Raw genomic sequence first — 141,545 nt, 5'->3', positions numbered from 1 at the left:
GTTGATCCCTTGACAATCGTGGCATGTTGATTGAAATGCCCATTTTGCACTGGCCTTTTTAAAGCCAATATCAAGACATCACGTGCAGCTCATTAAAATCATCCCGTACCCCTTGGCTAATCACTGACAGTCAAAACGGCTGTTCAACTGCTGTGCTATGAAGTGACCATTGAAGGTTCAAGTGACCATCCGTGACCGTTTTGTCTGACAGTGAGGACACTATTGTCCACAAATAAGTTCACACATTTACTACACACAGTGTTATTGTTGATATTTAAAGGTTTCAAAGGTGGTAAGTTTCTTTTGCGTTTCAGTATATATATATATATATATATATATATATAATATATATATAATATATATATATATATATATATATATATATATATATATATATATATATTACATGTTCCTTATGATAAGAAGGTGGAACTGCATTTAGTGTGCTTATCCCCTACCCCTTCCTCTCCATCCCCACACCCCTCCCCTCTTTTCCTCTCCGAAGCATGTGGTGAAACCACACCATCTGCCTCGATCTGATATCACAACTTGTGGTCACGAGCACTAAAAAGTTTTTTTTTTTTTTTTTTTTTTTTTTTTACCATTCCGCTATAACTGTTGTGATTTTGTAAAGGACTCACTCCCGGGTTCGCAGTGTTTGTACATTTACAGTGAAGTGTAAGGTCATGTGTGTGTGACTGTGTTGGTGTGTATACAACTATAACAATGTACACCCACATCGGTTTGTTTACAGGAATGCACTCACCTGTTAATTTAAAGTCACGTGTCATCGATATGTGTCTGAATATAGTTATCGATCCATTCATTCCTCGAGGCTTCACGTAGTTTCCCATACTTGTGGTATTGACCTTCTGTACACACGACAATGTAAATTTATTTTATGAAATAAGCACTCGATTTAAAAATTCATCCAAATTCTGAATGGTCCGTTGTACCTGAACTCCTATCCACCTTTAAGGTCCTCAGCTGCAGTTTGATGGAGTACTGCTCTCCCCTCTGATCTGGTTCACCTGCCTCACACCGAGCTCAGGTTGACCACCTGCAAACTATTGAAATCTCCCGCTATCAGTTCGCCATCACCGACAGGTTCGTGGTCTCCCTATCTTGAGAGATATCCCAAGAGTTTGGTCTTTTTGTCTTCGACCACGATGTTTCCCTGGTCTTGCACCCTTTGCTCTTTCCGTGCTTTGTGTCTCCCACCCCCCAGGTTACTACCTAAATCCAGGATCACTGCTCACCTCCACTCATTCGTTCCTCTCTTTTCTTCTGCCTGTGGAATAAACTACCACATCCTCGTCAATCTCATTCTTCCCTCCAAGTCTTCAACACAGCTGTTCACTGCCATCTCAGATCATCCGCAATCCAAAACTATGATCTTTTAGACCCCCCTCCTCTCTCTCATCCCTTAACCACTATCCCCCCCCCCCCCTCTTCCACACCAACGCTATCCTTCTTCCCTACACATTTCCAGTTTTCCTTCCTGAGAGTTTCCTTCTGTATCCATCTTCTCCACCCCATGCATCCTCTCCTGCCCCCCATGCATCCTCCCCTGCCCCCCATGCATCCTCTCCTGTCCCCCATGCAACCTCTCCCGCCCCACCCCATGCATCCTCTCCTGCCCCACATGCATCCTCTCCTGCCCCCATGCATCCTCTCCTGCCCCCCATGCATCCTTTCCTGGCCCCCATGCATCCTCTCCTGCCCCCCATGCATCCTCTCCTGCCCCCCATGCATCCTCTCCTGCCCCCATGCATCCTCTCCTGCCCCCCATGCATCCTCCCCGGCCCCCCATGCATCCTCTCCTGTCCCCCATGCAACCTCTCCCGCCCCCCATGCATCCTCTCCTGCCCCACATGCATCCTCTCCTGCCCCCATGCATCCTCTCCTGCCCCCCATGCATCCTTTCCTGGCCCCCATGCATCCTCTCCTGCCCCCCATGCATCCTCTCCTGCCCCACCTTCGGTCTTCCACCCGCCTCCCAATGCAACCTCTCCTGCCTCCCCATGCAACCATCCCGGCCCGCCGATACATCCTCTCCTGCCGCCCACGCATCCTCTCCTGCCCCCCATGAATCCTCTCCTGCCCCCCTTTCATCCTCCCCTGCCTCCCCATGCAACCTCTCCTGCCCCCCATACATCCTTCCCGGTCCCCCCATACATCCTCTCTTGCCACCCATGCATCCTCTCCTGCCGCCATACATCATTCCCTGCCGCTCATGCATCCTCTCCTGCCACCCATGCATCCTCTCCTGCCCACATACATCCTTCCCCGCCCCCATACATCCTTGCCGCCCCCCCCCATACATCCTCTCCTGGCCCCCATGCATCCTCTCCTGCCCCCCATGCATCCTCTCCTGCCCCCCTTTCATTCTCCCCTGCTTCCCCATGCAACCTCTCCTGCCTCCCCATGCAACCTTCGCGCCCCCCCCCCCATACATCCTCTCCTGCCACCCATGTATCCTCTCCTGCCCCCCATCCCCCATGCATCCTCTCCTGCCCCCCATGCATCCTCTCCTGCCCCCCTTTCATCCTCCCTGCCTCCCCATGCAACCTCTCCTGCCCCCCCATACATCCTTCCCGGCCCCCCCATACATCCTCTCCTGCCACCCATGCATCCTTTCCTGCCACCATACATCCTTCCCTGCCACCCATGCATCTTCTCCCGCCGTCCATGCATCCTCTCTTACCCTCATGCATCCTTCCCCGCCACCCATGCATCTTCTCTTGCCGCCCATGCATCCTCTCCTACCCTCATACATCCTTCCCCGCCCATGCATCCTCTCCTGCCCCCCTTTCATCCTCCCCTGCCTCCCATGCAACCTCCCCTGCCTCCCCATGCAACCTTCCCGGCCCCCCCATACATCCTATCCTACCCCCATACATCCATCCCCCCCCCCCCCTTGCATCCTCTCCTGCCGCCCATGCATCCTCTCCTACCCTCATACATCTTTCCCCGCCCCCATGCATCCTCTCCTACACCCATACATCCTTTCCCACCCCCCATGCATCCTCCCCTACCCCTCATGCATCCTCTCCTGTCCCCCCCCATGCCATCCTTCCCCACCACCCATGCATCCTTCCCTGCCCCCTTGCATCCTCCCCTACCCCTCATGCATCCTCTCCTGCCCCCCTATACATCCTTCCCCCCTATACATCCTTCCCCGCCCCCCATGCAGCCTCCCCTACCCCTCATGCATCCTCTCCTGCCCCCCCCCCCCCATGCATCCTCCCCTACCCCTCATGCATCCTCTCCTGCCCCCCCATGCCATCCTTCCCCACCCCCCATGCATCCTCCCCCACCACCCATGCATCTTCTCCTGCCCCCCATGCATCCTCCCCCACCACCCATGCATCCTCTCCTGCCTCCCCCCCCCCACCCCCCCATTCCTCCCCATACTCATTGTTTGTCCGTCTCCCTCTATCTTGGCCTTCAACCTTTCTGTTGGTGTTTCCCCCTTCTCTCAACTGTATCCTTTTGTCCTCTTTTGTCCTTATCCGTTCAGTGTACTAATTCTAGCACTTTTACGAGCCTCAACTTGGTAAACAAAAAAAAAAAAAGAAGGTAACGTGAGCTGTGAATTCATGAGTAACGTTAATAGGAAACCCAAAACGTAAAGGTAACGATGTGTGCAGGTTAAACAGAGTTTGAGGATGTGGATTGACCTGAAAAGAAAAACTGTGAAGATACTGGACCAGTGTTTCTCAAACGTTGGGTCGAGACCCCCAAGGGGTCACGAGCGGTTTTCCATGGGAGGTTGGGAGAGGGGGGCGCGGGGGTTGTGAGATGTCTGGGCTCGTCACATCTTGTGTGCAAAAAAGGAATAAAATGGCCCAAATTCCAGCCCTCCCTTTTGTTACCCCTGGAGTCGGAGTTGGCACTAATGGGCCCAGCCCAAATTGGCCCAGAAAAACTACAGAAGGTAAGCCCGTTGCTGTTTCAAACTCTTCCCATAGTCCCTCCACAGCTGTAATGACATTTACACATAGTACACACAAGAGACACCACAAGAAGTACATATATACATATATATTATAAAACAGGACTGTCCATCCGTCCGACCATCTTGTCTGTCTGTCTGTCCCAATACTACCCCCTCAGTTTTTGGGTTAGCCCCACTAAAACATTCTGTGGAACATTTTGGGGTGCCAGGGGGTATCTTAAGGTGGGTGAGAGGTTTCATAAATTCCTCAATACAATTATAATTTTGACTTTCGATTTTTAAGACGTGTTTCACATCTGCCCTTTCTCGCCGGCAGATTCATCTGCATTGGTTATCACGTCAGGTCGGTCAATATTTGTTTACCTCACGAGTGTTTTTAACGTTGTATTTTGTTATATGAATGCAATTGCATTAATTTGTGATTGAAATGATGCTGTTGGGAATTAAAATATCGAGAGATTGAGTTTAAAGCAGAATGAGGAAATGACATGAGGGTTTCCACCTGTGACATTGGTGGATTCGGCATTTGTAGTATCGCCATTGATTAAGTATCGAAACAATGGACCGGCTGTCCATGCGTGATGTTCGACTGAAGGTGGCACATGAATGTGAAATTTATTGGTTCATGGCCTAGCATTCGCCGTTTCCGCATTGTCCATTTCCTTCTGTCCTCTCACCAGTGCATAGCATGGGTACATTGATAATATTGTCGTGTTCCCGGTGATTAAAATCTTTCCCAGGAATGAACAGCCGAGCAAGCTTTAACTCCGAGGGACTGATCAAATGCGGACTTGATATATGTGGGGGAAGAAAGGGAGAAGTGGAAACTTACCTGTGGTCCTCCGGCAGTTCCCGAACATGCAGAAAATAACTCAAACAAACCGGATTTAAAAGGTACAAAAATAAACAGGTTTTATTGAATGAAATGCCGATAACAAGAAAACGCGACGGTAAACTAAATTCCTAAACGGGACATCCCCCACACCAGACTTAAACACAGACGAAGGGAAAGATAATCTGGATGAAATAAAAACGTGTGGTTTATCAATATCATGGTACTTAGCTCTGATCAGCTTGTGGGGTCTTGTCAGGAATCGTCCAGGCCCCGTGTGTGCAGTCCGGACCCGACGGTGTTCCTCGCGGGAAGAAGGCCGCAGTCCGCTCGTCCACGCGCCGCACCTCCCGTCAACTGCAGCTCTCAATCGCAGATGCCAGATGAACAGGGGAACGAGGAGACGATGCCAACACACAACTGCTTGCACCCAGGTTCAGAATGAAGACAAGGGGGGGAGAATCGTCAGCGCACAACCGTCTCTCTCCACATACAGCACGAGAAGGGACAAAATAATCAGGAGAACAAGAAGCAGGCAAGACAAGAGGCCAAGAGCAAGAGGAAGAGCAAGAGTTCTTTTAACGTCCTGCTCTGACGTCATCGGCGCTTCTCATCCAATCAGCGCAGGCCAACACCACAGGCTCAGCTCTCCACCAATCAGCGCGCAGTCCCTTCTTACTAGTATAGGCATATTTGGAATTTCGTGTATTTTTTTTGTTAAAAGCAAAAACTCAATTGATTTTGTAAGAAGGTATCATAAGCTTTAAAAAAATTAGGGTGGCATTTTTTCTGAACATTCTAAGACTATGAAATCCAAGATGGCGTCCAAAATGGCCACCAAACACTAATAATGCGATATCTTCGCGAGTACATGTGATACAATTACAAATAAAGTGTCTAAATATATGTTTTCTGAGACCAGGAATCGAATGGAATCATCAAATTTATGTTATATGTATGATCTACATGCCAAATTCCAAAATGGCCACCGCGCACACCGCAATGTAAACTATACCTTCTCCCTTCGCATGTAATTACAAACAAAGTATCTATTTAAAGACATGTATTTTTCACAAAGAATACATAATTAACAAGCCAACAAACAGATCTAAATAAAATGAAATACTTGAATTACTGTTCAATCTCTTAAATCGTTTAAACAGGAAGATGCAAAAAGTCATACTGATTAAATGCCTGGCTTTCATTTAGTATTTTTAACAATGGATATCAAGTGAATTATAATTTTGTGAATGTCATAGAAAGTAACACCTCAATCTTCACAGTCTTCATTTATCCCTGGTTGGACAGTTTTGTTGTTGCAGCTGAAAACCCAGCATCCACAAACTTCCGTACATGGGATATTGTTCTTGCGACAGCTGCACCTTCCTTCGCATCCACGTTTGCACCCGCACTTTATGAGGTGCAATACTGCTTCAGGAGCTGGTGGATTCGAACAGCGAACTGGAGAGAAGTGACTTGAAACTGCATCAAATGTCCAACCAAATGCAGCTGGTGCTGGGAGGCACGGGTGAGTTTCACAAGCTTTTCTCCAAATCATGGATATGTAATGTGCCCGACGAATGTGTAAATCCAGTGAACCAGAAGTTGGTGGTAGGTTTTCTCCTTCGGCTGCACGATTTGAGTAGAGGAACCAACGGAGCTCATTCAATTTTGTGTAGATTTTGGATCGATACAAAATACAGACAAAGCATTCCAACTGAGAGCATACATCAGCGGGCAGATCAATGTCATCATTCCCGAGCATTGCTAGTGCATCCAGGATCTCATCATCGCAAGACATAAATGCCTTGAAGCACGAGTCTTTGGTTCTACCAGCAAATCTACCAGACATATCGGAACCTGTCAGAGCATGAAAACCTAAAAGTGCAGAAGCGCGCTTTGGTCCTAAGTGCTCCGCACAGAAATGTTCCTCTTCAGCCTGCCCTTTCCCGTAAGGAAGGTTGTAGACGTTGGTAAGTTTGGATACATGTAGACAAGCAACAAAAAGACGTCTGTGTCTGGGGAACTGACAACAAGTTCTGCTTCATTGAGAACAGTTAGAGCATGCAGTACAAGCAAAGTGTCTGCCTCTTCTTGGCTGTGAGTGAGGAGCGAGTCTGGTAAAGTCACACTTTTTGAGTCACACTTTTTGTTTGTTGGTATTGGTTTGTCACATGATAGTATTTCACATGGAATAGCCTCCTCTAATGTTTGAGACCTTGATGACCGATCGATATCAAGTGGTGTTGCTGGGGATTTGTCAGATGCAGTCTGATATATAGCGGTGGCAGTGCCATGGAGTGTGTTCATGCCACAAGGCGTGGATTCGAGAAAATCTATGTTGTCCAGTGCAAACCAAACAAACATGTCGTTAACCAACCAAGGTGGTCGATAAATTCCTCCCATGGATTTTATCCTTTCAAGAACAGCATTTGCGACGGCAGTCTCTATTTCCATTACCTTGTTGTACGGGACAGTGAGGTCTAGTTTGCCTAATGTCTCCACAAGGGCCTTGGACCTGGTGTTTTTGTGCACATCCAGAGCTAAGCCGACGGTAAGGGGAGTCTCAGTGCGGTGTTTGAAAGTGACATCTTCATGTTTTGTTTCATAGGTGACCTGCCGATCAGACTTGTATGCACATACGAAATGTTGTGCCAGCACAGATGCACTTTGGTTCATAGATTCGGCCCTGCTGATTGTTTTAACATGATGTAAACCTTGGATAGCAAGCTTGCAGAGGAGTTGAAGCAAAGCAGGTGGTTCATAATTATCAAATGTTCCTTCGAATTTCCACGGGGTTGCGCTTGCAATGTCTCTTCTCAGTATTTTAGAAGCTTTCAGAAGGACTTTCACATCTTCTCTTAGGTCTTTTGTATCGGAGGCCAACGCACCAGCTAGCAGGGTTTCCTTGGATTTTGTAGAAAGTACTTGCTCAGGTTTGGTTTTGTCTGGAGGCCTGGTGAAGTGCACATCAGCGATGTTGTCCAAAATCAGTTGCTTTAAGTATGGTTTGTATCGCGGATTGTCGGGTAAAGGGAACCCATTGGTTTCTAGCAAACCAACATATGATTGTTCAATGTCGTTCATATTCAAAGCTGAACTGTTAGATGGGTCATTGATTTCAGTTTCCACCATGTCGAGCATCTCCAGGTCAGACACTAACTGTGCAAAATGAACATGCTGTTTTGGAGGTCTGTTAGCTTTTTCTATGTCTCGTTTTGCATGGCCTAAGCACAGAAGGTGATACTTCATGTCCTCAGCAACTGCTGTAAGAAGATCAGATGAGCCTACAACATTGCTCAGTATAACTTTCAAAAGTTTTCTGTCTGTTTGTTGACCAATGGCTTTGAGCTGAGCTCCCATGTTTTCAGTTGAGACGTCGTGCAATTTGTCTGCTTTGTCTTCCTGACAAATGACACACATCTCCTTGTCGAAAGCCTGACTTCTGGTAGATCGCTGTGATGTGGAAGCACTTGTAGATGCAGCATCAGATTTTTTCGGTCGTCCTTTTGTCTTCTGTTTTATATAACTGACGCTGCCTGTCGCTTGTCCTTTCTCATATCGGGTCTTGGCTCGTTCAATGCATGTTTTATGTGTGAGATCCTTATAACATGTCTTGCGGTATGAAAAACCATTCTGTAACAGTTCATGGGCTGACAAACCTTTTATGCGATTCTTTAATGTAGAGAATTCTGTTTCCCCATATGAACATCGAACATCAGTTGTTGTAATTACTTTCTCTACTGAAGGCAAAGAAGGACGAAGCACATAGTTTGTATAATCTGTTTGCTTGCTGCTCAACTGGCAAATAAAGCATAGTTCAAAATCCACCGTTTTTGACTTCTTGTTAGATGAAGACTCTGCCATTTTGGTTAATCTAAGGTCTCTAAGCTATGTTATCCTGGGTGATGGTTGCTGTGGGTACTTGCAACCTGCAAAAGAAGAAAAGAATATGTTAGTACACCATAAAATGGACAAGTGGAACCTTAACACTATAAAGCGAACAAACTGCTGCCGGTGACTGGATTTGAACGTCAATTTTCCGGCCGCCATGTTGAAATAAAAAAGGCAGCCTCTGTCTGAAATTGTGCAAAATAAAAAGATTAGTAGTCAGGTGGAAGTTATTGTTATTATAGTCACCTCTATATACAAGTTCCAAGCAGTTCATGCTGAAAACAAAAATATTTAAACCACATTAAGTAAATTTTAGCGTCAAATTTAGGGCGTTTTGCTACGGTGGCGGCCATCTTGGATTTCAGGCCGTTAGAATGTTCAGAAAAAATGCCACCCTAAATTTTTTTAAAGCTTATGATATCTTCTTACAAAATCAAGTGAGTTTTTGCTTTTAACAAAAAAAATACACGAATTTTTTTTCCATGACAAATATGCCTACAGTATACCCCGGCCTGGCCAATCACGGCTCCTCGGGGCATGTCTTCGGCTTGCTCGACCTTCGTGGTTATGTAGCTGGTTGCGTCCCATCGGCAGTGCTCAGAACTGGCTTCCAGTTGGTTTTTATTGTTATTTAGTGTAATTTAATGGGCACTTGCTGCGCTACATGTCTAATGCAGTGCTATAAGAGACAAAGGATAAATCACAGAGGTTTGACGAACAAGGTAGTAGTTAACATAATATCTACAACTAGATAACATGCCCCATTCCACGTAATAGGGACAAATATACAACTTGGTCCGACATCCGGGCTAACAAGTACTTATTACATGGTGGTTGTTGCACGACAATCAGAGCAGGCTACTGAAACAAATCTACCTGGTCTAAAGTCATCACTACCCCACCGACATAACAATATATATATACTGTATATATATATATATATATATATATATATATATATATATATATATATATATATATATTCTCATCTCATATATATACATATATCTCATCCGCTCACTGGCGGGCGTGGTGCGGATTGATCTATAAGCGCACTATATAAGCGCACGCGCCAAGCCCTATCACGAACTGCGCCGGGGGATGCTGATCGTAAGGGACTGCGCGGAGGTCGGGCGAGCAAGCACATTGTTTCGGAACGGACTGCGCGAGGGAACTCCATTGTTAACGGACTGATCCAGGAGCGCTCCATTTGATATGAACTGCCTGTTTGATACGGACATTGATTGATCGGGAGAGAGAGAGCGTTTGGCACGCTATACGTACGCAGCATTCCAGCCCCTCGCATATGTAAGGTCCGGTCGCGTGCCAACGACACGCGAAGCTGCCTGCCGTTTTTCGCCCGCGGACCCGGAGCCTGGACGGGGTCGACCTGCCTGGACCCATCTGCCTGGACCTTCCTCCCCTACCACTACCATTCCATGTGAGTCTGTCTGTTTGTCCTGGGGTAGTAATAAGTTAAGACTGTATAGATTAGCTTGCCCTGTGTCCTTTTGTTTCTTCTTCTTCTTGTACATGCTTTCGTTTCCTCTTCTTTTGCTTGTAAATAATTAATAAACCCACTTTTTGTTCTTCCCTTACTCTGGTTTCCTCTTATTCGATCGCCTCCATCCTTTCTCTCAACTGAGTACCTGTGGCACGATTTGGAAACCGCTCAGGATCGGGTTTAGTCATTTGTTAACGGCTCGGATCGTTGATTGTTAACCGCTCGGCAATATTCCATCTTATCCGTGGTTCGAGCGGGAGTTAATTCCCTGCTCGCGGTCGGGGTTAGTAAGTAGGTATTTGGGACTTCATTCACCAATCACCCTAAGCTGATTCCGACCGGGCGGAGCATCATAATTTCCAGGATTGGGGGACAGCCAGCTTAAAAGACAAGGGGATTAACCCCCCCTTGATAAGGGGAGCGCCGACCCCCGAATCCGCAACAATATATATATATTTATATATATATAATATATATACTGTATATATATATATATATATATATATATTTTATATATATTTATATATATATAATATATATACTGTATATATATATATATATATATATATATATATATATATTTATATATATATAATATATATACTGTATATATATATATATATATATATATATATATATATACATACATACATATATATACAGTATATATATATATATATATATATATATATATATATATATATATATATATATATATATACATACATACATATATATATATATATATATATATATATATATATATATATATATATATATACATACATACATACATATATATATATATATATATATATATATATATATATATATATATATATATATATATATATACACACACACATATGCATATAAATTCATTTTTATTTTCATGGAGACTCTTTACAGAGCATTGGTGCGGCCAAACAGTTTATTGGCAAGTATTATATTGGGTGGTTTGCCATTGCCTTCCCAGCCCTGTTTGTCCGTGCTTTATCCTGAGTCTGAGGGAGGGAGAGGGAGGAGGGTAGGGGGAGCGGAGGAGAAAAGGGAAGGGGGAGTAGAGGAGAGGTGTGTATATATATATATATATATACAGTCACGTGAAAAAGTAAGTACACCCCATGTAAAGTTTTGACTTTTTCAACATATTTCAATATACAGCTATTTGATCTTCCTTTCAACAATATTGATAGATAAAGGTGATATAATATAACAAATATCATGAAACATTCACATTTTGTAGTCCATTGTATAATTTAAATAAACATAAATGCAAATTTCGCATGTGGAAAAAGTGGGTGGGTCAACCTGCAAAAACAAGACCCACCCACAATTGACAGATGTGGGTGGGTCTTGTTTTTTCATATATATACTCAGAATTTTTTGACTATTTTTTTATGGAACTGCCACCGCTCTACCTGCACTACCTCTGTACATCATGCCATATCACGTGATCATAAAAGGTCTAATAAATATCCCCCAAGTCATGATCCGTCAGCATCAGCCCAAGAGTCATAAACTGAAATATTTAGTGTTAGTTGGGCAAGCAGGATGGCGTGGAGGATTGGGGGGGGGGAGGGGGGGTGTCGTCGGACGACAGGCGTCACGGATGTATCCGGAAGTTTGAGGGAGTGTGGGCACACTTGGTAAGTGGGGAGGGGGCGGTGAACAAAAACGCGACAGACAGGACATGACGGGAGAAACTCTCATGGAGACGGAGAAGCAGAAAGTGGGTCAAAGCGGGACGAGACGGGCGGCGTGGTCTTTAATCAGGGAGAGTCAGACGTTCTTGGTGAAATCTTTAATAAAGCCGACGCGGCGTTCCGAGCTTTAAACCGGCTGGATTTCTGCGTTTAGATAGCGAGGATGGATTGAAGTTGTACAAATGATACAAACAATGTATCATTTCGTGTTGGCAAATATTATGGGTTGGCAAAGATGAAGGACAATGAGCAAGTCCTCGGTTTGAGATGAAAACTTAATGAACGAAACGAATACTCCCCATTCCCAAAAAAGTGTTTTGCAATAATGTTGAACTTTTCAATGAACAATTACCCATTGTTTACCTCTCTGATTCATATGACAATTACCGTTTTGTGTTCCACTTTAGTTTATAAGTTCCAGATCCACCCCTTAACGCTTGTATTCAACTTAGAATCACAAATTATGACTCTTGGCATTGCCAGGCAACCCATAAGAATGTAAACGATAGTTTTATTTTACAACTTTTGTTATATTTACATTGAAAACTAGCACGGCCCTCAGTGGAGAGCACACCTCCACCTGGTTGGCCATCTATCACTCAATGGTGAAGAATCAATTAAAAATTAAATAATTCTCATATCCGAATCAATATTCAGATCTTCACCAAAATCGAATCGATTAGTTCTTGTCAGACACCCAACCTGTCCACCTAGTTTCGTCCAAATCTGTTCACAACTTTTTGAGATATTTTGTTCACAAACAAACAAACTGACAGACAGGGGTGAAAACATAACCTCCATCCAACTTTGGTGGCGGAGGTAATGACGATAGTTGTAAACTGTTAAGTGTTAAGTTGTAAGAATTCTTTGGCTGCTTGCAGAGATAATAAATAGAAATTAAAGATGACCGGAGGTTTTGGATTCACCCGTTTGTCTCTGTCCGTTTTTTTTTTTAAAGTAATTTTTCACCATTGAGAGATTGCGCTCAAAAATGATATACTGTATATCTAATATAGCATGATATTTCAAAAAAAATGTGGACAGATTATGACAAAACTAGGTGGATGCGTTGGGTAGGCGACAAGAACAAGCCAGTTAGATTTTGGATCAGGCCTAGATGCAGATCCAACCTATCAGGGGGATACAAAATGGAAGCTGTTCAGCTTGGCGAAGGTATGTGCTCACGATCGGTCCACTATCAGGCACCCTGGTTTTTTTTTTGGTTTTTTTTGTATACTGAATCGAGGCTCGTGAAAGAGCTAACATTTATCACACAAACAAATCAAACAGACAAACAAAATATATAAAAAGAGGGAGCGGTAGAAAGATGGGGAGAGAAGGGGAAGCACACAAACACAACATTTGAGAGCAGGAACATTGGGAGATGTGTGGGAGGGAGAGGGCTTGGGGGGAGGAGGCGTGGGAAGGGGGGGGGGTGGGAGAAGTATAAAACACAAGGACACCAAGGACTTCCAGGAAAGAAGTTGGTATTTCAAAAAAGTGGATTTGGGGTGAAATTAGCGGGGGTAGAAAAGATCAAGGTTTTGGATGGGGGAAGATAAGAGATGGTGGTGAAGAGCTGTTTTAAAGACCTGGAGGGAGGAGTGGGATTGAAGAGAGTGAGGGAGTTTGTTCCAGAGGCGGGAGAAAAGAGGCATGAAGGAGTGAAGGTGAGCAGAGAGTCTTGATTTTGGCAGTTTAACCATAAGAGGGTTGCAGGCAGATCTTGTGCGACCTGTAGGAATATTTGGGGGACAGAGCACAGAGAGAGCTGGGGGGGGGGGGCAAGGCCGGAGAGGAGTCGGTAGAAGACGGAAAGACCACCAACCTGCCTGCGGTGAGTGAGTGAAAGGCCCTCAGAGATAGCTTCATCGTGGGAGATTCCAATGATTCTGAACGCTTTGGTTTCAACAGCGTGAAGACGAGCTAGGTGTGAGGCAGGAGCACCGGCCCAGAGGGAAGAGCAGTACTCCATTGTGCTGCGGATGAAAGCCTTGTATGTGGTGAGGAGCTCAGGTGTGCCAAGGAAGGACTTCACACGACGGAGGATGCCCAGTCGGCGACTGGCTTTGGAGGCCAGATTTGAAATGTGGTTTTCCCAAGAAAGATCATGGCAGGTAGTGAGACCCAAAAGCTTGAGTGACAGACCTTCTTGGAGAGGATTATTCCGAAAGTAGATGGGAGGGTTGTCCAGTCGGTCTTTTCGGAGAGATAAAGTGAGAGTGTGATATTTGTCAGGATTGAAAGACATGTTCCACTTGTTTGCCCAGTCTGTGATTTTGTCCAGGTCTGCAAAGAGTGAGGAGACTGCCGATCTGAGGTATGAGTAATGGAGCGACAGAGAGTAGAGTCATCAGCAAAGAGATCGAGAGGATTTTCAAGAGAGTCAGAGAGATCATTGATGAAGACCAGAAAAAGCACAGGGCCCAGAACACTGCCTTGGGGAACTCCAGCCTGAACAGGAAGAGGAGATGAGAGAAACCCATTCAGGGCCACACGTTGACTACGACTTCAGAACTTCAGAATATGTTTCTATCAATGTATAATTTCCCTTTATTCATGATCTATATTGCTGGATATTGACCCAGAAAGAAAGAAAGATGCGCTTTGTCCCGGCAGCATGAATGCATATTCAATATCGTATGTTCAAAATTTTTCTAAATACAGTTGAGATTGCCTAAATAAATGATTCAAAAGATCAAAAGAAACAATTTTATTATCCCGTACGTTCTTGTGTCACTTTGGTGTGAAATGAAACACCCAGGGATGACGAGGAGAAAAGGGAGTGGAAACACTCAGCTGTGTCAACGAAGCTTGCTTGGTCCTGCCTCCCTCGGAACAGTCCAGGAAAGAGGCTCGGAGACAGAATTTAGAATTTTAGAAACTGAATTGTATGCTTTGTAGCAACGTTTTGTGTATTCAGTGAGACATACCCACTTCATCATCTTACTATAATTCACCAAATGTCTGTCCGTCTGTCCGTTCCCAGGTACCGCAAAAACGGCTGAACCGATCGCAACGAAATTTTGGGTGGGTAATCCCGGAACCCCCTGGAGTAAAATAGGCGATATTGTTTTTCCAATTTCAGCTTTGGTCTCCAGCATTTTCAGGTTTGGACTCCCGCCTACCGTTATTGTCCCGGGTACCGCACAAACGGCTGCACCGATCGCAACGATACACCTCCATGCCCGTGGGATTCCCATGGGTGACCCCACTAGTCTCTTAAAAGCGTGCACGTTGACTGTTATTGTACTGCGTTTACCATCGAATCGGGAATTGAACCCAGAGAAAACATAGACTCACGATCTTTCTTCCAGCCTATTCCACAAATCATTACTACATACAGTGAATGAAAGAATTAGCCATGCACAGGATGCATTTTCCATTCGCCACAACACGGTAGTGGTACTGGGGAATGATCAGTTTTTTTGTGGCCCAACAAGGAAAAGACTGTACAATCACTTTTATTTCACTTTATGTCTCAACATAATCTCATTTCCTGGAAATGCACTTAATCTTTCGCTCCTCCAGGTTGGCTATATCCATTCTGTAGAACTCCTTGTTACACTCCTCTAGGAAGTCCTCTACAGCTGCCATCACAGAATTGTCACTCTCATATTTATTCCCTGCAGAGCTGATTTCAGTTGAGGAACAAACAGAAGCCGGACAGGGCTAGATATCGCTTGCAGATTGGGCGTGGCAGAAGGTCATACCCTCAGTTAGCAGCAGTAGCCAATGGAAGTTGGACTGTGTGTGGAGAGGTGTCCTCCTGGAGAAGCAGCACACCTCAGGTCACCTCCTCTAACCTCTTTTTCTTAATTGCATTAAAAGAACAAGTGCAGTTCATCAGAATAATACTCTTTGTCAATAGTATTTCCATTTTCTAAGAAGTCCACCATTATCACACCATCACCATCCCAAAGCACAGTGGCCATGACCTTCCCAGCTGATGATGTCCTCTTGAACATTCAAAAGAGTTGGGACCATGAGTGTTTCCACTGCATGCTCTGCCGCTTGGTCTCAGGATCAAAATGGTGGACCTATGTCTCACCCTGTGTGACAATAATAAGAAGCATCACCCCCTAACGTCGCTACCGTACCCTTGTGTATTTGCTAGGAAGGCAAACCCTTCTTGTGCAGGCACTTTATCACAGATCGGAGCTCCGATTTGTCCATTTTGACTGACTATAGAGGAATCTCCAACTTTGAGTCCAAACTCTGGAAAATCTGCAAGCAGAAATATAGAATTAGCAAGATACATCATAATAGCAAGGGTAGATCGTTATACTCCATAACTTTCATCATCCTACCATATCTACAAGTAGGTTCATCCACAAATAAAACTGACCACTCCTCATATCAACTTGAAAAAGCACTTTCACCTGGTCAGGGTTTGGAGAAGGTAGTGATGTTGTTGATTTACACCTCCAATGGCAGATTGTGTTACTACAGCCCATAGAAGACTTACTGAAGCCCAAATATGGCAAATTATTGGGATGAACAATATTGCTACATCCTTTTGTTTTTCTTTTTTTTGGATACAGAGTCAAGTCTTCTGGAAGAGCTAGAACACTGAACAGATCAGGATGCAACAGGACAAAAAATCCTTTCCACTCTCTCTCTGGAAAATTCGACTCTCAAGAAAATCCTCTCTATCTCTTTGCTGATGACTCCACGCTCTGCCGCTCCATTCCTCATCCCTCAGATCAGCAGTCTGCAGCCTCTTCACTCTCTGCGGACCTGGACAAAATCACAGACTGGGCAAACAAGTGGAACATGTCTTTCACTCCTGAAAAATCTCACACTCTCACTATGTCTCTATGAAAAGACCGACTGGACAACCCTCCCATCTACTTTCTCAACAATCCTCTCCAAGAAGTTCTATCACTCAAGCTTTTCGGTCTCACTATCTGCCATGATCTTTCCTGGAAAACCACATTTCCAAGCTGGCCTCCAAAGCCAGTCGCCGACTGGGCATCCTCCGTCGTGTGAAGTCTTTCCTTGGCACACCTGAGCTCCTCACCACATACAAGGCTTTCATCCGCAGCTCTATGGAATACTGTTCTCCCCTATGGGCCGGTGCTCCTGCCTCACACCTAGCTCGTCTTCACGCTGTAGAAACCAAAGCTTTCAGAATCATTGGACTCTCCTGTGATGAAGCTAACTCCGAGGGCCTTTCACTCACTCACCGCAGGCAGGTTGGTGGTCTTTCTGTCTTGTACTGACTCCTCTCTGGCCAAGCTCCCCCAGCTCTGTCTGTGCTCTGTCCCCCAAATATTCCTAAAGGTCGTACAAGATCTGCCAGCAACAGCAGAGGTGAAGGACAAAATAGAGAGAATTTGGACAAACAATGGATGTAGGATGGAATGGGGGCAGGAAAAGATGCATGGGGTGGACAAAATGGATACAGAAGGAAACTCTCAGGAAGGAAAAACAGTAAATTTGGAAGGAGGAGAAATTGGAGGTAACGAGTTTTAACAAGGATAGAAAAGATCATGGATTTGGATTCAAGATCTGAGATGGTGGTGAACAGCTGTCTTAAGACCTGGAGGGAAGATTGGGATTGAAGAGAATGTGAAAGTTGGTTCCACAGGCAGGAGAAAAAGAGGAGCAAATGAGTGGAGGTGAGCAGTGAGCCTGGATTTAGGTAGTTTCACCAGATGGGGGTTGATAGTGGATCATGTGAGCCCTGCAGAAACCTGGGGGGTGAGGGGCAAAGCACAAAAAGAGGAGAGGATGCAAGACGAGAAAGGAGGTGGTATAGGACAGAGAGAACAGCGATCTGTTTGCAATTTCGTAGTGATAGACCCATAGACTCAGGTTCAGTGCAGGAGATTCCATTAATCTTGAAAACTTTGGTTTCCTACTGTACCGGAGTCCTACATTGAAAGTGGACATAAACTTGGCTTCCACCTGAATGTTATCAGCAGGTTTGGGCGCAAACATCTAAAAACAACAATCTTAAAGATGGTCCTCAATATGGATGACACAGCGTGACCTCTAACAGCGAAAATGTCACTTTGATCAGGCTTGTCAGACATATTGATTTTGGTACAAACAGAATGTAGCGATATGGATAGAATCTCCCTCGGAGGTTATCCCAAATAACTGTCTAAATAACAATAATTCACGCTGCAGGTTATAAAGCCAGGAGATCGATGAGATGCCTCATTCTCACCCCAGAACACAATGCAGTTTAGCTGACATGGTGTCGGGCACATCAACACTGGAATCTCGCATCCTGTCAGTCTGATGAGAGTCAATTTCTCCTGAATGTGACTGGTGAACCTGGGTTTGGCAGCAACCTGAATAGCTTATACAGCCAAGAACATTGAAGAGTCAATCCCATTTGGTGGTGGATCCGTTATGATATGGAATACCTGTTACAATTGTAAAACGGACCTTGTCACTCTACAGGCCACAATGTATCCCAACAGGCAAAAAGTACCTTAAGGACACTTTTGGTCATGTTGTTGTTCCATATTTTGGAAACCACCCACTTCTCCCAAGAACTTTATCAATGGATGACAATACCAGACCACACCATTATCAGGTAGACCACACCATTGTTCGTGCGAAACAACGAAACAACAACGTTGTCACATTCTTGGATGTATGTATATTTAGGAAAATGGACCCTTCTGTGCTGACTCCGGTACAGTTGGAAACATGGTGATTACACACAACATTGACCTTTTTGAGACATTCACTCCATTGTGACATCATCCGACCAATCCTGAGCCCGACATCACACTTTGTGTTATCAGCAGCCGCAATTTAAAGTCATCGTGTTTTTGGGGTGCAAAACGATGCCACTGTAGACATTCTTATTTTCAGTATAAATAAATAAATAACTCGACAAAAACCTCAGAATTCGCCTCGTGCCGTTTCTCGAGCATGAAAACTGCACCAATGTTTGCTGATGTGTTTGATAAATGTTACAATTTCTGAATATTTTTCCTCGGATATTGCAATAACCGAGGAAAGCGCAGTCCAGCACTTAACTTGTATTCTGATGTGTGTGCGTGTGTACACAAACACAGACACACACACACACACACACACACACACACACACACACACACACACACACACTGTTACGGATTCGGCACTTATGAGGCCAGTGCTAAGGCCTGTCTTTTTTACGATGAAAAAAGGTAAAAAAATCAAACATTTGAACAGCCTTGGACGTGCACCTTGACCCCATGGCCAAGGCACAACGTCTATCAAGGCTGTCCCATTAACATTACACATGCACCTCAACCCCAAGGCTGAAGTACATGGTCATTCAAACACATGCATCCTGACCCCGAAGGGCCATGGTCATACAATTGGGACCACTCCTCTCAATAGGAGTAAGACCCCATAATCCACTGCCAGGGGAAATACTCCTGTCAGGTAACCAACGTAGGCCGTTCCGTGGGTGTGGTTGTCATCCACTTATAACCTTGCTGGTGGTGTAGTATTATTCTTATCGGGGTTGGAAAGGAAACGGCGGGTATTATTGTTCAAAGGAAATGGTTATTGTGGTGAAAAGGTTAAAAAGCGCTCCTGGTAAAAATGTGGCCGGAAATCGGATCGTGAGCCGGAAGACGGAGGGAGCGAAGAGGAAGAGGCGTGGACAGAAGTAAAAAGACGATCTTGGTTGAAGCTCCATACCGAGCGGTCGAGCGTACAGTGCGAGTGAACTTTGAGTCCTTGAAAGGAAGTTCGTGCGATAGGTGATATCGCCGGAGTGCTGTGGAGCCTGCGTAGTCAGGTATCTGCATTGAGGTTCCGGAGTATCCTGGCCTCGAAGCCCCGGCTCGAGTGAAAGCCGTCCGCCATTTCGCCACACACGCTGCCTTCAGTGAAGGAGGTTTTTGTCATGTCGGCCGGGCATTATTCCCCGGTGGGTTGCCGGGGACGGCTGTGCCAGAAAGTGGCTTTTGGAGGATTATAAGGAGACTCACTGATTGAACCGCAAACATGTACGTCGGAGCGCGTCTTTGGGAGGTTTTCCATTCCACCGCTATTTTGCTGGGTGTTGGACCACGTGACCTCTGGGTTGCTTCGATCGTCCACGCCTCAATTGATTTTGATCGGATATTGATCCAACGATCGCTGGAGCGAATTGACTTCGCCTTGGAGGGGTATAGAGACATTGGGGGAGTGCCGTGAGTTTGGGTTAAAGGACTAGATAAGGTGGTACCATCTTAAGACAGTGATTGTAGGGTGAATTGCTATTATTATTTGTGTCGTGATTCCGGTGTGATTTATAATATATTATTGTTTGTTCATAACCTTTGGTGTGGTTTCATTATTGATTTGATTGTTTCATTTGATGGTTTCATTGAGGGTTTCATTATTGATTGATTTCAACCAAGGATAACATATCTTTCTGCCGGGGACCCTCTCGGGGTTCGGAGGTTTACCGAGACCAAGGGATAGGGGAGGACCCCATAACAGAAATTGGGGGCTCGTCCAACTGATATTCGTGGGCTCGAAATTGGGTCTGCGTCTGGGATATTAAATTTCCTAAATTTAGTCCGGGAAAGAATTCCCTAACATTCCCAGAATTCCAAAATTTGGAACTTTTTCCAACATTCCTAAATCTTTCCAAAAAAAAAAAAATCTTGTGTGAAGGTTAACAGGTGTTAACAGTAGTCACCATGGAGTTTGACGCAGAGAAGTTTACAGTGACCCCTAGTGAAGCACAGTTCAGAGCATTAGTAAAATCGGACCCCCTGAAATTGGCCAAACATTTTAGCTTGGAGGTCCGAACTAATATGAGGAAGGCAGAGATGCCGACAGTGGTGATACAATCTATGGTGGGATTAGGAACATGGTAAGAGGTAGCCCGGGATTGGTTACCCGAGGAACCAAAAGAGGTGGAGCTCCGGAAACTGGAGTTGCAATTGCAGAGCAAGGAAAGAAGAGCCGCACAGGAACGATAACTCCAGGAAAGGTTAAAAGCAGAGGAAAGGAAAGCAGAAGAGAGAAGAGAAGAGAAACAAGCAGACGAAAGGAGAGTGGAACGAGAACTCCAGGAAAGGTTAAAAGCAGAGGAAAGGAAAGCAGAAGAGAGAAGAGAAGAGAAACAAGCAGAGGAAAGGAGAGTGGAACGAGAACTCCAGGAAAGGTTAAAAGCAGAGGAAAGGAAAGCAGAAGAGAGAAGAGAAGAGAAACAAGCAGAGGAAAGGAGAGCTGCAAGGGAACTCGAAGCAGAGGAGAGAAAAGCCGACAGGGAGTTAAAAGACCGTGAATTGGCGCGTCAGCAGGAAATTAAAGTCAAGGAGCTGGAGTTACGGAGAGAATGGGGAGAGGTACCATCCCTGCTGACTGGTTCGACACCTAGCCAGAACACCTGGGATGTTGGCAGACATGTGAGGCTGGTTCCACCCTTCAATGAAAAGGAGGTAGCCAAGTTTTTTCCACACTTTGAGAAAGTGGTTCGACTGTTAAACTGGCCTGAGGAGTCCTGGTCCATACTAGTGCAAAGTGTTCTGGTGGGTAAACCTCAAGATATTTATTCGGCTTTTCCGATTGACCAATGTGCAGATTATGAGGTATTGAAGAAACACATTCTCAAAGCCTATGAATTGGTCCCGGAAGCTTACCGGCAAAAATTACGGAATTCCAGGAGGAGGGAGAGTGAGACCCATGTGGAGTTTGCCAGATTGAAAGAAACCATGTTTGAAAGGTGGTGTGATTCAAAAGGAGTTGGGAAAGACTTCGAACTATTGCGACAATTGATCCTGGTGGAGGAATTCCAACAGTGTGTCCATGAGGACATTAAAGTACATCTGGAGGAAAGGAAAGTACCAAAGTTGTATGAGGCAGCAACCATGGCAGATGACTATGCCTTAACACACAGGATGGGGTTCCACAAACCGAACTTCTCGCCCAGACCTAGCCAGGGGAGCTATGGTACATCAGGGGCGGAGAATTAAAATCCATGGGGGCGGCCTTGAGATGAAAATGAGGACCACTCTGACACCACGACTTCTAGAAATCAGAAGACTGCGGTTCCAAGACAGACCTATCGTCCGGGGGGGCTCGAGGCAGACCGCCGCCCCCATGCCTTGGCAGACCACGAGGTTCTCCTCCGGGCCTACTTGCACTTTTTGCCATAAACCTGGACACTTGCTGTCCAACTGTTATGCTCTGGGAAAGGAAAATCAGGAGTGGAGTTCGACCAGTACGACTCCAAATGCGATGGCCATTGTGAGAAATCGCCCTCAAAAGGGTTACCAACCATTTATTTCAGAGGGGTTTGTGTCACTGGATAGAGCCTCGACTAACCGGAGACCTGTTAGGGTATTGAGGGACACAGGAGCACATCAATCTTTAATGCTTGAAGGCATCTTGCCATTGTCCGAGGAGACGGCAACTGGTGATAGTGTTCGTTTACAGGGGATTGGTGGCTGTGTTAGTGCTCCACTTCATGTCATCCATTTGGAGTCCGATTTGGTGTCAGGACCGGTCACCGTCGGTTTACAAGCCACGCGTCCTGTAAAAGGAGTATCTTTTGTTATCGGGAATGATTTGGCTGGTGGCCAAGTTTCTGGTAACCCGATGTTTGTTGAAAAGCCTAGTAGGAAGTGCCCCGAAGAGAAGAGGAAATACCCTGAAACTAAGAGTCAGCACACGCACGTCAGGGATGGAGGCAATATTGGCAAACTCTTTGTCGGGGGACTGAACTTCAAAACAAAGGAAGATGTTCTGGAGTCTGCCTTCAGCAAATATGGACCGCTTTTGGAAGTGCTGCTGATAAAAGACAGGGAGACACAAAAGTCAAGAGGGTTTGGCTTTGTCACGTTTGAAAACTCAAAGGATGCCAGAGTTGCAGAAAAGGATCTGAATAGCAAGGAGTTGGATGGTCGGACCATCACAGTAGGGAAGGCATTTCCTAGGGGCTGAGGGGGCTACAGAGGAGGACCACGGAGTAGTAGTGGTGGTGGCCGCAATCGATATTATTATGGAGGCTTCCAGAGTTATGACAGCTTCCGAAGGAAGGATTATCAGAGCAGTGGCCGAGAAGGAGACCGCCATTCATGTGACTACAGTGACAAGTGGTCCAACCGTGATTGTTAGGAAAGTTAGAAAGAGTTGAAGCACTGAATGCTGCGGAGCAGCCGAGCCAAGATTCCTACACGGATTAACCGTGAACGCCACATTCCTAAAGGCGTCCATGTGGTGAACTTTCCTGCATGGACTAACAGTGAACTCCACGTTCCTAAAGGCGTCCATGTAGTGAATACCTCCAGGCCTCACCACCCAACCACCATGGAACCTGGCTTTCAGCTCGGCCTCCCGGGAAAAGTGCTGTAGATTTGTTTGACTTTGGGTTTTTGAGTACTACCCCTTAACCTTCATTCAAAAGAAACGAAAAGTAAAATGAGAGGGTGATGAGATGGAGTTTGGCTTTGCAGGAGTCCAACGGGGAAATTTAACATGTAAAGGGCAGGTACAATGTCGTGGCTGACGCTTTGTCCAGAGTCAATTAACCTTGGAAATCTCTGTGGGTTGTAAAATTTTGTTGCTTTATTTTTGAGATGTTGATAATTGTTGGTCACGGGAATTGGTGATTTGGGGTTGTGAGTTTATTTTTGTTTGTTTAAAGAGTTTGCCGGCAAAGAAAGTTTTCGCTGTGTTCAAACTTTCTTTCTTGAAGGGGGGGGGGGGGGGGGAAGTGTTACGGATTCGGCCCTTCCGTGGGTGTGGTTGTCATCCACTTATAACCTTGCTGGTGATGTAGTATTATTCTTATCGGGGTTGGAAAGGAAACGGCGGGTATTATTGTTTAAAGGAAATGGTTATTGTGGTGAAAAGGTTAAAAAGCGCTCCTGGTAAAAATGTGGCCGGAAATCGGATCGTGAGCCGGAAGAAGGAGGGAGCGAAGAGGAAGAGGCGTGGAGAGAAGTAAAAAGACGATCTTGGTTGAAGCTCCGTACCGAGCGGTCGAGCGTACAGTGCGAGTGAACTTTGAGTCCTTGAAAGGAAGTTCGTGCGATAGGTGATATCGCCGGAGTGCTGTGGAGCCTGCGTAGTCGGGTATCTGCATTGAGGTTCCGGAGCATCCTGGCCTCGAAGCCCCGGCTCGAGTGAAAGCCGTCCGCCATTTCCCCATGTGCCATTTCCCCATTTCCCCCCTTCAGTGAAGGAGGTTTTTGTCGCGTCGGCCGGGCATTATTCCCCGGTGGGTTGCCGTGGACGGCTGTGCCAGAAAGTGGATTTTTGAGGATTATAAGGAGACTCGCTGATTGAACCACAAACGTGTACGTCGGAGCGCGTCTTTGGGAGGTTTTCCATTCCACCGCTATTTTGCTGGGTGTTGGACCACGTGACCTCTGGGTTGCTTCGATCGTCCACGCCTCAATTGATTTTGATCGGACATTGATCCAACGATCGCTGGAGCGAATCGACTTCGCCTTGGAGGGGTACAGAGACATTGGTGGAGTGCCGTGAGTTTGGGTTAAAGGACGAGATAAGGTGGTACCATCTTAAGATCGTGATTGTAGGGTGAATTGCTATTATTATTTGTGTCGTGATTCCGGTGTGATTTATAATATATTATTGTTTGTTCATAACCCTTGGTGTGGTTTCATTATTGATTTGATTGTTTAATTTGATGGTTTCATTGAGGGTTTCATTATTGATTGATTTCAACCAAGGATAACATATCTTTCTGCCGGGGACCCTCTCGGGGTTCGGAGGTTTACCGAGACCAGGGGATAGGGGAGGACCCCGTAACAACACACACACACACACACACACACACACACACACACACACACACAAACACATGAACACACAAACGAACACACAAACACAAACACACACTAACGCAGACACACACAAACACACACAGACAAACACACACAGACAAACACACACAGACAAACACACACAAACAAACACACAAACACACACACACACACACTAACACACACACACACATACACACACACACAAACACACACAAGCACATGCACACAAACACACACACACACACAAGCAAACACACATACACACACAAACACACACACACACACTAACAAACACACACACAGACACACACACACACACACACACACACACACACTAAATGTAGGCCAAACTGAAGCGAAAAAGTTCAACGAGACAACAAACAAGGCAATTATGTCTCCATTGATAAAGTGCGCAGGCATTTGCCCTTGAGAGGTAATGAGAAGTATAATTACACAAGAAGCCCACCTGGCAGCTGCATCCCCAGGTGACCATCCTGAGGATTCCTTATTCTAATGGATAGCAACATATTCTTCCGTGTCTTCTGTTACAATTGCCTTGAGCGCCATTATACAATAATATCAATGAGGTCCTGTTGTCTACCTTTTATTGTCATTATAATTATGTAACAAGAGGAGTTGGCAGGTATATTAAAGGTGTGTGCCAGTCCTCCTTGAGCTGTCTGGCCTGGGTTAGAATTGCTGCCCATTAGCAATAAACCGCCACCCTGGTGTTTCACATGCAGGACGAGGTATCAAAACGTTTGTGCTGTCCCTCGGAAGGGCGTTAAGCCGGATGTCCTGGATGCTAGCACGAGTTAGTGGAGGTGAAAGATCTCACGGTGTTTTTCGCACAGAGTAGTCGAGTTATCTCCGGCATTCTGAACTAATTACAAACTTTCGGTCTAACGTCCAGCCTGACCAGAAAGACGGGTCAAAACGGTTTCAAGATGACCCCACAATTAGGTGGGAATATTCTGGGGAATTAAAAGTCGTAGGTAATTGTAGTAGGTAGTAGTAATTCCTGTAGTAGTAGTAGTAGTAGTAGTAGTAGTAGTAGTAGTAGTAGTATGAAAGTAACAACACAAAACGCATCATTTAGTACTCTACGGATATTCACATGGCCCGACATTTATAATCCAGTAATATTTTATTATTACCTCCTCCACCAAAGGTGGATGGAGGTTATGTTTTCACCCCTGTCTGACTGTCTGTATATCTGCTTGTTTGTCCATTTGTGAACAAAATATCTCTTTTGGGTCTTCAGGGTCTTCAGGGTCTTTGTGGTCTTCAGTGTGTTTTGGGTCTTCTGGGTGTTATGAGTCTTCGGGGTATTCGGGGTCTTTTGGATATTTGGGGTCTTTTGAATAATCGGGGTGTTTTGGGTCTTCGGGGTGTTTTGGGTCTTCGGGGTGTTTTGGGTCTTTGGGGTGTTTTGGGTTTTCGGGGCCTTTTGGGTCTTTAAGGGTCTTTTGGATCCTCAGGGTCTTCGAGGGTATTTTTGGTCTTTAGCCTGTTTTGGGTCTTCGGTGTATTTGGGGTATTTGGTGTCTTCAGGGTATTTTAGGTCTTCAGGGGCTTTTGGGTCTTTGGGGTCTTTTGGGTGTTTTGGGTCTTCAGGGTATTTTGGGTCTTTAAGGGTATTTTGGGTCTTCAGGGGTATTCGTGGTCTTAAGGGTCTTGGGGGATTTAAAGGGTCGTCAAAGGTACGAGGGGTCTCAGCAGTCTAAACGTAATTAAGAGGTCACCCACTGTGTTTTGGGTGTTAATTTTATTTGAAGAAGAAGAAGAAGACGTTATTGTCGCATATAAACATAAAAAACCATATACGTTTGCTCTATTATAATAAGATTGTAATCTGTAATTAACACGTGTGTACATTATTCTCATTACCTCGCTCGCGCGATGCAAAATGCGGGGTTAAGCAATTGGTTCATGTCCGTCCATCCGTCCGTCTGTCCGCAAACATCAGTTTATGATCGAGGAACAACTCAATTCCGAACCTGTAGTTTAGCAGAACCTCGGCTCGGAATTCATCCCGGTTGCCCATGCATAGAGAGGAGCGAGATTATTATTTAACTCTACCTGTCTGGAAGTCAAGCAAAATTGAAAATCATTCCAAACAGGAAATTTACTGGTTTTAAGAACGTCATAAATGACACAAACAACATGCACGAAGAATTAATGCAACCTGTTGGATAGTGAGGTGTAAAAGACGCTGCGTCAACGGCGGTAAAACGTGGAGTTAATTAAATTTAATTGAATTACAAGTCAGGAGACGACGATGGTTCACGAGCGAGCGGTATTCAATGACAAAGGACGGACTATAACCGAAACAGGCCCGGACAGGCCAGGCCCGGAAATGTCAAAACGAAGGTTACTGACCTTGAAATGAGATAGAAAATAATGTATAATCAGTTATGAGGTTAGTTAGCTACACAATACCGAAAATTCGGTGAAAAATGAAATGACCAAAAAAAAAAAAATGAAAAATCGAGCTCCGTTGGGCTAGACACATGACATTGGCCTAACCAAATATCGAAACCCCTGTCAGATTCCACCAACTCCCTCGGAGAAGATGTGGCTTGAACTCGATTACCCCCTAAAAATACATCTTTTTCGGGCGTGGCTCCGCCCACAATGGGCGCAATACGCCCACTCTAGGCAGGACACAACTAGATCATGATATCAACCTCCCACCCAAGTTTCATCAAGATCGGATGATATCATCGGGTAGTTATGCTGCGGACAGACAGACACACACACATGACGAATATAGTGGTCACTTGATAACTCGTGAACCAATTTACCTTAACACTGTGGAACACAAATCACCTGTTTCTCACTTCCAAAACCCTTCCGTTTAGCAGTATTTGGACATGTTAAATAAGGGCGGTGTATAAGGGTGGTGTATGAGGTGGTGTATAGCAATAATCCATAACCAGCCACTGTGCCAACCCTAATCCATAACCAGCCACCTTGCCAACGCTAACCTCAAGCAGAGCTACCGTGCCAAACATCACCCCCAAGACAACTACAGTGGGATACAAAAAGTAAACTGTTCACCCTGGTGGAGGTATGCGTGCTACCGAATGTCAACCTAGTTTGTATTGTTATTATTCTTGTTTAAATGATCTCCTGAATTTACCTGTCTTCAAATTACCTTTTCTTCTCTCCTCATTATTTTTTGGCAGAATGTTGGACGGAGAGGTGTGGCAGAACTTCTGAGTGGGAAAGGGACGGAGGAGGAGGAAGGACGAAAAGAGTGAAGGGTGCAACACCAGAAAGGAGGGGATAGAAGACAGAGACGACCAGAGACCATCGACGTGTCTGCGATGTGAACGTGCGATGTGATGTGAAGCTTCCGCCAGGCTGAACAGTTTATGTTTTGTATCCACTGATAGGCCGGATCTGGATTCGGACCTGAACCAAAATCTAATCGGCTTATTGTCGTTACCAAACCAACTCGTCCACCAAGATTATTCATAACTCGTCCATAACTTTTTTTAATATCATGTTATATATCGCTTTTCACCCGATCTTTCAATGCTGAAGAATCACTTAATAATTAAATAATTCTCGTATCCGAATCCATATTCAGATCATCACCAAAATCGAATCGATTAGTCCTTGTCGCACACCCAACATCTCCACCAAGTGTCGTCCAAATCCGTGCATAACGTTTTGAGATATCGTTCTATATATAGTATTTGGCCCTATCTCAAAATGGTGAAGAATCACTTTAAAACATTTTTACTAGCCGGATCCGAATCCAAAGCTTCACCAAAAGCTACTCATTTCGTCCTTGTCACAAACGCTACATCTCTGCCAAATTTCGTCCGAATCCGTCCACAACTTTTTGAGATATTTTGTTCACAAACAGACAAACAAACGGACAGACAGACAGGGGTGAAAACATAACCTCCATTCACCTTTGGTGGCAGACGTAACAATAACAAGTCAGACAAATAATAATAATAATAATAATAATAATAATAACTAGCCGAAACCCGTGGAACATCCACGGAAGGGAGGATGTGGTGTATGGATAGAGTGTACCATTATGGATGGCATAGGGGATTTGCTTGTCCGAGTAAGAGTTAGGAAGAAAGATCAATTTTCACTTGTGCAAAAATGCTACTCACAATTACATCGCCTGTGCGTCGGCCTGTGATTGAGCCAGAGAGTTGGCCTGTGAGTCAACTTCCTTTCCAATGTCTGCAAGAGTTGAAATACTGATTGTGAATGTGTAAAATTATATGAAAGAAGAACATGCATATCAATAGACGATGCCATCGAAAAGGAGAGCAGCTGTCCATAGAAAAGGATGTCTGACTTATCAATTTGACATTATTGCACAGGAAATGACAAACAAAGAAACAGTTCATTTCCATCGGGTAATATTACGATGAGAGATCAGCCGATACCTTTATTATGTCCATCAGCATCCATGGCACTTAGAAAAAAAAAACGTGGCATCAGCCAGCCGCAGCCAACTATCACGTACCGTCTCAAAGTCAATGCCATCCTTTTATCTCTTCGTATACAACTCACTGATCGCAACGTCACTCCATTTAACTTTATTAAAATGACGATAAAGACGTGAAACCCGTGGAACATCCACGGAAGGGATATCGTTCGTCTGTTTTCAGCTCGTTATCTTTAAGCTTCCTTACGTCTCGCCACCTGCTACACCTCTCTGAGTTACGAGGATTTATGCAACGCACCCCGAGTATCGCAACGTCACTCCATTTAACTTTATTAAAATGACGATAAAGACGTTTCCTTATATATCCTAATTTCAAATGTTCAAGGTAATAAAAAAGCTTCCTTACGTCTCGCCACCTGCTACACCTCTCTGAGTTACGAGGATTTATGCAACGCACCCCGAGTATCGCAACATCACTCCATTTAACTTTATTAAAATGACGATAAAGACGTTTCCTTATATATCCTAATTTAAAATGTTCAAGGGAATAAAAAGACCATTTGGTTCACACCACCCATCACACCACTCGACTGTCGAATCAGCGGACGGCTCGCATCGCCTTCGCCCAGCAGACGCCAATACGATGGTGTTGTAAGATGGCGTCGTATCGGCCGATAATTGGATGCTTTTGGGTCCCAAAGTCGGCGAATTCAGATTTTTCGAGTATGGCTGTACGTGATAAACAAAGAGCGCGGTTCGTAGATGGAAAATGCATTAGTGCCGTGGGCATCGGGTCACTGGGTGCGGCGTAAAAGGGATAACAAAGTCGAGTCCTTATGCTATTATTATATAGACTAGCCGAAACCCGTGGAACATCCACGTAAGGGAGGATGTGGTGTATGGATAGAGTGTACCATTATGGATGGCATAGGGGATTTGCTTGTCCGAGTAAGAGTTAGGAAGAAAGATGAGAATGAAGAGTGCATATATGAACAACGATCGCCGACACCGGCACAAATGCATGCTCTGGATTGTCCACTCAGTGGACGGCTTGCTGTCGCCTTCGACTGTCCAATCAGATGAGACAGCTGGCTTAACGTCCTCTGATGCGGTCACACCTGCGAGGTATCAGGAGGCGGGAACCGAATTCAAAACAGAAGCTAAAGTAAAGACCATCGGAGATCTCCTGCGGCAGCGTTTCTAACCGATGTGGTAAAGTACAGTACGTACAGTAAAGGACATTCTCATTGATCCGTTGATTAACTATAACTGACCTGCGCCGCCCTGCTGTAGCTTGACATGTTAGCAGGTACTCTGACCTTTTTCACAACTTCAAATGGCGTTTCATAAAATCCTGCTGTGACTCGACATGCGCCGCACCATAATCATTGGCTCATAAAATCCTACACTGCTACAGAGGATTATACTACCACCGGAAGCCGGCACTTGGTTGTCCACAGAGGGAGGGAAGAAACACACCATGTGGAATGAAAAACAAAATGCTTTAAAATATTCAAGAAAGAAACATTTTTTTTCATTTAATATTCCGTAAGTATTTATTGTACGACTAACGATTGTCAAAATAAGAACCTGCTTTGGGCAATCGCACACTATACCGTCGAGGCCGCTTTTACAGAATAAGAAGGAAATAATTAAATTAATGCTTTCCTATTTACATCGTTGACTCAATACGTCAAAAAATCATTTTTTTAAACCTGTAATCACTGGTTGTAGGGAATGCAGATTTGACGATCAGCTGATTTATGTGTGTGTGTGGGTGTGTATTTTAGACTTGGACAATAAAAGAAGGAAAATTGCTTTGCAATACATGCCCATTTGCAAGTTTCAGATCAATATCAGTAAGCAGTAAGCACGGCCCATTATTTAATGACACCACTCGACTGTCCAATCAGCGGACGGCTCGCATCGCCTTCGCCCAGCAGACGCCAATACGATGGCGTCGAAAGATGGCGTCGTATCGGCCGTTAATCGGATGCTTTTGGGCCCCAAAGTCGACTAATTCAGATTTTTCGAGTCTGGCTGTACGTGATAAACAAAGAGCGCGGTTCGTAGATCGTAAATCCATTAGTGCCATGGGCATCGGGTCACTGGGTGCAGCATAAAAGGGATAACAAAGTCGAGTCCTTACGCTATTATTATATAGATAATAGTAATAGTAACAAACTCGTTAGTTCATAGAACACGTTACACCACAAAGTGTTTTTTCTTCAATTTAAATAAAATAATGATGTTAAACATTGGGTTTTTTTAATTTGGGGGTTTCGTGCTCGTGAAGCAGCAGTCTTATACATGAACCTTATCCACCACCCTATTTAACATGTCCAACTAGTGCAAAAATGGAGGTTATTGGAAGTGCAAAGTAAAATAAAAAAATTTCAAGTCGTATAAATAAATTAATTCCGGAATTTACCGCTGTTTTCCGCTATTTACGCAGTATCTGTTACACCGCCCTATCTAAGACGTCACACTAGTTTTTCATGCCCGTTGTTTGTGTCCTTTATAACATCCTTAAGAAAAAAGTAAATCTATTGTTTGGAATAATTTTCAATTTTGCTTGACTGCCAGAGAGGAAGACAGAGTAATAATAAAAAAATCTCACTCCTCTCTGCGCATGTGAGATCGTAACAAATTCAGAGTCGAAGTCCTGCTGAACTACAGATTCGTTTTCTGATTCATGTTCAAAATGTAACATTCAATTGAAATTAGTGTGTTCATTGATCGTAACCTGATGTTTGCAGACAGAAGGACAGGAAGACAGACAGACAGAAGTGAACCAATTGCTTAAACGCTCTTTTCACTTCGTGTGCACGGGGTAATAATAAGTCGGATTAGAGTCTGACTCACATCTATAGACGAGGAAAAAGAGACTAGTTAAACAAAATAACTCGACAGGCCAAAAGGGAAACAGGACATAACCAAGAATATTAAACACAACAACACGACATTCTTTGAGTATATTATAAGGGGTAAGGAAAGGGTTAAGTGGAATGCAGGCCCATTCAGGAATTGCGCAGGAGAATTGGTGGATGATGAGAGTGAGATGGTCGGATTATTGAATACATTTTTTTGCTTCCAAATGTACACAGGAACAGTCAGTCAGGGGAAGCTCCAATCGTGGAGAGTATCCTACTCGGGGTGAGCAAAGGGTTTTAGAAGAGACTAAGACGAGGTTAAGGAGTAGACGAGGTTAAGGAGTAGACGAGGTTAAGGAGCATTGAGATTAATTTAGGGATGATCAAGCTCCAGGGCCGGATAATATGCATCCTTGAGTATTGAAGGGGGTGGCAGAGCAGGTCAGAAATGAGGAGGTGGCCGAGCAGATCAGAATTGAGGAGGTGGCAGAGCAGATCGGAATGGAGGAGGTGTCAGAGCAGATCACAATGGAGGAGGTGGCAGAGCACATCACAATGGAGGAGGTGGAAAAGCAGATCAGAATAGAGGAGGTGGCAAAGCAGATCAGAAATGAGGAGGTGGCTGAGCAGATCAGAATTGAGGAGGTGGCAGAGCAGATCGGAATGGAGGAGGTGGCAGAGCACATCACAATTGAGGAGGTGGAAAAGCAGATCAGAATTGAGGAGGTGGCAAAACAAATCACAATGGAGGTGTCAGAACAAATCACAATGGAGGAGGTGGCAGAGAATATCAGAATGGAGGAGGTGGCAGAGCAGATCACAATGGAGGAGGTGGCAGAACAAATCACAATGGAGGAGGTGGCAGAGCATATCACAATGGAGGAGGTGGCAGAGCATATCACAATGGAGGAGGTGGCAGAGCATATCACAATGGAGGAGGTGGAAAAGCAGATCAGAATAGAGGAGGTGGCAAAGCAGATCAGAATAGAGGAGGTGGTAAAGTAGATCAGAATAGAGGAGGTGGCAGAAAAATAACAATGGAGGAGGTGGCGGAACAAATCACAATGGAGGAGGTGGCAGAGAATATCAGAATAGAGGAGGTGGTAAAGCAGATCAGAATAGAGGAGGTGGCAGAACAAATCACAATGGAGGAGGTGGCAGAACAAATCACAATGGAGGAGGTGGCAGAGATGAGGGCGTGTGGAGTGGCTGGTCAGGTAACGAAAAGGGATTAGTGATGTGAAGCAAAGAGTGTGTGGGAGTGGGAGGATGTGAGTAGTGAGGTACCTCAAGGTACTAATGGTAATGGGACCATTATTAGCTCCCATTGGACTTAGTCTGAAATGGCGGCTTATGGATTGGGTCTTGTCCGTCCGTGTGTGCGTGTGTCCGTCCCCAACCATATCTCGGAGATGTATAGACCACATACTTGTTCATACATGACCCAAAGACAACACATGACGGTATACATACGCGCATCATTTTGTTTCACGAAGCGATCAAAGATGGCTGATTGGCGGCCATTTTTTTGTAAAAATCCCAATATTGAACTCGTCTTCAACCATTTCTCGGACATGCATTTACCGATCTTGTTCAAACCTTGCACACAGATAAAGAATGATGGGTTACATAGGCACGTCATCTTCTTTCGAGGTCCGATCAAATATGGCGGACTGGCGGCCATTTTGTTACTTAAACGAGTCCCCAACCATTTATCGACATGCATGGACCGATGTTTTTCATAATTTACATCAACGATTTGGATAGTGGGGTGAAGAATAAGCTTTTAAAATTTACAGGTGACACAAAGCTCGGAGGTCAGGAATAGATATTAGGGAGGGGAGGGGGTGGTCAGATCCAGGAAAATCTAGTTACTTTAATAGATTGGACTAAACATTGGTAGATTGGGGGTGGTGATGCATACGGGGCGCAGGTGGGACAGTACAGGGGTGGATAGATTTAATGTGAATTAGATATAGGTACCCTGAGGTGTTCGAGATAGAGGGGTATGGGTAGCTTGTGTGTGCGTGTGTTTGTGTGTGGGATTTTGAGTGTGTGTGTGTGTTTGTGTGTGTGTGTGGGGGGGGGGGGGGGGTAGTGTGTGTGTGAGTGTGTGTGTGTATGTATGTATGTGTGGTGTGTGTGGGTGTAGTGTGGTGTGTGGGTTTGTGTGTGTGTGTGTGTGTGTGTGTATGTGGATTTGTGTGTGCGTGTGTTTGTGTGTGGGTTTATGTGTGTGGGGTTTTGAGTGTGTGTGTGTGGGGGGGGGGGGGGTAGGGGGGTAGTGTGTGTGTATTTGTGTGTGTGTGTATGTGTGTGTGGTGTGTGTGGGTGTAGTGTGGGGTGTGGGTTTGTGTGTGGGTTTGTGTGTGGGTGTGGGTGTGGTGTGTGTGGTGTGGTGTTGTGTGGTGTGGTGTGGTGTGGTGTGTGTTTGTGTGTATGTGTCAACAACAAAACAACAACCTGGTTACTACATTGTAACGTCACAACCTCAGGAACTTTTGTAAAGGTTCAGATCTAAGCTAAGACTACGATGGTGGTTATAACTTCTCGGAAAGACTTAACTCAGAGAAATATAAATAATAAACCATCCCTCTTCCTCCTCAGCTATCGAACACCCCCAACCACTCCCCTCTCCATCTGAGTTCGTTTCAGCGGTTCATCCTCTTTTTCTCTTGCACGTCATCACTCTGCAAGCAAAACGTCTGCGGCTCCTGTTGAGTGAAAACTTGTTAACCAAACGTGGAACTCGCGCTACATAGTGCACAGTACAATAACAGCACAGTACAATAACAAATATGATAGGTTCCGTGTACCGTAGTGTACAACGTTACGTGGTACAATGGAGCAAACCTTAAAACGGTTCACTGCATACCGTGGACAGATAAGGGGAGGGGCTTGGAGCTCGAGAGGCGGAGCCATCGTGAGGGTGGGGCGAAGGCGAGGTGGACGCGCGTTTAACTTTCCCGGTAATTCCAGTGGATACACCTCGGACAGAGCGAAGCTAGCGCGGCTCGGACACTTCTCCGACGTTCCAGCCTCCCATGACCTTCGTTGTGCCGCCGCCGGTGCTCGAGTAGCGCCAAACGAGCTCGAGCGGCTCCCGCCACACCTCGAGCCTCCCCACCTCCCCACCTCCCCACCTCCCCACCTCTACGTCCCCCCAATCCTCCACCCCCCCCCCCCACCTCCCCACCTCTACGTCCCCCCAATCCTCCACACCCCCCCCCCCCCCCTGTGCGACCGCAAGCATTTACCTGTCGTCGGCGAGTCGCTCGGGCTGCGGGATCCACAGGTGGAGGCGGCGTGTCGAGCTCCACGCCGCCGCGGATCCTCCGGACTACCCATGGCTTCAAACAGCATCTTCGAGTCATTGCCCGGATTCCCGGCTCGCTTCCAGCGCGGTGAGTCGGCCCAGTCAATGTGGCGACCGTGCCAGTCAATGTGGCGACCGTGCCAGTCAATGTGGCGACCGTGCCAGTCAATGTGACTACCGTGCCAGTCAATGTGACTACCGTGCCATTCAATGTGACTACCGTGCCAGTCAATGTGACGACCGTGCCAGTCAATGTGACGACCGTGCCAGTCAATGTGACGACCGTGCCAGTCAATGTGACGACCGTGCCAGTCAATGTGACTACCGTACCGGTCAATGTGACTACCGTACCGGTCAATGTGACTACCGTACCGGTCAATGTGACTACCGTACCGGTCAATGTGACTACCGTGCCAGTCAATGTGACTACCGTGCCAGTCAATGTGACGACCGTGCCAGTCAATGTGACGACCGTGCCAGTCAATGTGACGACCGTGCCAGTCAATGTGACTACCGAGCCAGTCAATGTGATGACTGTGCCAGTCAATGTGACTACCGTGCCAGTCAATGTTCCGACCGTGCCAGTCAATGTGACGACCGTGCCAGTCAATGTGACGACCGTGCCAGTCAATGTGACTACCGAGCCAGTCAATGTGACTACCGAGCCAGTCAATGTGACTACCGAGCCAGTTAATGTGACGACCGTGCCAGTCAATGTGACTACCGAGCCAGTCAATGTGACTACCGAGCCAGTCAATGTGACTACCGAGCCAGTCAATGTGACTACCGAGCCAGTCAATGTGACTACCGTGCCAGTCAATGTGACGACCGAGCCAGTCAATGTGACGACCGTGCCAGTCAATGTGACGACCAAGCCAGTCAATGTGACGACCGTGCCAGTCAATGTGACGACCGTGCCAGTCTAGCCACCACATTTCTACTTTCTCTCACTTTCACTTCTTTATTTGCGTTTTATCACTCACTCGTACCGGCACGTATCGCAAACCCTTACCAAATATAACTAAACAAGGTACTTACTTACACTCAGGTACTGGCGCACCTTGCACACTCCGATACAGTAATTACCGACTACCGTACACTCAGATACTGGCACACGTTTCACACCTGCACCCAGCTATAAACACACACACTCACTCTGCTCACCTGCACTCAGCTATAGCTTGATCACTGTATATCTGTACTCATCTACAGGCTGGTCACTCTGTATACCTGCACTCAGCTAGGGGCTCACTTTGCATACACAAACTCAGCTACAGGGTGACTTTACATACCTGCATTCAGCTCACAACTTACTCCACATACGGCTACCGGCCTAGTATACATACCTTCACTTGCCGATGTATCAGCTAAGGTTGCCATCACATTTTGCTGACAGCTTCCTCCTCATAGCTACCTTCAGCTCTCGTCTCCCTCTGCTTACCTGCACTCAGCTACTGCATATCACCCTACATACCTGCAGTCATCTGTATAGCTCACTGTGCATATCTTCACTTGGCTGCAAAGTCATTCTGCTTACTTGATGATTCTACATACCTTCACGGAGTTAGTGTTACCTTGCTTACCTGCACTCGGCTATTTGGTCACTTTGGAGACCTGCACTCATCCTCATTTACTCTACATACCTGCCCACAGCTACAGTCATGATAAATACCTACAGACAGCTACTTGTTTACCCTGCATACCTGCACTTAGCCATTCATTTACTCTACATACCTGCACACAGCTACAGTAATTCTAAATACCTGCACTCAGCTACAGTCATTATAAATACCTACAAACAGCTACTTCTTTACCCTGCATACCTGCACTCAGCCATTCATTTACTCTACATACCTGCACACAGCTACAGTAATTCTGCATACCTGCACTTAGCTACAGTCATTCTGCATACCTGCACTGAGCTACAATCATTCTGCATACCTGCACTTAGCTACAGTCATTCTGCATAGCTACACACAACCACTTGTTTACTCTGCATACCTGCACTCAGCCACTTATTTACTCTACACACCTGCACTCAGCTAAAGTAATTCTGCATAGCTACACACAGCCACTTGTTTACTCTGCATACCTCAATGCAGCCACTTATTTACTCTGCATACCTGCACTCAGCCATTTATTTACTCTACACACCTGCACTCAGCTACAGTAATTCTGCATACTTGAACTCAGCTAAAGTAATTCTGCATAGCTACACACAGCCACTTGTTTACTCTGCACACCTGAACTCAGCTACAGTAATTCTGCATACCTGCACTCAGCCACTGAATTCCTCTACATAACTGAACTCAGATACAGTCATTCAGCATATCTGCACACACCTACTTGGTGAATCTACATACTTGCACCCAAATATTTGGTCACCTTGCATACCTGCACTCGGCCACTTTTTTACTCTGGATACCTGCCTGCACGCAGCCACTGGGTCACTCTGCATAACTGCACTCAGCTACTATCTCACTATGCATACCTGCACTCAGCTATTATCTCACTCTGCATACCTGCACTACCCTATTATCTCACTATGCATACCTGCACTACCCTATTATCTCACTCTGCATAGCTTCATTCAGCCACTCAGATCACTGATCATACCTGTACTTTGCTACACTAGTGCACGCTACATACAGACAATCGACGACAAATCGACTCGTTGCACACGAGGACAGAACTCATTTACTCACTCGTTTATACACTCGCTGATCGAATGATTCACACTCACACACATACACTCCCCACACACACGCACACGCACGCACGCACGCACACACGCACACACACACGCACACACACACACACACACACACACACACACACACACACACACACGAATGTGGATACTTTGAGACCTGTGACGGCTCCGTTCCACCTTATGAAACACGCATATGGAGATAACAACCAATGACACACATATATATCCACACACTGGTACACCCACACAATGGTACACCCACACACTGGAACACCCACACACTGGTACACCCACACACTGGAACAGCCACACACTGGAACAGCCACACACTGGAACAGCCACACACTGGAACGCCCACACACTGGTACGCCCACACACTGGTACGCCCACACACTGGTACACCCACAGACTGGTACACCCACACACTGGAACACCCACACACTGGAACACCCACACACTGGAACACCCACACACTGGTACACCCACACACTGGTACAGTGGTACACCCACACACTGGTACGCCCACACACTGGTACGCCCACACACTGGTAGGCCCACACACTGGTACGCCCATACACTGGTACGCCCATACACTGGTATGCCCATTGTACAACCACACACTGGTACGCCCACACACTGGTACGCCCACACACTGGTACACCCACACACTGGAACACCCACACACTGGAACACCCACACACTGGTACACCCACACACTGGTACGCCCACACACTGGTACGCCCACACACTGGAACGCCCACACACTGGAACACCCACACACTGATACACCCACACACTTAAACACCCACACACTGGAACACCCACACACTGGAACACCCACACACTGGAACACCCACACACTGGAACACCCACACACTGGTACACCCACACACTGGTACGCCCACACACTGGTACGCCCACACACTGGTACACCCACACACTGGTACACCCACACACTGGAACACCCACACACTGGAACTCCCACACACTGGAACACCCACACACTGGAACACCCACACACTGGAACAGCCACACACTGGTACGTCCACAGACTGGTACACCCACACACTGGTACACCCACACACTGGAACACCCACACACTGGTACACCCACACACTGGTACACCCACACACTGGAACACCCACACACTGGTACACCCACACACTGGTACACCCACACACTGGTACACTCACACACTGGTACACCCACACACTGGTACACCCACACACTGGTACACCTGTAAAACCACTGAAATTGGCACAATCTTTCACTTACCCACTTCAAGATTCACTCATTCCAAAAGCCATTCATTCCATTAGTCATTCACAAAGTCACTCTTAGTTACGCACTAACTGTTTTTAGCACGCTATCGTTTTTTTCGACTTGTTCTCAAAATGTGTAATCCACCTTGGGATTTGATAACACCCACTGGTCCAGTGTGTAATCCACCTTGGGATTTGATACCATCACTGGTCCAGTGTGTAATCCACCTTGGGATTTGATAACACCCACTGGTCCAGTGTGTAATCCACCTTGGGATTTGATAACACCCACTGGTCCAGTGTGTAATCCACCTTGGGATTTGATAACACCCACTGGTCCAGTGTGTAATCCACCTTGGGATTTGATAACACCCACTGGTCCAGTGTGTAATACACCTTGGGATTTGATAACACCCACTGGTCCAGTGTGTAATCCACCTTGGGATTTGATACCATCACTGGTCCAGCGTGTAATCCACCTTGGGATTTGATACCATCCTCGGGTCCAGTGTGTAATCCACCTTGGGATTTGATACCACCCACTGGTCCAGTGTGTAATCCACCTTGGGATTTGATACCACCCACTGGTCCAGTGTGTAATCCACCTTGGGATTTGATACCACCCACTGATCCAGTGTGTAATCCACCTTGGGATTTGATCCCATCCTCGGGTCCAGTGTGTGTCCAGCCTCGTGCTGTGGCGATCGAGGTTTAAGACCAATCCAAAGCTCACTCTCTCGTCTCACCTTTTGAGGTGTTTTCTTTTTCCCGCCTATTTTTGAAATACAGCATATTGTAATTTCTGAACACACCACAGAATCGGTTCCCTCTTGGTCAACGTTTTCTTCTGTGTTTGTGGAAATGTGACTAATCAGGTGTTCCACGTGCGTGGGCCTGGCACGACCCATGCAAATCGACGTTATTGCCGTTTACACCTTTAAACGTTAAAATTTGGACAAAACGTGGTAATTTATAAACCCTGGTGTCCTTATTATCGGTTATTATTATTTATTTATTTATTGATATTTATATTCATTATATTGTTTCTCATGTTTGAAGTCTAATTTATACGAGTTTGTTTTGTTCTGGTTAATAGTTGATGGCTCAATAATAATGGGAACCTTTGTTGTGGTCAAAGAGTGCACTCAACCACATTTGGCGAGACCATTGGAAATTTGGCCAAAAGTTTGGCACGTCCAAACAAAGCAATTTTTACAAAGTCAGATCTAATCAAATTTGATTTAATTCCAGTCATCAAAGTTAGGAAGGGGATCACCAAAGACTACTTTGATTCAGCCCCCAATTGTTTCCACCTTCTCGTGGGATTGACAAGCCGGCTGGCTAGGCCCAACGTTCCACTGGAGGGCATTTGAGAAGGAATTCTGTCACGTGTTTAGGATTTATTTACTTATTTTGTATACAAGATCGAGGCTCGTGTAAGAGCTATCGTTAATGACAAAACAAACAAACGGACACATAAGACGAAATAAAGGGAGCGGGAGATGAGACGGAGAGAGAGGGAAGCACATAAACACAACATTTGAGAGCAGGGACATCGGGAGATCTGTGGGAGGGAGGGGGCTTAGGTGGAGGAGGCATGGGAAGGGGGGGAGGAAGGAGGGGGAAAAAAACCACATGGACACTGCTCGGACTTCCAGGAAAGAAGTCAAAAAAGTTGATCTGGGGTGAATTGACGGGGGTAGAAAAGATCACGGTTTGGGATGGGGGAAGATAAGAGATGGTGGTGAACAGCTGCTTTAAAGACCTGGAGGGAGGAGAGGGATTGAAGAGAGTGGGGGAGTTTGTTAAATAGGGAGTTAGGCGATAACTCTCCTACTCTCTGATAAAAGGCATACCGACAGCAGACGGAACTCCCATATCCGAGCGATGGCATACCTGCTCGGGATTCCAACCCAGGCTGTAGTCAGGTTCCATATGTCTAGATCTTAAGGTTCGTTCTGATTTTGTGACGATTTGTAACCATTTGCATTTGTTTTGTTTTTAAGTTTGAGAGGTTCTGAATCCGAAAAAAAAAAAATTCAAATCAAATCAGATTTTAAATCAAAAAATTTCAAATAAAATGTAAACATTGATTTTCGGAGTCAGAACCTCTCAACCTTTTCAAAAACGTAAACGGTTACAAATCTGCACAAAACCAGAACCAAATAACATGTGGAACCTGAATATTACAGACAGCTCAGAGGAGCGCGCGCACACCTGTACACCATCCTGATCCTACCAGATCCCAAATGGGATCCTTATAACACCTGAGCTCAATGGCCGGCTCCGATATTCCAAAGACCCCGACGGTGGATGTTTGAGAAATCTTATCGATGGATGGTGTTTGTGGTCGTTCCTCCAGATATCAAAAGATAACAACAACATGTGACGTGAAGCGGAGTTCACAGGTGAGCTTGGTCGGTATACCTGTGTGGTTGCGACACTAAATTGCGGTGAAGTTAAATCCACCGCTCGGTTATTTATCGAGTCCCTGCAAAGTCTGTGTCTCTGCTTCGGGTTGGTTGAAGGAAGAAAGGTTGATCATTAAGTCGGTGGCCTAGCACAACATTCATTGCAGTCGAGATTGAACGAAAAGTTGGTAATTTGTTTCTTCCACCGGGCCACGGACTTTGTGATCAGCCCTCGGAGCTTGTGGAGTGCTAACAGTCACAAACGTCACTTACCGGCAGCTTTGTCCAAACATCGGCATAACTTTGATTTATTACTTCGAAAGAGCCGCTGGCACAAGGTTTTATAACCGAAAACCCTGAACTTTTAATCCTAATCTTGATAAGCTCGTCCCAGTTTGCACAGGGCCCTGCAAACCGAATTTAGGTGTTTTTTTTGTTGTTTTTTACAGATTCTCATGTTGTTCTTGGGTTCAAAACGGCCGGACGATCGTGCTCGGGACACGAGGTGATGTCCAAGGTGTCCCTGCTCGTGGACGGACGTTAAGCCGGCTGTTCCAATACTCCTTACCTCCCATGTTCAATGAAATCGCTCGTGTGACGAACGATTTAAAAAAGGAATTCGGTTAACTTCCACCTACTCATCGTCCACCTCCACCTCCACCTCATCCTTCATCCCCACATCCTCATCTTCATCCTCCACCACAACCACCTTCACCACCCACCCTTGACCTTCCAACTCTGGTCTGTAGACAAAATCAGGTGCGGAACAGAAAAATGTCTGTTGGGACGAGGACGGGTGAGCATTGCGGAGCACACCTGTACGTGGTTAAACACGTTTGATTACTAGATGGCAAAACCGAATTTACAAGAGTTTACAAACAAAAAACAACAAAAAACAGCGTTTATCGTGAATGCATAAATCTAAATAAATAGTGTCAGGAAACAGGAAAAACCGTGGCCATGTCGGGTGTAACTGATAAAGCTTGCGGTTAACCGAACGTATCATATTGTCAACAGTTGCTCAAATCCGAATTGAGTACGGATTGATTATTCCACGCCCCCCATTTCCTCCTCCATCACACACAGCTCTGCCCCCCTCCCCAACACACACAGCTCCACCTACCCCCATGCGCCCCCTCCAACGCATACAACTACGCCCACCCAACCCATCCTCTCCCCCCACCTCTCCCCCCCCCCATCCTCTCTCCCAATCCTTTCCCCCCACCTCCCCCTCGCCCCCTCTACCCCCACCCCCCTCTCCCCCCCACCTTCCCCTCCCCCAACCTTCCCTACCCCCCCCCCCCTTGTATTCGTGTTCGACACCTTGCTTCGACTTCTTCATTCTCCACCTGTTTATTCCCTTTCCCAATTTCCCAAAAGTCAACCCCCAACCCCACAAACGCCCCGACACGATTCATGCCAGTGTTGTTTTCTTCGCCTCCCCCACCCCAGCCAGGTATAACCCGATTAGCCCCGCTTTTTGGGGTTTATTGGAAATATGTAGGATTGTAGTAAATTGTAGAGTTCAATATCGAGTACAGTGCAGGCACCTCATTTACTCACCTGTACCTGCTTTATGGGCAGCCTCAGGTTGATTTTCACTTAATATTTCATTAACCAGAACCATTTACTAATTTATTCACAAGTACTGTCATTATCCAAGTTTCTTTGGTTTTACCAAATGGTATTCTCTTATTTCAAGTCCTGTACTTGCGGTATCTGACACCAGAGCAACTCAATATCTACTACTCCCACGTGACCTCACAGCTACTCAATATATACTCGTCCCACGTGACCCCAGAGCAACTCAATATCTAATACTCCCACGTGACCTCACAGCAAATCAATACTAACAACTACTCCCACATGACCTCACAGCTTCTCAATATCTACTTGTCTCACGTGACCCCAGAGCAACTCAATATCTACTACTCCCACGTGACCTCACAGCTACTCAATATCTACTCGTCCCACGTGACCCCAGAGCAACTCAATATCTAATACTCCCACGTGACCTCACAGCAAATCAATACTAACAACTACTCCCACATGACCTCACAGCTTCTCAATATCTACTTGTCTCACGTGACCCCAGAGCAACTCAATATCTACTACTCCCACGTGACCTCACAGCTACTCAATATCTAATCGTCCCACCTGACCCCAGAGCAACTCAATATCTACTACTCCCATGTGACCCCAAAGCAAATCAATACTAACTACTACTCCCACTTGACATCACAGCAACTCAATATATACTAGTCCCACATGATCCCAGAACTGCTCAATATCTACTAGTCCCACATGATCCCAGAACTACTCAATATACTATTCCTACATAACCCCAGAGCTCCTCAACATCTACTAGTCCCATGTGACCCCAGAGCTACTAAATATCTACGAGTCCCACGTGACCCCAGAGCTACTCAATATCTACTAGTCCCACGTGACCCCAGAGCTACTCAATATCTCCTAGTCCCACGTGACACCAGGGCTACACAATATCTGCTAGTCATACGTGACCCCAGAGCGACTCAATATCTACTAGTACCACGTGACCCCAGAGCTTCTCAATATCTACTAGTCACACGTGACCCCAGAGCGACTCAATATCTACTAGTCCCACATGACCCCATAGCTACTCAATATCCACTCGTCCCACATGACATCAAAACTATTCAATATCTACTGGACCCACGTGACCCCAAAGCTACTCGACATCTACTAGTCCCACGTGACCCCAGAGCTATTCAATATCTACTACTCCCACGTGACATCAGAGCTGGTCTCCCAAAGCTCGGATTCGTTAATGCAACGACATATTCCTTTATTTAATTTATTTAAACGTTTATCTGAGCTTTATGGAGGAAATTGTATGTAAAGCACATAAATTACAAGGACGTTAGTAAACCGCAGACAGACGTATGGTATAATACGGGATTTGAACCTGGTGCACCTGCAGCATGGGCCAGGTGTGCACGTGAGAAGCCCAACAAAGCGACTGTTAGGCCATAAAGGTAATTTGTGCCTCGGATTGTCATCAATATTCAGATATTGCCGAACCTACCCAGGGCGGGACGTACCAAGTACGTACACCATCACGTGATGGGTCCAGACCAATTAACGCCAAGGGTCATGAGCGTCCAATCTCCGTGGGAGAAATGCACGACCACGACGTCGATTTGACAAGTCAGCGTTGGTGCGTCGTGCATAATATGTCAATGAAAGAGGATTTTGTATGAGGAAGAAGATGCTGAAATTTGAGTGTGCCAGTGTCGTGGTTAACCACCAGGCTGACCCTCACCGCTGTCTCCAAGCTTAAAGTGGTTTTGAGGCTCCATGTGATTATAGATCACACGTGGTTTGGTTACACCACCCTCCTTGTCTCTATAATGAGGCTCGAGCTGTGTTTACAATGTTTCTCCGCTACCATGTCAAGAGGACACTGCATCACGGACTATGTGGTCCTTCAGAGAGGAGATCCACAATGTGGACATTTATTCAAATTCCGTGATATTGCTATTGATGGGCCGACCATGTGTAGTTATGGCCCACTCGTGGTCGATAACCTCTGTCGTGTCCTCGCCCACCCAGGTCTATAACCGCTCGAGTGTCATCGCCCACCCAGGTCTATAACCGCTCGAGTGTCCTCGCCCACCCAGGTCTATAACCGCTCGAGTGTCCTCGCCCACTCAGGTCTATAACCGCTTGAGTGTCCTCGCACACCCAGGTCTATAACCGCTTGAGTGTCCTCGCCCACCCAGGTCTATAACCGCTGGAGTGCCCGTGCCCACCCAGGTCTATAACCGCTGCAGTGTCTGCGCCCACCCAGGTCTATAACAGCTGCAGTGTCTGCGCCCACCCAGGTCTATGACCGCTGGGACGTCTGCGCCCACCCAGGCCTAAAACCGCTGCAGTGTCTGCGCCCACCCAGGTCTATAACAGCTGCAGTATCTGCGCCCACCCAGGTCTATGACCGCTGGAACGTCTGCGCCCACCCAGGTCTATGACCGCTGGAACGTCTGCGTCCACCCAGGTCTATGACCGCTGGAACGTCTGCGTCCACCCAGGTCTATAACCGCTGCAGTGTCTGCACCCACCCAGGTCTATAACAGCTGCAGTGTCTGCGCCCACCCAGGTGTATAACCGCTGCAGTGTCTGCGCCCACCCAGGTCTATAACAGGTGCAGTGTCTGCGCCCACCCATGTCTATAACCACTGGAACGTCTGCGCCCACCCAGGTCTATGGCAGCTGTAGTGTCTGCGCCCACCCAGGTCTATAACAGCTGCCGTTTCTGCGCCGCGGTCTATAACCGCTGGAGTCTCTGCGCCCACCCAGGTCTATATCCGCTGGAGTCTCTGCACCCACCCAGGTCTATATCCGCTGGAGTCTCTGCACCCACCCAGGTCTATATCCGCTGGAGTCTCTGCACCCACCCAGGTCTATAACCGCTGGAGTCTCTGCACCCACTCAGGTCTATAACAGCTGCAGTGTCTGCGCCCACCCAGGTCTATAACCGCTGGAGTCTCTGCGCCCACCTAGGTCTATAACCACTGGAGTCTCTGCACCCACCCAGGTCTATAACCACTGGAGTCCGCATAAATCTCCTTGAATGGTGAGATCCCAGTAGGAAATGAAATCGGACCATGTTCCATCAACACCAGCTGTAATTATAAACGGAATTTTCTTCTCTCTGCAAACTAAACGACAATGGATTAATGGCGATTTAAATAACCATTACAACTGAAACAGGTCAACGTTGCAAGACCGTGGTGGACCTGCGATGCCATTGCGAGCAGCCGATGGACATTTATGCCACGTGTGAAGCTCAAGTTAACAAATTCCGTCCATAATCCGTGGATCCCATCATCATCAACCTCATCGTGGATGGGTCATCTCTGCTACGTTATTTTTCACGAGTTATCCGAGTTATAAGTTCATTGGTTGTGTACTCGCCCCCTTTTGACATTGTAATGCGCGGTGAGAATTCGCTGCACGAGTAAAAAGCGACTGCACCGAGGTTGAACGAGGCGAAGGGCTCGACGCCATAGCTCTGGGTCCCTGCGCTGCTCAGATAGGCCGTGGCCGCACCGTGCGTGACGCGTACGCCGATAAGGCACGTATCTGAGAGTTGCAGACGGACCCGCGGGGCACCGGGGGGGGTTAGCGCAGGGGGCGGGGCGCCGAACCCACAGCGCGCGGGGGGCGGGGCACCATGGGAGGGAACGCAGGGGGCGGGGCACCAGGTAGGGGAGCGCAGGGGGCGGGGCACCATGGAGGGGAACGCAGCGGGCGGGGCACCAGTTAGGGGAGCGCATGGGGCGGAGCGCCGAACCCGCAGCGAGCTGGGGGCGGGGCACCAGGGACAGAGCCGGTGTATGTGGTTACTGTTTGAAGTTACCATAAATCCTCGTGCGAAATGACATGAGGAATAACATGGTCCGTTTGTCTAGGACATGATTTGAGTAAATGGGGGAAAGCGTCAACTTGTGGAGCTTGTAATGTATTTCTCGGGAATGGGGGATGGAGGAGAGGTTGGTGGGGACGATAATATTGCTCAGCACAGGTGTGTAGAATGACTCACGAGTTAACAAGCATCGCAAGGTGCTATTCCCATCTAAGGAGAAATAAAATAGGAAAGTAAAAATAAATGGTTTACTCCAACTTGTCCTGGAAAGGTTAAACTTGTTGTATGAGGGTTAAAATAATTCCGAATTCCAGGATAAAAATTATAATGTTCTGCGTTGGTGGCACAAGAGAAGAAAATGGTTAAAGTTTTCCTCGCTAAAGATCACAAAGTGCTGACCTTTCGGGCATTGCCCTTCGCAAAATATGGGATTATACTAGTAGGAGGATTCAACTAGTTGAACGAGGGTTAAACTTGCTCTACAAAGGTTAAACTTGATGTACGAGAGTTACATTTATCGTACGGAAGTTAAACTTGTACGAGGGTTAAACTTGGATGATTGTTTAACTTGTTGAATGATGGTTTAACTTGTTTTCTTTGTTGTTGTTTTGTTTTTTGTATACAAGATCGAGGCTCGTGTGGGAGCTAACATCAATCACACACTCAAAAAAAACCGGACACACAAAACAAACAATAAAGGGAGCGGGGGACAGGATGGGGAGAGAGAGGGAAGCACACAAGTACATCAGGGACATCGGAAGATCTGTGGGAGAGAGAGGGCTTGGGAGGAGGCATGGGAAGGGATTGGGGGAGGTAAAAACATCGAAGCACATGGAGTAAAAAAAAAAACCCCCAAAAAAACATGGACACAGCTAGGACTTCCAAGAAAGAAGTCGATATTTCAAAAAAAGTGTATCTGGGGTGAATTAGCGGGGGTAGAAAAGATCAAGGTTTTGGATGGGGGAAGATAAGAGATGGTGGTGAACAGCTGTTTTAAAGACCTGGAAGGAGGAGTGGGATTGAAGAGAGTGAGGGAGTTTGTTCCAGAGACGGGAGAAAAGAGGAATGAAGGAGGGAAGGTGAGCAGAGAGCCGAGATTTTGGCAATTTTACCAGAAGAGGGTTGCTGGCAGATCTTGTGCGACCTGTAGGAATATTTGGGGGGTAGAGCACAGATAGAGCTGGGGACAGATAGAGCCTATTTGCCTGCGGTGAGTGAGTGAAAGGCCCTCGGAGATAGCTTCATCGCGGGAGATTTCAATGATCCTGAAAGCTTTGGTTTCAACAGCGTGAAGCTGAGCTGGGTGTGAGGCAGGGGCACCGGCCCATAGGGGAGAACAGTACTCCATTGAGCTGCGGATGAAAGCCTTGCATGTGGTGAGGAGCTCAGGTGTGCCAAGGAAGGACTTCGCACGACGGAGGATGCCCAGTCGGCGACTGGCTTTGGAGGCCAGATTTGAAATGTGGTTTTCCCAGGAAAGATCATGGCAGATAGTGAGACCCAAAAGCTTGAGTGACAGAACTTCTTGGAGAGGATTGTTGAGAAAGTAGATGGGAGGGTTTTCCAATCGGTCTTTTCAGAGAGACATTGTAAGAGTGTGAGATTTGTCAGGATTGAAAGACATGTTCCACTTGTTTGCCCAGTCTGTGATTTTGTCCAGGTCTGCAGAGAGTGAGGAGGCTGCAGACTGCCGATCTGAGGGATGCGGAATGGAGCGACAGAGATTGGAGTCATCAGCAAAGAGATAGAGAGGATTTTCAAGAGAGTCGGAGAGATCATTGATGAAGACCAGAAATAGCACAGGGCCCAGAGCGCACTGCCTTGGGGAACTCCAGCCTGAACAGGAAGGGGAGATGAGAGAAACCCATTCAGGGCCACACGTTGCCTCCGACCAGAGAGGAAGTCCGCAAGCAATGAGTGGAGATTTCCATGGATACCAAAAGAGGAGAGTTCGGTGAGCAGAGCGGGGTGCCAGACCGTATCGATGGCACGTGATATGTCAAGGGAGACGGCTCTGATTTCCTGTTTGGCATTGAGGACCTCCATCCATTGTTGAGACAGAAGAAGCAACATGTCCAGAGTAGAATGACCTGGTCTGAATCCAAATTGATGATCGGAGATCAAGCCATTGGAGAAGAGGAAGGATTTGATATCCGAAGCAATGATGGATTCCATGACTTTGCTGATAATTGGGAGCAGGCTGATTGGTCTGTAGTTGCAAGGATCTGTTTTTGCACATTTTTGTGTAAAGCGGTAATGTTGGTTTATGTTGTACGAGGCTTTAACTTGTTGTACGAGAGTCAAACGTATTGTACAAAGGTTAAACGTGTGTAGGAAGGTTAGCCCTATTGTACAAAGGTTAATCTTGTTGTATGACAGTTTAACTTGTTGTATGACGGTTTGACTTGTTGTATGACGGTTTAACTTGTTGTATGACGGTTTGACTTGTTGTATGACGGTTTGACTTGTTGTATGACGGTTTGAATTGTTGTATGACGGTTTGACTTGTTGAATGACGGTTTGACTTGTTGTATGACAGTTTGACTTGTTGTATGACGGTTTAACTTGTTGTATGACGGTTTGACTTGTTGTATGACGGTTTGACTTGTTGTATGACGGTTGAACTTGTTGTATGACGGTTGAACTTGTTGTATGACGGTTTGAATTGTTGTATGACGGTTTCACTTGTTTTATGAGGGTTTGACTTGTTGTATGACGGTTTGACTTGTTGTATGAGGGTTTCACTTGTTGTATGAGGGTTTCACTTGTTGTATGACGGTTTGACTTGTTGTATGATGGTTTGACTTATTGTATGAGGGTTTGACTTATTGTATGAGGGTTTGACTTATTGTATGCGGGTTTGACTTATTGTATGCGGGTTTGAGTTGTTGTATGAGGGTTTGACTTATTGTATGAGGATTTGACTTATTGTATGAGGGTTTGACTTGTTGTATGAGGGTTTGAGTTGTTGTATGACGGTTTGACTTGTTGTATGACGGTTTGACTTGTTGTATGACGGTTTGACTTGTTGTATGCGGGTTTGAGTTGTTGTATGAGGGTTTGACTTGTTGTATGAGGGTATGACTTGTACCAGGGTTTATCTTGTGTGAGGGTTTAACTTATTGTAGGAAGGATTACCTTGTCGTGAAAGGGTTAAACCTGTTGTACAACAGTAAAAAAAAACTGTTTCAAAGTACATTTCCTATGCAGTTGCCAGTTGGTTATTTATACAAGTCAAGGAGAAGGTGATAATGCATAACATTAATGTGTTACGAGGTGAGAGATTGAGAAGAGAGAGAAGAGGAGAGAAAGAGCGCGATCATGCTGTTTGAAGAGTAATTGAGACTAAAATAGCGAGCAATGAATGAGTTCCCAAGTTGTGGAGCGGACGCGACGCACAATCATGGCGCAGCGAATGCGCTCTGTATCGGCGACTTTAAAGGTGTGGTTGGAGGGAAAGGCCTGGGCGACCTCAAAAGATTCATGTTTAACACCTTTCACTAATCCAATCTGGACTCGCCCGCTCGCCGTCGCTATGCCTCATGGGTAAATGCCTTTTCAATCTCACCCACAATGCATTGCGCCGCCATCTTGGCAGGACATCATGACAGGTGTGCAATTTGTGATTGACTCAATATGGACCCGTTTTGTTTCTTCAATACACACGGTACACCTGCAAATCCAAACTCATGTAATTGCAGCAGCATTCTGATTGGCTGATGTAATGCATCTTCATATTTGAAATCTTATATCTTAACGTCTTGTTGTTTGTGCAAATTTACTCTGGATAGATGTCCAGCCATGCAAGATTCCAGGTGAATAACAAGATGTTCCTAGCTTTGTACAGGATAGATGTTTCTGACGTCACTCCTGTATTCCCATCAATTACATCATTGGTCCCGACCTCGACCAAACTAATCCCCACAAAACTTTATTTTATGCATAACATGGCCACCAATGGCGCATCTATTTTATAAAAGGAGCCGTGTTTGTCTGTTTGTCGTGTTATAACTTCAGAACGGACTAACGGATTTCAATAAATCCAACTACGGTGGATTCGGGTAACTCCCGGGAATCTTTGTGATCATGTATATATATATATATATATATATATATATATATATTCTTTTTTATTTATTTATTAATATATATATATATATATATATTCTTTTTTATTTATTTATTAATATATATATATATATATTCTTTTTTATTTATTTATTAATATATATATATATATATATATATATATATATATATAATATATATATAATTGCAGCAAAGATTGTATTTCCGTCAGCGAAGCGATGGGTCTTATATTCTAGTTACATATAACAGGGCCACCAATGTTACCTTATGTATAAGAGAGCCAACAATGGTGCATTACACATACCAGGGCCACCAATGGTGCATTACACAAAACAGGGCCACCAATGGTGCATTACACAAAACAGGGCCACCAATGGTGCATTACACCAAACAGGGCCACCAATGGTGCATTACACCAAACAGGGCCACCAATGGTGCATTACACCAAACAGGGCCACTAATGGTGCATTACACAAAACAGGGCCACCAATGGCGCTTTACACAAAACAGAGCCACCAATGGCGCATTACACATAACAGGGACACCAACGGCGCGTTACACATAACAGGGCCACCAATGGCGCATAACACATACCAGGGCCACCAATGGCGCATTACGCATAACAGGGCCACCAATGGTGCATTACACATAACAGGGCCACCAATGGTACATTACACAAAACAGGGCCACCAATGGCACATTACACATAACAGGGCCACCAATGGCGCATTACACATAACAGGGCCATCAATGGTGCATTACACAAAACAGGGCCACCAATGGTGCATTACACAAAACAGGGCCACCAATGGTGCATTACACAAAACAGGGCCACCAATGGTGCATTACACAAAACAGGGCCACCAATGGTGCATTACACAAAACAGGGCCACCAATGGTGCATTTCACCAAAGAGGGCCACCAATGGTGCATTACACAAAACAGGGCCACCAATGCGCATTACACAAAACAAGGCCACCAATGGTGCATTACACATACCAGGGCCACCAATGGCGCATTACACATACCAGGGCCACCAATGGCGCATTACACATAACAGGGCCACCAATGGTGCATTACACATAACAGGGCCACCAATGGTGCATTACATAAAACAGGGCCACCAATGGCGCATTACACATAACAGGGCCACCAATGGTGCATTACACAAAACAGGGCCACCAATGGTGCATTACACAAAACAGGGCCACCAATGGTGCATTACACAAAACAGGGCCACCAATGGTGCATTACACCAAAGAGGGCCACCAATGGTGCATTACACAAAACAGGGCCACCAATGCGCATTACACAAAACAAGGCCACCAATGGCGCATTACACATAACAGGGCCACCAATGGCGCATTACACAAAACAGGGCCACCAATTGGGCATTACACATAACAGGGCCACCAAATGCGCATTACACATAACAGGGCCACCAATGGCGCATTACACAGATCAGGGCCACTAATGGCACATTATGCATAACAGGGCCATCAATGGCGCATTACACATAACAGGGCCATCAATGGCGCATTACACATAACAGGGCCATCAATGGCGCATTACACATAACAGGGCCATCAATGGCACATTACACATAACAGGGCCACCAATGGCGCATTACACAAAACAGGGCCACCAATGGTACATTACACAAAACAGGGCCATCAATGGTGCATAACACAAAACAGGGCCACCCATGGTGCATTACACAAAACGGGGCCACCAATGGCGCATTACACATAACGGGGACACCAATGGTGCATTACACATAACGGGACACCAATGGCGCATTACACATACCAGGGCCACCAATGGCGCATTACACATACCAGGGCCACCAATGGCGCATTATGCATACCAGGGCCACCAATGGCGCATTATGCATAACAGGGCCACCAGTGGCACATTACACATAACAGGACCACCAATGGCGCATTCCACATAACAGGGTCATCAATGGCGCATTACACATAACAGGGCCACCAATGGCGCATTACACAAAATAGGGCCACCAATGGCGCATTACACATACCAGGGCCACCAATGGCGCATTATGCAAAACAGGGCCACCAATGGCGCATTATGCATAACAGGGCCATCAATGGCGCATTACACATAACAGGGCCACCATTGGCGCATTACACATAACAGGGCCACCAATGGCGCATTACACAAACTACGAAACGTTTGGTGATGAATGATGATTATGATCGTCGTCATGTCTCAAGACCAGGATTTGAAGGGGAATTCTCAGGGCCACAAAGATCCAAGGGTCGTGCATCCAAATCTTTGCGTTCCTCACAATTGTTGGGAATTTTTTCCCCCGATTTGGTTCAAATCTCAGGCTGATTGTTTCCAAATTGTGCAATTACTACTTTTTGTTGCCTCCAATTTTCATGCAATCAACAGGAAGTTCAACTGTGTAATTATTTTCTGGTGTTTGTAAAATCTTGCATAATTTATTTCTCAACGGTCAGTTTTGTAATTATTACAATCCGCGTGTGTAGAACGTTTCAGCAATTGTAACTGAGTTAACACAAGTTTGTAGAAATACAAACTGTCCGCAGGCGATCGATAAGAGACCAATTATTAGTTTAAATTTTTTTGGATTGTGTGTATCTTGCAAATCTTATCTCTACCTTCACAAAGTCAAACGTACGCAGATTTCAGTTCATTACAATTAGTGCTTGTGATACTTTTACATCAATAATCGTGATATTAACAATAGTATAATATAGCGTGTTGATTGGCTGCTTCAGGTCCTTGACCCCCCCCCCCCCCTCGCCCCTACCCCCCCCCCCCCCACACACACACACACACACGTCCCCCCCCCCCCATAAACCATAAACCCAGGACCCGTAACTTACCGGGATCATGATAAACGGGCTTGAGTTGCAAAGGTGTTGCATTTTAAAGGTAAAGGTTCCGTTTGAAAAATTCAAACTTCCCGCTAAATAACAACAAAACTATGATCTTGACTTTATTTTCATGAGTCGAATGTTTCTTCACCTCTTGATTAAAATACAAATGAGTGAATGCACACAGGGATTGATATGCGGCTGTTGAATATAAACCGAGTGATGTGTGAGGTTCGTCAGAAAAAACGGTTTAATTTTCGGAGGAATCGATGAACACGTTCAAGAAGAAGATCTTCGTGCATGGTCCTGAGAGTGGCACAAAGCACGGAATTTGAATTGTGTCGCAATTTTAATGTGGGTTGGGAAATAGGGGGTTAAACATAGTGGGGGAATGGGGAGAAGGACATGCTAATAGGGGGTTAAACATAGTGGGGGAATGGGGAGAAGGACATGCTAATAGGGGGTTAAACATAGTGGGGGAATGGGGAGAAGGACATGCTAATAGGGGGTTAAACATAGTGGGGGAATGGGGAGGAGGCATGCTAATAGGGGGTTAAACATAGTGGGGGAATGGGGAGAAGGACATGCTAATAGGGGGTTAAACATAGTGGGGGAATGGGGAGGGGGTATGCTAATAGGGGGTTAAACATAGTGGAGGAATGGGGAGGGGGCATGCTAATAGGGGGTTAAACATAGTGGGGGAATGGGGAGGGGGTATGCTAATAGGGGGTTAAACATAGTGGGGGAATGGGGAGGGGGCATGCTAATAGGGGGTTAAACATAGTGGGGGAATGGGGAGGGGGTATGCTAATAGGGGGTTAAACATAGTGGAGGAATGGGGAGGGGGCATGCTAATAGGGGGTTAAACATAGTGGGGGAATGGGGAGGGGGTATGCTAATAGGGGGTTAAACATAGTGGGGGAATGGGGAGGGGGCATGCTAATAGGGGGTTAAACATATTGGAGGAATGGGGAGGGGGCATGCTAATAGGGGGTTAAACATAGTGGGGGAATGGGGAGGGGGTATGCTAATAGGGGGTTAAACATAGTGGAGGAATGGGGAGGGGGCATGCTAATAGGGGGTTAAACATAGTGGAGGAATGGGGAGGGGGCATGCTAATAGGGGGTTAAACATAGTGGGGGTTGGGGGGCACGCTAATAGGGGGTTAAACATGGTTTAGTTATACTGGGTGGTCTGGTTATACTGGGTGGTCTGGTTATACTGGGTGGTCTGGTTATACTGGGTGGTCTGGTTATACTGGGTGGTCTGGTTATACTGGGTGGTCTGGTTATACTGGGTGGTCTGGTTATACTGGGTGGTCTGGTTATACTGGGTGGTTTAGTTGTGCTGGGTGGTTTAGTTATGCTGGGTGGTCTGGTTATGCTGGGTGGTCTGGTTATGCTGGGTGGTCTGGTTATACTGGGTGGTCTGGTTATACTGGGTGGTCTGGTTATACTGGGTGGTCTGGTTATACTGGGTGGTCTGGTTATACTGGGTGGTCTGGTTATACTGGGTGGTCTGGTTATACTGGGTGGTCTGGTTATACTGGGTGGTCTGGTTATACTGGGTGGTCTGGTTTTTTGTTTTGATGGGTGGTTTAGTTGTACTGGTGGTTTGGTTATGCTGGGTGGTTTAGTTGTACTGGGTGGTCTGGTTATACTGGGTGGTCTGGTTATACTGGGTGGTCTGGTTATACTGGGTGGTCTGGTTATACTGGGTGGTCTGGTTATACTGGGTGGTCTGGTTATACTGGGTGGTCTGGTTATACTGGGTGGTCTGGTTATACTGGGTGGTCTGGTTATACTGGGTGGTTTAGTTATGCTGGGTGGTCTGGTTATACTGGGTGGTCTGGTTATACTGGGTGGTCTGGTTATACTGGGTGGTCTGGTTATACTGGGTGGTCTGGTTATCCTGGGTGGTCAGGTTATACTGGGTGGTCTGGTTATACTGGGTGGTCTGGTTATACTGGGTGGTCTGGTTATACTGGGTGGTCTGGTTATACTGGGTGGTCTGGTTATACTGGGTGGTCTGGTTATACTGGGTGGTCTGGTTATACTGGGTGGTCTGGTTATACTGGGTGGTCTGGTTATACTGGGTGGTCTGGTTATACTGGGTGGTCTGGTTATACTGGGTGGTTTAGTTATACTGGGTGGTTTAGTTATACTGGGTGGTTTAGTTATGCTGTGTGGTTTAGTTATAATGGGTAGTTTAGTTATAATGGGTAGTTTAGTTATAATGGGTAGTTTAGTTATCATGGGTGGTTTAGTTATGCTGGGTGGTTTGGTTTTGATGGGTGGTTTAGCTGTACTGGGTGGTTTGGTTTTGATGGGTGGTTTAGTTATCATGGGTGGTTTAGTTATGCTGGGTGGTTTGGTTTTGATGGGTGGTTTAGCTGTACTGGGTGGTTTGGTTTTGATGGGTGGTTTGGTTATACTGGGTAGTTTAGTTATGATGGTTATTGCATAGTTTGGTTATTCTGGATGGTTTTGCCGTTGCTTTATCAGTAGACAGTCAGGGCAGGAATTTGTAATTCATGTGAACTTCCAACAACAACTCACCTCCTCTTTATAAAAGACACATGGGATCATTACTGTCCACCAATGATCAGTGATGGTAGAGGGGACTGCACACACACACACACACACACACACACACACACACACACACACACACACACACACACACACACACACACACACACACACACACACACGTGTATATATACCTACATACGCACACGCGATGATCCCTGGCCCTGCACGTGAACCACCAGGTTGTAGTTCATCACCAGGTTGGGATTCAAACCCAGGTGAAGCAACACAAAGACGATCGTTTATCCTTCTCAGCTGTCCTGACACCCTGAAGCGAAATAAAATATTCAATTTTTTCCACGTTTTTCTTGGACAAATCAAAAGCATGTTCCCAATTGTTATTTGGGAAATTTCCAAAATCGACAGTTTTGAAAGAACAATATAAAACCAAGGTGTGGTTCCTACTCCTCTATAAGAAGCATTCTGTGGATACCTATCTCGGTAAGAATTATATATATATATATTTTACTCTTTAGTAACACTTTTATAAGAGGAAATAATATCCAGCAATTGAACCAGGTTACAAAAGGTGGGGAATGCTCACGGGATGTGGCTACGATACCGGCGTGATGGGCCAAATGGCCTTTAACCTGTGTCCTAGTTACCTCCTGGATGCCTTGTGAAAAGGTAACCATCGGGTATGCTGGTGGCTCTGTCTGGAAAGACAGCCCAAAGATATATACTGTGTCTGCATTTAAGGACAGATCCGCACATGTGGACCAAGTTCTGATTTTTCTTCGTGTGTGTGTGTGTGTGTGTGTGTGTGTGTGTGTGTGTGTGTGTGTGTGTGTGTGTGTGTGTGTGTGTGTGTGTGTGTGTGTGTGTGTGTGTGTGTGTGTGTGTGTGTGTGTGTGTGTGTGTGTGTTACTTTTGGTGTCTATTAATTATGTACGTTTATTAATCAATTACGTACTATTGAAATGTACCTTTTAACCCTTTAGAATGCTGAGACGCCTTCGACATTTGAAGACCCCCAAAGACTCCTAAATGCCCTTAAGACCTAAAAGACCCAGAACACTCCAAGGACTCAAAACTCCGTGAAGACCCAAAAGACCCAGAAGACCAAAAATATCCATAAGACCAAAAAAGTCACCGAGCACCCAAACGAAAAAGATGACCCAAAAGTCCGACGACTCAAAAGATAAAGATGACCCAAAAGCCCCCAAACACCCAAAAGACCTAAACGTCCGGGGATCCAAAAGACCCAAAAGCCCCCAAACACCCAAAAGACCTAAAAGTCACCGAGCACCCAAAATACTATGGAGGACCAAAAGATCCCGACCCCATTCCCCCGAGTCCGGCAGGCAGGTATGCTGCAAGGTGGTGAATACCAATGAAAATTTGGTACAACGGACCAAAGGGCCCACTAGTTTCTTCAAATAAACATCGGCGGCAACCACATCCCCGTACATCAGCCACTGTGGGAAGATACCGCATGGCATGGATGTTTCATTAAAGTGGTTTTCTAGGGTTTACAAGATGAGAAGTTTCCAGGCATCTGAAAGACCATTAAATGTAAACCAAAGAGAACGTGAGATCTTTGTGATACGTTTTGGATATGTACCACCCAGAGGTGGTGCTCGGGATGAACGATGAATCCACATGGAGCGAAACCTGCAGTCAAGTAGATAGAACCTGGATAGCACTCCATTTTGGATCAATCATCATCATGTGTTATGCCCTATGCAGAACTTCGGTTCTGCCAATGTAGTTTACTAGGCCACAATCCTGGTTGGGTTGCCACTCCGACTCAGGAGGTCAAGGAAGGAATTTGTCATTTGCTCACGATGCCGGCGATAACTCGGCTGCGCTTCCCTGAGCACACCGTGGGATCTTTAACATCCATCGACTGATTATATCAGACAAGACACCCGGCTTAACTTCCATCCGAGGGATGGCACACACATTGATGAACCACTCTGTCTGTGGAAAAACCAGGATGGAGGTTTATAGCTGGGGTGGGATTCGAACCCGAGCTAGATGGCTTGGAGACGAGTGTGCTTACACTCCAGGCCATCCTAACAACCCTCCATTTGGGATACCACTCAATTATTTTCCAAGTTTATTCAATCGATCACAATTTATTGAGTCTCGAGCGGAAATGAAAAGAACGAAACGAGCTGCGCTCATTCAAAATAATCGACATGTTGTTCGTTCCATCAGATTTGTCTAAAATGTTACTACTCTTTGTATATAGAATTGTTTACTTTTTGATCCTTTGTTTTGAACTCTTACTGAGTATCGTACACCGCTCCTTTCCTATGCCATCTCCAGGCGATGCATGACGTCATTGCCGGGCACCGAAGGGGGCTCGGCAATGACGCACGCTGAAAGGGAGTACTCAGTTTTCACTCTGGTTGTTTTCTTTCTTGTTTTCTTGGTTGTTTTTCTTTTGTTTGTTTGTCCGGGCGATATCTCAGCCATCCTTTGAGCTCGGAAGCTGAAAGCAGTCAAGTAGAGGGGGAGTAAGTACTTTGTCAAAAAAGTTTTTTGTTGTTTTTTGATTAATCAATTGATTGATGAGTTCCTTAATTATTATCGATTAATTAAGTACTTATACATTTCCTTTCTCATCTGGCCATTATCTCAGGCACCTTTTGAGTTCGGAAGCTGATATTTGGACATGACAATGCCAAAGTGATTTGTCTGTAAAGGGTATTTTTTTTTATTCATAGATTAATCAATTAATCGATTCATTATTGAATTATTCGATTAATGACTTAATTTTTTTTTTTTTTAAGTTACAGATTCGGATGAAATGGTGGTGGTTTATGTGTTCTATTAGCCAATTGATTAATTATTTTTTTAAATTATGATATTTATTTATTTATTTTCATTATTAATCATTTATTTCCTTTCTCCTCTGGGCAATATCTCAGGCACCTTTTGAGCTAGGAAGCTAATATTTGGACATGACAATGACCAAGTGATTTGTCTGTAAAGGGTATTTTTTATTCATAGATTAATCAATTAATAGATTATTTATTTATTAATAAAATAATTATTTAATTTTTTTATTAATGTCTTATTTAATTAAATTTCTAAACGTTACATCTTCAGAAGAGGCACTCGTGGTTTAGTTATGCTATTAGCCAATTGTTTAAGAAAATATTTTGTGATAATCTTTTATTGATTTTAATAATACAATTAATCAATCAGTGTACACCTCTCCCTCCCAATGCAGCCTCAATGAGCTGCTCGGCGGTATTGCCGGGCGCCGGAGGCGCCCCGGCAATGCCGCGCTGTGTGATATTTAATTATTTGGCATGGGGGCGGTGTACTTTGAATGTATCTCTACTTGTTTGTTCTTCTTCTTCCATCTAGTTAGTGGACCGGGCTGGCAGGATAACTCAGATATAGCGGACTCACCTTCGGGCTGTAAGATGAAGGTTTGAATCTCGATCTGGCTGTAAGCTACTGACCTGGTGCTTTGCAACTTGGGTGTTGGTTGAATCCATGACTTGTTGTTGCATCACTGATCTGTCAGAAGGGATGTTAAGCCGGATGTCCAATCTGCTCGCGTTAACTGGGAGACGTTAAAGCTCCTCCTGTGCCTTTTTGTAACTTTTTTTTAAATTACCATACCATGAGGCCGTTGTGTGCCAGTGCCCTGATCAAATCCTCAATGCCTACCTGTACCTACAGAGGTGGCACTGCATGAGCTGCAAAATGATACAACCGACGGCACGAATATAAACTTGAATTTCCGAAGCAAATACAATTGTTAAATAAAATATTGTGGCTAAATATTTCCGAAGCAAATACAATTGTTAAATAAAAGCTTGTGGCTAAATATTCTGCTTTCATCTCATTTGGTGACGTTTTTTGTAAATCGCAAACTTTGTCGGAAACCAACTGTGAGGGTATTGCAAAATATTTTTTACGGGAAATCAAGGGGATGTTAAAGCTGAATCGTTTGCACCGATTGGCAGCTTTATGTTAAAAATTCACTCGATCCAAAAACAATATTTCAACGAGAACAGCCCTCGGTAGAGCGCACACCTCCGCCAGGCTGAGAAGTTTACGTTTTGTATCCACTGATAGGCCGGATCTGGATTCGGACCTGAACCAAAATCGAGTCGGCTTCTTCTTGTCGCCGAACCAACTCGTCCACAAAGTTTTGTCTGAATCCGTCGATAACCTTTTGAGTTTTCGTGCTATATGTCGTTTTTGGCCCTATTTCTCAATGGAGAAGAATCACTTAATAAAATTTTAGTATCCCACTTTGGAACTTTAGCAAAATGTAATCATTTCGTCCTTGCCACACACCCAACCTGTCCACCAAATTTCACCCGAATCCGTCCATAACTTTTTGAGACGTCCTCGCCGGTTTATATAGATTGCAGTAGATTTGAGAATGAACCATGTATATTAGAGTAGATGTCCATGCGGACTCACACACACTGACGCAGACCGATTACAATAGATCGCTTCTCCCATCCTTTCGAACAATATTAGAATCGCTCATATCGGCCAATAAAATAGGTTTAACTAGAACGGCACTCAGTTTAGAGCATACCTCCTCCAGGTGAACAGTTTACGATTTGTATTTCAGGGTAGACCAGAAAATCCAATAAAGAATCACATTCGATCAAAATCATCCGTCCATAAATTTTTGAGACATCCGGCGATGTATCGTTTTTGGTCCGATCTCCTAATGATGAAGAATCGTTTAAAAAAATTCTACTAGCTGGATCCGGATCCTGATCTTCACCAAAATGGAATCGATTCTTCCTTGTCACACACTCAACCTCTCCACCAAGTTTCGTCCAAATCCGTCCATAACCTTTTGAGATATCCTGCTATGTATCGTTTTTGGCCCTATCTCCCAATGGTGAAGAATCCCTTAAATTTTATAATTATCATATCCGAATCCACATTCAGATCTTCACCAAAATGGAATCAACTCTTCCTTGTCACACACTCAACCTCTCCACCAAGTTTCGTCCAAATCCGTCCATAACCTTTTGAGATATCCTGCTATGTATCGTTTTTGGCCCTATCTCCCAATGGTGAAGAATCCCTTAAATTTTATAATTATCATATCCGAATCCATATTCAGATCTTCACCAAAATCGAATCAACTCTTCCTTGTCACACACCCAACCTCTCCACCAAGTTTCGTCCAAATCCATCCATAACTTTTTGAGACATCCGGCTATGTATCGTTTTTGGTCCGATCTCCTAATGATGAAGAATCGTTTTAAAAAATTCTACGAGCTGGATCCGGATCCTGATCTTCACCAAAATTGAATCGATTCTTCCTTGTCACGCACACAGGTCCACCAAGTTTTGTCCAAATCCATCCATAACTTTTTGAGATATCCTGCTATGTATCGTTTTTGGTCCCATCTCCCAATAGTGAAGAATCACTTTAAAAATTCTAGTAGCCGGATCCGAATCCGGATCTTCACCAAAATCTAATCATTTCGTCTTTGTCACGTACACTACATCTCTGCCAAATTTCGTCTGAATCCGTGCACAACGTTTTGAGATATTTTGTTCACAAACGGACAGACAAACAGACAGGAGTGAAAACAGAACCTCCATCCACCTTGGGTGGTGGAGGTAATTAGAAACTAAATTCTAATTTTATAATCCACGGTATTGTGGAGACAACAAACCTGAAAACCTTTCATTTTGCATTCCCACCCTCGTGCCAAATTCTGCTCGAAAGCATTTTCGTGACGTCATTGACGTGACGGTGGATTTTTTTTTATTGTTATTCCAGATTGTTATCTCCAATAAAAAAAACCCTAAAAATCAGCAAAAATACCACATTTTTGGAGAAAAAGCAAACTAAGCACGTTACAAACAGGTGATAGAACCACAATCCGTGGCACCGTGGACTTTTTTCGAGAGGTGTCCAATAGTTTTTGCGTTTGTTCTAATAATGTAACAGGTGTTACCTTTTTGATGAGGTGTATGTAATATGTGGACATGAGTGAATGAGGTCTGAATATAAACCACAAACTGTTTCGTGGCAAATTCGTCCATCGATTCGAGTGGTTTAGGAGTTCCTCGTTCGGGAGGGAGAGGGGAAGTTGCCCGAATGGCATGCTGGGTAATCACGGCATCGAAGGTGTATCGCAGAGCTCCTCCATCTCCATACCTGTTCACGACACCCAGATAATGTCGATGAGTAAATGGTCATCGCTCTCGTAGCCGTGTCGATCAGGGACAGGTGGATGTCCAACAGTCGGTCATGATACGTCTATGTGGCTTCAGCTCTCGATACAGCGGAATCACAACTTTGCTGTGAAAAAGTAAAAGTGAAAATAATAAAGTCATAAAAATGAAACAGAGATATAAACTTCTGGGATTATAAAATGTATGTGTGTCTGTGTTAGAACAGGTACGTCACCTGCATTGGCCATTTGTATAAACAAAGATAGATCATACAAGAGAAATCTTCATACCAAAGAAACCACTTGATATACATATATATACATACATACATTCATACATACATACATATATACATACATACATACATACATACATACATACACACACACACTAGTGGGGCATGGTCACATTGTGTAAGCAATAACGATCCATGATTTGCTCACATTGTGTAAGCAATAACGATCCATGCTTTGTATGTAGTACATAATAAATGGATGCTTACGATTATAGGCAAACATCACCGACGCGCTGTTCGATATAAATTTAGATTTATTCATTTATTTTTCCGGACGTATTTACTGTTTTAATGTAAGTTGTAAATTTTTATTACGATTTTTATTTCGCAGTTTACACCGATAGAAATTTCATTTTTCAAATGCGAGATATCGATTGAGGTTTTTTGTGTATTTTTTTAACGTTTTTTTAACGTAAATTTTCATATCGCTTTCCTATGGTTCTGTAAATTTTCCGTGTACCAGCTTCCATGTCTGTTGGCACGCCAAATTTCAGCTTTCTGCAACATCCCGAAGGATATATATACATATATATATATATACACACACACACACGTGTGTCGACATATATACATATATAGGTTCGCAAGCCGAGATTCGTGCTCTGTTCTATCTGCTGTGACGTTTTTTGTGACGTCCCCGCCTCACATAGCTCGGATGTTTTTTTTCCGCACAAGACGTGTTTTTTATGGACGAGGCGGTGTAAAAGATCAAATTACCGCAACAAGTCGACACTGATCCCGCACACCTGCTGGCATGCACCAAGCAAGTTCGGTGCCATTGCTCTGGGCACGGCCGGCCTCGCGCACCATCCATCAGGTGTGCACGTGCCTGAACCATGATGCTCACGTCAGTCACGTGGCCCATGAACACACATCCATCAGGTGTGCACGTGCCTGAAGCACAAGGCTCATGTGGCCCACAAACAAACATCCGGTTCTGTTTTGTTTGAACAGCTTCATTAACGTCTCGTGGTTCCATGTTGTTATTTTAACCGCAAAGGAAACTGGTCATGGCTACGTCACTACGTATATTATACATATACCTCACTACGTATATTATACATATACGTCACCACGTCACTACGTATATTTTACATATACGTCACCACAAAAACCGAAATAAATCACACCGCATTGCTCGGAAATTAGCCTCAGCTGTGGTTGCAATTAATCTCACCTGTGTTGGAAATTAATCTCACCTTTGCTCGGCAATTAATCTCACCTTTGCTCGTCAATTAATCTCACCTGTCTGTGTTCGGCAATTCATCTCACCTGGCTGTGCTCGGCAATTCATCTCACCTGGCTGTGCTCGGCAATTGATCTCACCTGTGTTGGAAATTAATCTCACCTTTGCTCGGCAATTCATCTCACCTTTGCTCGGCAATTAATCTCACCTGTCTGTGTTCGGCAATTCATCTCATCTGTCTGTGCTCAGCAATTAATCTCACCTGTGCTCGGCAATTAATCTCACATGTGCTGGCAATTAATCTCACCTATCTGTGCTCAGCAATTAATCTCACCTGTCTGTGCTCAGCAATTAATTTCACCTGTCTGTGCTTGGCAATTAATCTCACCTGTCTGTGCTCAGCAATTAATCTCACCTGGGCTGGCAATTAATCTCACCTGACTGTGCTTGGCAATTAATCTCACTTGTGCTCAGCAATTAATCTCACCTATCTGTGCTCAGCAATTAATCACCTGGGCTGGCAATTAATGTCACCTGTCTGTGCTCAGCAATTAATGTCACCTGTCTGTGCTCAGCAATTAATGTCACCTGTCTGTGCTCAGCAATTAATGTCACCTGTCTGTGCTCAGCAATTAATGTCACCTGTCTGTGCTCAGCAATTAATGTTACCTGTCTGTGCTCAGCAATTAATCTCACCTGGGCTGGCAATTAATCTCACCTGTCTGTGCTCGGCAGTTAATGTCACCTGACTGTGCTCGGCAATTAATGTCACTTGTGCTCAGCAATTAATCTCACCTAGGCTGGCAATTAATCTCACTTGTGCTCAGCAATTAATCTCACCTAGGCTGGCAATTAATCTCACTTGTGCTCAGCAATTAATCTCACCTAGGCTGGCAATTAATCTCACTTGTGCTCAGCAATTAATCTCACCTAGGCTGGCAATTAATCTCACTTGTGCTCAGCAATTAATCTCACCTAGGCTGGCAATTAATCTCACTTGTGCTCAGCAATTAATCTCACCTAGGCTGGCAATGAATCTCACTTGTGCTCAGCAATTAATCTCACCTAGGCTGGCAATTAATCTCACTTGTGCTCAGCAATTAATCTCACCTAGGCTGGCAATTAATCTCACCTATCTGTGCTCAGCCATTAATCTCACCTAGGCTGGCAATTAATCTCACTTGTGCTCAGCAATTAATCTCACCGAGGCTGGCAATGAATCTCACTTGTGCTCGGCAATTAATCTCACCTAGGCTGGCAATTAATCTCACTTGTGCTCAGCAATTAATCTCACCTGGGCTGGCAATTAATCTCACTTGTGCTCAGCAATTAATCTCACCTCGGCTGGCAATTAATGTCACCTGTCTGTGCTCAGCAATTAATGTCACCTGACTGTGCTCGGCAATTAATCTCACTTGTGCTCAGCAATTAATCTCACCTAGGCTGGCAATTAATGTCACCTGTCTGTGCTCAGCAATTAATCTCACTTGTGCTCAGCAATTAATCTCACCTGTCTGTGCTCAGCAATTAATCTCACCTATCTGTGCTCAGCAATTAATCTCACCTGGGCTGGCAATTAATGTCACCTGTCTGTGCTCAGCAATTAATGTCACCTGTCTGTGCTCAGCAATTAATGTCACCTGTCTGTGCTCAGCAATTAATCTCACCTGTCTGTGCTCAGCAATTAATCTCACCTATCTGTGCTCAGCAATTAATCTCACCTGGGCTGGCAATTAATGTCACCTGTCTGTGCTCAGCAATTAATGTCACCTGTCTGTGCTCAGCAATTAATGTCACCTGTCTGTGCTCAGCAATTAATGTCACCTGTCTGTGCTCAGCAATTAATCTCACCTAGGCTGGCAATTAATGTCACCTGTCTGTGCTCAGCAATTAATGTCACCTGTCTGTGCTCAGCAATTAATGTCACCTGTCTGTGCTCAGCAATTAATGTCACCTGTCTGTGCTCAGCAATTAATGTCACCTGACTGTGATCAGCAATTAATGTCACCTGTCTGTGATCAGAAATTAATGTCACCTGTCTGTGCTCAGCAATTAATGTCACCTGTCTGTGCTCAGCGATTAATGTCACCTGTCTGTGCTCAGCAATTAATGTCACCTGTCTGTGATCAGCAATTAATGTCACCTGTCTGTGCTCAGCAATTAATCTCACCTAGGCTGGCAATTAATCTCACCTGTCTGTGCTCAGCAATTAATCTCACCTGGGCTGGCATTTAATCTCACCTGTCTGTGCTCGGAAATTAATCTCACTTGTGCTCAGCAATTAATCTCACCTGTGCTGGAAATTAATTTCACCAGTACTGGATATTAATCTGACGTGTTTGGAAATGCATCCATCTCACCTGTGATATAAAACAATGGTTCATGAATGAATCTTTGGCTGTGCGATCAGTGCATTTGTGTCTCATCGTCATTACGTCATTACGTCATAAAGTCATTTCGTCCATGTTTCTGGAATGAAACGTGTGACACATGCAATACGTAAAGTGTGTGTGTGTGTGTGTGTGTGTGTGTGTGTGTGTGTGTGTGTGTGTGTGTGTGTGTGTGTGTGTGTGTGTGTGTGTGTGTGTGTGTGTGTGTGTGTGTGTGTGTGTGTACACACGTCAGAAAATCAAGAAACTGATCTCAATTGCCGTGGTGCCATTTGACCATTTGGCCCATCGTTGCCGTGGTGCACTCTGATTAATTTTTGTTAGTTTTAAACCTCAATCCTCTTGAATCATCAAACCCCGTGAATGTAAGTGAGCTGAGCATTGTAATACAGGTGCGAGTATGGGATGTAGCAGGCCTTCAAATGAAGCCATCACACAAAATCTCTGCCATAGTTGCGTACGTAATAAATAGATGGTCCAGAAGTTGTCCTCTTTGCACAATCTTGAACAACAACCAAAAGAAGAAAATAAAATAATATAAATGGGATTGCGTTCCACTGAAAACCTCCACTCTGGCAGGTGCCAGTTAGGGTGCTGCACCTTGATGTACGCCTTCCTTCGAATGGGGAAATAAAGCCGGTCATCCTCTGTCTCCAAAACATTTAAGTTTTCCGGCATCATTCGATGAGAGTTGACCAACGTGTGTGGTTCATGACGAGTACATTTCTTTTTTGGAGAATTGGGAGTGTGGGGGTATAGGGATATAATTAATACTGACCATCTCGGGTTAAGGTGCAGGGACAGTACACAGGCATGGTGGGCCCAACGGCCTTTTCGTGCGCTTTAATCACCTTGTGATACTTAGTGAAGGCATTACCATGGCTCTCCACCTTAAAGAGGTCCAGGTAGTTTCCTTAAGAGGACTTCTAATCCTAATCCTAATGACAGGATCTGCAGAAGAGGATGGAGGGTTTTGTGGACACGGTGTGGTGCGGGTGGTTTAGACTTTGTGTTCGTGGTGTGTGAGTCAGGCAACGTGTGGTTCAACCGAGGCTGTGTGGTTTCATGAATGTACACAAGATGACTCTTGTGCCAATGTTCAAGACTGTTACGTCATCGGTTATGACATCCTCGTTGTGTTTATCTCCTGTCTTAGTCAGGTTCACTATGTTTTTTCGTTCAAAATCATGGTAGATTAGCAAACCTATACATTTTTGGAAACGTTATTACATGGAAAATCTGAAAATCAATGTTTACATTTGCCAATTCCGACCAATTCGATTCGACCAATTCGACCAATCGACCAATTCCATTCGACCAATTCGACCATTCGACCAATCGCTTCGATCGACCATTCGACCAATTCGATCGATTCGATTCGATTCGATTCATCGAATTCGATTCGATCGACCATTCGACCAATTCGATTTGCCAATCAATTTGACCGACCTTTGCTTGTGTGGAACGGACTGTGAAAACGATGCGGACTATATTGTCGGATACGACACACAGGACAGTGATGACGAACTCTAAATGGCATATTCTGTAATCGTGTATGTTTGATGCCATTGACTGCCTGTGTATATTTTGTCATTGACTGCCTGTGTAGATGTGAAGTTATACTGACTGTATGTGTATATATGATTTTGCTGACTGCCTGTGTATGTTTGGTGATATGAATTATTGTGACACATTTTGATGTTATTAACTGCCTGTACAAAATGATAACATGTATTTGATTATGCAACTTATCGCGAATATAAAGACAGTATTTTGCAATTCAAAACCTTTGATTCGTGTCTTACCATTCCCCATAGCACTAATTTGATACTTTCATTGGATTCCTTGTCCCTGAAAATATAGGTTTAGTATATTTTTTAAAGTTTTTAGGGTAATTAGAGGCAGAAATAGAACAAAATATGTATTTTACAGTGGCCATATTGAAAATCCAAAATGGCCGCCATACAGGTATCTCTCCAAATGTAAACATTGATTTTTAGTTTCCTTATGCTATAACCTTTCCAAAAATGTATAGGTTTGCTAATCTACCATGATTTTGAACGAAATATAATTTATTGACATAGTGAACCTGACTATCTGGGGCATACCTCTTAAAGCCAGGGGTTCTTAACCTTTTTCCCTGTCAAGACCCCCAACGGAATGCCCACGATGTCCCCATACCCCCTTCGCTAGACTGCTGACTGACCAAGGCGCACCAAAGGTGCGCATAGCTAGGGGGGACTGGAGGCATGTCCCCCTATAATTTTTTTGATTTCTAGGTGCTCTGTGGTGCATTCTGAGGGATGTTTTTACTTTAAACTGACGGGTTATTTTTTACATCTTTAAAGTTGATATTTCATTGAATTTATTACAATTTATTGTGATTATTTATGATGAGCCCATTCCCCCAGATTTTGGTCCCCACCCCCAAGGGGTATGGATACCTCAGGTTAAGAACCCCAGTCTTAAACCATTGAAATCTTAAGTTCATGCACGTGCAGAACCATTTTGAAGATTTTTTTTTCATCTAAACTACAAAACAATTGAGGAAATAAATAGTGCAGGGAAACAAAGTGAGACAAACTCTATGTACACATTGAGACTGCAATCGCTTCAATGTAATTATTCTTCCCACTTCTTTGACGCCAGATTCTTTATCCCAGGCATTGAGCTGTAATCAAGGCGGGAATTCAAATTGCTACAGCGGTCGTGAGAGAGAGGAGATGGTGGCGTCATTACAGAAAGCAGGGGTTGACTTTACCTTTGCTTTACCTGAGTCTGGGTGAACATGTCACGATGTCTGTTTATGAACATTCAATACGTGGGTCTTCGATCCACCATCGCATGTTCACACCATCACATCACACCGATAGATTATCACATTAAAAGATTATTACATTAATATATAATTCTCGAATTAATAGATTATCACATTAATAGATTATCACATTAATTGATTATCACATTAATAGATTATCACATTAATAGATTATCACATTAATAGATTATCACATCAATAGATTATCACATTAATATATTATCACATTAATAGATTATCACATTAATAGATTATCACATTAATAGATTATCACATTAAAATATTATCACGTTAATTGATTATCACATTAATTGATTATCACATTAATAGATTATAACATTAATAGATTATCACATTAGTAGATTATCACATTAATTGATTATCACATTTATAGATTATCACATTAATAGATTATCACATTAAAAGATTATCATATTTATAGATTATCACATTAATAGATTACCACATTAATAGATTATCACATTAATAGATTATCACATTAATAGATAATCACATTAATTGATTATCACATTAAAAGATTATCACGTTAATTGATTATCACATTAATTGATTATCACATTAATAGATTATCACATTGATAGATTATCACCTTAATAGATTATCACATTAATAGATTATCACATTAATATATTATCACATTAATAGATTATCACATTAATATATTATCACATTAATAGATTATCACATTAATAGATTATCACATAAATAGATTATCACATTAAAAGATTATCACATCAATTGATTATCACATCAATAGATTATAACATTAATAGATTATCACATTAGTAGATTATCACATTAATAGATCATCACATCAATAGATTATAACATTAATAGATTATCACATTAGTAGATTATCACATTAGTAGATTATCACATGAATAGATTATCACATGAATAGATTATCACATTAATAGATTATCACATCAATAGATTATAACATGAATAGATTATGACATCAATAGATTATAACATTAATAGATTATCACATTAATAGATTATCACATTAGTAGATTATCACATGAATAGATTATCACATGAATAGATTATCACATTAAGAGATGATCACATTAATAGATTATCACATTAATAGATTATCACATCAATAGATTATAACATTAATAGATTATCACCTTAATAGATTATCACATTAATAGATTATCACATTAGTAGATTATCACATGAATAGATTATCACATTAATAGATTATCACATTAATGGATTATCACATTAATTGATTATCACATTAATAGATTATCACATCAATAGATTATCACATATCACATAAATAGATTATCACATTAATAGATTATCACATTAGTAGATTATCACATTAGTAGATTATCACATTAATAGATTATCACATTTATAGATGATCACATTAATAGATTATCACATTAATAGATTATAACATTAATAGATTATAACATTAATAGATTATCACATTAATAGATTATCACATGAATAGATTATCACATTAATAGATTATCACATTAATAGATTATCACATTAATAGATTATCACATTAATAGATTATCACATTAATGGATTATCACATTAGTAGATTGTCACATGAATAGATTACCACATTAATATATTATCACATTAATAGATTATCACATTAATAGATTATCACATTTATAGATTATCACATAAATAGATTATCACATAAATAGATTATCACATTAACTGATAATCACATTAATAGATTATCACATTAATAGATCATCACATTAATAGATTATCACATTAATAGATTATCACATTAATAGATTATCACATTAATAGATTATCACATTTATAGATTATCACATTAATAGATTATCACATTAATAGATTATCACATTTATAGATGATCACATTAATTGATTATCACATTAATAGATTATCACATTTATAGATTATCACATTAATAGATTATCACATTTATAGATGATCACATTAATAGATTAGCACATTAAAAGATTATCATATTTATAGATGATCACATTAATAGATTATCACATTAATAGATGATCACATTAATAGATTATCACATTAATTGATTATCACATGAATAGATTATCATATTTATAGATTATCACATGAAAAGATTATCATATTTATAGATTATCACATTAATAGATTATCACATTAATAGATTATCACATTAATAGATTATCACATTAATAGATTATCATATTTATAGATTATCACATTAAAAGATTATCACATTAATAGATTATCACATTAATAGATTATCACATTAATAGATTATCACATTAATAGATTATCACATTAATAGATTATCACATTAATTGATTATCACATTAATAGATTATCACATTAATAGATTATCACATTAATAGATTATCACATTAATAGATTATCACATTAATAGATTATCACATTAATAGATTATCACATTAATTGATTATCACATTAATAGATTATCACATTAATAGATTATCACATGAATAGATTATCACATTAATTGATTACCACATTAATAGATTATCACATTAATAGATTATCACATTAATAGATTATCACATTAATAGATTATCACATTAATAGATTATCACATTTATAGATTATCACATTAATAGATTATCACATTAATAGATTATCACATTATTTGATTATCACATTTATAGATTATCACATTAATAGATTATCACATTAAAAGATTATCATATTTATAGATTATCACATTAATAGATTATCACATTAATAGATTATCACATTAATAGATTATCACATTAATAGATTATCATATTTATTGATTATCACATTAAAAGATTATCACATTAATAGATTATCACATTAATAGATGATCACATTAATAGATTATCACCTTAATAGATTATCACATTAATAGATTATCACATTAATAGATTATCACATTAATACATTATCACATTAATAGATTATCACATTAACAGATTATCACATTAATAGATTATCACATTAAAAGATTATCACATTAATAGATTATCACATCAATTGATTATCACATCAATAGATTATAACATTAATAGATTATCACATTAGTAGATTATCACATTAATAGATTATCACATTAATAGATCATCACAGCAATTGATTATCACATCAATAGATTATAACATTAATAGATTATCACATTAATAGATTATCACATTAATAGATTATCACATTAATTGATTATCACATTAATAGATTATCACATTAATTGATTATCACATTAGTAGATTATCACATTAATAGATTATCACATATCACATTCATAGATTATCACATTAATAGATTATCACATTAATAGATTATCACATGAATAGATTATCACATTAATAGATTATCACATTAATAGATTATCACATCAATAGATTATCACATTAATAGATTATCACATTAATAGATTATCACATTAATAGATTATCACATTAATTGATTATCACATTAATTGATTATCACATTAATAGATTATCACATTAATAGATTATCACATTAATTGATTATCACATTAATAGATTATCACATCAATAGATTATCACATATCACATTAATAGATTATCACATTAATAGATTATCACATTAGTAGATTATCACATTAGTAGATTATCACATTAATAGATTATCACATTAATAGATTATCACATTAATAGATTATCACATTAATAGATTATCACATTAATAGATTATCACATTAATAGATTATCACATTAATTGATTATCACATTAATAGATTATCACATTAATAGATTATCACATTAATAGATTATCACATTAATAGATTATCACATTAATTGATTATCACATTAATAGATTATCACATTAATAGATTATCACATGAATAGATTATCACATTAATTGATTACCACATTAATAGATTATCACATTAATAGATGATCACATTAATAGATTATCACCTTAATAGATTATCACATTAATAGATTATCACATTAATAGATTATCACATTAATACATTATCACATTAATAGATTATCACATTAACAGATTATCACATTAATAGATTATCACATTAAAAGATTATCACATTAATAGATTATCACATCAATTGATTATCACATCAATAGATTATAACATTAATAGATTATCACATTAGTAGATTATCACATTAATAGATTATCACATTAATAGATCATCACAGCAATTGATTATCACATCAATAGATTATAACATTAATAGATTATCACATTAATAGATTATCACATTAATAGATTATCACATTAATTGATTATCACATTAATAGATTATCACATTAATAGATTATCACATTAGTAGATTATCACATTAATAGATTATCACATTAATAGATTATCACATTAATAGATTATCACATTAATAGATTATCACATGAATAGATTATCACATTAATAGATTATCACATTAATAGATTATCACATCAATAGATTATCACATTAATAGATTATCACATTAATAGATTATCACATTAATTGATTATCACATTAATAGATTATCACATCAATAGATTATCACATATCACATTAATAGATTATCACATTAATAGATTATCACATTAGTAGATTATCACATTAGTAGATTATCACATTAATAGATTATCACATTTATAGATTATCACATTAATAGATTATCACATTAATAGATTATAACATCAATAGATTATCACATTAATAGATTATCACATTAATAGATTATAACATCAATAGATTATCACATTAATAGATTATCACATTTATAGATTATCACACCAATAGATTATCACACCAATAGATCATCACATTAATAGATTATCACATTAATAGATTATCACATTAATAGATTATCACATTAATAGATTATCACATTTGTAGATTGTCACATTAATAGATTATCACATTAATAGATTATCACATCAATAGATTATCACATTAATAGATTATCACATTAATAGATTATCACATTAATAGATTATCACATTAATAGATTATCACATTTATAGATTATCACACCAATAGATTATCACACCAATAGATCATCACATTAATAGATTATCACATTAATAGATTATCACACCAATAGATCATCACATTAATAGATTATCACATTAATAGATTATCACATTAATAGATTATCACATTAATACATTATCACATAAATAGATTATCACATTAGTAGATTATCACATTAATAGATTATCACGTTAATAGATTATCACATTAGTAGATTATCACATTAATAGATTATCACATTTATAGATTATCACATCAACAGATTATCACATCAATATATTATCACATTAATAGATTATCACATTAATAGATTATTATCACATTAATAGATTATCACATTAATAGATTATCACATTAGTAGATTATCACATTAATAGATTATCACATTAATAGATTATCACATTAATAGATTATCACATTAATAGATTATCACATTAATAGATTATCACATTAATAGATTATCACATTAATAGATTATCACATTAATAGATTATCACATTAAAAGATTATCACATTAATTGATTATCACATTAATTGATTATCACATGAATAGATTATCACATTAATAGATTATCACATTAATAGATTATCACATTTATAGATTATCACACCAATAGATTATCACACCAATAGATCATCACATTAATAGATTATCACATTAATAGATTATCACATTAATAGATTATCACATTAATAGATTATCACATTAATAGATTATCACATTAATAGATTATCACATCAATAGATTATCACATTAATAGATTATCACATTAATAGATTATCACATTTATAGATTATCACACCAATAGATTATCACACCAATAGATTATCACATTCGTAGATTGTCACATTAATATATTATCACATTAATAGATTATCACATTAATAGATTATCACATTAATAGATTATCACATCAATAGATTATCACATCAATAGATTATCACATTAATAGATTATCACATTAATAGATTATCACATTTATAGATTATCACAGCAATAGATTATCACACCAATAGATCATCACATTAATAGATTATCACATTAATAGATTATCACATTAATAGATTATCACATTAATAGATTATCACATTCGTAGATTGTCACATTAATAGATTATCACATTAATAGATTATCACATCAATAGATTGTCACATTAATAGATTATCACATTAATAGATTATCACATCAATAGATTATCACATTAATAGATTATCACATTAATAGATTATCACATTAATAGATTATCACATTTATAGATTATCACACCAATAGATTATCACACCAATAGATCATCGCATTAATAGATTATCACATTAATAGATTATCACACCAATAGATCATCACATTAATAGATTATCACATTAATAGATTATCACATTAATAGATTATCACATTAATACATTATCACATTAATAGATTATCACATTAGTAGATTATCACATTAATAGATTATCACGTTAATAGATTATCACATTAGTAGATTATCACATTAATAGATTATCACATTAATAGATTATCACATTTATAGATTATCACATCAATAGATTATCACATTAATATATTATCACATTAATAGATTATCACATTAATAGATTATCACATTAATAGATTATCACATTAATAGATTATCACATTAGTAGATTATCACATTAATAGATTATCACATTAATAGATTATCACATTAATAGATTATCACATTAATAGATTATCACATTAATAGATTATCACATTAATAGATTATCACATTAATAGATTATCACATTAATAGATTATCACATTTATAGATTATCACATTAATACATTATCACATTAATAGATTATCACATTAGTAGATTATCACATTAATAGATTATCACATTAATAGATTATCACATTAGTAGATTATCACATTAATAGATTATCACATTAATAGATTATCACATTTATAGATTATCACATTAATAGATTATCACATTAATATATTATCACATTAATAGATCATCACATTAATAGATTATCACATTAATAGATTATCACATTAATAGATTATAACATTAATAGATTATCACATTAGTAGATTATCACATTAATAGATCATCACATCAATTGATTATCACATCAATAGATTATAACATTAATAGATTATCACATTAATAGATTATCACATTAATAGATTATCACATTAATTGATTATCACATTAATAGATTATCACATTAATAGATTATCACATTAGTAGATTATCACATTAATAGATTATCACATTAATAGATTATCACATGAATAGATTATCACATTAATAGATTATCACATTAATAGATTATCACATCAATAGATTATCACATTAATAGATTATCACATTAATAGATTATCACATTAATTGATTATCACATTAATAGATTATCACATTAATAGATTATCACATTAATAGATTATCACATTAATAGATTATCACATTAATAGATTATCACATTAATTGATTATCACATTAATAGATTATCACATCAACAGATTATCACATATCACATTAATAGATTATCACATGAATAGATTATCACATTAGTAGATTATCACATTAGTAGATTATCACATTAATAGATTATCACATTAATAGATTATCACATTAATAGATTATCACATTTATAGATTATCACACCAATAGATTATCACACCAATAGATCATCACATTAATAGATTATCACATTAATAGATTATCACATTAATAGATTATCACATTAATAGATTATCACATTCGTAGATTGTCACATTAATAGATTATCACATTAATAGATTATCACATCAATAGATTATCACATTAATAGATTATCACATTAATAGATTATCACATTAATAGATTATCACATTTATAGATTATCACACCAATAGATTATCACACCAATAGATCATCACATTAATAGATTATCACATTAATAGATTATCACACCAATAGATCATCACATTAATAGATTATCACATTAATAGATTATCACATTAATAGATTATCACATTAATACATTATCACATTAATAGATTATCACATTAGAAGATTATCACATTAATAGATTATCACGTTAATAGATTATCACATTAGTAGATTATCACATTAATAGATTATCACATTAATAGATTATCACATTTATAGATTATCACATCAATAGATTATCACATCAATAGATTATCACATTAATAGATTATCACATTAATAGATTATCACATTAATAGATTATCACATTAGTAGATTATCACATTAATAGATTATCACATTAATAGATTATCACATTAATAGATTATCACATTAATAGATTATCACATTAATAGATTATCACATTAATAGATTATCACATTAATAGATTATCACATTAAAAGATTATCACATTAATTGATTATCACATTAATTGATTATCACATGAATAGATTATCACATGAATTGATTATCACATTAATAGATTATCACATTAATAGATTATCACATTAAAAGATTATCACATTAATTGATTATCACATTAATTGATTATCACATTAATAGATTATCACATTAATAGATTATCACATTAAAAGATTATCACATTAATTGATTATCACATTAATTGATTATCACATGAATAGATTATCACATTAATTGATTATCACATTAATTGATTATCACATTAATAGATTATCACATTAATAGATTATCACATTAAAAGATTATCACATTAATTGATTATCACATTAATTGATTATCACATGAATAGATTATCACATTAATTGATTATCACATTAATTGATTATCACATTAATAGATTATCACATTAATTGATTATCACATTAAAAGATTATCACATTAATAGATTATCACATTAATAGATTATCACATTTATAGATTATCATATTAATAGATTATCACATTAAAAGATTATCACATTTATAGATTTTCACATTTATAGATTATCATATTAATAGATTATCACATTAAAATATTATCACATTAACAGATTATCACATTAATAGATTATCATATTAATAGATTATCACATCAATAGATTATCATATTAATAGATTATCACATTAAAAGATTATCACATTTATAGATTATCATATTAATAGATTATCACATCAATAGATTATCATATTAATAGATTATCACATTAGTAGATTATCACATTTATAGATTATCATATTAATAGATTATCACATTAAAATATTATCACATTAATAGATTATCACATTAATAGATTATCACATTAATAGATTTATCACATAAATAGATTATCACATTAATAGATTATCACATTAATAGATTATCACATTAATAGATTATCACATTAATAGATTATCACATTAATAGATTATCACATTAATAGATTATCACATTAATAGATTATCACATTTATAGATTATCACATTAATAGATTATCACATTAGTAGATTATCACATTAATAGATTATCACATTAATAGATTATCACATTAATAGATTATCACATTAATAGATTATCACATTAATAGATTATCACATTAGTAGATTATCACATTAATAGATTATCACATCAATAGATTATCACATTAATAGATTATCACATTAATAGATTATCACATTAATAGATTATCACATTAATAGATTATCACATTTATAGATTATCACACCAATAGATTATCACACCAATAGATCATCACATTAATAGATTATCACATTAATAGATTATCACACCAATAGATCATCACATTAATAGATTATCACATTATAGATTATCACATTAATAGATTATCACACCAATAGATCATCACATTAATAGATTATCACATTAATAAATTATCACATTAATAGATTATCACATTAATACATTATCACATTAATAGATTATCACATTAGTAGATTATCACATTAATAGATTATCACGTTAATAGATTATCACATTAATAGATTATCACATTAATAGATTATCACATTAATAGATTATCACATTAATAGATTATCACATTAATAGATTATCACACCAATAGATCATCACATTAATAGATTATCACATTAATAGATTATCACATTAATAGATTAATCACACCAATAGATCATCACATTAATAGATTATCACATTAATACATTATCACATTAATAGATTATCACATTAGTAGATTATCACATTAATAGATTATCACGTTAATAGATTATCACATTAGTAGATTATCACATTAATAGATTATCACATTAATAGATTATCACATTAATAGATTATCACATTAATAGATTATCACATTAATTGATTATCACATTAATAGATTATCACATTAATAGATTATCACATTAATAGATTATCACATCAATAGATTATCACATTAATAGATTATCACATTAATAGATTATCACATTAATAGATTATCACATTTATAGATTATCACACCAATAGATTATCACACCAATAGATTATCACATTAATAGATTATCACATTAATAGATTATCACATTAATAGATTATCACATTAATAGATTATCACATTAATAGATTATCACATTACTAAATTCTCACATTAATGGATTATTAACTTCTAAAATCATCAATTTTCAGATTGGCAATTTTACTATTGATGAAATGGACAATTTGATGTGTTCATGGCAACCTTTTTGAAGGGGGACGGGATGGATTTTGTGAGCATCTTGCTCTGCACGATGGCTTTCTTGTTTTTATTAATTTATTTATTCATGATCTAAGGCTCGTAATAGAGATTGTTTTATACATGGTCTAAGACTAACTTTATTTTGGTTACAAACATATCACCAGAAATTTCCTTGAGCAATTAGCGGTTCCATTATATTACTCCTAATCTTCGGTCTGCGTCGCCGCTAATTGCTCAGGAAGTCTGAGGGAGGTTCTTGTGGAGAATTATTGTGTATCAGAAAGCCGGGCAAACCACAAGTAGAATATTGGCGATGAACTCAAAAAAGAAGAGAGTAAGACAGTTCATGATTCAAAATATCATTTATATGTAATTTCAGGGTGAGAAAAACATTTTTACATGGCAAAAAACCCAAATTTAAACAAATTTAAACTTTTCAGTGATTTTTCTCCAGGGAGCCCAGGGTGAGGACCCCCAAAAGTCCAAGGAGCTCAATGTTCAATATGTCAAGACCAATTTTATACTCATTAAATGATTGTAGAATTAAAGATGGATTGTTTTGATGGGTTGTTTTATAACCAGAAACAGAACCCTGTTGAGGATCACATGCTTAGCATTCCCATCTGACCATGTAACTCATTATCTTGGTGGAACCCAAGTTCAAATCATCCATAATTATCTCGCTGTGTTCCATAATTAAATAACAGATGCTTGGTTCCCGTGAATGAAAATATTTTCACAACTATTGATTTTATAGAACATCTTACCCCATGCAGTCTTGAGAAAAAGGACGTGGTTCTTCATTGGAACTTGGACGTGTGACTTTCGTGGAAGCAATTATTGTAAGAAGAAGAAGGATCTCAAAATTTTCCCACCCTGAGAGCGCTAGTAGTCAGGTTCACTATGTCAATAAATTATATTTCGTTCAAAATCATGGTAGATTAGCAAACCTATACATTTTTGGAAAGGTTATAGCATAAGGAAACTAAAAATCAATGTTTACATTTGGAGAGATACCTGTATGGCGGCCATTTTGGATTTTCAAAATGGCCACTGTAAAATACATATTTTGTTCTATTTCTGCCTCTAATTACCCTAAAAACTTTTTAAAATATACTAAACCTCTATTTTCAGGGACAAGGAATCCAATGAAAGTATCAAATTAGTGCTATGGGGAATGGTAAGACACGAATCAAAGGTTTTGAATTGCAAAATACTGTCTTTATATTCGCGATAAGTTGCATAATCAAATACATGTTATCATTTTGTACAGGCAGTTAATAACATCAAAATGTGTCACAATAATTCATATCACCAAACATACACAGGCAGTCAGCAAAATCATATATACACATGCAGTCAGTATAACTTCACATCTACACAGGCAGTCAATGACAAAATATACACAGGCAGTCAATGGCATCAAACATACACGATTACAGAATATGCCATTTAGAGTTCGTCATCACTGTCCTGTGTGTCGTATCCGACAATATAGTCCGCATCGTTTTCACAGTCCGTTCCACACAAGCAAAGGTCGGTCAAATTGATTGGCAAATCGAATTGGTCGAATGGTCGATCGAATCGAATTCGATGAATCGAATCGAATCGAATCGAATGAATTGGTCGAATGGTCGAATGGTCGATCGAAGCGATTGGTCGAATGGTCGAATGGTCGAATGGAATTGGTCGGAATTGGCAAATGTAAACATTGATTTTCAGATTTTCCATGTAATAACGTTTCCAAAAATGTATAGGTTTGCTAATCTACCATGATTATGAACGAAAAAACATAGTGAACCTGACTATAGTGGCAAATTTGATTTGTCAAGCCAGTTTTTCTTTGTATACATCGTTAAAGCTCATGGAACAGATAGAAGGTGATTTGTGTTCTACAGTGTTCAAATATATAATTTGATTGAAATGAAATAAAAGTTTTCAAGGTTGTAGAAAGAAAACGGCCATTGAGTCAGAAGTTTACCGCCCTTGATGCAGCATCTTTTACACTGCCTTATTGAACATGTTACGTTAGTTCTTCATGCCTGGTGTTTGTGTCCTTTGTGACATTCTTAAAACATTCCTGTTTTTTTGTTTTGTTTTTTTTTGTACCCCAAATCGAGGCTTGTGGAAGAGATAACATTAATGACAAAAAAAAAAAAACGGACACATCAGACAAAATAAAGGGAGCGGGAGACAAGATGGGGAGAGATGGGGAAGCACACAAGGGCAACAGTGGAGAACAGGGACATCAGGAGATCTGTGGGAGGTAGAGGGCTTGGGGGGAGGAGGCATGGGAAGGGGGGGGGTGGTGGGAGAAGGTATAAATCACACGGACACTGCTAGGACTTCCAGGAAAGAAGTTGGTATCTCAAAAAGTGGATCTGGGGTGAATTAGCGGGGGTAGAAAAGATCAAGGTTTTGGATGGGGGAAGATAAGAGATGGTGGTAAACAGCTGTATTAATGACCTGGAGGGAGGAGTGGGATTGAAGAGAGTGAGGGAGTTTGTTCCAGAGGTGGGAGAAAAGAGGAATGAAGGAGTGAAGGTGAGCAGAGAGTCTTGATTTTGGCAGTTTAACCAGAAGAGGATTGCTGGCAGATCTTGTGCGACCTGTAGGAATATTTGGGGGACAGAGCCCAGAGAAAGCTGGGGGGGGGGGGCAAGGCTGGAGAGGAGTCGGTAGAAGTTTATTTTGGTTTTATTTTTGTTTTGGTTTATTTTTAGACAGTGGTATGTTTTTCAATTTTATTTTACTGCCAGCCTGACAAAACAATTACGTCACTCCTCTCTGCGCATGCGCGAGCGGCACATTCTGCACAATTTACCAAATTTAGAGCCGAAGCCCTATTAAACTTCAGGTTTTTGTCCAAAATATAACATTCAATTCAAATCAAGTTGTTCCTCGATCATAGAAACAGACTGAGAGGCTGACAGAGTGAACCAATATTTTTGGTTACATATATGTAGTTGGAGGCAACAATGGAGGACCTCCATATGACCTGGTCCGGCCGTAGACACACATTTAATAAATGATATCCTCTTTGGCCATAATTGTCCTGATTGTACTTGAGCTGCATCATAAAAATTCCTTCTTATGCAATCTCATCAGGTTGGAGTCGATTTTAAGAATGTAAGACTATGTTACCCTCACTTGCTTCACTCGCAAATATGGACATCTCCTCTCGTGTGTCTGCATGCCATAATCGTTTTCCTTCCGTCTCCTGTAGTCGACACCCGACGCATGCCCGTCATGACCACCACACCGAAGATGCTGGACTCGAGTCCCACACTCTTGGTGGACGTGAAGCCACGGGTGCAGGTGGAAGCGTCGGTCGCGCACATCCCGCAGCAGGTGCCTGCAATGGAGGCGCTCGGAGAGCTGAACCTACCCGAACACCAGGGGGAGATGGTACGCACGGACAGCCCAAACTTCCTGTGCTCCAGGCTTCCCCCGCACTGGCGCTGCAACAAGACACTGCCAGTGGCATTCAAGGTATCTCGAGGTGATGAACACCGTGGTACTTCTGGTCACGTCCATTGTACCAAAGTGGTTGTGATGATGATAGCTGGATCTGGTCACGTCAGAAATTTAAAGAACGTCCTATTTTTGGAACAGCATTGTGTAAAATCGCCATTGATGTTCTTGCCAACAATATGACACCTGTAATAACGACAAGCATATGATGCCGTTTTGGTCCTTAAGACGTGTGGGATCCTCGTCTGGGTGTTTATGGATACTATTGGGCCAGTTGTACCAAATTTTCATTGTTCTTCACCGTCTTGTAGCATACCCGCCTACCGGACTTGGTGGGTCTTTAGGGGGTACTCGGGGCCTTTTGGGAGTACTCGGGGCCTTTTTGGTATTTTGGGTCAGCGGAGTCTTTTTGGTCTTCTGGGCCTTCGGAGTATTTTAGGGGTACTCAGGGCCTTTTTGTCTTTTGGGTCCTCTGGGTCTTTTGGGTCAGCAGAGACTTTTTGGGTTTTAGGGTCCTCTGGGTATTTTGGGTCAGTGGAGACTTTTTGGTCTTCTGGGTCTTCGGAGTCTTTTGGGGGTACTCAGGGCCTTTTTGGTGTTTTGGGTCAGCAGAGACTTTTTGGTATTTTGGGTCCTCTGGGTATTTTGGGTCAGCGGAGACTTTTTGGTCTTCTGGGTCTTCGGAGTCTTTTGGGGGTACTCAGGGCCTTTTTGGTCTTTTGGGTCAGCAGAGACTTTTTGGCATTTTGGGTCCTCTGGGTATTTTGGGTCAGCGGAGACTTTTTGGTCTTCTGGGTCTTCAGAGTCTTTTGGGGGTACTCAGGGCCTTTTTGGTATTTTGGGTCCTCTGGGTCTTTTGGGTCAGCAGAGACTTTTTGGTCTTTGGGTCCTCTGGGTCTTTTGGGTCAGCAGAGACTTTTTGGTCTTTTTGGTCCTCTGGGTCTTTTGGGTCAGCAGAGACTTTTTGGTCTTTTGGGTCATCTGGGTATTTTGGGTCGGCAGAGACTTTTGGGTCTTCTAATACCTTTAACTGTTTGATAATTATTATGACAATATAGTAATCAAGAATGTTTCAACGAGGTAGATTAATGAATGTAATTATTTGATTGTCAGTTCATCAAAGTTAATGGAATATCGTGTAAATGTATCAGGAGGTGAATCGTGGCATTGTAGTGAAGAGTATAACCGGCTGCTGTGTGATGTGGCAGGTGGTGATTTTGGGCGATGTATCAGATGGGACTTTGGTCACCGTTTTGGCAGGGAATGATGAGAACTTCTCTGCGGAATTGCGGAATGCCACGGCGGTTGTTAAGAACCGCATCGCACGCTTTAACGATCTGCGCTTTGTTGGTCGGAGTGGAAGAGGTGAGATATGTTGCACGTTTGGAGATTGATGATCATCAGGAACATCCATTCCCGAAGGGACGGGAGTGACCAGTGCCGTGTATATTGAGAGTCTGGCCAACTGAAATACCGGCGCCATGTTGCATACCTAACTTCGCGCGCTGGCACTGTGGATGTATGTCAGCTGTGGCAATCCTGTAGTTCTGTGACGAGGGAATCGATGTTATTACTGTTTGGTCGCAGATTTAATGAGGAACAACTAATTCAAGTTAAAGTGACGTGTTGTTTGTTATTGGAATAATAAAATCTGCAAGCGGCGTCATTTATTCACACAAATTGTTTGCCTGTCGCGGCACACGACTTATTGTCAGCTGCATACAGCATACTGATCAATTTTATTTCTCTTGGCATGAAATTGTAATTTGATAAAATGGAGCTTGTATACTAGTTTTCATCTATTATCTGGAAACGTAACATACAATATTCCCATAATGCTACGAAAGTACAATGTCTATTATTTTATTCATTAGCTTGGGTTCACAAATGTTGTTATACTTTCGTTTTCAAAGTTGTTATACTTTCGTTTTACGTTTTCAAAGAACACTTTACTCAGGAAACTGACACAAACAGTGACAAATATTGCGTCATAAACAAGTATTTCCTGATATATAAGCATATATAAACAGTGCATGTTACAGGGTATATGTACAATAAGGGATTATGTATAATACCTGATTTTCAGTTATTATACATAATCCCTTATATATATATATACCCCATACACTGCATATGTACACGAAAAATGTTACAGGAAATATGTAGAATATATATTGTTGTGGATTCGGGGTCAGCGCTCCCCTAACCAAGGGGGGGTTAATCCCCTTGTCTTTTAAGCTGGCCATCCCCCGATCCTGGAAATTATAACGCTCCTTTCCGGTCGAGATTGGCCAGGGTGATTGGTCAATGGAGTCCCAAATACCTGAGTGCCAATCCGACCGCAAAGTAGGGAGATAATTTCCGCTCGGACCGCGGACAAGATGGAAATTGCCGAGCGGTTTAGCAATCCGAAGCCCGAGCCATTAACAAAGGAACTAAACCCGATCCTGAGCGGTTGGCCAAATCGTGCCGCAGGTACCCAATGGAGAGAAAAGACTAAAGCGATCGAATGGAGAAGAAACCAAAAGGGTAAGGAAGAACACAGGATTTATTACAACAATCAAAGAGGAAACAAAAGGGAAAGAATATACAAGAAGAAGAAGAAGCAGGACACAGAGCAACCTTACCTATACAGTGTTACTTAACCCCAGGACGAACAAACAGATTTACACGGGAGGGTAGTGGTAGGAGAGGAAGGTCCAAGTAGATGGTTCCAGGCAACGAGATCCGGCCTCGGTCCAAGCTCCAGGTCCACGGCGAAGAATGGTAGGCGCCTTCGTGTCGTTTGCGCACGACCGGACTTTAAGAATATAGCGGGGGAAACTGGGATGCTTACGTAATACTAGTACTCTCAACTCTCTCTCTCTTTTTCGTACTGTTCGTATCTCAGAGGGTACCCTCGCGCAAATATTACTCAGTGCGCTCTTTCACCAAGGCCGTGCGAATCCGAATCCCAAGAAGTCCATGCGAGTCCCAGCACGCAGTTCGTACGAGAGCGTGGCGCAGCTTCAGTCCCCATCCGCAGTCTGTGAAAGGGCTTTCCGCTCACCGTTATATAACGCGGGCGTCGATTAAGCCGCGCTTCATAGGGCTACGCCCACCAGCGAGCTCACCTCAGCCCTGGTTGGTTGGCGAGGGCTCGCTGGCTCCACCTTTGATGACGAGTTGACAGGGGGCCACGCCTCCTCCCAGCGCTCCGCCCTTCTTCTCCAGCTTGACCGCGTGCGTAATGGCGTTTTGAGCCAGGCAGCGAATGGCGCTGCTGGGCGAGCAGAGGTGCGTACCACAATTTGGAGAGAGTCAAGCCGCAAAATGAATGGAATTGAAAAGGACCTATGTTATTTGATTAATGCAACGCAGATTCAACTATTGGGAACACAGCCTTATCTGATACACAAACTAAGGAAATAACTACAAGTCCTATGGTGTCCTACGTGTTGTTGTGGCTTAACTATGGGTGCTCCGATTACCTTTACAAAGGGAATATTTACAAGTATTATTTACTAAGTGAGGGGTTCTAAAAACCGCAACAATATATATGGTTGACTAAATAAATGTTAAGCTCACCAGAGACCTAATACACACGTGTCATGTCACTTTTGATTTGAAACCAATATATATTAAGCGATTTCACTTACCGAACATAAATATGAGTAAGATGATGGATTCCATCCAACTCGGCGTATTTTAACCACCCAAATAGCACTTCGTTCCTTGTCTCGAGGAAATCTGTGCATTATACGACCTTGTCCTGGTCTAACAGAACATCTCCAAGCGGCACAACACACCATATTGGTTGATTTTATTGAAATATTACTCAAATGAAATATGCAACGATACGAAGCAATGGCACGGAATGGGTGCAGCGGGAAAGCTGCTCGGCTGAGGTGGTATGCAAAATGGCGCCTGCAAACCACGTGATGCGGGCTCGACCAATCACGGCGGTAGTTGAGCAGATCAAAGGCTGGCCAGGCTCTGTTAATATAAGGCACTGGGAGTGACTATTGCAATGGGTCTGTGTCACAGGGAGATTTACTTTAATATAGCACCCCATGTGGCCTACTTTATCGTGTGTGTGTGTGTGTGTGTGTGTGTGTGTGTGTGTGTGTGTGTGTGTGTGTGTGTGTGTGTGTGTGTGTGTGTGTGTGTGTGTTTGTGTGTGTGTGTACGTACGTACATTTGTGCATGTGTGTGTGTGTACATTTATGCATGTGTGTTTGTGTGTGTATTTGTGCGTGTGTGCACATGTTTGTGCGTGTGTGTGTGTGTGTGTGTGTGTGTGTGTGTGTGTTTGTGTACATTTGTGTATATTTGTGCATGTGTGTGTGTATATTTGTACGTGTGTGTGCACGTGTTTGTGTACATTTGTGCATGTGTGTACGTGTGTGTGTGTGCATTTGTGTGTATTTGTTCGTGTGTGCGTGCACATGTGTGTGTGTGCATATGTGTGTTTGTGTACATTTGTGTATATTTGTGTGTGTGTGTGTGTGTGTGTGTGTGTGTGTGTGTGTGTGTGTGTGTGTGTGTGTGTGTGTGTGTGTGTGTGTGTACATGTGTGTGTACATTTGTGTATATTTGTGCGTGTGTGTGTGTGTGTATGTGTATCCACACACAGAATAATTTTAATAAAGTCCCCCAGTGGCCTCCTTTAATACAGCATTAAGGTGCATGAAAGGTGTCTTCCTTCTAGACAAATAACCCGACGAGGCCCTGCATTGTTAACGGCTCATTCTTGTTCCTTATGAAATGGTCTTGACATCCATCAGGTGGATCAAATGTTTTTGTGGAACTGTCGCACTAATGTCATCAGATCCATTCTACCAAGCTCATGCTTAAGGCTCCGTATCATTCCAATGTCGTCAGCCATTCTTATATTTATGATCAAGCCAAAACCTGGCAATTTGGAGTGGTGGTCCACACTATCGGACCCAAAAGATCTTTCCATGGATTGATGACTCATTCTGGTTGTGGGTTTTCCCTACTGAGTCAGTCTTTCCCATCTTGGGATCGTTCACCAAGTCTAATGTATCAATGATGTGGCAAAGTTGGATGAATTTTTTTATTTATAGAAAATCCTTTTGTGCTTTACGGATTTCTTATCCCGTTATTTATTATTATCCCATTCCCTGCGCAGCAGGAGATGGGGTTTTGTAATCATGCGTTGTGTGTGTGTGTCTGTCTGGTCCATAACGTTTTTACCATTTTACCGTTTTTACCAGCTATTGCCATAAAATTTTTACCAAACCTTTATTATTATAATATCAGAAGCCAAATTAATGATTTTGTCAAAAGGTCAAAGGTCAGCGTCACATAAAATCATCAATTTTCATCCAATTGACCTGAAATTTCAATTTACCATTTGAGATTTGTCGTCACATTTTCAACAAAGCTTTATTATGATAATATGGAGAAGGCAAATTAATAACTTTGTCAAAAGGAATTGGTTCACCAATCAAAATCTACAAGCCGATTGTTTTTTTTTTAGATCAAAAGGTCAATGGTCAAGGTTGCGTAAATTCACCAATTTTCACCCGATTGACCTGAAATTTCAGGAATTTGCATATCAGGTCACTGAATTGGTCCCTAATGAAAAGGTAGGAGTCGATTGTTGTTGTTGTTTTTTTAGATCAAAAGGTCAAAGGTCAAGGTTGCATAAAATTGACAATTTTTGTCTAATTGACCTGAAATTTTAATAATTTGCATATTAGGTACAAGAATTAGTTCACTAATCAAATGGTACAAACTGATTATTTTTTTACATATAAAGCTCAAAGGTCAAGGTTCCATAAAATCATCAATTTTCATTTTTTAAATTTTTTTTACTGTTTTCGTTTTTTTGAGAATATGGAAGAAGAAGATGTCCGACTATAAACGGACGCGGCCTGGCTTTGCATTCTCAGATGCTTTCTAGTTTGCATTAAAATTTATATTCCAATTTATTTTCTCTATTTTGTCTGCAGTGGATTCAATTTCAAAGTATTATTTATTACGCATCGGTTTGCAAGCGTCACTAGACCCTACTACCTTTGGATGAACCGTTTGGTCTTCGGTCTGCGGACCGATTTGTGGTACCCATGCAGGTGTCGCATAGTAACTGTTCCACATTCTCTCGTTACAGGTAAGAGTCTCAACGTTACTATCACGACCTTTACAAGCCCCGTACAAGTGGCGACGTACCACCGGGCTATCAAGGTCACTGTGGATGGTCCTCGAGAGCCACGACGTGAGTACCTGCACACGTAGATTGCGTCCAGCATTGTAACGATAATGATTTGCAGCAGAGGGTGGATGAGAAAAACATTTGCACAAGGTGATTGATGGTCAGGCCCGGTATGGTAGATGGCCGACGTCTCGGAAGGGAGAAAGAAATGCTGGTTCATTGCCAAGTCCCCAGGAGCTAGGTAGTGTGTTGTGCCAAGGGCGGGCCAAGGGATTCGCATACACCTCCTCCCTCCAGCTCTTACACTTCCCTTGCACACCTGCACAAACATTCCGGGTGCTGGTCGGCACGGAACAAAGAAGTTGCGTTTCACCATTTCCCATCGCACTCCCCCTTCATCGCTATGGCAGTTGGCACTGGACCCTTGATGTAATTCATGGGAAGAGGGGAGGGGGCACATCGCCCAACATTTCCTCCCAAGGATACCTTGTCCCCACCTTGCTCTAAATCATTCATTTTATATTTAAATGTTTGTGTGTCCACTGTTACTAGGTTAGCACGGTGGTTGTGTTCTCTCTTTTGAGCTGTCTGATCAGAGTTTCATTCCTTACTGTCACCCAGGTGTTTCGCAGGTAGGGTGTTCCATCAATGTCCGCTGGCCTTTGGAGGGAGGTTATCCAGGTGTGCCATTTGCTCGTATTCGCTGTCGCATGTTAAATATCCCATGATACCTTCCAAGTTTAGGAGGCCATTGTTTCCCTATATATCCTGGCCCAACTCCAACCATGATCACCACTGGGAAGAGCTTGGCACAGGGACAATGGCTGATGTAGGCAGGTTGATTCTCATTAGAAGTTGGTTTTGATTTGTCTCTCGAGATCTCGGTACATCAATGCTTCCCAAACCTCAACCACCGCTTCTTCTTCTTTACCCCCGTAACATATCCAGGGCACCGGCAGCGGATGGGAGAAGAAGGACTCAAACCAAACTCTGTGGGACTGTTTGCAGCAGACCGTCTGCTCCATCTCAGCTCACAGCTTGGTCCTCCGGGTATCCGACCCACAATGGCGGTCAACCACTGTTTCAGCAGCTCAACCCATGGTGGGACTTGTGGAGTTGGTGCCATGTTAAACGCAATGAAAGTGAAACTTTTGTCTTTTTTTCTTCCTTGCTCTAGAGTCCAGTTAGGCTGAATAGTAAAACTAGGCCTAGGTCATGATGTCAGAGGCCATTCTTTTTGACATAGACTTAGGCCTAAATGTTGGACCAATTCTGGCATTTTTTCCTTCTTTAGCTTGAGTAATGTTTGTTTTTTGAAATGTCGTTTCATCAATAACCGGAAGTGTTGGCCGATATCTGACGTGTTAATCCATGATAGCGTAGCTCGGCAAATCTTCCTTCCGAAAGGAATTCTGAATTCACTTCCTACTCTGGTCTTGTTCTAAGTATAGGTCAATGTACATTGCAGAGGATCCATTCGGGAGGTTCAAACCCCAAAAGTAGTTTTATTTACTTTCCAGACATGAGCCGGCATTCCCAAGCGTCGCCTACATGGGGTTATGACCAGCACTATCCACAATACCTGGCTCAGGTAGCTGGAAGCACGGGTCATGTGACATCGGCTCCTGTGTCACCGGTGCGTCCTGGGGGTTTGCCTGCCATCACTCCAGAAATGGCTGGACGGCTGCCAGGTGAGAATCCTGACCGTTTTGGTCATTTAATAAGCTGTGCCCAACTTATTCTCTCAATAATGTCCTTTTGTCTTCAATTCTTCTTTTCTGCTGCTCTTTTGAAGTCCGATCTGTCTTTTCGTCAAAGTCTACTCTGTACTACCCTTCAAAATCTGATCTTTCCTGTTCTTGAAAGTTTCCTCTTTCCGTCACCCAGAGAGCCTTCTGGTGCGGACGCTCGTGATACCATGGAGGTTATACGGGATGAGGAATTCTTTCCCCACCTTTCCTACCTGGGGATATTGCCCCACCTTACTCTAATACTACAAGATAAAAAATATTGGGTTGGCCATTTTGAGCTCCCATCTGAGCACAAACTCATGCTCGTTCAATTCCCATATACTGTATTGATGCGTCTATTGTCTACTCCATCTTTGGAATCTTGGTTCCAGTACGGAGACATTAAGTGTTGTCGTGATGGTGTCCCACTTTTTGGAGAATAATTTTTCCATTATTATTATTATTATTATTATTAACATTTCGATTTTAATTATTTATTTATTTTGCAATGTTCATTTATTAAATTTTCCAATTTTCATATGTATATATTTTTTTTATTTCTTCCAATATTTTTTCCAATTTTAAATTATTTTGCCATTATTATTATTATTATTATTATTATTATTATTTATTTTCGATTTTAATTATTTATTTAGCAATGTTCAATTATTTAATTCTCCAATTTTCATATATTATTTCTTTAAATTTTTTTAATTTCTTCAAATATTGTTTCCAATTTTTTTATTATTTTTCCATTTTCACATATTTCATTTTATTATTATTATGATTCCCGCTTTATGGAAAAAAAATACGTTTGTTTTAATTATGAAGCAGAATTTAAAGTGCTACCGATTGGCTAATATTACGAGTTGGCTATACGATGAACCATCAGCGATCTCTGATCGCAACCCTCCAGTTTATGTATGTACATTGTTGTATGCAAATATTTGTATGGCATGTAATATATGTACAAGCTCTTTCCATGAGCTTTATTTAAGTCGAAGAAAAATAATAATCCATTTTGACAATTTTCTTTTCTTATCATTTAAAACTAACCTCATCTTCCCATCTGCTGCTCTTTCCCACTTCTAGGAGCCCCCGATCTATCACCATTCACTGCATCTCGCATTAGTCTCGAGGGGCAATTTCCCAGCCTGCCGTCTCTCCTTGACCCTCGTATCCACTACCCAGGGACCTTTCCGTACTCCCCTGCACCATCTTCGACTGGATCCATTGGCCTCGGAGTCTCAAATCCTTCCACTGCACATTATGCGCCTACTTACCTCCCTCCACCATATCCTGGATCTCCCCCGGCCCAGCCCGGAACGGCCACCGTTTTTCAAGGAACTTCAGCACCGTACCAGCTCTATTATGGAACCTCAAATGGAGCGGCGTATCAGTTCTCAGTTGTGGCTGGTGGAGAGAGATCTGGACAACCACACACTTCCATATCGATTGCTTCTCCCTCCATCTCACTAGCCCCTTCTAGCCACCACGGACAGGATGCCAGCGCCGAGGTCATGGAGCCTGATGTCAATGAGCGGGAATCGCCTTCCGTGCTGGCCCCACCAGGAAGAATGGATGAAGCCTTGTGGAGGCCTTGCTAACGGGTGACTCACCTTCAATGGAGTTGTGGTACCGTGGTGCCAATGCCTATCTCTCCAGCACCAGACGTGTTCTCGATAAGCACACCGTCCGACTACCTGGGCGTACAAACTGCGCTCGAAGGCATCCTTGATTCCAGGGCCTGCACACGAGCCTACCTTTAAGAAAAGTCCTGTGTCAGGGTTTACCATCAGTGAGCAGATATAATTTGTCTTGTCCCGACGTGATCTGAGGATAATTATGTGATGGATAGAAGCAGCAGGATATAAAAAAAAGGGAAGAAAAATTGTGATCATACACCCAGTATAAAATAATCTGCAATTCGTGATGAATAGGAAAAAAACAAAATGGCCGCGACCCACCACGACCAAATCTACACGCTGTGCGAGTACAATGTACAATGTAACGGAGCGTATCGGAATTAAAATGAGGGCTTATGTGGTTCAGTGTTAATTGCACAGCCGATGGGAAGTTCGGCCAATAAGTAATACCACACCACACTGCACTCGCGTTGAGCAGGAAGCGCCGCACATGAACGTTTCATTTTGACTCGGCTAGCAATTTAACGCAGACGACGAAACGAGTTCGGCCATCTATTCTTGTTGTCCTTTCAAAGCGCCAGTGACATGGCAATCCATCGCGTCTGGATAAGACACCGGCCAAGTGTTTTTCTTAATGAATATTACACCTCAGAAAACAAATAATCCCGATATGCCCGAACTACGTAGACGTAAATGCTCCATCGGACGATCAGGAAACCATTTACTGTCCAGAGGTTTGTTCGATCCGCGGCACTAATAACTTGGCATCTTATTTACCTGGTGAAAGGCACTCGCGATGGCATGAGGCAATTCAAGGAATACACCTTGCGTTTCCTTGTTTATAGAATGCGTACAACGCGTATACACTCGTTGGCCAATGGAGTTTGACCAATTGTCGTGCAGACAAAAGTTGCATTTATTTCTGCGTACGTTTGTCCTTTTCCTTTCGAGCTTCTAGAATGAGCAAGAAGGATTTATTTATTTATTAAACCTCTAGGTAATGAAACGTACACACGTCTATCTATGCAATACCTGGGACATACAAATAACAAATACCGTGACGTTAAAAATGCATGAAATTAGTTAACTCCGCATTATATACGCAGTCGTCACTTCCTCTTCTCCATTCTCCCCAAAATAACTACTTTACAAGTTCCCTTTTCGTGTCCTTTTACAGTTTCAACCTCGGCCTCCTTCCTGCAAATATCGAGAGCGTTATACGTGAAGTATCGTACCCTTTCTATTGTTATTCTTCCTCTTTTTTTTTTTTCATGCACTATCCCCTTTTTTTCATGCACTGTCCCTTTTTTCATGCACTGTCCCTTTTTTTCATGCACTATCCTTTTTTTTTTTCATGCACTATCCCTTTCTTCATGCACTGTCCCTTTTTTCATGCACTGTCCCTTTTTAATTTTTTTTTTTTCCCATGCACTATCCATTTTTTTCCATGCACTGTCCATTTTTTTCATGCGCTATCCATTTTTTTTCATGCACTATCCATTTTTTTTCATGCACTATCCCTTTTTTTTCATGCACTATCCCTTTTTTTCTTTTTCTTTTTCATGCACTGTCCCTTTTTAAATTTTTTTATTTTCATGTACTATCCCCTTTTTTTCATGCACTATCCCTTTTTTTCATGCACTATCCCTTTTTTTCTTTTTCTTTTTCATGCACTGTCCCTTTTTTTCATGCACTGTCCCTTTTTTTCATGCACTGTCCCTTTTTTCATGCACTATCCCTTTTTATTATTTTTTTTTCATGCACTATCCCTTATTTTTATTTTTTTCATGCACCATACCTTTTTTTCATGCGCTATCCATTTTTTTTTCATGCACTATCCCTTTTTTATTTTTTTCATGCACTATCCTTTTTGGGTTTCTTTCCATGCACTGTCCCTTTTTTTTCTTTTTTCATGCACTATCCCTTTTGTTCATGCACTATCCCTTTCTTTTTTTTCCATGTACTATCTCTTTTTTTCATGCACTATCCCTTTTTTTTTTCTTTAATGCACTATCCCTTTTTTTTTTTTTTTCATGCACTGTCCCGTCATTCAATCAGTAAGACCCTTGTTCATGTACCAGCGAAACAGGCTTTGTCAAGTAAATGCCTGAAACCTGCCAGTACAGGTAATCTGAACTCAAAGGTGTCCTCATGATGCGTTACTTTTGCCTCCAGCCAAGACACACAAGCCTTTTATATCTACCTCTTTGAATTAAGAGACGTTCTGCATGCCATCGCATTTCTATTCGCTGATAGGCCAAAGAGAAACAATCCATTTTTAACGTGTTTTGTGAAAGCAAAGTGCTCACCACTCGATGCAAACTCCCATCTGCTCACCTAGAAATGCACCCGATTGTGCGCAGCGCCAAAGGACCAGTGTCGCACGCACTTCTCAATATGCACTGGCGAAAGCACACAGGTGAACACATGCACTTGCACACAGGTAAATGCCATCTCACGTAGCTATAGAGAGCATAGAGCTGGTAAACGACATCTCACACAGGTAAACGACATCTCATACAGGTAAACGAGTATTATCACCGCCACACCTCCAAAAAAGGAGCACGATCACAAACCTCGACAGACACCATGAACAGCCGACATCAATAGATGGACCGCTCACCTCAAGAGGACATCCATCAAAACCAAAGACAGCATTAACAGGTACATGACATGGTAAGGGCATTATTTTGTGGTTTCCCAGTCGAGTTGCGGTGACGGTTTTTTAACGAGAGCTCCTTCTTTTTCCGATTCTTTTCACCTGCGCAAGTTACCTGGGCAGCACCGACGGACGAATTTCAAATGAACATTTTAAAAAAATTTTGCTACTTTTCGACTCGTTCAAATGAACTTGCGGCGGCTTCACCCTTCCAGGCACAATAGAGGAGACAATCCGGTTAACCTGGATCGTCCAGAAAAAGTAAAAGTTATTATTCAGCACGTGATTGGGAACTGCAAAGTGCATCAGCCTCACCTGCACGACTCTGTCTACCGAATAAACGTTTCATCGGCAATCGGACCCCCAAACTCAGGCCCACGATAGGTAAAGCTATCCACAGCAACAAGGAACGACATTCCATCCAAACTTCCTGAAGTCTTTTAAATCCCAACTTGATGAGCAGAGTTTTGTGAAAAAATCCTCAGGAAACCTCCACCGTGATGACTGTAGTCCCCACCTTATCGATAACCTACAATCAATAACCGTTTGCTCTCCTGGATCCTCAATAACCTGGATATTCCCTGGATAACCTGGATAACCTGGATCCTAATCCTCAGGAAACGTCCACCGTGATGACTGTAGTCCCCACCTTATCGATAACCTATAATCAATAACCGTTTGCTCTCCTGGATCCTCAATAACCTGGATATTCCCTGGATAACCTGGATCCTAATCCTCAGGAAACGTCCACCGTGATGACTATAGTCCCCACCTGATCGATAACCTATAATCAATAACCGTTTGCTCTCCTGGATCGAAGAGTCAAAACGCAGGTGCCTTTAGGCGAGGCCTCAGACAGGTACCGGGCTCCTTAAAGGATGTAGGTAGTTGTTGTTTTTTGTTTTTTTATTCTGAAATATTTATTTTATTGATCATTTGTAAGTATAAAGCACTGAATATTAGTATAAAGCTCTGGATGTTAGTATAAAGCTCTGGATGTTAGTATAAAGCACTGGATGTGACTTCTGGAGAAGTCTGATGACCGATCGGTTTCGATCAATAAGTATTTTCCCTCCGGTGCCTAAAACTCGACGCATTTGAAATGCCAAAGGTGTAATTTTTGTTTTTGTTTTTATATCGATGGAAAAATAATTTAACGTGCAAATTTATTTTTAAACTTTTATTTTTTACGTTTTACTTTTCACCGTTGAAATGTTTAAAATGCCAGCATCGTTGTATTGTTTATTTTTCTATACACCTGAAGGTTGTAACCTGTAACCAGGTACTGTATTTTTTTTATCGTTCTCGTCACGTGGGGATCTGCTCAGGTCTGAGTCGAACCGTTTGATGTTTCACCATCAGGCCGGGGTGATCGTTGCCCCTTTGACCTGCAGGTGCTTCATCGAATCGAGTAAGCTGCCAGGTATTGTGGTTGGCATCCGCTCGGATTACCTTTTCCACTGGAGGATCTTCGAGACCGAGCGATAGCTTCTTAATTCAGAAAGTCTGTTTCTTGCACCTTGAGTGACTGGAACACGTGGGCTGAGGCACCCGGCCGTAAAGGTGCGGTACCCAGTCGAGAGGTTGCAGGTATAGCACCTGGCCGTGTGTACCTGCAACCTCCATGCTCGGCCCTGGATTGTCAAATAAACCTGCACTCTGGTTGGAAGGTCGTTTTCACTCTTTGCGGATCTTTTTATTTCATTTTATGATTTTCTTGTTATTCCAAACGACGCTTTGGCAGGTATAGTAATTGTTCTCGGCGCACGGAAATCAAGTTTGGTCAAGTCCAGGTGTGCAGAACATTCCGCGAGTGTGAAGAACATCCCAGGTGATGTCCTGGCCTGCCGGCTTCCTGCCTGGTTTTCCACTCGCGAGGTCGATCCGCGTGCAGAGAACTTCAGCAATATTTGGGTCACAACCATTTGGGCCCTTTCGGATTATATTCCAATTTGGCGCTCGAATCGATTTCCCTTTTACCTGATCAACCCGTATGTTTGGCACCTGATCGATATACGTTTACTAACCTCGGGGCACCACGTTTATTCCATATATAAATAATGGTTGCCCGACCACACCACCATTTACACGCGTGGTTGCCCGACCACACCACCATTCACACACGTGGTTGCCCGACCAAACCACCATTTACACGCGTGGCTGCCCGACCACACCACCATTTACACGCGTGGTTGCCCGACTAAACCACCATTTACACGTGTGGTTGCCCGACCAAACCACCATTCACACGTCACATGCGAGCGCGTCGTGGGAGCATGACTTCGTTTTTAATGTGGTGGGTTGCACAGCAACCACACATTGAGATAGTGATGCGGTGTTTCTTGGCATCAAGGAACCTGCACCATTCGGCCGGAACCACTTGCTACCCACAGCACAAGTGCAGGTAATTTCATCAGGGTGCCGGCGATAGCTCGCGTACTCTTCGACAGAGAGATCGTGGGGTCTTCAACGTCCACTCATGGAAGGAGACGGGACGCCCGGCTTAACATCCACACTTTGTGTGCATATGAAACCTTAATCGGACAGTGTGTAGTTCACAGGTACGTGTGCGTCTCACCTTGGCACCATCCTGCCGGACCAATCCATGAAAACGCATTGCAATATTGAAGTGATTAATGCTTCAAATAATTGATCAGTTATGGAATGTAGCCAAAAACAATTTTTTTATTGCTTTTGATTCTTGCGGTTGTGTTGAAAAATTGCAGGTACAGGTTAAAGGCTCCGTCTGAGTGTCGAACTTAAGCCGCTCTACGATGGCCACCTGAACGGGTCGTGACCACATCAGCAAAACGGTGTCGGCCTACCTTTGACGTCACAATATGTTTGCCATATTTAGAGGACGAGCAACGGTACCTGCCCTATGGGCGGGGCTTCAATTGGGAGGCCCAAATGAAAAGGCAAAACATCAGAAATTTAAGTTTTTTTTTATTTTAAACGATTTATATAAACATCCGTTGAATCATATCACACGCACATCATCAAAATCTAAACAGTATTTGTGGAATTTCAACAAAAGCGACATCACTGTTCATATCCGTAAATATTATTCCATAGTGTTTGGAAAAATTGGAAATTGGACATATTGGAAAAATTGGAGAATTGGCAAAACAATATAGCTTATTGTACTCCACGGGGTCCCAGGATTACCCACCCAAAATTTCGTTGCGATCGGTTGAGCCGTTTTTGCGGTACATGGGAACGGACGGACAGACATTTGGTGAATTATAGTAAGACTAGTGGGGTCACCCGTGGGAATCCCACGGGTTTGGACATGTGTGACATTTGGACATCTTGATTTAGATGCTGCACATAAAATTTTACAAAATGGTTAAAATGGTGTAATGAACACAATTTATTTATTTCACATAATATGTGACCCCTCACTCCTCTCCACCCTCGCGCCTCTCCAATGCCACTCCTCCTCACACTCCTCTCCAATACCTACTCACACTCCTCTCCAATACCTACTCACACTCCTCTCCAATACCTCCTCACACTCCTCTCCAATACCTCCTCGCACTCCTCTCCAATACCTCCTCGCACTCCTCTCCAATACCTCCTCGCACTCCTCTCCAATACCTCCTCGCACTCCTCTCCAATACCTCCTCGCACTCCTCTCCAATACCTCCTCGCACTCCTCTCCAATACCTCCTCGCACTCCTCTCCAATACCTCCTCGCACTCCTCTCCAATACCTCCTCGCACTCCTCTCCAATACCTCCTCGCACTCCTCTCCAATACCTCCTCGCACTCCTCTCCAATACCTCCTCGCACTCCAATCCAATACCTCCTCGCACTCCTCTCCAATACCTCCTCGCACTCCTCTCCAATACCTCCTCGCACTCCTCTCCAATACCTCCTCGCACTCCTCTCCAATACCTCCTCGCACTCCTCTCCAATACCTCCTCGCACTCCTCTCCAATACCTCCTCGCACTCCTCTCCAATACCTCCTCGCACTCCTCTCCAATACCTCCTCGCACTCCTCTCCAATACCTCCTCGCACTCCTCTCCAATACCTCCTCGCACTCCTCTCCAATACCTCCTCGCACTCCTCTCCAATACCTCCTCGCACTCCTCTCCAATACCTCCTCGTACTCCTCTCCAATACCTCCTCACACTCACCAACTTCTCACACTCCTCTCCAACCCCTCACACTCCTCTCCAACCCCTCACACTCCTCTCCAACCCCTCACACTCCTCTCCAATACCTCCTCGCACTCCTCTCCAATACCTCCTCGCACTCCTCTCCAATACCTCCTCGCACTCCTCTCCAATACCTCCTCGCACTCCAATCCAATACCTCCTCGCACTCCTCTCCAATACCTCCTCGCACTCCTCTCCAATACCTCCTCGCACTCCTCTCCAATACCTCCTCGCACTGCTCTCCAATACCTCCTCGCACTCCTCTCCAATACCTCCTCGCACTCCTCTCCAATACCTCCTCGCACTCCTCTCCAATACCTCCTCGCACTCCTCTCCAATACCTCCTCGCACTCCTCTCCAATACCTCCTCGCACTCCTCTCCAATACCTCCTCGCACTCCTCTCCAATACCTCCTCGCACTCCTCTCCAATACCTCCTCTCCAATACCTCCTCACACTCACCAACTTCTCACACTCCTCTCCAACCCCTCACACTCCTCTCCAACCCCTCACACTCCTCTCCAACCCCTCACACTCCTCTCCAAGTCCTCACACTCCTCTCCAAGTCCGCACACTCCTCTCCAAGCCCTCATACTCCTCTCCAATACCTCCTCACACCCCTCTCCAATATCTCCTCACACTCCTATCCAATACCTCCTCACACTCCTCTCCAATACCTCCTCACATTCCTCTCCAATATCTCCTCACACTCCTCTCCAATACCTCCTCACACCCCTCTCCAATACCTCCTCACACTCCTCTCTGCTCCAATCGGCCCTCACTCTCCGCTCCAATCGCCCCTCACTCTCCGCTCCAATCGGCCATCACTCTCCGCTCCAATCGGCCATCACTCTCCGCTCCAATCAGCCCTCACTCTCCAACTCCTTGCTCCTCACTCTCCAACCCCTAGCTCCTCGCTCTCCAACCCCTATCTCCTCGCTCCTCACTCTCCAACCCCTAGCTCCTCGCTCTCCAACCCCTATCGCCTCGCTCTCCAACCCCTATCTCCTCGCTCTCCAACCCCTCGCTCCTCAACCCCTCGCTCCTCACTCTCCAACCCCTCGCTCCTCACTCTCCAACCCCTAGCACCTCGCTCTCCAACCCCTCGCTCCTCAACCCCTCGCTCCTCACTCTCCAACCCCTCGCTCCTCACTCTCCAACCCCTAGCACCTCGCTCTCCAACCCCTCGCTCCTCAACCCCTCGCTCCTCACTCTCCAACCCCTCGCTCCTCACTCTCCAACCCCTAGCACCTCGCTCTCCAACCCCTCGCTCCTCACTCTCCAACCCCTCGCTCCTCACTCTCCAACCCCTAGCACCTCGCTCTCCAACCCCTCGCTCCTCTCCAACCCTCGCCCTCCTCATCGTTGTTGCAGCAGCATTCTGTGCGGTTCTCCCGTCTCGTGCAGTCTCTGTGCGGTTCTTGCTACATCCTGTTCAAGTCTGCATTGACGTTCGTTGACGGACTCGTTCGCACGTCTCATTAGTTTTCTTGCTGCATCCTGTTCAAGTCTGCGTTCTTCATCGACCGTCGCATTCATTTTGGAAATGGAAGTTTCCATGCAACGCATGAATTTTCGTGATCCTCAAGAGGAAGTGTCTCGTAATTATCAAATGAAAAATGGCAAGTAAATTACATTGTGAAAATTAAAGATTTCAAATAAACCTATTTAAAGTGTATGCACACATAACTAATAAATTTTAAAAACGAAGAAATATCTCTCGGTAATTTCCTGAAACATATTTTACTTCCGGATAATAATGTTGAATGAAATAAGAAAGAACGAAGATATATATGTCGTTTTTGTGCCGACTCTCATAAAACGTAAAAGTAATATATCTTAACGGAAAAGAAAAAGCGAATTTTTAATATATGTCGACATTTTCCCCGAATGTTATTTTAGGCGGTGTATTTTCGTGTATCATCGTGGCGCGATTTTTATAAATATATCTCGGCAATTTCCCATGTGTGCGTGAATGGTCTCAATTATTTCTGACACCGAGTCTAAAACCATCGATAAAAATTCAATCAGATGGTGAATTCGAGATAAAATCGTGAGGGTGACTCTCAATGAATGGGCTTTAGTTTACAGGCCTTTGAGAAATCATTTCGTTCTATAAACGGAACCTTTCTTGGGATTCTCTTCCCGTTTTTTTTCAACCGAGTCTAAAACTATGTTAGCGACTGTTAAAAATGAAATGATATATCGAATTAGAATTGAAATAAACCTGTGCGAGAGAGAAAGACAGCATGGGCCTAACTAAACAGGCTTCAAAGCCATTCGAGGTAATAAAATGGTGGATATTTGTTTGCATGAAGCCTCTCCAAGAATGGGTGGAGCTATGGGTGGAGCTACTCTGCAAACGAACTAAGCCACACCCCCGGACAGACGGACAGAATCACCTTCGCCTATTATAATATAGACTAGCGGGGTCACCCATGGGAATCCCACGGGCATGGATGTGTGTGACGAATTTTAAATATATGTCGACTGTTATTTTAGGCGGTGTATTTTCGTTTATCATCATGGCGCGATTTTAAAATATATATCTGCATTTTCCTCTCCAATACCTCCTCACACTTTACACACACACCGTCCCATGTTTACATATACACACACACACACACATATATACACCCACACACATATACACACATATACACATACACACACACACACACATATACACATATGCAAATATGTATACACGATACACATATGTATCCACATATACACATATATGCACATTATACACACTAGGGCATGCCCGTACTATATATAAGCTAGGACGTGCCCGTACGTGGGTGCCCGTTCCTTGCCAAAAAAAAAAAAAAAAAAAAAATTTGTGTAGGGGTGTGTGTGTGTAAACATCCTAGGGCGTGCCCGTACGTGGGTGCAAAAAAACATGCGTGCAAACAACAACAACAAAAAAAAACTTTGAAACCACGTGGCAGTAACGACCACAGAACCCCCCCCCCCCTCTATTTACATGAATGGTTTGGTCCATTCGCAACGACCACAGAACCCCCCCCTCTATTTACATGCAATGGTTTGGTCCAAAGCGAACGGCTTGCAGTGTTTGGTAAAGAAATCGCCATAGCTCGGTAACTACTTGTCCGATTAATTTCAAACCTTGAAAAGGCACATCCTCGGGTCCCCAGCAATATACCTGGCAAGTTTCAAGTATATCGGACCGGTAGTTGTCGAGAAACAGCGGTCACAGACAAACATACACACATACACACACACATACAAACACACATACAAACACACATAAACACATACACACAGAGATTAATGGAATTATAGATAGAAGATATATACATCTATATATACATACACACACAATCACACACACACACACAAAAACACACACACACACGTACAGACACATATAAACACACACATATATATATACACATACACACACACAGACATATATATATATAAACATACACACACACAGACATATATATATAAACATACACACACACAGACATATATATATAAACATACACATACAACAACAACAACAACATGCATTTTAAGGCCATTTTCCCTGCTAGAGCGGGGGTTAGCCTACATACACATACACACACATATATATATATATATATATACACACACACACACACACACACACACACACACACACACACACACACACACACACACACACACACACACACACGTACACATGTCCCACATGTATATATCCCACATCCCACATGTATATACATGTTTAAAGTGTACGTGCCCTTCCCCCCTCCCCCACCCAGCAACGCTGGGTACTTCTGCTGGTAACGAATAAAATAAAAACGAAGAAATATATCTCGGTAATTTCATGAAACTCGGTGGAATTGGATGAAATTCGCTCGGTGAATTCACTCGGTTTATTCGGTTCGGCTCGGTTCACTCGGTTTAAAGAAAAGGCGATAATGTCGACATGTTGCCGTCTGTGTCATGTTGGGTGGTGTATGATACTTGTTGGTGGTGTTGGGCGGTGATATGGTGTATTTTTTAAAATATATCTCTGCGTTTTCCCGCGTTGCTGACACCGAGTCTAAAACCATCAATAAAAATGAAATCAGATGGTGAGTTAGATTGGAGATAAAGGCGTGAGAGAGACTCAAGATCCGAAGGATCGGATCGGATTTTCTTCCCGTTTTTTTTTCAACCGAGTCTAAAACGATGTTAGCGACTGCGTAAAATGAAATGATATATCGAATTAGAATTGAAATAAATCTGTGTGAGAGAGAAAGACAGCACGGGCCTAACTAAACAGGCCTCAAAGCTATTCGAGAAGGAGGAGTGGGTGGAGCTACTCTGCAAACCGAGTAAGCCACACCCCCGGACAGACGTCCATCAGACAGACAGAATCACCGTAGCCTATTATAATATAGACTAGTGGGGTCACCCGTGGGAATCCCACGGGCATGGACGTGTGTGACATTTAGACATATTGAGTTAGATGCTGCACATTCATTTTTACAAAATGGTTACTGGCAAGTCATCAGATCCAGAAATGGTGTAATGAACACAATTTATTTATTTCACATAATATGTGACCCCTCACTCCTCTCCACCTGACACTCTCCTCTCTCCACCTGAAAAATCTCCTCTCTCCACCTAACACTCTCCTCTCTCCACCTAACACTCTCCTCTCTCCACCTGACACTCTCCTCTCTCCACCTAGCACTCCTCTCCTCTCCAATCCCTCACATTCCTCTCCTCTCCAATCCCTCACCTCTCCAATCCCTCACACTCCTCTCCTCTCCAATCCCTCACCTCTCCAATCCATCACACTCCTCTCCAATCCATCACACTCCTCTCCAATCCCTCACACTCCTCTCCAATCACGCCTCACACTCCTCTCCAATCGCGCCTCACACTCCTCTCCAATCGTGCCTCACACTCCTCTCCAATCCCTCACATTCCTCTCCTCTCCAATCCCTCACACTCCTCTCCAATCCCTCGCACTCCTCTCCAATCGTTCCTCACACTCCTCTCCAATCCCTCACATTCCTCTCCTCTCCAATCCCTCACACTCCTCTCCAATCCCTCACACTCCTCTCCAATCATTCCTCACACTCCTCTCCAATCCCTCACATTCCTCGCCTCTCCAATCCCTCACACTGCTCTCCAATCGCTCCTCACTCTCCTCTCCAATCCCTCACACTCCTCTCCAATCCCTCACACTCCTCTCCAATCGTGCCTCACACTCCCCTCCAATCGTGCCTCACACTCCTCTCCAAATCCCTCACACTCCTCTCCAATTGCGCCTCACACTCCTCTCCAATCGCGCCTCACACTCCTCTCCAATCGCGCCTCACACTCCTCTCCAATCGCGCCTCACACTCCTCTCCAATCGTGCCTCACACTCCTCTCCAATCGTGCCTCACACTCCTCACCAATCATGCCTCACACTCTCCAATCCCTCACATTCCTCTCCTCTCCAATCCCTCACATTCCTCTCCTCTCCAATCCCTCACACTCCTCTCCAATCGCGCCTCACACTCCTCACCAATCATGCCTCACACTCTCCAATCCCTCACATTCCTCTCCTCTCCAATCCCTCACATTCCTCTCCTCTCCAATCCCTCACACTCCTCTCCAATCGTGCCTCACACTCCTCTCCAATCCCTCACACTCCTCTCCAATCGTGCCTCACACTCCTCTCCAATCCCTCACACTCCTCTCCAATCATTCCTCACACTCCTCTCCAATCCCTCACATTCCTCTCCTCTCCAATCCCTCACACTCCTCTCCAATCGCTCCTCACTCTCCTCTCCAATCCCTCACACTCCTCTCCAATCCCTCACACTCCTCTCCAATCGCGCCTCACACTCCCCTCCAATCGTGCCTCACACTCCTCTCCAATCCCTCACACTCCTCTCCAATCGCGCCTCACACTCCTCTCCAATCGCGCGTCACACTCCTCTCCAATCGCGGCTCACACTCTTCTCCAATCGCGCCTCACACTCCCCTCCAATCGCTCACACTCTCCAATCGCGGCTCACACTCCCCTCCAATCGTGCCTCACACTCCTCTCCAATCACGCCTCACACTCCTCTCCAATCGTGCCTCACACTCCCCTCCAATCGCTCCTCACTCGCCTCTCCAATCGCTCCTCACTCTCCTCTCCAATCCCTCACATTCCTCTCCTCTCCAATCCCTCACCTCTCCAATCCCTCACACTCCTCTCCAATCCCTCACACTCCTCTCCAATCCCTCACACTCCTCTCCAATCGTGCCTCACACTCCTCTCCAATCCCTCACATTCCTCTCCTCTCCAATCCCTCACCTCTCCAATCCCTCACACTCCTCTCCAATCCCTCACACTCCTCTCCAATCCCTCACACTCCTCTCCAATCCCTCACACTCCTCTCCAATCGCGCCTCACACTCCTCTCCAATCGCGCCTCACACTCCTCTCCAATCGCGCCTCACACTCCTCTCCAATCGCGCCTCACACTCCTCTCCAATCCCTCACACTCCTCTCCAATCGCTCCTCACTCGCCTCTCCAATCGCGCCTCACTTTCCTCTCCAATCGCCCCTCACCCTCCTCTCCAATCGCGCCTCACACTCCCCTCCAATCGCTCCTCACTCGCCTCTCCAATCGCTCCTCACTCACCTCTCCAATCGCGCCTCACACTCCCCTCCAATACCTCCTCACTCTCCTCTCCAATCGCTCCTCACTCACCTCTCCAATCGCTCCTCACTCTCCTCTCCAATCGCTCCTCAATCCCCTCTCCAATCGCTCCTCACTCTCCTCTCCAATCGCTCCTCAATCCACTCTCCAATCGCTCCTCACACTCCCCTCCAATACCTCCTCACTCTCCTCTCCAATCGCTCCTCACTCTCCTCTCCAATCGCTCCTCACACTCCCCTCCAATACCTCCTCACTCTCCTCTCCAATCGCTCCTCAATCCCCTCTCCAATCGCGCCTCACACTCCCCTCCAATACCTCCTCACTCTCCTCTCCAATCGCTCCTCACACTCCTCTCCAATCGCGCCTCACACTCCCCTCCAATACCTCCTCACTCTCCTCTCCAATCGCCCCTCACACTCCCCTCCAATCGCTCCTCACTCTCCTCTCCAATCGCTCCTCAATCCTCTCTCTCCAATCGCTCCTCAATCCCCTCTCCAATCGCACCTCACACTCCCCTCCAATCGCTCCTCACTCGCCTCTCCAATCTCTCCTCAATGCCCTCTCCAATCGCGCCTCACACTCCTCTCCAATCGCTCCTCAATCCCCTCTCCAATCGCTCCTCACACTCCTCTCCAATCGCGCCTCACACTCCTCTCCAATCGCTCCTCAATCCCCTCTCCAATCGCGCCTCACACTCCTCTCCAATCGCTCCTCAATCCCCTCTCCAATCGCTCCTCACTTGCCTCTCCAATCGCTCCTCACTCCCCTCTCCAATCGCTCCTCACTCGCCTCCCCAATCGGCTTTTCCCCGTCTCGTTTCTCTCGTTTTTCTCCCGTCTCGTTCTTTTTCTTGCTCCATCATGTTCAAGTTTGCATTGACGTTCGTCGATGGACTCGTTCGCCCGTCTCATTCGCTTTCTTGCTACATCCTGTTCAAGTCTGCGTTCTTCATCGATCGTCTCATTCATTTTGGAAATAGAAGTTTCCACGCAGCGCATGAATTGTCACGATCCTCAAGAGGAAGTGTCTCGTAATCATCAAATGATAAATGGCAAGTAAATTATATTGTGGAAAATTAAAGATTTCAAATAAACCTATTTAAAGTGTATGCGCACATAACTAATTTAAAAAAACGAAGAAATATCTCTCGGTAATTTCCTGAAACATATTTTACTTCCGGATAATAATGTTGAATGAAATAAAAACGAAGAAATATATGTCGGCATCATTGTTGACGTTTTTGTGACGACTGTCATCAAACGAAAAAGTAATATATCTTAACGGAAAAGCAAAAGCGAATTTTTAATATATGTCGACACGTTGCCGTTGGTGTCATGTTGGGCGGTGTATGATACATCATGACGCGATTTTTAAAAATATATCTCTGCATTTTCCCGCGTGTGTGGAATGTTCTCAATTATTGCTGACACCGAGTCTAAAACCATCGATAAAAATGAAATCAGATGGTGAGTTAGATTTAGATTGGAGATAAAGGCGTGAGAGAGACTCAATGGCCTTGAAGTTACAGGCCTTTGAGAATTCATTTCGTTCTATAAACGGCAACTTTCATCGGATTTTCTTCCCGTTTTTTTTCAACCGAGTCTAAAACTATGTTAGCGACTGTGAAAAATGAAATGATATATCGAATTTGATTTGAAATAAAACTGGGAGAGAGAGCAAGACACCACGGGCCTACAAAACAGGCCTCAAAGCTATGCGAGTTAATAAAATGGTGGATATTTGTTTATATGAAGCCTCTCCCAGAATGGGTGGAGCTACTCTGCAAACCAAGTAAGCCACACCCCGGACAGATGTCCAACAGACAGACAGAATCTTCTACGGCTATTATAATATAGATACCACCGCTACGGCTTTCGTGATTAGCCGATCTGTGATATTGAGCATGTCTGTTAAAGATCATAAGGATCTTTCAAAAAGGTATCGGTCTTTGTGAGCTGGTACACCCCCATTACGGTACATGGTACCCCCATTATGACAATGACCCCCCCCCCTCCCCCTCACCCTTCCCATTGTTTCTCTGTTGTTGGGTTTTCTCTTTCTTTCTTTGCAACAATTATTCCATTTCTGAGCGAATCTTTATCATATCTGAAATTGAGGAACCTCAGTCCAATATAAATCTTTTATTTATTTATTTATTTATTTTCGATTTCGAACCCGTTTCAATTTCAAGAGGTCAAAGGTGAAGCACTGGAGATCACACATTCTGCCATTCCCTTGTGCTTGGGTCGATGAAGATGGGATTTGGCACGAAAGACGCTTTCAAACAGCTCCTGTATGGATCCGGAGAAACATTTCGGATTAGAAGATGTTTTGGGGAGGTCGTGGGGAGGGGGGGAGGGGGGGGGTTATACAAGGGTCAAAGTTCATAATTTATTGTGAAATTAGGCTTTTAGCCTGCCAAGCGTTTCTTTTAAAACCACTTGCAACAAGACATGGCTCAAAAATACCTTAGCACAACTCCTTCAGACTAAACCTGATATAAAACAGGTACGGACCGTCTTCCTGGACATATCTCGGACATTCAACACAGTCTGGAATCCTGATTTGCTTCCAAAACTCTCTACCTGGGGGAATATAAGACCCTCTTCCTACCAGGATTTCTCACTTCCTGTATGTCATGATGCTATGGCAATCCCTCTGTTGCTTTTTGCAGACAACTCCGCATTGCGATGTGATACTCCATCCCAGCGACAGACAGCAAAACAAAACAAAAAAGGAAAGATAGCCTCCAAAGCCTCATGGAGGCCTCCAAAACCTCATGCCACCCCTATCCCCACTCATAATCTCTACCCGCCATTAACCCCTCATAATCCAAACCCATCCTTTCTACTTGCAAGTTACTATTTCCTTGCCTCCTCTCTCCTGTCTCTCATCCTGGCCTGTTATTTCAATCCACCACTTGTTTTGTCCATCTGTACCTCCACGACTACATAGTACGAGGAAAAGGGAAAGAAAGACAAGTACAGATACATTTAAAGTACACCGCCCCAATGCCAAATAAATAAATAACATCCAGTGCACGGCATTGCCAGGGTGCCTTCGGCCTTCGGCGCCCGGCAATACCGCAGTGCAGCACATAGAGACGGTATTGGGAGGGAGAGGTGTCCAATAATTTATTGATTAATTGCATAATTGATTAATTGAAGAATAATTGATTAATTGCATTTATTGATTAATTGCAATCAATTGTCTAATAATACTTCAACCACCAATGTTTCCTCCGAAGCAGTAACTTTTTGAAAATTAATGAAATGTCATTAATCGGAAAAATTAAATAATTAATTGATTAATTGATGAATCAATAAAAAATTAATTGATTAATCAATAAATCAAAAATACCCTTTATAGCCAAATCACTTGGTCACTGGCATGTCCAAATATCAGCTTCCTAGCTCAAAAGGTGCCTGAGATATTGCCCAGATGAGAAAGAAAATAAATAAGGAATTTATCAATTAATTGATTAATCAAAAAACAAAAAATACCTTTTTTGATAAAGGACTTGCTCACTATTGTGACGAAATTTCAGCTTCCTAGCTCAAAGGATGGCTGAGATATCACCCGGACAAACAAACAAACAAGAAAGAAAACAAGAAAACAATAAAGAATGAAACCAGAGTGAAAACTGAGTACTCCCTTTCAGCGCACATCATCGCTGGGCCCCCTTCGGTGCCCGGCGATGACGTCATGCAGCGCCTGGTGATGGCACAGGAACATAGTGGTGTACAAACATTGTTCAGGTGAGGTATTAGCATCGTGTGGCGTCCATCTGTATGTAAGCACTCAGAACTTCACCTCACCACAAACTTCATCTCTTGTGATGCACCAAAGTTTGTTCATGGCATTAAAAAAAATCGGGCCCTATGGGGGTCTACTGGGGAGATGTACCCCCAAATAGGTATTTGCTTTCTTCTCAGAAAATACACACGCAATTTTGATGTAACCTCACCACAACCTTCAACACCCGTGATGTACCAAAGTTTGTTTATGGCATTAAAAAAATAGGTCAATACCCCTGGGTGCTCACCTGATAGAATAAAGCAGTATAATGCACGGACAAAGGTATTTTAAAGCAATTCTCAATGGTTGCTAGGAGACAGGGCAGCATGGATAATCATACTAACGTAATCATCAGACTTCAAACAAACAAACAATTTAAACAAACAAACACCCCCATCCCTCTCCCCCCATAAACTCCCTCAAACCTCGATTTCCTTAATGTCATGAACAAATATTGGGACATCACAGGTGATGAAGATTGTGGTGAAGTTTCATCAAAACTGTGTCTACTTTCAGAGGAAAAAGCAAATTCCTATTTTGGGAGGTCAAACCTGGATCCACTTTGAGCCCCGGTAGACCCCCTTACACCCAGATTTTTTTTTAATGCCGTGAACAAACTTTAGTCACAACATAACAAATATAATTTGTGCCGAGTTTGGTCACAATCACATCAGCGGTTTCAGAGAAGAATTTGCAAGTGTTTACGGACGGACTGACGGACTGATGGACGGACGATCTGCGATCATGTAAGCTCTCCATAACTGTTTCAGGTGAGATAAAAGTCAGGGGTTTGCCGTCAAAAATAGGTATTTACCTTCTTCTCCTTTGCATATTTTGTGGGTCATTCACACCGACCAGTGATTCCCTGGTTCCACGAAGTGAGTCAAGGTGCATTTCCCCTATTTTTAGCTCACCTGGACTTTAGTCCGGTGAGCTTATGCAATCGAGCAATGTCCATAGGTGAGTGAGTGAGTGAGTGAGTCTGTAAACACTTCTTTTTTTTTTGGTATACAAGATCGAGGCTCGTGAAAGAGCGAGCATTAATCACACAAAAAGTCAAACCGACACATAAAACACAAAATAAGGGGAGCGGAAGAAGATGGGGAGAGAGGGGGAAGGACACAAACACAACATTTGAGAGCAAGGACATCGGGAGATCTGTGGGAGGGAGAGGGCTTGGGGGGAGGTGGGAGAGGTATAAAACATATGAACACTGCAAGGACTTCCAGGAAAGAAGTTGGAATTTCAAAAGAGTATGATGGGAAAGATGGGAGGGTTGTCCAGTCGGTCTTTTCGGAGAGACATCGTAAGAGTGTGAGATTTGTCAGGATTGAAAGACATGTTCCACTTGTTTGGCCAGTCTGTGATTTTGTCCAGGTCTGCGGAGAGTGAGGAGGCTGCAGACTGTTGATCTGAGGGATGAGGTATGGAGCGGCAGAGAGGAGTCATCAGCAAAGAGATAGAGAGGATTTTCAAGAGAGTCAGAGAGATCATTTAAGGAAGACTAGAAAAAGCACAGGGCCCAGAACACTACCTTGGGTAACTCCAGCCTGAACAGGAAGGGGAGGTGAGAGAAACGCATTCAGGGCCAAACATTGACTACAACTAGAGAGGAGGTCCACAAGCCATGAGTGGAGATTTCCATGGATACCAAAGGAGGAGAGTTTGGTGAGCAGAGCAGCGTGCCAGACCGTATCGAAGGCACGTGATATGTCAAGGGAGACAGCTCTGATTTCCTGTTTGGCATTGAGGACCTCCATCCATTGTTGAGACAGCACAAGCAGCATGTCCAGAGTAGAATGACCTGTTCTGAATCCAAATTGATGATCAGACATCAAGCCATTGGAGAAGAGGAAAGATTTGATATCCTAAGCAATGATGGATTCCATGACGTTGCTGAAAATTGGGAGCAGGCTGATTGGTCTGTAGTTGCAAGGATCTGTTTTTGCACCTTTTTTGTGTAAAGTGGTAATGTTTGCTGATTTCCAAGATGCTGGCAGATGACTTTGAGCAAATGAGAGGGTGAAGAGAACAGGGAGAGGGTGAGATAGAGCGGAAGAGCAGGATTTTAGGACCAGTGGGCTGATGCCGTCTGGTCCAGTTGCAGAAGCAGAGTCGAGGTTTGACAAAAACTCCTCCACCTTGTCAGGAGAGAAGGACACAGAGTCCAGGAGCAGTTGGGTTCGACTGGGAAAGGTGGGAACAGACAGAGATGGGTTTGGGACATAAGATTTTGAGGCAAACTCAGAGTTGAGGCATTCGGCTTTGTCATTGGTACATCATTGCCCATGATGTACCAAAGTTTGTTCACGGCATTAAAAACATCAGGGTCTGACTCGGTCTGTGGGGGGTTTGAGTGGCTGTGGCTCCTGATCCAGGTGAGCTTCAGGACCCGCAGTCCGATTTTTGTTAACATCACGAAGCACCTCACTTAAGTCGCTTACTCCACTTGGCGAGCGGCTTGTAAAGCGGTTTATACGGAACAGCTGGCTTGGAAAGCAATAGGATGCTGCTTGCTGACGGAACACACCCCGGAGGTGTGTGCCATTACCAATGAACTTATCCTTTGCCAAGCCAGCTGTTCCGTATCAACCGTTTAGATGGAATGCTTAAGCCACTTGGCTAGCACTCTGCAAGCTGCTTGGTAATGGAACGCACCTCAAGTATGCAGACTTTCACCTGGTGTCCCAACATCATGAGACAGGGGTTCAGGTGGTAACATTAACAGGCCAACCCAAGTGCACCTGTATATATGATTTGCATACCTTATATAAAAAGGAAAAAAGTCCCGTAGGTGACTGATGGTTATTTCCTCACGGTTTCTGTAAATATTTTAAAATAAATTACCTGAATTTGAGGTGAAACCCCTTTTGGGGAAAACCCCCCTTTAAATTGTGGGACCTGGATGGGGAGGAAAAACCCGACGAGACCTTGCTGTCCTGATGCATTGTCCCAAATTTGGTCCATATCGGTCAGGTAGTTGTGAAGGTGTTTTCGACAAATGTTAACGGATGGACGGACGGACACCGGGACAAACTCTGAGGTTATTTCGGAGAAAAATCCCATCTAAGCACATGTGGGGACTTGCTTTGTGACTTTGTCCATCTATATAATCTGTCCACCAAGCTCGGCAACATTTCTGTGGAGCCAGAGATTTACCCGCCATGTTTTATACAAACGCTTGAGCGCTGGTGACGTTCCACCACCAACAGGTCGAGCTTCTTCCTCGAAGCTGAAGATGAATGAAACATTCGGCCCATCAATGAAGACGTAAATCCTCCATCCAGCACGAGGGAGTGGTGGTACACCATGGGGTAACGATGCGTGAATGAATGCTTTGCTAATGGCTCAACGCACTATGATGTGGTTTGAGACGTTGATGGTCAAAAGGCAGGCTCAACCTGTTCGAACTTGCCCCTCCTTCCTTCCTTCCTTCCTCCCTCAATCTTCGCCCACTCCGTGTTAAACAATCCGATGACTACACAACCGTGGCACGTGGCGATTTATACCAAATATACACAACCGTGGCACGTGGCAATGTACACCAAATATACACAACCGTGGCACGTGGCAATGTACACCAAATATACACAACCGTGGCACGTGGCAATGTACACCAAATATACACAACCGTGGCACGTGGCAATGTACACCAAATATACACAACGGTGGCACGTGACGATTTTCAGCAAATATACACAACGGTGGCACGTGTTGATTTACAGCAAATATACACAACCGTGGCATGCAACTATTTACACCAAATATACACAACCGTGGCATGTAACGATTTACATCAAATATACACATCACTTTAGCCTGGTGTTGGCTTAGGGCTTAGGGTGCCGGCTTGGGATCCTAGGATCCCGGGTTCGAATCCCGGTCGATCGCTGAATTGGTGTTGGCTTAGGGCTTAGGGTGCCGGCTTGGGATCCTAGGATCCCGGGTTCGAATCCCGGTCGATCGCTGAATTAACGCCAGGGGGGTTGACTCAGCCTGTCATCCTTCTGAGGTCGGCAAATTGAGTACCAGCTTGCTGGGATGAATGATCACGGTGTGTACCCCGATTTAGAATAGGTACACAGTATCCCTGCGCATCGTAAGAGGCGACCAAGGGTTGGCGTCAGGAAGGGCATCTGGCCATAAAAAACATTGCCTCAAACAGGGAACCATGATTGTCATGGGGCCCGCAAGGCCAACCCCCGCTCTAGCGGGGGAAATGGCCTTAAAACGATCATTCATTCATTCATATACACAACTGTGGCACGTGGCAATGTTCACCAAATATACACAACCGTGGCACGTGACAATTTACACCAAATATACACAACAATGGCATGTGACGATTCACACCAAATATACACAACCGTGGCATGTGACAATTTACACCAAATATACACAACCGTGGCATGTAACGATTTACACCAAATATACACAACCGTGGCATGTAACTTTACACCAAATATACACAACCGTGGCATGTAAGGATTTACACCAAATATACACAACCGTAGCACGTGATGATTTACATCCAAATATACACAACCGTGGCACATGTTGATTTTTACCAAATATACACAACCATGATAAGTGACATTTTACACCAAATATACAAGGGTGGGATTGTTTTAAATCACAGCAAGGGAATCTTCCTGAGTTAGGAACACTAACGAATACCTTCAAATTCAATAGCATTCTCAACATTCCCATGGAGACGAGGACAAAGAGGTAAATCAATGAAAAACACTTCGACAAGCGAAACGGTGAGTTAGACATGGTTGTTAAGAGATATAATAATAACATATATACCATGGGACCCCGCTATTCGCGGGGAATACATTCCTGGAAAATGCCGCCAATTGCGAAACCACGAATAGCGGGGCATTGTTTTAATGGAAAAAGGGGGATAGGTTCCCGAGTCGCGAAAATCCGCGAATAGAGAGGAACAAACTGCGAATGGCGGGGCAACATCCGCGAATGGCGAGGCAAATCCCAAGACTGTCTGATAATCCCACAAATGGCGAAGCAAATCCCACGAATGTCGGTGAAAATCTGCGAATGCATGCCGTGCCTGTTTCAACGGGGAAAAGGGAGACAGCTAATTGCACTAATAGATACTGTGGAGTGTTTTCATTCTGCACAGCAACTTGCGGGAATGACGTGTTATGAAGCTGGTGGAACATCCCGCGAAGCTCTCGATTATAATGAGGCTAAAATTCGCGGCCATGAAAGCCATGAAAACACAAAGCACACAGCAGTGAATGTGGAAGCAGGTCATGCTCACGGCTCGTATATGTTCACCTGCTTTATGCATGGCTGGTGAAAGATGGGTTTAATAAATGTGTCAAGCTAGCGGCTCGTGAAATATATTTTTTTGCGCCCCCTAAAAAACCGCGAATTTGCGGAACATAGCCGCGAATAGGAGAAAAAACTGCGAATTCGCGGAACATAGCCGTGAATAGGAAAAAATTAACTGCGAATTTGCGGAACATAGCCGCGAATGGGGAAAAAAACTTCGAATTCGCGGGACACCTTTCCGCGAATGGAAAAACAGGTCACATTTTTCAACCGCGAATACGCGGAACTGTGAATAGCGGGGTCCGAATGTATTTTATTTTATTTATATATATATATATATATATATATATATATATATATATATATATATATATATATATATATATATATATATATATATCCTTCGGGATGTTGCAGAAAGCTGAAATTGTATGTATATATATATATATATATATATATATATATATATATATATATATATATATACATATATTTGTGGGAATTGGAGGGTTGATGGTTGAGCAGATTTGTTTCCTTCGTCAATGTACCAAACTCTTCACAGAGCGTCGGTTACACATTCACCTTCGAGCTGTCTAGCCGGGGTTCGAATCCCAACGCCGCTTTAAACTACCATCCTCGTGCTTCGCATGCGGGGGGGGGGGGGGGGGGTGCTAAGCTAAGCTAAGCATCAAGGTGTATGTCGTTCATCGGATGGACGTTAACTTGGAGGACCTAACTGGTAGCATTACTCGTGGAGGACGTTTAAGATCCCACTGTGTCTTTTGTGAAAAGGTAGGCAAGTTATCTTCGACATCCTGAGACATGTCACAAATCCTCTCGCTTTCAGTCGAACATGGCCGGTTGGCGAGCCGGTTTAAAAAGATTTATGTCAAAGAAAACGTTAGTAGTAGTGGGAGGAATAGTGATAGTAGTAGTTGTAGTATGTAGTGGTGGTTGTAATAGTAGTGTTAGTGGTAGTTGTAGTAATTGTGGTAGTACGTATTAGCGATGGTAGTCGTAGTAGTATTAGTAGTCGTACATAGTAATAGTAGAAAGTACGTAGTAGTAGTGGTAGTAATAGTAGTAGTGGTAGTACGTTTTGGAAGTATGTAGTGGTGGTAGTATTAGTAGTAGTAATAGTGGTAGTATATAGTAGAAGTAGTAATAGTAGTAGTACGTAGTGGTGGTGGTTGTAGGAGGCGGGTTTAGGTAAGCTTTCCAAGTATTTAAGTGGATCTCACGTTGAATTTAAGATCTCCACAACAAACCACTGAGATTCACAGTTTATGAAACTATAAATGAGGTTTTTATGTCAAATGTATTTTTAATCCTCATAAATCCGCTTCCATTTCGAACGTTAGGCCTGGCCAGCCGGTTCATGAAAGACTTGGAACAATCTTCCACCGGGCAACCCCACGAGAACATGGGTGAAATTGTCATCGTTAAAGAATAAGAATGGGTAAAAAAAGAAGACGAAGAAGAAGAAGACGAAAAAGAAGGAGAAATCGATATTCCGTTGCCCTTGTTGCTCCACATAACATGCAAAATGAACAGGTGGTTCCGCCAGGGGATATGGAACCTGTACCTCTGTAAACCTCGTTCATTTCACTCACCTGTCTCGGTATTTGTTTTATACCTCTACCTCGGTATCATACCTGGCTTGTACTGTAAAACAAATAGTTTGATGGCGTTTGTTCAACCTGTCCCGTGTGTTGACGGTCTGCTTGAGGTCTTTGAAGATCTATTTGTTTAATGTCCCCATTTGGTCCCACCTTGTTGCTGGGTGGCTCGTGGAATGTTTGCGGCACAAGTCTTTCACGAACCGGATAGCGAGGCCTGCTGGGATCGAGCTAGGACAAGCTGGGGGACTTCATCAAGGTGTCCCACCTTTTGAGGTTTCCAATCGTTATAACTTTTAATTTAATCTTTAAAATCGCAACAAAATGAATCCATTTCCCAAGAGTTACCGGTTTATCCTCAGTACTCAGGTGGACAGGTATTTGCGCTCAGAGGTGAGTCCCAACTCCTCCCCCAGGTCGCCAGGTGCAATCTTTGTTTTGAATTTGAATCGAGTGTTTTATAAACCGCCATGGATGGACGCAAAGTAAACTTTATGGTGACGTCATAAGTCAGAAACGTCATGATTAAGATTGGTAGGTGGTTAATAACGATTATGTATTGATAATTATCTGCCGATTTAAGGATCATGTAATCACCACATAATGTGAACACCTTTGCTCTTGGTGGTTACCTGGCGATTTCCAAGCTTTGAAATCAAACGAATTCCTTCTTGATGGAGTTTGTGCGGTGGAGCGTGTTCCACGTGCCCCTGTCATGGCCGTGTCTCCGTGTCAAACACCCCGTTGTCCTATCGACCCCACTACCTTGCCAACCTGGAAACAGAACCTCCCTCGACAGGTCAAGACTGGTCCCGTAATGTCAACCTTTCTGCAGCTCTCCCTCAAACCTTCACCGTTTCGTTCTCAACCCTTCGCCTCCTCCTGTCGTTTCATTCGGCTTTTCATTTACCGAAGAAACAATACAGGAATGAGTTACACTGTAGGCGTTCAAAAAGTTCTCCGATTGAGATTCGCCACTCCGTCCCAAGCTGATCGCCACTCCGTCCCAAGCTGATCGCCACTCCGTCCCAAGCTGATCGCCACTCCGTCCCAATCTGATCGCCACTCCGTCCCAAGCTGATCGCCACTCCGTCCCAGACTGACCACCACTCAATCGCAGACTAATCACCACTCAATCGCAGACTAATCACCACTCCATCGCAGACTAATCACCACTCCATCGCAGACTAATCACCACTCCATCGCAGACTAATCACCACTCCATCACAGACTAATCACCACTCAATCGCAGACTAATTACCACTCCTTCGCAGACTAATCACCACTCCATCGCAGACTAATCACCACTCAATCGCAGACTAATTACCACTCCATCGCAGACTAATCACCACTCCATCGCAGAGTAATCACCACTCCATCGCAGACTAATCACCACTCCATCGCAGACTAATCACCACTCAATCGCAGACTAATTACCACTCCATCGCAGACTAATCGCCACTCCATCGCAGACTAATCACCACTCCATCGCAGACTGACCATCATTCAATCGCAGACTAATTACCACTCCATCGCAGACTGACCATCATTCAATCTCAGACTAATCACCACTCCATCGCAGACTAATCACCTCTCCATCGCAGACTGACCATCATTCAATCGCAGACTAATTACCACTCCATCGCAGACTAATCGCCACTCCATCGCAGACTAATCACCACTCAATCGCAGACTAATCGCCACTCCATCGCAGACTAATCACCACTCCATCGCAGACTAATCACCACTCAATCGCAGACTAATCGCCACTCCATCGCAGACTAATCACCACTCCTTCGCAGACTAATCGCCACTCCATCGCAGACTAATCACCACTCAATCGCAGACTAATTACCACTCCTTCGCAGACTGATCACCACTCCTTCGCAGACTAATCACCACTGAATCGCAGACTAATTACCACTCCTTCGCAGACTAATCACCACTCCTTCGCAGACTAATCGCCACTCCATCGCAGACTAATCACCACTCCATCGCAGACTAATTGCCACTCCATCGCAGACTAATCACCACTCAATCGCAGACTAATTACCACTCCTTCGCAGACTGATCACCACTCCATCGCAGACTGACCATCATTCAATCGCAGACTAATTACCACTCCATCGCAGACTAATCGCCACTCCATCGCAGACTAATCACCACTCAATCGCAGACTAATTACCACTCCATCGCAGACTAGTTACCACTCCATCGCAGACTGACCATCATTCAATCGCAGACTAATCACCACTCCATCGCAGACTGACCATCATTCAATCGCAGACTAATCACCACTCCATCGCAGACTGACCATCATTCAATCGCAGACTAATTACCACTCCATCACAGACTGACCATCATTCAATCACAGACATTGTCCAAGACTGATCACGACTCCGTCCCAGGATACCCCAATAGAGGGGATTTGAGCAGGAATTGTCACTTTTGAGCGAGCCGGAGTGAACTCTATTAATTCTTCATTGTGACACCTTCCAGGACTGATGCTGCAGCACCATCTGTCGGTCACAACGTGTCCCTCGTGATTCTGGCATCACTTCAGCACCCCTTTCCACTTCATAAATCCGGGCTACATGAAGACCCGGCGCGGTGCGGCCCGACATTTTGTTTATTACCCCGCGCGTGAAGCGCAAAGCGGAGTTGCCCAATTGGATCACTCTGTCGGGCTGCTGACGTCAGTCCATGATCGAGGAACGACTTAATTTCAATTTACTTTTATATTTTGGTTTACTTTTATATTATGACTTAATTTCAATGGTTATCGACATGGCCTCAGGGCAGACTTTCATTCGACCTCATATTATGCAGTCACGTGAAAAAGTAAGTACACCCCATGTAAAGTTTTGACTTTTTCAACATATTTCACCATACAGCTATTTGATCTTCATTTCAACAATATTGATAGATAAAGGTGATATAATCTATCTATAATTCCAGTAATCTCTGTCTGTCTGTCTGTACGTTTGTTTGTTTGTCTGTGACCGCTGTTTCTCGACAACTACCGGTCCGATATACTTGAAACTTGCCAGGTATATTGCTGGGGACCCGAGGATGTGCCTTTTCAAGGTTTCATATTAATCGGACAATTACTTACCGAGCTATGTCCAAAAAACGATTCAACCAATCAGAGAGCAGCGAACGATCGCGTGTGCCGAACGTGGAGGACACACTCTGCCTCGGATGGCACATTTGAGAGCGTATTCATTTATTTCACGTTTGCAAACTATGTTGGCGTTAAACTATGTTTTAAAACTAATAAAACCGAATTTGCGATTCATTCGCTTTCCTGCGCGTTTGTGCACGCGATGGCGATTTCTTTACCAAACTCCGGAAGCCGTTCGCTTTGGACCAAACCATTGCATGTAAATAGAGGGGGGGGATATAATTTTAGATATAGATATAGTACGGGCAATGCCCTAGTCTATCTATAATTCCACTAATCTCTGTGTGTTTGTTTGTACGTTTGTACGTTTGTTTGTCTGTGACCGCTGTTTCTCGACAACCACGGGTCCGATATACTTGAAACTTGCCAGGTATATTGCTGGGGACCCGAGGATGTGCCTTTTCAAGGTTTCATATTAATCGGACAATTACTTACCGAGCTATGTCCAAAAAACGATTCAACCAATCAGAGAGCAGCGAGCTATCGCGTGTGCCGAACGTGGCTGACACACTCTGCCTCGGATGGCACATTTGAGAGCGTATTCATTTATTTCACGTTTGCAAACTATGTTGGCGCTATGTTGGCGTTAAACTATGTTTTAAAACTAATAAAAACCCCGGGGGGATTGTCACTGTACTCGCAAGCCGTTCGCCGTTCGCTTTGGCGTTGCGAATGGACCAAAACATTTCATGCACCAAACCATTTCATGTAAAGCGTTCGCCGTTCGCTTTGGCGTTGCGAATGGACCAAAACATTTCATGAACCAAACCATTTCATGTAAATAGAGGGGGCGATATAATTTTAGATATAGATATAGTACGGGCATGCCCTAGTACAACAAATATCATGAAACATTTACATTTTGTAGTCCATTGTATAATTTAAATAAACATAAATGCAAATTTCGCACGTGGAAAAAGTAAGTACACCCCGACATTTATCACTACTTCAAATACCTAAAATTAGAATCAGGTGCACCAGCTCAGGTGCAAATGATTAGAACATCGTTCGAGAGGATCTTGGAGGAACCTGTCTTATTTAAACCTCAGACATTTAGTTTGGTTTGCTCTTTGTTGTTGAAGTGTGCGGCGTCACCATGCCTAGATCAAAAGAGCTCTCGGAGGCCTTCAGAAAGAAGGTTATAGATGCCTACGAGTCTGGGAAGGGATTTAAAAAGATCTCCAAACAATTTGAAATCAATCATTCGACTGTCCGGAAGATCATCTCCACTGTTGGCCATAAAGATGGAATTTTTTTTTTCAACAAATTTTCATAGCATCATTATTTCAATCTAAATTACCATTGGCATTTATGGTGCATATAACCACTTTTCTTTATTATTCTGTCTCTTACGCACATTTGACAGTGATTTTTATTAATTATCAGTTTTAATCGGTTGGTGTCTTGAGCGTAAAACGACAATGACGACAATAGACAGTAAATTAAGGATCATGACACATTTCTTTTTAATCTCTGTCAGTTTTCCAGATAACATTTTTTGGGGTGATTTCATGGATCAATTTGCATCACAGTGGAGTCCTTGTTGTTACTCAGTCACTAATAGCGGGTATGTCCACCCCTGGCACGAATCAGGGCGTGCAGACGTCGTGGCGTGCTGTCCACTAGCTTGTTGACGACGTCAACAGGCATAGCATCCCATTCTTCCCTCAGAGCGTCGGCCAACTCCTGCAAAGTTTGAGGAATAACATCTCTGTCGTTGATGGCTCGGCCTAGGGCATCCCATGCATGCTCTATGGGGTTCATATCCGGCGAGCAAGCTGGCCATGGCAACTGCTCCACGCCCTCTGCCTCAAGGAATTCCCTTACTGCAGCGGCCCTGTGCGGTCTAGCGTTGTCGTCCTGCAGTCGGAAATTGTGTCCATACACTCGTCTTGCATGTGGAAGGCAGTGGTACTCCAAGATATCCCGGTACACAACGGCGTTGACGTTTCCGTCCAAAACCACCAGTGGCGTTTTCCCTCCATAATGGATGCCGGCCCATATCATCATGAGCCGCCACCACCTTGAGTCGTCTCGTGGATGCAGTCATCATGAAGGTTCTCCCCGGGTAATCGACGAACTCGTTGTCTCCCATCTGTACGGTCAAGGATGTAGCGGCTCTCGTCCGTGAAGACAACATGTCACCAGTGTCCAGGATGAAGCCTTCTGTGCTCCCTAGCCCAGCGAAGACGAGCAACTCTGTGGCGAACAGCCAGGCATGGACATTTAGTCAACCGTCGTGCTCGGTAACCATGTTGGAGCAATCTCCGATTAACGGTTGACCGGGAAACGTTGATCCCATGATGTCTCCTCCACAAGCGACGAAGACGACTCGTCGGCATTTTCCGGTTTCTGCGGCAGAGATTCAACAGTTGGCGATCATCTCGTCTCGTGGTTAATCTTGGACGTCCTGGAGGTTTCCGCGGCCGCACATTCCCCGCCTCACGTTGACGTTTCAGGATCTTACAGACTGTACTCTGTGATATCCCGACGACATCTGCGATATCACTCTGTTTGTAGCCCTCCTGCCGCAGTGCTACCACTCTCTCGCGTATTGCTGGTTCCGTTGGACCAGGCATAGCCCAGGGAACGTCTCTACCGATTTTTCTTGCAAACGGTACAAGGAACTCGAAAAAAAACCAGCCTCGTTTAACACATTGTTGAATCAGGGAAAGGGACAGAATATCACATGCATGGGCTTTTATAGTCCCTAACAAAAAAATTTATTACGTAATACACATTTTTTTCAATGTTATCATATCACCTGTGTAATGGGGAAACGTTATGTAATCACTCAATTACCCTTTTGTTTACACGTAGACTGTCAAATACCAAAGAAACTGTGGAATCATGTCAAAAATATTTTATTCCATCTTTTGCAAGTGGAGAAGATTCCAAACAACTGCTAACTTGTTCAGGCCAGGCCGCCCCAGCAAGTTCAGCCCGAGAGCAGACCGCAAGATGCTGAAAGAAGTCTCAAGAACCCCAGAATGTCATCACGGGACCTACAGGTAGCTCTTGCCACTGTTGATGTCAAAGTGCACGAGTCTACCATTAGAAAGAGGCTGCACAAAATCGATCTACATGGGAGGTGTGCCAGGAGGAAACCTTTGCTGTCCAAAGACTAAAGTTTGCCAATGAACACCTAGGCAAAGACCAGCACTTCTGGAACAATGTGCTCTGGACAGATGAGTCAAAGGTGGAGCTATTTGGCCACAGTACCAGAAGACATGTTTGGCGAAAACCAAAGACAGCATTTGACCACAAGAACCTGATACCAACTGTAAAGCATGTACCAGAGGGTGCTCTTCATTGTACCAGAGGGTGCTTGAGGATAATGTGAGGCCATCTGTCGGAGTGTTGAAGCTCAACCGAAGGTGGACCTTGCAACATGACAATGACCCTAAGCATACCAATAAATCCACCCAGGAATGGCTGAAAATAAAGAAATGGAGGGTTCTGGAATGGCCAAGTCAAAGCCCGGATCTAAATCCCATCGAGATGTTGTGGGGGGATTTGAAACGAGCTGTGCATGCAAGAAACCCCTCAAACATCGCACAGCTGAAATAATTCTGCATGGAGGAGTGGGCAAAAATTTCTCCCAGTCGATGTCAGAGACTGGTAGAGTGGTAGACAGTTATAAGAAACGCCTTCTTGAGGTTGTTTCTGCCAAAGGGGGCAATACCACCTATTAGAGCCAAGGGTGTACTTCCTTTTTCCACATGCGAAATTTGCATTTATGTTTATTTAAATTATACAATGGACTACAAAATGTAAATGTTTCATGATATTTGTTACATTATATCACCTTTATCTATCAATATTGTTGAAAGGAAGATCAAATAGCTGTATGTTGAAATATGTTGAAAAAGTCAAAACTTTACATGGGGTGTACTTACTTTTTCACGTGACTGTATGTCATAATTATGTACCAGACTCAACCAGAGAGTTATGTGGAATAACTGGACATTGTGTTGTGTTGTGTGGGCCTGTTGATGTGAAGATCAAGCTTGGGGGTGAGGAAAGGAATCATCTGGTGAACATTGCAGACATCAAGGATTCGTGCATCTTGGGTCGAGACTTCTTACTTCCAAGGAAAAGCAAGCTTGATCTTGGTGACATGCAACTTAGGGTCAAGCATCGATGGTGTGAATGGAGTCTGAGGACAAGGAGCTCTGAGGTTACTTCTCTTCAGATTGTAACTGTGCACCAAAGATGAGGATGATTATTCTGTGCAAGACCAAGCGGCCACTGGACACACAGCATGGCCTAGTGGACGATGATGTGCGATGATGTGCTGCGTAGATGGGTCGTTGATGTGCTGTGTAGACTACAGGGTGCTGAATGAAGTAACTGTCAAGCACTCCTATCCTTTGCCATGGGTGGACGACATACTGGACGATTTGACTTGCAGTCTGAGATTCCAAAAGGACTGATGCAAGGAATAACCTTGGTTAACCCAGTTGAAGGGTGTATTCGAGTGGTTGTAGCAAATGTTGCCAGTGTCCCGAAGAAGATTCCAGGAGGGACTCTTATGGGGCAGTGCCAAGCGGTGGACCAGATTCCACCAATCATTTGCAAACAGGGTAAGGTAGTTGGGCATAAGAGCTTTCTAGAACATTTACGAGACCTGCTCGAGAGAAGTTCAACTTGTCTAACAAAAGGGCAGAGGGCACAGCTAAATGAACTTCTGATATCATGACTTGACCCGAGATCATGACTTGGGGTGCACAGACCTGGTGGAACATTGCATCGACACCCGGAATCACCACCCAATCAAGCAGCCACCACATAGATTGGCTCCAGCCCGACACAAGGAGATGGAAAAGGTGATGGCAGACTTCATTCAGCAGGGAGCTGTGGAGAGATCCTGCAGGCCATGATCATCAGCGGTCGTCTTGGCGAGGAAGAAAGATGGGTCGATGATGTGCTGTGTAGATTACAGGGTGTTGAATGAAGTAACTGTCAAGGACTCCTATCCTTTGCCACGGGTGGACGATATGCTGGACGATTTGACTGGTGCTGTGTGGTTTTCGACTCTCGACATAAGTCAGGATACTTCCAAGTCAGGATGGCCGACAACGACAAGGAGAAAACAGCTTTTTCCTTTGGGCGAGGTCTGTGGCAGTTCCGGGTGATGCCCTTTGGGCTATGCAACGGCACCAGCCACATTTGAATGCCTTATGGAGTGTGTCCTGGAGGGATTACACTGGAGGACAGCGCTGGTATACTTGGATGATATAATTGTGTTTGGGCGGTCATTCGAGCAGGAACTGGAGAGACTGGCTGAAGTCATTGCTCAGTTCCAAGTAGCGTGGCTGAAGCTGGGTCCAAAGAAGTGCCACCTGTTCCAGAAGGAAGTGCAATACCTGGGCCACGTTGTAGGTGAGAGTGGAGTGTGCACAGATCCAGGAAAGGTCTTAGCTGTGAAGCACTGGCCAACCTGCCTGTGTTAGTGAAATTTGAAACTTATTGGGGCTTTGCACTTACTACAGGCAGTTTGCCTGAGACTTTTCCACAATTGCTGCACCTTTTCACTACCTGACAAAGAAGGGCCAGGAATTGACATGGTCTGAAGGGTTTCTGGAGGCTTTTGATAGGCCCAAGGATGCACTGGCCAGTGCCCCTGTTTTGCCATTTCCTGATCCCAGGAGCTTTACATTCTTGACTGTGATGCAAGCAACCATAGGATTGGGGGAGTTCTTTCTCAAGAGAAAGATGACAAATAACTGGTGGTCGCATACTTTCGTCAGAGCCTTAGCACACCAGAGAGGAACTATTGCGTAACACGGAAAGAACTGTTAGCCATCAAGGACAGCTTGGAATTACTAGAATAACAGCTAGAAACAATCCATGAATGTGCGTGGAAGCGTGTTGTTGGGCCTCCTTCTCCAAAACATCTGCAGTCTCTAAGCTCATTCATCAGTCCTGCGGGATGTTCCATGTCGTTTTTCCAACGCAACAGCTTCTGATGTCGGGCTGGAATGTCGCAGGTTTCAGCGATTATTGCAGATGGCATCAGCAGAAACAGATCGCCACCTTCCCGATTTTCAGCACAGAATCGGGTGTCCATTTCCTGGCTGAGGAGGTCGAGAAATGGAATGCACATGTTTCTGAGGTGGAAGAGCAAGGGAGTATCGGCGGCGGTGTTTGGACGATGGATTTGTCGTTTTACAACTCTGGGCATTGTGACGTCACCTCCTACAGATTCTATCATGGCCTCGGCGTGATCGAACCACAGAGAGAATTCAGTTTCTGCATTTGACCGTAGTTGAGTGAGCGCGTCCTTCTTGTCGTCAATCATGGAGTATGCCTCCAGCACATCCATGCCGTTGCGTTGCAGAGGGGGAGGTTGTGCACCCCCTGCACCCTCCCCCACCCCTGGATCCGCCGCTGAGACTGCTTTTGTACACAGGCAGGTCTCAACTCCCCATTAGACTGCTTTTGTACACAGGCAGGTCTCAACTCCCCATTAGACTGCTTTTGTACACAGACAGGTCTCAACTCCCCATTAAACTGCTTTTGTACACAGGCAGGTCTCAACTCCCCATTAGACTGCTTTTGTACAGACAGGTCTCAACTCCCCCATTAGACTGCTTTTGTACACAGACAGGTCTCAACTCCCCATTAGACTGCTTTTGTACACAGGCAGGTCTCAACTCCCCATTAGACTGCCATTGTACACAGACAGATCTCAACTCCCCATTAGACTGCTTTTGTACACAGGCAGATCTCAACTCCCCATTAAACTGCTTTTGTACACAGGCAGGTCTCAACTCCCCATTAGACTGCTTTTGTACAGACAGGTCTCAACTCCCCCATTAGACTGCTTTTGTACACAGACAGGTCTCAACTCCCCATTAGACTGCTTTTGTACACAGGCAGGTCTCAACTCCCCATTAGACTGCCATTGTACACAGACAGATCTCAACTCCCCATTAGACTGCTTTTGTACACAGACAGATCTCAACTCCCCATTAGACTGCTATTGTACACAGACAGATCTCAACTCCCCATTAGACTGCTTTTGTACACAGGCAGGTCTCAACTCCCCATTAGACTGCTTTTGTACACAGACAGGGCTCACCTCCCCATTAGACTGCTTTTGTACACAGACAGCTCTCAACTCCCCCATTCGACTTCATTTGTAGTAAGACAGGTCTCAACTCCCCCATTAGACTGCTTTTGTACACAGGCAGGTCTCAACTCCCCATTGGACTGCTTTTGTACACAGACAGGTCTCAACTCCCCCATTCGACTTCATTTGTAGTAAGACAGGTCTCAACTCCCCCATTAGACTGCTTTTGTACACAGGCAGGTCTCAACTCCCCATTGGACTGCTTTTGTACACAGGCAGGTCTCAACTCCCCATTAGACTGCTTTTGTACACAGACAGGTCTCAACTCCCCATTAGACTGCTTTTGTACACAGACAGGTCTCACCTCCCCATTAGACTGCTTTTGTACACAGACAGGTCTCAACTCCCCATTAGACTGCTTTTGTACACAGACAGGTCTCAACTCCCCATTAGACTGCTTTTGTACACAGGCAGGTCTCATCTCCCCATTAGACTGCTTTTGTACACAGACAGGTCTCAACTCCCCATTAGACTGCTTTTGTACACAGGCAGGTCTCACCTCCCCATTAGACTGCTTTTGTACACAGACAGGTCTCAACTCCCCATTAGACTGCTTTTGTACACAGACAGGTCTCAACTCCCCATTAGACTGCTTTTGTACACAGACAGGTCTCATCTCCCCATTAGACTGCTTTTGTACACAGACAGGTCTCAACTCCCCATTAGACTGCTTTTGTACACAGACAGGTCTCAACTCCCCATTGGACTGCTTTTGTACACAGACGTCTCAACTCCACATTAGACTGCTTTTGTACACAGGCAGGTCTCATCTCCCCATTAGACTGCTTTTGTACACAGACAGGTCTCAACTCCCCATTAGACTGCTTTTGTACACAGGCAGGTCTCACCTCCCCATTAGACTGCTTTTGTACACAGACAGGTCTCAACTCCCCATTAGACTGCTTTTGTACACAGACAGGTCTCAACTCCCCCATTAGACTGCTTTTGTACACAGACAGGTCTCACCTCCCCATTAGACTGCTTTTGTACACAGACAGGTCTCAACTCCCCATTAGACTGCTTTTGTACACAGACAGATCTCATCTCCCTATTAGACTGCTTTTGTAAATAGACAGGTCTCACCTCCCCATTAGACTGCTTTTGTACACAGACAGGTCTCAACTCCCCATTAGACTGCTTTTGTACACAGACAGGTCTCATCTCCCTATTAGACTGCTTTTGTAAATAGACAGGTCTCAACTCCACATTAGACTGCTTTTGTACACAGGCAGGTCTCAACTCCACATTGGACTGCTTTTGTAAATAGACAGGTCTCAACTCCACATGAGACTGCTTTTGTACACAGACAGGTCTCAACTCCACATTAGACTGCTTTTGTACACAGGCAGGTCTCAACTCCACATTGGACTGCTTTTGTAAATAGACAGGTCTCAACTCCCCATTAGACTGCTTTTGTACACAGACAGGTCTCACCTCCCCATTAGACTGCTTTTGTACACAGACAGGTCTCAACTCCCCATTAGACTGCTTTTGTACACAGACAGGTCTCAACTCCCCATTAGACTGCTTTTGTACACAGACAGGTCTCAACTCCACATTAGACTGCTTTTGTAAATAGACAGGTCACAACTCCACATTAGACTGCTTTTGTACACAGGCAGGTCTCAACTCCACATTGGACTGCTTTTGTACACAGGCAGGTCTCAACTCCACATAAGACTGCTTTTGTACACAGGCAGGTCTCAACTCCCCATTAGACTGCTTTTGTACACAGACAGGTCTCAACACCACATTAGACTGCTTTGGTAAATAGACAGGTCACAACTCCACATTAGACTGCTTTTGTACACAGGCAGGTCTCAACTCCACATTGGACTGCTTTTGTACACAGGCAGGTCTCAACTCCACATTAGACTGCTTTTGTACACAGACAGGTCTCAACTCCACATTAGACTGCTTTTGTACACAGGCAGGTCTCAACTGCACATTAGACTGCTTTTGTACACAGGCAGGTCTCAACTCCCCATTAGACTGCTTTTGTACACAGGCAGATCTCAACTCCACATTAGCCTGCTTTTGTACATAGACAGGTCTCAACTCCCCATTACACTGCTTTTGTAAATAGACAGGTCTCAACTCCACATTAGACTGCTTTTGTACACAGGCAGGTCTCAACTCCCCCATTAGACTGCTTTTGTACACAGGCAGGTCTCAACTCCCCCATTAGACTGCTTTTGTACACAGACAGCTCTCAACTCCCCCATTCGACTTCATTTGTAGTAAGGCAGGTCTCACCTCCCCCATTAGACTGCTTTTGTACACTGGCAGGTCTCAACTCCCCATTGGACTGCTTTTGTACACAGACAGGTCTCAACTCCCCCATTGGACTGCTTTTGTACACAGGCAGGTCTCAACTCCACATTAGACTGCTTTTGTACACAGGCACGTCTCAACTCCCCATTAGACTGCTTTTGTACGCAGACAGCTCTCAACTCCCCCATTCGACTTCATACAGTAAGACAGGTCTCACCTCTCCCATTAGACTGCTTTTGTACACAGGCAGGTCTCAACTCCCCATTAGACTGCTTTTGTACACAGACAGGTCTCAACTCCCCATTAGACTGCTTTTGTACACAGACAGGTCTCAACTCCCCATTAGACTGCTTTTGTACACAGACAGGTCTCATCTCCCCATAAGACTGCTTTTGTTCACAGACAGGTCTCAACTCCCGATTAGACTGCTTTTGTACACAGACAGGTCTCAACTCCCCCATTGGACTGCTTTTGTACACAGACGTCTCAACTCCACATTAGACTGCTTTTGTACACAGGCAGGTCTCAACTCCACATTAGACTGCTTTTGTACACAGGCAGGTCTCAACTCCCCATTAGACTGCTTTTGTACACAGGCAGGTCTCAACTCCCCATTAGACTGCTTTTGTACACAGGCAGGTCTCACATCCCCATTAGACTGCTTTTGTACACAGACAGGTCTCAACTCCCCATTAGACTGCTTATGTACACAGGCAGGTCTCAACTCCCCATTAGACTGCTTTTGTACACAGGCAGATCTCAACTCCACATTAGCCTGCTTTTGTACATAGACAGGTCTCAACTCCCCATTACACTGCTTTTGTAAATAGACATGTCTCAACTCCACATTAGACTGCTTTTGTACACAGGCAGGTCTCAACTCCACATTGGACTGCTTTTGTAAATAGACAGGTCTCAACTCCACATAAGACTGCTTTTGTACACAGACAGGTCTCAACTCCCGATTAGACTGCTTTTGTACACAGACAGGTCTCAACTCCCCCATTGGACTGCTTTTGTACACAGACGTCTCAACTCCACATTAGACTGCTTTTGTACACAGGCAGGTCTCAACTCCACATTGGACTGCTTTTGTAAATAGACAGGTCTCAACTCCACATTGGACTGCTTTTGTACACACAGATCTCAACTCCACATTAGACTGCTTTTGTACACAGACAGGTCTCAACTCCACATGAGACTGCTTTTGTACACAGGCAGGTCTCAACTGCACATTAGACTGCTTTTGTACACAGACAGCTCCGATGCCATAGCTGCGAGCATCTGCACTCACGGTTGTCTCATTGTTTGTATCAAAGAATGCTCGTGTAGCGACCCATGGGTCCCCCAAGCGAGACCAGCAGCAGAATCTCCTTGCTCCAGCCGGTGACGTCACCGGCGGACAACCTCGGTGCCGGGGTGGCTGGTCACGTGACCACCAAAGCGTGCCGCGCGTGCGGTTATAATCCTTTGCACCTGTCGGTCACGTGACCACCGAAACACGCTTCGCCTGAGAGGCGTGGCTTTCGGTTTCGGTTATGCTTTCTGGTTTTGATATACGGTATATGCAGCCCGATAAACGGGCTTTTCAGAGTTCCCGAGTTGGTTTTTACAATAAATATCTTCTCGGACGAGTTTGTGCCTTGCCCATCATTTTGTCCGTCTCATGCTGGAGCACGGGCTCCTTCTTCACTCGGACCTTTAAGACGATAACAGTTCTTTCACCATCTTGAAAGCTTGAATTTGGCTTTGATCCCAAATCCACGAAGCATCGTCTCGAAGTCGATCGTTGAGCGGTTTCAGCACCGACGATAGGTTCATGAAATGACGGCCTAGATGATTAATCCTACCCAGGACCCTGGGAGCCTCCATGCAAGGTGTAGTCGATGCAACAACAAGCTCTGGTGGGCGGGCCCCTTCCGGCTTCCACCCCCAATGAAACCCAGGACAGCAGGCCTAAGTTTGTTTGTTTTTATTGTTTTATTTTCTTAATCATAAAAACGACTCTTGCGGCCCGACGAAACAGGATTGCGTGAATTTTCTTAATTAAACCAATTATAACCTTTTTTCGAGGGAAATAAACGCGAAGTGAAGGAAGCCGCGCGTGACGCCACGGGTCGCCATGGTAACCGTTGCTAGGAAGCCGCGCGTTCGGCCCGACGGGAAGAGGGAGAGCGAGGAGAGCGAAGAGAGCGACGCGGAGCGGAGTTGCAAAGCGAAAGGACACGAAAGAAAGGGGAGAGAATGCTGCGGAGTCGTCATGGGAAAGGAAGGCGAGAGACCACGGCCACCCTTGGCCTTGCGTTCACCGCAACATCGGGGAAAGTGAAGGCCCTGGTAAGAATTAGATCACGTGGACCGGACAACATTGTTTATTTCTGTATTCCGGACAAGATGTCCTGAGAAAATGCTTTCGCGGACACCGTCACTTTCGCCATTAAGACAGTCGTCGGCGTCAGTGTCATCGCACCTGTACGTGTCCGCAAAGGAGGTTCGGTGACGTCACGCGTAACCTCACGGATGACGTAATACGTACGTGAATTGCACAGAATTGGTGGGAATTAGTTACGAAAATACAGTGATCTGCTCGTGTTGTCGCACGAGGCATCCTGTTTATTGATGTTCAAGATCCAACTCGGGGCCGTCTATTTATTACGTACGCAAAGCTAGGGGTACTCTATTTCTAACTCCCTCCACCCCTGTACGTACCGATACACACAGATTCGAACCATAACCCCCCATCCGTACAAGTATGGCTTGTTAATGTTTCTTTGGTGCAGAAGTACATGCTCCTTGTGCACCTGTGTCATCATCTTGTGAAAAGTTCATTCTGCACAGAGAATAAGGTGCATTGATCAATGAGGATCTGAACACAAGAGGGACCTACTTGTTCAACTTCACACTTTGGATCGAGTAAAGTTTGTGCTTTAGGCTTTGTAGTAGTTTGTGGCAAAATTTCACGAAGATTACAACAAACTTTGACGAACCCTACCTTCTCATCCAGGTGCTAGGTCCTCCAAAGGCAGGAGCATTTCAAGAGCGTGCTGTTAAGCCGACTGTCTTCCGTAAGTATTATGAACGAGGGGATCTTCCAATTTCCCTGAACCACAACTCTATGAGTCGACCCATCAACTGGAAGGTAATTAATTGCACACCCTGTGACGTCACATTTTACATCTGTCAATAGCCTACCCTGAAACCGGTCTGTTATTTAACCCTGCGCTCGCGAAGCGAAAAGCGGGGTTAACCAATCGGGTGCGTACGTGTGCCTTATGTGTGCCGTGTGTGTCGTGTGTGTGCCGTGTCTGCACTTTAAAAATTCACTTAAATGCGTTTTCGGTTTTAGTTTTGAAGTTAAAAAATAGTAAACTATCGTCGGATATGCTCAATGCTTGTTCCACAGTTTGAATACGGGGAAAACAGGGACTGGTAAATGCAACGGGCATCTCTCGATTTACTGTTTGCCAGGTGAAGCTGGAGAAGCTTGATTACTTCCATTACCTCCCGTTGTTTTTTGATGGGCTGTGCGAGACCAAACACCCGTACGAGCTCTTCGCCCGTCAGGGAACCCACGACCTGCTTGATCGAGGCGGGACGAAGATCTTACCTTGCATTCCACAGCTCATCACGCCCATTCGAGGTGTTTTGAGGGTGATGTTTCATGAAAACCCTACATGAGATTTCTCGTATCGCGTATTGTCCTTAAAAAAAAACAACCCAAAACACTTGAACTACCTCTGCGAGTACCCTTCATGGGAGAATTTAACCTTCTGGTTTACCTGACTCTCACAGCAGCGCTAAATACGAGGAACCGGAAAATCATCTGCACCACACTGAGGGTCCTGCAGCACCTCGTGGTGTCGGCCGATGGAGTCGGACAGGCTCTCGTGCCGTACTATCGGCAGATCCTACCTGTTTTCAACATCTTCAAGAACCAGAACCGTAAATACCACAATGTGCTCACTTTTGTTTTGATTTTCACCCAACCTTGGCTTCAGGTGTTGTTCATCTTTCAATGTCCAGCTTTTACTTTCCCAAAATAAGACACAAAACTAACTTGCTTTTTGCGGATCCGAACAGCATTGAGTGTTATCAGAATAACACACAACTGAGTGTGACAACTATCTCCAGACCATTTGTCAGCCATGTTTATATTGAAGAATTTTTGTTTTCAAAATCACCTGCTATTTCACGTAACCTGCTCAGTTGACCATGTGACCTCATATAATGGGGATTAAAGTGCGGTTTTTGCAACTCCATGATAATGCAACTTGCTGTGGCTTATCTATATAATAATACCGTAAGGACTCGACTTTGTTATCCCTTTTACGCCGCACCCAGTGACCCGATGCCCACGGCACTCATGGATTTACGATCTACGAACCGCGCTCTTTGTTTATCACGTACAGCCATACTCGAAAAATCTGAATTAGCCGACGTTGGGGCCCAAAAGCATCCGATTAACTGCCGATATGACGCCATCTTACGACGCCATCGTATTGGCGTCTGCTGGGCGAAGGCGAAGCGAGCCGTCCGCTGATTGGACAGTCGAGTGGTGTGAACATGGGTGGTGTGAACCAAATGGTCTTTTTATTCCCTTGAACATTTTAAATTAGGATATATAAGGAAACGTCTTTATCGTCATTTTAATAAAGTTAAATGGAGTGACGTTGCGATACTCGGGGTGCGTTGCATAAATCCTCGTAACTCAGAGAGGTGTAGCAGGTGGCGAGACGTAAGGAAGCTTAAAGATAACGAGCTGAAAACAGACGAACGATATGTCAATCTCTTTCTACACAGAACGGCAATAAAAGTATGAGAGCGGGAAGGCATGGCCTGAGCACTTCGAGCAGAGAGGACTGATTGGACTTAACTTAAAGAGAAAAAATTGGAGCTTAACGGAAGAAGAAGATCCCATGAGCGCTCCCCTATGCCATCCATAATGGTACACTCTATCCATACACCACATCCTCCCTTCCGTGGATGTTCCACGGGTTTCGGCTAGTCTTAATGAAAACACCTCCAAACTCACACAGGTAAACACTGATTGGACTTTTTTATAACCTGGTACTCGCTGTGGAAACATGACTGGTCATCTACTTTTATATTCACCGTGTTCTGGTTGCAAGTTTCATCCCTATGGTTCATTAAATCTGTTCACAGAAGACCTCTCGAGTACAAGACACTTTTGAGGTCTGCTATAAATCACTCCACGTGACTCATAGACCAACATTGTGATCCGATTTTGTCACATACGACAGTTCAACACCCGTTTACTCGCTCCACTGGCAGCGATCGCTATATAAGAGGATGTTGGTGTACCCCATAGTCCATGGTAGGGGTAATGGCTGTGATGGTGTCTGTGAAACCCTGCACCTTCTCCTCCAGGTAACATCGGGGACGACATCGAGTACGGCAGACAGAGACGTGAGAATATCGGGGACCTTATCAAGGAGACCTTGGAACTGTTTGAGAGGTTTGGAGGAAAAGATGCCTTCATCAACATCAAGTACATGATCCCCTTGTACGAGTCTTGCCTGTTCAATTGATTACCATTTCAATTTCAGGCCAAATCATTGGGAATCATTTGCTAAATTCCACTCTTCCCTCTCTAACTGTGCCGCACGTTTTCCTGGAGGTACTCAATATGTTTGTCTGTCTGTTTAAACTGGTGTAACCCAAATATGCCGAATACTTTGATTCTACCTTTTTAATCCGAAGGACAAAAGCGGCTGCTTCATGATTATTCTACACTGACCGTTGTGTGATATACAATGAAAATAAACTCATATCGACGGTGTTTGGGCTTCGTACAAATGATGTCCACAACAGATGTTTGGAAGATTCATATTTATTCCCATCATTCCAGGAGTTTACATGGAATCATCACTTTCTTGTTATGATTCTGCAACACACGCAGATCCGTACAAATACATTACTATTCTGTGCTCACAATGTAAAACATTCTCCAAAGTTAAACAGAAGGACATTATGATGTCATCCAGGACAGATAGTTTGTGTCGACACAGAAGTAGCAAAACTTATCCGCGGATTTTGAAATATACATACGGGGATGACTTGTCCTCAGACGTGGGGGTAGCTGGCCATGGACACGATGCCGCAGTGGTTATTCCTGTTCCTTGCCATCCTGATGTAACCCTGGTCTCCCCAGCTCATTCCCCAACTGTGTGAATGGAAATGTCAGAAGGACATCAGCTCATTTGATGTGATTAATGATGATTAGAACAGGTCAAAGTTTTATTTCAAGTAAGAACGGTAAGAAAAGTGATGAGGGTGGGTTATTTGAGATGAGGTGGCTGATATGGATAAGGGAGGCTGATTTGGATGAGGATGGATGACGTGGATGAGGGTGGCTGATTTGGATGAGGGTGGCTGAGTTGGATGAGGGTGGATGAGGGTGGGTTATTTGAGATGAGGTGGCTGATATGCATAAGGGTGGATGACATGGATGATTTGGATGAGGGTGGATGACATGGATGAGGGTGGATGACATGGATAAGGGTGGCTGATTTGGATGAGGGTGGATGACATGGATGAGGGTGGATGACATGGATAAGGGTGGATGACATGGATGAGGGTGGCTGATTTGGATGAGGGTGGATGACATGGATGAGGGTGGATGACATGGATGAGGGTGGATGACATGGATAAGGATGGATGACATGGATGAGGGTGGCTGATTTGGATGAGGGTGAATGACATGGATGAGGGTGGATGACATGGATGAGGGTGGATGACATGGATAAGGGTGGATGACATGGATGAGGGTGGCTGATTTGGATGAGGGTGGATGACATGGATGAGGGTGGATGACATGGATGAGGGTGGATGACATGGATAAGGGTGGATGACATGGATGAGGGTGGCTGACTTGGATGAGGTGGATGACATGGATGAGGGTGGCTGATTTGGATGAGGGTGGATGACATGGATGAGGGTGGATGACATGGATGAGGGTGGATGACATGGATGAGGGTGGCTGATTTGGATGAGGGTGGATGACATGGATGAGGGTGGATGACATGGATGAGGGTGGATGACATGGATAAGGGTGGATGACATGGATGAGGGTGGCTGATTTGGATGAGGGTGGATGACATGGATGAGGGTGGATGACATGGATGAGGGTGGATGACATGGATAAGGGTGGCTGACTTGGATGAGGGTGGATGACATGGATGAGGGTGGCTGATTTGGATGAGGGTGGATGACATGGATGAGGATGGATGACATGGATGAGGGTGGATGACATGGATGAGGGTGGCTGATTTGGATGAGGGTGGATGACATGGATGAGGGTGGATGACATGGATGAGGGTGGCTGATTTGGATGAGGGTGGATGACATGGATGAGGGTGGATGACATGGATGAGGGTGGATGACATGGATGAGGGTGGATGACATGGATGAGGGTGGCTGATTTGGATGAGGGTGGATGACATGGATGAGGGTGGATGACATGGATGAGGGTGGATGACATGGATGAGGGTGGATGGATAAGGGTGGATGACATGGATGAGGGTGGCTGACTTGGATGAGGGTGGCTGATTTGGATGGTGGTGGATAATTTGGATGAGCGTGGATGACTTGGATGAGGGTGGCTGTTGTGATGAACATTATGTGTTGTACCCTGCAAATCAGACATGGACATGCTGACCGTGAAACGGAATCAGGTGAACAGGGTACCAGAGACACAACGGTATATTTCACCTGTTCTTGATCAGCCAGTAGTCAGCTCCATTCAATGTTCCATACCCTACGGCTAACACGGCGTGGTCCAGATAATCAGTGCTGCAGGAGGGATTGTAGTACACTCCTGCAGACATGGAAAAACATAAAATATTTATTTGTTACTCCCTTTTTTCCACCTTACCGTGTCAGCAAAAATATCAAATCTTAACCTCGCGTCATCACCTTCCCAGACCATGCGCTTGCCTTGAAAGTACATTCTTTACTAAAATGGTTATTTTTCTATGGGGCCATCTAATTATTACGCACTCACATTGGATTATTTGCCCATGAGAAACAGTTGCAACACAAGGTAAAATACTTTGTGTTCAAACTAGAAATTGTGAAAAAATTAAGGACAAAACCAATCACATCTCTTACCTGATGTATACATTTGGAAACCATAACCGGTGGCATCAATAGCCACAGCAACTGGTCCGACGGTGGCAACGGCCTGCTGGAGGGCGCTCTCACTAGCGTAAGGGATGTCGGTGTAGCCAGTGCAGCGGGCGACTACTCGATAACGGTCATAAGCACACCGGCCATCCTGTCGGAATCGGACACTTTTGTTAGCCTGACTCCGCTCGTCATTCTCATCTTGTCTATGCAGAAGTGAATTCTAACAAAAACTGGGGTTTTTTTTGGTAAGGTTCAGGTTCACTTGGCTGTACCCAGATGGGTTTGAGGATAGAAGTGGAGCAGCTGAAACTCAAATCCTATCCAGGTTCCTCCTGATGTCTCCATTGCAGTACTTTTTTGTCTTACATTTGATTACCGTATATATGTGAACCATATCCTGATGCTGTGTGGACTGTGCTTCCCCACCGACGCACCTCTGGTAGCTCGTACCTGTTGCTCTGTTTCAGTTTTGGGAGTAACTGCTGAAATCGATCTACCCGGGCTCTTCCTAACATCTTTGATCTTCGTTCCTTTCACGCTTCTTCCTACTTTTTAACATTTCTCTTTTCATTCTTATTGTCGCTTTTTCTTTTTGTTCATTTTCCTCATATTTCTCTTCTACTCTCAATTTCTTTATTTCTTTATCTATCTGTCTCGGGAGAAATGAATGCTTACAAATTTTTTTTCTGGTCACCTGGCTGTGCTAGATGGTTTTAGGGTTGAGGAATAGCAGCTGAAACTCGAATCCTATCTTGATTCTTCCTGATGACTCCGTGTTTGCTCTTTGCTTATTTGTGTTCCTTCTGATGACTACACTGCAGCATTTGGTCTTCCGTTTCATTTGCACTTTGTCTGTACCAATCCTACCACCTTGGAAATCTCAATCACATTACCATTTGAAACAAGGAGATAGAAAACATTGAAATCTGGAAAAAGTAACCTACTCTAGCTGTGTAAGGGTACGAGCTCTCCAACTCAATACCACCGGCATTTTGGATGTACTCGAAAGCGCTGTCCATGTAACCGCCATTGCAGCCATAGTTCCCATAACTCCCAGAGCAGTCAACGAGCTGTTGCTCACTGAGGGACAGCAGTTGTCCTGTTTGAGCAAAAACTTGTCCTTCAAGAGAACCAGTCTGGAAAAGAAAATACATACTCTTTGCAACCTTGTACAAACACAGTATACCAAACATTGGACACACAACAGATAACAGCTAGGTTTTACACTCTTGGATGAACCACAATCGAGAACATGTGGTTCATCTGAATGCCATTTTCACTGTTACATGGATGTTGGTCACTGTCCGCTGTTTGTACTGCGGTCACGTACACTACTGAAAGACCAGCAGGAACCACATTGGCCCTGATCCTTGACGGGGGTCACGTAGCCCTGATTACGCCAGTCCACGGTGGCTGGGAGGCTGACACCGGTGAGAGGTTGGAAGGTGGACGTCCTGCTTTTCTTCTCTGCAGGCTGGAGGAAGCATCCGCCGTTCTTGAGGGCCATGAACTCCTCATTGTACTGGATGCACAAGGACAGGAAGAGGAAGATCGAAAAACGTCATTCAATTACACTGGAGAACATAGACACACACATAAAGCTCTTGTGACAATCCAAGTGTTGATGAGCCGTTGGATTGAAATTTTAAACTAAAATAGGTAAAGATGAACACACAAAGGTAGAGAGATAGACATATACAAGTATTGATAAAGGAGACGATGATTTTACCAGATCGGCATAGGCATTCATTCCCATGTGGTAGGTGGCCTTTCCTTGATCAGCCAAAGCATTGTGCTGCTGGACAATCTGTATGTTAGATTCCCATACTTTCTTCCTGAGAACCTCCTCTCCACGACCCAGGTAGGTCTTTCCTGCAGCGAAAAAAACAGTCAAAGACCTTCCTTTTTGAACAAACAATGCTCACTAAGGGATTTCATTCCAAACCAAACAACTGCTCCTTTCTTTGGTGCAGTATTTACAGGAAAAGCTTCAATGTAGAGCACACTGTCCTGAGGGACATTGATCAGGTTGTTCCATCCGCAAGCAGCTGCATATGGACATGAAAAAAAATCATATGTTTTGAAAAGAGCCTTTGGTGTGGAGTTGTGACCAAATGATCAATTCCTGGTATGTTTGTGGTCGCCAAGGTGGTCAGAGCACTTCCTGGCTCAGCCTATTGAAACATCCCAAAGTTTATTATTTTTCTGCACTATATTCCTCCTCACTGACCATTCATTTGACCTTCTCTGCCTTGCTCTTTCACTAATAATCATGTCATCATGGCATGCAGACAGATTCAGCAAAATGATACAAACTAATGCGCGACTTTCAAAAATGACATAAGCCGCCCCAGATTGCTCGGCGTTCATGTGCAGAAACCCTGAGTAACGAAGGCCATTGTGGCGGCCTGGACGTGGATCATACGTGCCAGATAAGGATTGCTGTATCATGTGACTCAGCAAGCTTTTATAGAATCCCAAAATACTTGGAGGAATACCTGCAAGAAAGCGGTATGCCTCTGAAAAAAACAACAGATTTGGAGAACCTTCTGATTAATTTGTCCAGAAAGTTGATATTTTGTAGTCCGTAGTGCAAAAACTCCCGATGATGTGAGCCGTGGAAGACCCTAACCCTAACAACTGGCCCAAAGGCTCGAAGCCCGAAGGTTCGTAGACAGGCGCATTTTCACCAAACGTTCGCGCTTAACATCGATGGGAAGGTCATATCTGGGGCTTGTCGGTGCACATGTAATTTTTAAATGATGATATTTGGAGGGGGTTTAGGGAGGGAGTGATGTGAGAGTTGTGTAGGCTGTGTGTTGTTTAAAATATTATTATTTTTGCTTTTTTCTAGGGCCACAAGAGAAATTTTACTATATTTTTGCATCTATTGGTGAAAGGAGAAATGTGTGTGTGTGTGTGTGTGTGTGTGTGTGTGTGTGTGTGTGTGTGTGTGTGTGTGTGTGTGTGTGTGTGTGTGTGTGTCTGTGTGTGTGTGTCTGTGTGCACTTGTGTTATGCTAGCTAATTATATTAACAGGTAATGCTACGAACGCGACTCCTCTCATCCATGGATGCTATATTCTCTTTGGTCCAATTTGCATTCAATTACAAGACAATTATGGTGAACCATTTTGAAATTGCAAATGGTTTGTCTAAATGCTGAAAATTATGCTAAAAAGACGATTTTAATTACCGACCTCACGCTAGCAACGTCACATTAAATTTCACGAGAAATAAGCTGCAGTGTTCCCTTATCCCCACGCGTGTCTGGTGACTCACTTCGTTTGTCCGTTCCACATCCCGCATTCCTTAAAAATAATCCTCATCAAGGTAAGAAAGTTTTCCCATTCTTCTGCCTCCCGTGCGTGCTGCCGCCAACTTCATTTTCATTGGGAATAACCTTACGGAACCGTAAGTTATGAACACAGTGTAGACGAATTCAATTGAACACAGTTTAGTTGCAAGCCTGGTGTTGGCTTAGCGGTTAGGGTGCCGGCTTGGGATCCTAGGATCCTGGGTTCGAATCCCGGTCGATCGCTGAATTAGCATCAGGGGGGTTGACTCAGCCTGTCATCCTTCCGAGGTCGGCAAATTGAGTACCAGCTTGCTGGGATGAATGATCCCGGTGTGTAC

The 141,545-nt window shown here is 43.4% G+C and overlaps 3 protein-coding genes across 4 annotated transcripts in view; 2 read left to right on the top strand and 1 right to left on the bottom strand.

Moving 5' to 3' along the window:
- The first annotated feature begins 34,858 nt into the window (after positions 1-34,858).
- On the top strand, positions 34,859-97,305 carry LOC137427142 (runt-related transcription factor 1-like). Of its 2 annotated transcripts, XM_068116351.2 has the most exons (7): positions 34,859-35,352; positions 83,194-83,459; positions 84,650-84,806; positions 89,560-89,664; positions 90,550-90,702; positions 91,122-91,292; positions 92,424-97,305. In XM_068116351.2, the coding sequence occupies exons 1-7, from the start codon at positions 35,295-35,297 to the stop codon at positions 92,936-92,938; spliced, it is 1,425 nt and encodes a 474-aa protein (XP_067972452.1). In that variant the 5' UTR covers positions 34,859-35,294; the 3' UTR covers positions 92,939-97,305. The 2 variants fall into 2 exon arrangements, with proteins under 2 accessions (XP_067972452.1, XP_078634766.1); XM_078778640.1 differs by lacking the exon at positions 34,859-35,352 and having other exon boundaries at positions 82,961-83,459.
- Positions 97,306-131,884: 34,579 nt separating this feature from the next.
- PACRG (parkin coregulated) lies at positions 131,885-135,562 on the top strand. The gene is made up of 5 exons (XM_068116357.2): positions 131,885-132,099; positions 132,767-132,901; positions 133,231-133,402; positions 133,555-133,704; positions 135,151-135,562. The coding sequence occupies exons 1-5, from the start codon at positions 132,007-132,009 to the stop codon at positions 135,309-135,311; spliced, it is 711 nt and encodes a 236-aa protein (XP_067972458.2). The 5' UTR covers positions 131,885-132,006; the 3' UTR covers positions 135,312-135,562.
- A 35-nt stretch (positions 135,563-135,597) lies between these two features.
- LOC137427143 (cathepsin L-like peptidase) overlaps positions 135,598-141,545 on the bottom strand; it is a 6,745-nt gene continuing 797 nt past the window's right edge. The window contains exons 3-9 of the mRNA XM_068116352.2: positions 139,640-139,782; positions 139,241-139,432; positions 138,855-139,046; positions 137,893-138,058; positions 137,494-137,599; positions 135,832-135,946; positions 135,598-135,667 (exon numbers count right to left, since the gene is read on the bottom strand). Of these exons, the coding sequence (XP_067972453.2) occupies positions 135,847-135,946; positions 137,494-137,599; positions 137,893-138,058; positions 138,855-139,046; positions 139,241-139,432; positions 139,640-139,782 (899 nt within the window). The 3' untranslated portion in view covers positions 135,598-135,667; positions 135,832-135,846. The remainder of the gene's footprint in view (positions 135,668-135,831; positions 135,947-137,493; positions 137,600-137,892; positions 138,059-138,854; positions 139,047-139,240; positions 139,433-139,639; positions 139,783-141,545) is intronic.

The sequence above is a fragment of the Myxine glutinosa genome, chromosome 5, assembly GCF_964187855.1.
Source record: "Myxine glutinosa chromosome 5, kmMyxGlut1.1, whole genome shotgun sequence".
Classification (NCBI taxonomy): Eukaryota; Metazoa; Chordata; class Myxini; order Myxiniformes; family Myxinidae; genus Myxine; species Myxine glutinosa.
This window is presented reverse-complemented; position numbering and strand designations above follow the sequence as displayed.

Bases quoted from the DNA above. Each gene is read 5' to 3' on its own strand.
- LOC137427142 (XM_078778640.1), top strand. From the start codon at position 83,061: ATGCAATCTCATCAGGTTGGAGTCGATTTTAAGAATGTAAGACTATGT. The intron at 89,665-90,549 runs GTGAGTACCTGC...TAACATATCCAG, and splicing joins TGGTCCTCGAGAGCCACGAC to GGCACCGGCAGCGGATGGGA. The intron at 90,703-91,121 runs GTGGGACTTGTG...TTTACTTTCCAG, and splicing joins TTTCAGCAGCTCAACCCATG to ACATGAGCCGGCATTCCCAA.
- PACRG (XM_068116357.2), top strand. From the start codon at position 132,007: ATGCTGCGGAGTCGTCATGGGAAAGGAAGGCGAGAGACCACGGCCACC. The intron at 132,902-133,230 runs GTAATTAATTGC...ACTGTTTGCCAG, and splicing joins GTCGACCCATCAACTGGAAG to GTGAAGCTGGAGAAGCTTGA. The intron at 133,403-133,554 runs GTGTTTTGAGGG...TGACTCTCACAG, and splicing joins GCTCATCACGCCCATTCGAG to CAGCGCTAAATACGAGGAAC.